The sequence below is a fragment of the Halichoerus grypus genome, chromosome 8 (assembly GCF_964656455.1).
Source record: "Halichoerus grypus chromosome 8, mHalGry1.hap1.1, whole genome shotgun sequence".
Lineage (NCBI taxonomy): Eukaryota > Metazoa > Chordata > Mammalia > Carnivora > Phocidae > Halichoerus > Halichoerus grypus.
In genome coordinates this window covers 44,245,476-44,389,654 of record NC_135719.1, presented here as the reverse complement: position 1 = coordinate 44,389,654, position 144,179 = coordinate 44,245,476, and the positions used below count along the sequence as shown (strand labels likewise).

General features: G+C 40.5%; 1 protein-coding gene across 5 annotated transcripts; it reads right to left on the bottom strand.

The window, feature by feature from the left end:
* Positions 1–46,239: 46,239 nt before the first annotated feature.
* On the bottom strand, positions 46,240–137,423 carry UACA (uveal autoantigen with coiled-coil domains and ankyrin repeats). Of its 5 annotated transcripts, none has more exons than XM_078079148.1 (20): positions 137,166–137,245; positions 127,990–128,056; positions 88,825–88,958; positions 84,839–84,927; positions 80,924–80,988; positions 80,077–80,134; positions 76,523–76,593; positions 76,313–76,419; positions 73,688–73,869; positions 72,476–72,513; positions 69,245–69,313; positions 65,718–65,825; positions 65,199–65,231; positions 64,596–64,694; positions 59,818–59,854; positions 58,889–58,941; positions 54,184–56,922; positions 51,886–52,038; positions 49,726–49,791; positions 46,240–46,435 (listed from the first exon to the last, which is right to left on the bottom strand). In XM_078079148.1, exons 3-20 carry the CDS (start codon positions 88,920–88,922, stop codon positions 46,364–46,366), a joined length of 4,137 nt encoding a protein of 1,378 aa, XP_077935274.1. In that variant the 5' UTR covers positions 88,923–88,958; positions 127,990–128,056; positions 137,166–137,245; the 3' UTR covers positions 46,240–46,363. The 5 variants fall into 5 exon arrangements, with proteins under 5 accessions (XP_077935274.1, XP_077935273.1, XP_077935272.1 ...); XM_078079147.1 differs by lacking the exon at positions 137,166–137,245 and adding an exon at positions 124,447–124,557 and having other exon boundaries at positions 127,990–128,033; XM_078079146.1 differs by lacking the exon at positions 127,990–128,056 and having other exon boundaries at positions 137,166–137,423.
* Positions 137,424–144,179: the final 6,756 nt, after the last annotated feature.

Below are 144,179 nucleotides of genomic sequence, written 5' to 3'. Positions count from 1 at the left end.
CCAAACAGGGTTGCCTGAGTAACAGCGCGGCAGGCCCCTCCCGCAGAAGACAGGCTGGGAAAACAAGAGGCCAGCAACCCTAAGGTCCCAAGAAAACAGGTGCATCTTGCTTGGGTTCTGGTCAATGATTTGGACTCTATACATTCCCTCAAACACCCATCAACAGAATGACTAGGAGGAGGAGCCCCCAAAATAGAAAAGACTCAGAGATTATGACTTATGCTGCAGATTTACAAATGGATGCAGATATAACCAAGATGTCGGAGATGGAATTCAGGCTAGCAATTGTGAAGACAATGGCTAGAATGGAGAAATCAATTAATGGCAACATAGAGTCTCTAAGGGCAGAAATAAAAGGTGAATTGGCAGAACTTAAAAATGCTATCAATGAGATCCAATCCAATCTAGATAATCTAACAGCTAGGGTAACTGAGACAGAAGAGAGAATAAGCAATCTGGAAGACAGTATAATAGATAAAAAGGGAAAAGAGGAGGCCAGGGAAAAACAACTCAGAATCCATGAAAATAGAATCAGAGAAATAAGTGACACCATGAAGCATTCCAATGTCAGAATAATTGGAATCCCAGAGGGGGTGGAGAGAGAGAGAGGACTAGAAGATGTATTTGAGCAATCGTAGCTGAGAACTTCCCTAATTTGGGGAATGAAACAAACATTCGAGTCCTAGAGGCAGAGAGGACCCCTCCCAAGATCAAGGAAAACAGGCCAACACCCTGGCATGTAATAGTAAAACTTGCAAATCTTAGAACCAAGGAAACCATCTTAAGGGCAGTTAGGGGGAAGAGATTCTTTACGTACAGAGGGAGGAACATCAGAATAATGTCAGACCTATCCACAGAGACCTGGCAAGCCAGAAAGGCCTGGCAAGACATATTCAGGGTACTAAATGAGAAGAACATGCAGCCAAGAGTACTTTATCTGGCAAGGCTTTTATTTAGAATGGATGGAAAGATGCAGAGCTTCCACGACCGGCAGAAGTTGAAAGAATATGTGACCACTAAGCCGGCCCTGCAAGAAATATTAAGGGGGGGTTCTATAAAAGGAGAAAGACCCCAAGAGTGATCTACAACACAAATTTACAGGGACAATCTATAAAAACAACGTCTTCACAGGCAACATGATGACAATTAATTCATATCTTTCAATAATCACTCTCAACATGAATGGCCTAAACGCTCCCATAAAACGGCACAGGGATGCAGATTGGTTAAAAAGACAGGACCCATCCATATGCTGTCTACAAGAGACTCATTTTGAACCTAAGGATACATCCAGACTGAAAGTGAAGGGATGGAGATCTATCTTCCATGCCAGCGGACCTCAAAAGAAAGCTGGGGTAGCAATTCTTACATCAGACAAATTAGATTTTAAACTAAAGTCTGTAATAAGAGACACAGAAGGACACTATATCATTCTTAAAGGGTCTATCCAACAAGAAGATCTAACAATTGTAAATATCTATGCCCCCAACTTGGGAGCAGCCATCTACATAAGCTAACTGTTAACCAAAATAAAGAGTCATATTGATAACAATACGTTAATTGTAGGAGACCTCAATACTCCACTCTCAGCAATGGACAGATCATCTAAGCAGAAAATCAACAAGGAAACAAGAGCTTTGAATGATACATTGGACCAGATGGACCTCATAGATATTTACAGAACATTCCACCCTAAAACAACAGAATACTCATTCTTCTCGAGCACACATGGAACTTTCTCCAGAATAGACCATATACTGGGTCACAAATCAGGTCTCAACCGATACCAAAAGATTGAGATTATTCCCTGCATATTCTCAGACCACAATGCTCTAAAACTGGAATTCAATCACAAAAAAAATTTGGCAGAAATTCAAACACTTGGAAGCTAAAGACCACTCTGCTCAAGAATGTTTGGGTCAACCAAGAAATCAAAGAAGAACTTAAACAATTCATGGAAATCAATGAGAACGAAAACACATCGGTCCAAAACCTATGGGATACTGCAAAGGCGGTCCTAAGGGGGAAATACATAGCCATCCAAGCCTCACTCAAAAAATAGAAAAATCCGGAATTCACCAACTAACTCTACCCCTTAAAGAACTAGAGAAAAAGCAACAAACGACGCCTAAGCCACGCATTAGAAGAGAAATAATTAAAATTAAAGCAGAAATCAATGAATTAGAAAGCAGAAACACAGTAGATCAGATCAACGAAACTAGAAGTTGGTTCTTTGAAAGAATTAATAAGATTGATAAACCACTGGCCAGACTTATCCAAAAGAAGAGAGAAAGGACCCAAATTAATAAAATTATGAATGAAAGGGGAGAGATCACGACTAACACCAAGGAAATAGAAACAATTATTAGAAATTATTATCAACAACTATATGCCAATAAACTGAGCAATCTGGATGAAATGGAGGCCTTCCTGGAAACTATAAGCTGCCAAGACTGAAACAGGAAGAAATTGACAACCTGAATAGGCCAATAACCAGTAATGAGATTGAAGCAGTGATCAAAAACCTCCCAAAAAACAAGAGTCCAGGGCCTGATGGATTCCCTGGGGAATTCTACCAAACATTCAAAGAAGAAATAATACCTATTCTACTGAAGCTGTTTCAAAAAATAGAAACAGAAGGAAAACTTCCAAACTCATTCTATGAGGCCAGCATTACCTTAATCCCCAAACCAGGCAAAGACCCCATCAAAAAGGAGAATTTCAGACCGATATCCCTGATGAATATGGATTCCAAAATCCTCAACAAAATCCTAGCTAATAGGATCCAACAATACATTAAAAGGATCATCCACCACAACCAAGTGGGATTTATCCCCGGGATGCAAGGGTGGTTCAACATTCGCTAATCAATCAATGTGATAGAACACATTAATAAGAGGAGGGAGAAGAACCATATGGTCCTCTCAATTGATGCAGAAAAAGCGTTTGACAAAATACAACATCCTTTCCTGATTAAAACTCTCCAGAGTATAGGGATAGAGGGAACATTGCTCAAGCTCATAAAATCCATCTATGAAAAACCCACAGCGAATATCATCCTCAATGGGGTAAAGCTGAGAGCCTTTCCCTTAAGATCAGGAACACATCAAGGGTGCCCACTCTCACCACTGTTGTTCAACATAGTACTAGAAGTCCTAGCAACAGCAATCAGACAACAAAAAGAAATAAAAGGTATTCACATTGGCAAAGAAGAAGTCAAACTCTCTCTTTTCGCAGACGACATGATACTTTATGTGGAAAACCCAAAAGACTCCACCCCCAAATTACTAGAACTCATCCAGCAATTCAGTAATGTGGCAGGATACAAAATCAATGCACAGAAATCAGTTGCTTTCTTATACACTAACAATGCAACTGTAGAAAGAGAAATTAAAGAAACGATTCCATTTACAATAGCACCAAAAACCATAAGATACCTCGGAATAAACCTAACCAAAGAGGTAAAGGATCTATACTCTAGGAACTACAAAGCACTCATGAAAGAAATTGAAGAAGACACAAAAAGATGGAAAAATATTCCATGCTCATGGATCGGAAGAATAAACATTGTTAAAATGTCTATGCTACCCAGAGCAATCTATACCTTCAATGCCATCCCGATCAAAATTCCAATGACATTTTTCAAAGTGCTGGAACAAACAATCCTAAAATTTGTATGGAATCAGAAAAGACCCCGAATTGCCAAGGAGATGTTGAAAAAGAAAAACAAAGCTGGGGGCATCACGTTGCCCGATTTCAAGCTATATTACAAATCAGTGATCACCCAGACAGCATGGTACTGGCACAAAAACAGACATACAGACCAATGGAACAGAATAGAGAACCCAGATGTGGACCCTCAACTCTATGGTCAAATAATCTTTGACAAAGCAGGAAAAAACATGCAATGGAAAAAAGACAGTCTCTTCAATAAATGGTGCTGGGAAAATTGGACAGCCACATGCAGAAGAATGAAACCATTCTCTAACACCATTCACAAAGATAAACTCAAAGTGGATGAAAGACCTCAATGTGGGATAGGAATCCATCAAAATCCTAGAGGAGAACATAGGCAGTAACCTCTTTGACATCGCCCACAGCAACTTCTTTCAAGATACATCTCCAAAAGCTAGTGAAACAAAACAAAAATGAACTTTTGGGACTTCATCAAGATAAAAAGCTTCTGCACAGCAAAGGAAACAGTCAACAAAACAAAGAGGCAACCCACAGAATGGGAGAAGATATTTGCAAATGACACTACAGATAAAGGGCTGGTATCCAAAATCTATAAAGAACTTCTCAAATTTAACACCCAAAAAACAAATAATCAAGTCAAAAAGTAGGCAGAAGAGATGAACAGACACTTCTCTGAAGAAGACATACAAATGGCTAACAGACACATGAAAAAATGTTCATCATCATTAGCCATCAAAATGATTTGGGAAATCCAAATCAAAACCACACTGAGATACCACCTTACACCAGTTAGAATGGCAAAAATGGACAGGGAAAGAAACAACAAATGTTGGAGAGGTTGTGGAGAAAGGGGAACCCTCTTACACTGTTGGTGGGAATGCAAGTTGGTACAGCCACTTTGGAAAACAGTGTGGAGGTTCCTCAAAAATTTAAAAATAGAGCTACCCTATGACCCAGCAATTGCACTACTGGGTATTTACCCCAAAGACACAGATGTAGTGAAAAGAAGGGCCATATACACCCCAATGTTCATAGCAGCAATGTCCGCAATAGCCAAACTGTGGAAAGAGCCGAGATGCCCTTCAACAGATGAATGGATAAAGAAGATGTGGTCCATATATACAATGGAATATTACTCAGCCATCAGAAAAGATGAATACCCAACTTTTACATCAACATGGATGGGACTGGAGGAGATTATGCTAAGTGAAATAAGTCAAGCAGAGAAAGTCAATTATCATATGGTTTCACTTATTTGTGGAACATAAGGAATAACATGGAGGACATTAGGAGAAGGAAGGGAAAAATGGGCGGGGGGAATTGGAGGGAGAGATGAACCATGAGAGACTATGGACCTGAGAAACAAACAGGGTTTTAGAGGGGAGGGGGGAGGGGGGATTGGTTAGCCCGGTGATGGGTATTAAGGAGGGCACGTACTGCATGGAGCACTGGGTGTTATACGAAAACAATGGATCGTGGATCACTACATCAAAAACTAATGATGTATCGTATGGTGACTAACATAACATAATAAAATTAAAAACTACAAAAAGAAAAAAAAAAGAACAGCCCCTTCTGCCCAGGGGCCCTAAGGCCTAGAGAGCAGCAGGGCCTGTCCAGTGCTGCCCAAAATGGGTCTTCCACCCTCTATCCAGTGTTCCTTCTGCCACCCCACACACTCACCCATGAATCTCACAAGGCTTTCTCGATCACCTGCTGAGTACCCAACCTGGAGGACCCAAAGATCCCAAGATGAGGCAGGAGATGGGATTCAGAGTTTGAAGCCCAGAGCTGCCATTTACTGTGAACCTGGATGAATCTTTTAACTCCCGTGAACCTCCTTTGTCCAGTGGGATCTGATAGCAACTAGTTCACACTACTGAAATTATTATGAGAATTGAGGAGAATGTTGGTCCAGCCCCCATTGCCCGATAGAGCCTTGTAAATGCTGGCTGCGATTACAAGGTCTTGGCAACTGCCCTGCCTTCAAGGAGTACAGTCCAGCTGAAGAGATAAGACTGGTGCAAAATGGTTGGAATGCTGGCACCCAAATATATGACTTATGTGACTGGTGCAAAAGAGGGGAAGAGCATCCCGTCTTTGACTTCCTGAAGGTGATGGGACTTGGCCTGAGCACTGATAAATGGGTGGGATTTGGGTAAGTCTGAGCAGGCTGAGACTTTCAGACCAGAAGGGGCCTCAGTGAGCATGTAGTCATCTATTCATTCTTTCATCTGTTCATTTGCCAAATATTAATTCAGCACCCGTTGTGTGCTAGGCCCTGCTCTAAGCATTGGAAAGACAATGGGGAAGAAGGTGAGGTCCCTGCCTCCATGGAGTTTATCTTCCAGAAAAGGAGACAGTCAGCAAGTTAGTAAACATATAAACTAACGAGAATTTAAGGAGCTGGTTAATACGACAGAGGAACTTGGAAAGGGAAGGAACTTTCTTTGGATAGGGAGGCCAAGGACGCGTCTCTGGTGCCGAGATTTTTCTGAAGGATGCAATGACACCTCTCACTCAGGGTCAGCCACGGAGAGGAACAGAAAACAAGGAATCAGGCTGTCTCTTGGGTTGTTGGTTGAAGCAGTTGGATGATGATTCTGCCTTTTATGAGAGGGGGAAGTTTTGCAATGAAATCGTGGGTTCTGTGTGGGACATGCCATGGCGGATAGGCCTCTTAAACATTCCATAAACAGTGGAACAGGCAGTCCAGAGCTCAAGAGAGAAACAGGCCTGGAGACACAAAAATAAGACCCATTTAAATGGAGATGAAAAGCCATGGGACGGGGAGAAATTCAGACAAAGAGCAGAGGACCCAGGATCAAGCTCTGATGACCTTGCATAGAGATCCGTTGAGCAGAGACTGAGAAGAATTAGACTCTGAGGCAGGATGAAAATCAGAAGAAGGGGCATCTGGGTGGCTCAGTCGGTTGGGCGTCTGCCTTCAGCTCAGGTCATGATCCCGGGGTTGTGGGATCAAGTCCCGCATTGGGCTCCCTGCTCAGGGGAGTCTGCTTCTCCCTCTCCCTCTGGGCTCTCTCTCTCTCTCTCTAATAAATAAATAAAAAAGAAAGAAGAAAGAAAGAAAGAAAGAAAGAAGAGAAAGAAAGAAAGGAAGGAAGGAAGGAAGGAAGGAAGAAGGAAAGAAAGAGGAAGAAAGAAAGAAAATCAGAAGAAGGTGGTGTCCGAGAAGCTGTAGCTTACTCACAGTTCCATTTCCACTTCCTTGCAGTGAGCCAGGATTCCTGCCCACTAGACACAGGCAAGCTAAAGAGTATCTTCCTGGGATACGTGGGTGGCTCAGTTGGTTAAGCATTGCCTTCGGCTTGGGTCACAATCTGGGATCGAGTCCTGCATGGGGCTCCTTGCTCAGCAGGGAGCCTGCTTCTCCCTCTGCCTGCCACTCCCCCTGCTTGTGCTCTCTCTCTCTAACAAGTCAATAAATACAATTTTTTTAAATAAATAGATAAATAAATAGAGTATCTTACTCATGGGACACCTGGGTGGCTCAGTCAGTTAAGCATCCAACTCTTGGTTTAAATTTATTTATTTAGAGATCTTGATTTAAATTTATTTAGAGAGAACCCTAAAATAAATAAATTAATTTAAAAAGAAAATCTTACTCATGCTCCCCTCCAGCGCAGGTCTGTATGTGACCTGGCTTTCTCTGAGTAGGTGCGCTAACTCAAGATTTGGATAATGGGGTGTAGCCTGCATCTGTTGCACCTGCAGGCAAGCACGGCGTGGAGGCATTTGGGGTTTGAGCAACACCTGTAACAGAGGTCCCAGAAGTCCCTAGCTCTGTGAGTGCTGAGAGGCAGACAAGGCACAAACTGCCGCGGGAGCAGTGTGAACCAGGTGCGCATCCCCACCATGGCAGAGGAAGCAGCCCCCATGGCAGGCCAGGTCTTGCATGACGTTCTAGGAGGTGTTTCTGCCGGACTGGATGGGTGGGGGGGGCGGGGTACAGCCTCTAGCTGCCTCTCCAGCCCTTCCAATGCTTTATAAACACAGTACTCTCTTTCTTAAATCTCTTTCTGCCTCGGCTAGCTCGGGTGGATTCCATTGTCCGCAGTTGAATGAGAAGGAATGGGAAGAAAGCATGTATTTGATAAGGAAGGGGATAGTCCCCTGTGTCAAACACTGCAGAGAGTTTAAGATAAGAACAGGAAAGCATTTGAATTTTTCAGCACAAAAGTGACCTTGATGGGAGCAGTTTCAGTAGGAAGCAGAAGAGTGAACAGGAGGTGAACGGGATGAGACGGCCAGTGGAGAGACGCTTTTTGAGAAGTTTGTCTGACATAATGCAATGGCTGGGGGGAAATGCAGGCTCAAGGAGGCGTTTGTTAAGAGGAGAGACTTTAGGCATTTCAACTGTGGAAAGGATGGCGTAGAAAGAGAGGGAGGTTAATCATATCCAGAAAAGAGAGGCTAACTGAGGGAGACAAGTCCTTGAAGGTAAGGAAATGGGATCTAGAGTGTGTGGAAGAGCCGGCCTTCCAAAGGATGAAAGAAACTTCCTTCATTATAACAACCTCTTGGATTCACAAGATAGGGGGTAGACCACGGGTGTGTGGGGGGAGCTATGAGGGATAAAATGAGAGGAAGCCAAATTGTATGAAGCCTTGAATGCCAACCCAAGGAATTTAGACCTCCTGCAAACACTGGTTTTGGGGGCCAAATGCTTCCAGCCAAGAGGATCACACAAGAGCAAATATCTGAGGGAGATCCAAATCAAGTCCACAGGAAGGAAGATCCTTACCTAGTGAAGTGCCCGTTGTTGGACTGGCATCAGAACGGGGCAGGGTTCTGGACTCAAGAAAGAGCAGTATGATGGATAGCGCACTGGCCTTCGCTTCAGATGGACCTAGGTTAGAATCTTTCCACTTCATAGCTGTGAGACGTAGGGGAAATTATTCAGTTTTTCTGAGCCTCCTCTGTAAAGCGGGAAGAATTGCTCCCCTTGGAATGGATGTTGTTAAGACCAGATGAGATCACACACTCACCTCACACATAGTAAGTACTTAGTGAATAGTAGCTACTGAGCCAGAATTCCTGGCAAAGGGGCCTGGGATCCACAGTTTTAGTAAGCTCTTGGAGGTGATTCAAGTGTTGGTCCCTGGGGCCTGCAAAAAAGTTTGTGTGGGCTTTTCCCATGGCCTCACAGACAGTAGGTACTCGATTTGTCGAATGATTAGTTAGATAGACAGGCAGACAGATGGGGTTGGTGGTGCACAGAGAAGAAGGACAAGAAGGAGAAGAAAAATAGTGTTTTAATCCATTCAGGCTGCTATAACAAAATACCACAGACTGGATGGCTTATAAACAATAGAACTTTATTCCTTACAGTTCTGGAGGCCGGGAAGTCCAAGATCAAGGCGCCAGCCTGGTGGGATGAGGGCCCTCTTCCTGGTTCATAGCCAACACCTTTTTGCTGTATCCTCACGTGGTGAAGGGGCTGGGGGTCTCTCTGGGGCCTGTTTTATAAGGGCACTAATCCATTCTTGAGGGCTCTACCTTCATGACTTAGTCACCTCTCAGAGGCCCCTGCCTCCTAATACCATCACCTTGGGGGGAGGGGAGGTGGTTAGGATTTCAACATATGCATGGGGGGGGGGGGGGACATAAACATGTAGACCTAGATAGATAGAATGAACATAAGTAGATAGAAAACAGATCAGCAGATCAACAGAAGTAGCTGTAAAGAAATTACAGTCTCAATTTGGAGCATTAAAATTTAAAACCATCTTTGTGAGACTTTGCCACTCTCCTGTAAGTAACAAGGTCATGGCGAATGAGTCATTTTCCTCTTTGGAGGAAAAAAGCCCAGGGGAAGGCCCCATACTCACACAAAATCCAACACCAGCCAAAGCCAAATGAGGCACAGACTAACTGCATACATGCTTGTCATTTCCTAATAGGACAGTCAGGGTTTTCAGCAACAGCCTTGCAGAGCTGATCCGTTTGAAACAAACATTTTATCTGGAAGCAGAACAAGTCTGTTGGACCTAATTACATTGAATCCACTTCGGGATCAGATTTCACCCCTCCATCCCAAGATACACCAGGGCTCAGGGTTGCACAGACCCCAAGAGATTCCCTACAAGGGTCCCAAACCCCCCAAAGCCAATGCTGACTTGGGAAGAATTGTTTTAAAATCAGCCCCTTGGGGCGCCTGGGTGGCTCAGTTGTTAAGCGTCTGCCTTCGGCTCAGGTCATGATCCCAGGGTCCTGGGATCGAGCCCCGCATCGGGCTCCCTGCTCTGCGGGAAGCCTGCTTCTCCCTCTCCCACTCCCCCCGCTTGTGTTCCCTCTCTCGCTGTCTCTCTCTCTCTGTCAAATAAATAAATAAAATTTTAAAAAATAAATAAATAAAATAAAATAAAATCAGCCCCTTGCAGGTTTTCACCAATCCCTTATCATTCCCCTAATTTATTAGTGTCTGAAAACCAAGGCTTTGGAACGGTCCTAATTTCACTTCTTCCTGCCCCGTTGGCAGGAAGTTGAAATAAGCCAAAAATGTGAAGGGGGGAGCGGAGAGGAAAGAGAGTCCAAGACAAAACCTAGCCTGCCTGACATTTTCTTTCAGTAGAATCATTTGTTATGCTATTAAAGCTCCCACCCTCATCATTCTTAGAGAATGTCAGCTTGAATATTCAACTTTTCATCAACCTTGATCTCCAGTTGATGCCTCTTCCTCCCTGCAGAGCAGGAATTTTGAAAGGTTAGAAAACAACAGTCTCAAAATCACAGGCTCTTCAGCTCTTGGCAGCCAGACTGCACGTCCTCCTGCTCCGTCTCTTGGGGCAATTGGTGTGGATGTCCCCGTGGCGGCTGAGCCTCACTCCATGAGGGCCCCAGTGGCTTCTGGGGACCTTCCCTCCCATTCTTCAGTGAACATGACATCTGGAACCTGAAGCTGGCATATTAATAAGGTCTGCATACGGAATAGGACTCTGCGTCACCTGAAATGCACAGACTCCTATGTGGACCAGTAGTTGTTCCTGAGGTCACTTTCTGCTGATGGCATCAGGGGGCCAAAGCATCTTCAGAAGGGTGGGGAACACCTTTCCGATGAGCTCAGAGAAACTAGCTGGAGCCATAGTGAGGCCTGGTATAAAGCTTCAAAAAGATTTTTCAGTTGCTATTTGAGTGTGACAGCCCAGTGTGGTAGAAATTCCACCCGAGGTTGGGATCCTCGCCTGCCCATGATCTAGCTGGTGACCTTGGGCGAGCTGCTTGAATGTCTCGGGAGCTCAGTGTTCTCAGCTGTAAGCTGGGTGGAGGGGATGCCCGCTTCACCAGGGGAAGTGTGGGAAATACAAACAGACCGTGGAGGATGCCTTGCCCAGCCCTGGACGCGGGGTGGCCGCTCAACCCAAGTTCATTCCTCGCTTCCATCCTGGCCTTCTTCGTAGGAGCCTCAAAGGGTCAGAACAGGTTCTTCTCAGAGGATGCTCACTCCTCAGAAGATTCAGAAGAGTGGTTCTGCCAAGGTTTTGTCCCTGTATAAATTCAACAAACAAAGACTCTTTTGATGCTCAACAGAGAAAACTCTGTGTCCTCACCTCTGGTCTTAGCAAGTTCAATACCAGCCGCTTACTTTACGTCAGGAGAGACAAAGGCATTGGAATTTAAGTTCCTTTGAGGGCTAAAAGATAACAGTCAACACCTGCAAAAAAGAACCTGTACATTAATCTCTTAAAACATGAGGGATTTTTTTCTACCCAGGAAATGAACACATTTATTTTCTTCCTTGAAAAGACCTCCACTCAGGCCGCTCAGAACTTGTTAGCATCTAACCAAACTGGGGGCATTTATGTTGAAGACACATTAATATTTTTCTCTTAAGAAAACGTTTCAGGATCTTTGAAAATCTTTTTTTAGACCGTGCATAAAATCTCTTATGTGCTACACCATGGAATTCCCCAGCACCGCCCCCCAGGCCAAGAATATCCACTCCCCCTCCCCATTAGACTGTCCTCTGTCTCAAATTCCTCCATTATGGATCCAGTCCTTTGGGTTAAGCATTATCTTTCACTAGGCTCCTGGGGAGTTAAGGAGGTCCATAGCTGCTAGTACAAATTTAGCAGGAATAAATCTATACTCATAAATTTAAACATGCAATAGATAGAACTGTATTTATTTTCCTCATCCAACTAATTCCAGACCCCTGCCCATTCTTCTAAATTGTTCTTGATTTCTTTACTGTTGATTTTCCAGAGCACCATGCATATTCTGAGTGTTACATTATTGCTATTTTCTCCAACTTTTTACTTTGAAAAATCTCAAACTAACAAAAAAGTGACATGACTATCATAATAGATTTACCAATTGTCATGTTGTTCCATATCTGCTTTCTTTTTTTCTTTCTTTCTTTTTTAAAGATTTTATTTATTTATTTGACAGAGAGAGACACAGCGAGAGAGGGAACACAAGCAGGGGAAGTGGGAGAGGGAGAAGCAGGCTTCCGGCCGAGCGGGGAGCCAGATGCGGGGCTCAATCCCAGGACCCTGGGATCATGACCTGAGCTGAAGGCAGACACTTAACGACTGAGCCACCAGGCACCCCCTTTCTTTGGTATAGGTATAAATATAGATTTATAAATATATATTTTGAGAAGTTGGTGGCATTCAGACACTTCACCACTAAATATTTCAATGTAAATCTAAGAACAAGGACATTCTGTTACATAAACCACAGTGTGATTCCTCCACTCAACAAATTTAGCCTTTATATAACACTAATGTCTACTTTAGGGTTCATATTCAATGTTTCCCATTATCCTAATCTGCTTTGACATTGTAAAAAATACCTCCCAATCTATCAATTATTTATTAACCCCATCTATGAAGACCATTTAACAAAATCTTTAATTTTGATATCATCAAGTGCATTCATTTTTCTCCCTCGGGAGAGAGGTTTTGAGGGTCTCATTTAAGAGGTTCTGGGCTACCCCCGAATTGCAAATATATCTTTCAACAATTTCTCCTATTAGCTTTATAGTTTCACCTTTCAAATTTACCTTTTAAATCTCAGCGGGGTTCACCTTTGTATAGGGTAAGAAGTAGGGATTCAACTTTCTTTTCACAGAGTGAGCAAGATTTTCCAAAGGTATTTATTAAACAGTCTGTTCTTTCCTGGGGTTGTTTGCCACACTCTGTTATACATCTGATTCCCACCAGTGTGGATCTGTTCTCAGGCTCCCTCTTCCTTCCGTGTGTCTGACTGCCCATTCCTGCTCAGGCGCCATGGTGGTTTTTGCACCTGGGTGGGGAGCAACCTCAAAGTTCCCTCTAGCTAGACTAAGAATCGAATTGACATGAGACAGATTAACAGGAGAAAATCACATTGAATAGCATAGGTATGGAGAATCCACACAGACATGGAAATCCCAGACAGACAAAATGAGGTCCATATGTCATTCCGAAATGAGGCGAAGGGGCTAGTGGTGTGCACTTCACAAGGTGGTTAAGAAGAGTGGATGTTTGGTAGTTAGATGTTTGCCCTGCCATACAGATGGGTCACTCAGGTAACGTTTTTCTCTAGTAATAATCTTATTTGGGAAAGACCCCCAATTTAGATTCTTCTGTGTGGTTAAGGGAGGGACAGTTTCTCTTCAGCCTGCAGGGTCTCAAGTGCCTTTAGCTCAAAATAATCCACATGCCAAAGTGGCACATTCAGGGGTGGAGGGGGCTGTCCTGAACCCCTTCAACATGTTTCCCATATTTCCAATAAATCAAGTTCTCTCCTTTTGTTCTTATGATTCAAACTTGACAGCTATTTGGAGACTTAGTTATTCTACTGTATCAATTTTAGACCATATTTTTTAAGTTCTTCAAACATTCTTGCCCACAGCCAACCACTGAAGTAACTTTAATACGGAGCTGCCTAGACACTAAGTAACGAAGTTACAGATGAAGGTTCTAGTCCTGAAAACTCACTTCATATCCTACCCCCCAAACGCCAAAATTTAGCTTGAAAAGAAACCAATAAAAGCAACTGTTTGTGAAGTGGTTGTGAATTCCAATTCACATCTTCAGAAATACAAGAAAAAACACTTTTTCTAATTTCTCAAAGCTGTAGTGGATTTCTTTTTGGAGCTTCTATTCTACTGCAGTAGCCGAAACTTACTTTCATTCCATTTGGCGACACTTGCCACTTCCTCTGGGGCAGCATTTGAGTTCCAAAGGACTTACAGAGAACCAAGTCTTCAAAGGGAGGGGAGATCTATTGAGTCTTCAATATCACTGAGACAGGCAGACATCATTAGATGTCCACTGTCCCATCTAGTGCAAGGCTGATGGTCTCCAAAGGTCTCTCTCTAGTCTGGTTCCCCCTCAGGCTCCTGGCAATCATCCCAGCACTGCATGAAGGGGATTAAGAAAAGCTCTGAGACCCTCATCTGCCCAGATGCTCTGACCACCAGTTCTCTGGGATCCTGCCACTCACAAAGCACCACCAGGAAAACCAGGCCCAGGTGCCCCATACTCTCAGACTCCACCAATCCATTAGGTCTCAGCAGGATTCATTCTCCTCTCCCTGGGACCACTGACAGCTACCTCTCTGTATTGGTCAGCATTGTCTGGAAAAACTGAACCAATGGGATGTATATACATAGAGAAGGAGATTCAGTGTAAGGAATTGGCTCACATGGTTATGGAGGGTGGCAAGTCCCAAATCTGCAGGGTAGGCTGGCGGGCTGGGGACCCAGGACAGCAGGTGGTCCAGTTCAAGTCTGAAGGCAGTCTGCTGTAGAACCAGAGAGAGATGTTACAGATGAAGTTCAAAGGCAATCTGCTGAAAACTTCTCACTTGCTCAAGGGAGACTGGTCTTTTTATTCTATTCAGGCCTTCAACTGATTAGATAAGGCCCATCCACATTATGGAAGGCAATCTGCTTTACTCAAAGTCCACTGATTTAAATGTTACTCTCATCTGAATCCTTACACAAACACTTAGAATAATGGTTGGTCAAATATCTGGCCACTGTGAAACCTCCAAGTTGACACAAAAAATTCACCACCACACTCTCCTTGATTAATGCTATATCAGTTAGGATCTAGTCAGGTAATTCATCACAGAGGATTTATATTTTTAATGAGATATCATTCACATATCATAAAATTCACGCTTTTAAAGCATGCGATTCAGTGGTTTTTGGTATAGTCACAAGGTTATGCAATCAGCACCACTTTCCAGAACATTTTTATCACCCCAAAAGGGGACCCATACCCATTAGGGGTTAGCAAGAGGATTTATTCCAGGGAATTGACAACAAAGGGCCAGGCATCAAAGGACTGAGAAGTTGGAAAAGGACCACCGATGTCATACAAACATGTAACCACAGGAAACAGCTACCACTCCTAGGACTAGGGGAGCAAAGGGAAGAAGTCCAGATTACCAGAACCCAGGACCCTGGAGGCGGGATCTCTCGGAAGGGGGTAGCAGCCTGCTGGCGTTGGGACGTCGGGATGTTGGAGGAGGAGTCCCAGAGCTGGGACTGGGATCTCTGAGGAGGGGGCATGTCCTAAATGCTGTCACACTGCAGGACCTCTGCTGGGTGGGAGGGGCTGGTTGTGGGGGCCTCGAGAGATGCCGGAGGCTGGAACCAAGTCCGCCACCAGGGTAAGGCTTCAGGAAGAGCAAGCCCTCGGAAGGAGCGCTTCCCTTCTCCAGGTTCTGTCTTTCCTGTGTCCGTTTAGTGCCCCCTATGGGCAGGACCTAACAGGGCGGGGCCAGCGATGGGGACACGCAGGTGTGCTAGCTTTCTCATGTGGCACCTCGGGCTCTCCGTGCTTCAGGGCAGCCCCCAGGGAGGCAGGCCGCTTCTTACCTGGAGGTTGGAGAACAGGGACGACAGAAGTCTTGCTCTTCTTCCCCATGCTGTTTTCTTCCAAACTATCTGTCCCTATTGTAAGTACTTTTGTAATCTGTCCTCTGCCCGGTCCTAGGGCCTGTTAGCATGACCCCCAGAGACACCCGGGCGGGGGGGTGGTGCCGGGCGAGGGGAGGCAAAGGATGGCAGAAGAGGCGAGTGTCGGCGCCTAACGGACCGGTAGGGTCTGCCCCTTGTAGCGACATTTCATGCAGTGCAACCCTGAGAGCGAGGTGGCCGCAGGCTCAGATGACACGGCCCCTGGCCCATCATCACCCTCAGCCACTCTTAGCTGAGTAAGGACAGCAGCACCCATCTCAGTAGATAGAAGGGCACGAATCCTCAGAGCATCCAGCGGGCATAATGGGGGCCGTCAGCTGCAGAAGGTCCGACGTGCCCCCCCCCACTCCCCACGCAGACATTATCACGCTCAGGTGAGGAGCCAGTTGCGTGGGTGACTCTACCCGCCCCCAGTGTTACTCATCTCTCCACCCTGTGCCCTGACTGCTTGGCCTCCTCCTGTGTACCGTGGATGAGGAAACACAGATTCACTGCAGTCATGTCTGCATCTGGGTTTCCCTTTAATCCAAGCCCACTGCTGACACGAGTCTGCACAGGAGCGTGGCGGGGCAATTTTCCCTTGCCCGAAGGGCTCAATTTTGAAATGCAAAAAGTCAAGGGGGGAGATGATGATGATGATGATGATGATGATGATGATGATGATGATTTTGCATTTTTGTCACCATCTCCTCTCCAGAAGGCCTCAGCACAGAATGGCCTGGTTGCTTCGAGGTAGAAGTGGGAAAGAGGTATGTCATAGTTGCTTTTTAAAAAACAAAAACAAAGCACACTTGATTTTGTAATCTCACATACCTTCAGCTCACAAAACAAAGATGCGCATCTACAGAGTGAGCATCCGTGCGGCCCCCACCCAGGGCAAGAAATACAACGTTGCCAGCCCCCCAGAAGTCCCCACGTACCCCCGTCTATGTCACCAACATCAACCTGCCCGCAGATGTCACCATCCTGCCAGCCGTGGGGTTTGGATTGCGCCAACCTGGCTAATCCGGAACGGGGCTTCCCCGGACCTCAGAGGGGAACTCAGAGTTCGTTTCCCTCCCCAACGTTCGGGTTATTTCTCTTGTGCAAGCCTTGCAAGGTAGAAGTCAAAGAGCAGCCATGACTTCCTGAAGATCATCACGGTTCCACGTGGTGGCAGACAGATGCAGAGGGCCCTGCGCATCGCAGCTTGTCCTCACTTTTTCCTGCCTGCTGACCCAGCGGGCACCCCCCTTCACAGCTGGACATCCAGCTGCGGACTCAGACAAGGCAGCTGTGCCGAGGCACCCGCCTCCTACACACTTCTCCCCTCCACCAACCCCGGTCCAGCCGCTGCGCGCGCGCCCAGTTTCTGGCTCTTGCGCCAAGTGTGCGAGTCGGCCCCGTGCACGTCCCACAGTGCTTCGGGGGGGCTGGGTAGCCGCTTTTCTTTCTCCTTCAACTCGCCTTTCTGAGCCTCTACTCCCCCAGCCTTTCCCGCCACCGCATAAGGTCTAACTCCTCTATTGAATCCTGCAGGCCACCCCGTCCGCAGTCTTCCACCCCCTGCTGGAAGGCAGCCGGATACACAGCCTTCCGGGGTAGTCACGTTCTTGCATTTCTTTATAGGGCTGCCGACCCGCACGCATCCCGAAACACCGGACTTCGGTTTTGCCTGTTGGTTTGTTTAACAGTATGTGAGTGGAATCGCCGGATGTTCTATTTTGTGTCCGGCTTGATTTACTCAACATACGTCTGCAAGATTCATCCGCACCGTTTTGTGAAGCTGTCGCTTACTCAATTTTCTTTGCTCTGAGAATTTCTTTGTATGAAGTGCTTAACATTTCGGTTATTCCTTCTATTGTTGGTGAACCTGTGGGTTGTTTATTTGGACTATTATAAATGATGCTGCCTTACACAGTCTCGCGTCTGGCTCTTGCACGCCTGTGTATCATGTTTGTTGTGTGCATATTCCGGGGCAGAACGACTGAGTCAGGGGGCGTGTGTGTCTTCAGGTGTAGTCAATAAAATCGAATTGTTTCTCAAGGTGGTTTTACCAGTTTACATTCTCACCAAAATCGCAATTAGTTTTATCAATCTTTTTCATTTTGGCCATTCTGGTGGCTGCATAGGGGAAGCTCATTCGGGTTTTAGACTGCATTTCCCTGATAATGACGTTGAGCACATCTACATATCTTCATTAACTGTTTTTTAAGCGTCTGTTCCAATCTCCTGCTCCATTTTGGATTAGGTGTTTGTTTTGTGTATTTTTTTTTTTCTCGTTGATTTGTAAAAAATGTGTATATATTTTGAATACAAGAATCCATTTTAGGTGTATAGTTTGGGGCGTGTTGAGCTATGTGAACACCAACTGTTGAAAAGGCTACTCTTTCTCCGTTGAGTTATTTTGGCAGCTTTGTCAAAAAGCAGTCACTTCTCTGTGTGTGCTGCTATCTGGGCTTCCCTCTCCCACTGACCTGCATGTCCGTATGCCACCCTGTCTTATTTACTGTAAGTCTTGGAGTCACATAGTTTAAGTGCTCCAACATTTTCCTTCTTTTTCAAAATGGTATTTGCTTTTTATGGTGCTTTACAATTTCAAAATTTAAATTTCGGTGAATCAATTTCTGGTTTTTAAAAGCCTGCTTGGATTTAGATTGATCAATAGATTCAATATTCCAATCTAGAGAGAATTGACCTCTTAACAATGTTGAGTCTTTGAGTCCATGAACACGGTATTGTCTATTTGTTTAAATCCTTAATTTCTCTCAACAGTCTTCTTCCATTTTCAGTGTACAAGTCTTTTGTTATATTTAATCCTAAGTATGTTATGTTGTTGACATCTTATTAAATGAATCATTTTATTTCATCTTCCTATAGTTCCCTGAGAGCATACAAATTGCGATGAATTTTTGCATATTATACCTGTGTCCTGCAGCTGCTAAATTCACTTTCTAGTTGTAGTAGCTCTTTGACAAAGTCCCTGGAATTTCCTGTGTAAAACATCATGGCACCTGCAAATAGAGGCAGTTTACTTCTCACTTTTCAACCTGTATACCTTTTATTTCTTTTTCTTGCCTCATTTCATTGTCTAGGACCTCCAGTATAATGTTGAATGGTGGCAATGAGAGTTGAATCTTTACCTTGCTTCCCAGTCTTAGGAGCAAAGCATTCACTATTTCACCATGAAGGATGAGCTGCAATTTGTTCATAGATGCCCCAAAGGAGTTTGAAGATGTTTCCTTCTTTCCCAGTTGCTAAGAGATTTTACTAGGAATGGATATTAAATTTTTCAAATGCACTTTCTGCATCTATTGAAATTATCACATTGTTTTCTCCTTTATTTTGTTAATACAATGAATTACATTCATTCTCAAATGTTACACCAACTTTGCAATACTAGGGGAAGCCCCAGGTGGTCATAGTATAGTATCCTTTTTATATACTGCTGGATTCAATTGGCTAAAATTTGTCAAGAACTTCTGTGTCGAAGGTTTGTGAGGGGTATTGGTCTGTAATTTTAAATTATTTTTGGAATATGTTGCACAGATTTTGATATGAGGGTTATGCTGACTTCAGGAAATTAGTTTGATAGTGGTTCCACCTTTATTTTCTAAGGGATTTGACCTAAGATTGGTATTATTTTATTTCATTCTGGAGGTTTTTATAGAATTTATCAATAAAGATATTAGAAGCTGATGTTAGCTACACTGGAATTAAAATTAAAGAAATAAAAATAATCTAAAAAAAGATATTACAGGCTGGAGGTTTTTTTGTGGGAAGTGTTTTTTTAACAACAAATTAAATTTATCTAATAGGTATAATATAGAGCTATTCTGAGTTTCTGTTTCATTTTGTGACAGTTCTTGTAAATATTATTTTTAAAGTTATATATCGATTTTATCTATAGTATTTAATTTGTTGGTATAAAGTTATTTATAACATTCCCATACAAACTTTTTAACGTCTATAGTGTCTATAGTAATAACCCATCACTATTCTTGGTATTAGTCATTTGTCTTCTCTCTATATTTTCATGACCAGGAATTTACCAATTTTGTTCATCTTTTTCAAGGAAACAACTTTTGAACTTGTTAATTTTTTGTATTACTTGATCTTTTCTACATTGATTTGTGCTCTTATCTTTCTTATTTTTTCCTCCTACTTACTTTGGGTTTACTTTGTTCTATCTTTTTCTGTTTTCCTCTAGCTTTGAAAATGGCACGCTTGGGCATTTTGTTTGGACCTTTCATCTTTTTTTACTATAAGCATTTAAAGCTATATATTTCCCTCTAAACACTGGTTTAGCTAAATCCACAGATTTAAATATTATATTTCACTATCAGGCAGTCTGAAACAGTTCTAAATTTCCTTGGTATTTTTTTCTCTGACCATGAATTATGTAGAACTGTATTGTTTAATTTCCAATCTGTGAGTTTTTTCTACATGTCTTATCACTACTGATTTCTCATTTAATTCCATTTTGGTCAGAGAACACACTCCAAAAGTCCCAAATTCTGAAGGCATCCCTCTGGGTTTCTGTTCTCCCCCAGTACTCTTCACAATCACATCAGCTGACTGTATGCTTCCAGTAGATTTTTTTTTAATGATATTTTGTCTGGGTATTTCTTTCTATGCCAGGTGGGAGGGTTAATCCAAATTATCTAGCCTGCTATTACCAGACGTCACTATAGTTGCTCTTACAAACGTCTATCATTCAGACAGAATCAATCATTTAGCATAAAAGCTATGCCATGAATGCTCTCAGTGGAATTTTTTTTACATGGGATAGACTGGCTCACTTCTTGAAACATGAGTCAAATGAAGTCTGGCCAAAGGCACTTTCTCCCTCTCCTGGGACAGCCTTCAGAATCAAGCTGAGGCATTCTTTTTACAACAACTTCCAAAGGCTCTCCAAATTGGGGTTATTGGGGTCCCCTCTCTCAACCATTTCTCATAGCTTACTCGGTTTACAAGAGTGTCTTGGACATTTATTAAGTAGCAATTTCTGAGGAAAGAGAAATTTCATTGTTTTCTCTTTATTCCTTGATCCCTGTTTTATCAACCTAAAAGACTCATTTTCGACTGCCTTTCCCTTCAACAATTAAATACAATATTTTCTGGAAAATTCTACAAAGCTCCAGCTAGTCTTACAGTTTTCATCAAACCCCAGTGTCATTGTTAGGGGGGGCAAGCTTATTCCCCACTCACGTGTCATTCCCCATGGAAGATGTAACACTTGGTAACACTCTGGTCCCCTCAGATCGGTAAGGGAGAAGAGAGAAGCCTGGTATGCGCAGTCCAGCCTCTTCTGCCCTTTCTCTTAGGAACAGGTCACTCCGAGGAAGCACATCTTCTGCTCTGCTCCTCCAAGAGCAAAATTTTGCAAGCCAGTGCTTCTGGGTGGGTACATCCATCAAAATCTGAGGTTTGGGATTAGGAAGCCCAAATATCAAATTCACCTTTAGTAAAGGAGCTATTTTGATGTTTATCTGCCTTACTTTCTTGTCTGTTTTCTCAGTACATTCAGAAAATAGGGTAGGGTGGGAGGGTGCTCCTGACTAGGTTCTCTTGAACCCAGTAGATATACTAATTTTCTCCCATAAGTAAACCATCCATCCTTTGTTTAAAAAGAAAACATTCTCATGTTCTCAAACATTCCAGAGAGACTGTGGGTCCTCCGAATTAGTTCCTTGGTTCAGAAGTGCATGATACAATGATGCATCCAGAGGCAAGTCTGTCCACCTCGTGAATCAGTTCATCGTGTTTTTTGTCACCATTGATTGTGTGGACTACTAACAATTTCATGGGATGCTTGAATCCAGAAAAGAATTTTAACTAAAGGAGTCTTAATTGTGATAAGAAAGGTCAAAAATGAGGAAGGCGGCAGTGGAAATGTAGGTAAATTGAGAGCATCTCTAATGAAAGAAGAACAGCGGTCTTGAGTCCCCAGTGAGGCATGATAGGCCAGAACTGAGTTCAAATTCCAGCTCTGTGACTTTGAGCAGATACTCGGCATCTCTGAGTCCCCCGTCCCTCCATGGTGAAAACAGAGACAAATGATGCCCGTCTCAAAAGGCTGTTCAATGAGGTGACTTCAAAAAGCCTGAGATAGAGTGAATACACGATAATGGTAGCTTCTTCTTCCTTCCAGAAAAACCAACTGGCCCAGATTTTCTTGATGGCCTTAGGAAGTCTTGGGGAAGATTCTTGATGATACCAAGAACCGGAGAAACAGGAAGATTGACAAAAACGAACTAAAACAGTACGACCGAGTTTAGAGAAGGAATGACTTGGGCAAGCATCTCACATGGGTACAACTTCCCAATCTGTCGGAGGGCTCCCCTAAATGTAATTTGATTTGAGCCTCGCAATCGCTCTAGGAAACCGATGGGGCAAATACTACTGGGTCCATGGGCGCCTGGGTGGTTCAGATGGTTAAGCGTCTGCCTTCGACTCAGGTCATGATCCCAAGGTCCTGGGATCAAGTCCCGCATCAGGCTCCCTGCTCAATGCAGAGCCTGCTTCTCCCTCTCCCTCTGCCATTCCCTCTGCTTGTGCTCTTCTGTCTATCTCTGTCAAATAAATAAATAAAATCTTTAAAAAAAAAAAAAAATACTACCAGGTCCATGCGAAACGTGAGGAAACGAACAGTAAGCAATTAGATGTGATGGTTCATGACATTCCAGCCTCGTCCATCTCCCCCATGGTACCTTCTACGTGTCCGGGTTGCCCTGAAGTAACCATAACGATGTGTATATGGCACTTTTTGGTGTGCAAATCTCACATGGATTTTCTCACCTAGTTCTGACAACAAGGATTTCTGGACACGTCACAGATGAGGAGCCCAGTGCCTCAGAGAGCCCAAGCAGCCCACTCGATGTCACACAGCTAATGCAGAGGCTGACCTCGGGCCTTCTGACAAGCCCGGGGCTTGCGGGCTCCTGGATTTTAACCACACTGAGGACATCGAGGGCCGTGGGGTGGGGTGGGAGCGCCGAGCACCCCTGGCCCCGGCCCTCGTGGTCACAGCGACTGGCACAGCCAGCACTCTGCCCGGGTCATTTCATGTAATCTGCAGCGGTGCTGTGATTTATCGATGGCTTTTATTCCCCACTGGGACAGCATGAAAATGATCAGATGACTAATGAGCTTGGGAAGATGGATGCGCTCTGAGCCAGCTCCCACAGAAGGGAATTCTACACCGGGTCCCGCCCGGAGCAGCACAGGACGATGGATGTTTCTGCAGAAGGCTGGCCCTCATTTGCTCCTTTGGCAGCCAGTTGCTTCTCTCTGCAGACACGGGGAGGCTTAAGAGGTAATAGTGCTGGCATCTCCCTGTTCTAGGAGTGGAGAGGAGATGAGCATTGATGGGCTTGGGGATGACAGCACAAAACCTCATTCTGGGAAGGGAAGGCTGCATTTAACCCCGAAGTAGCTGTCAGGCAGGCCACCCCCCAAGCCTTCCCAATGCCTATGTAGCCGCCCTACCTGATCACGAGCTACGGCACTTTCCTGGTGGTGCGGCCGCGTCCTTTGCTTACCTACTGCTGAATCACAGATCGTCCCAAAACTTCAGCTTCAAACAACGATTTTCTAGCTGACAATTATATGGGCCAGTTTTGGGTGGCTCAGAAGGGAAAGCATGTTTCTACTCCGTGTGGTGTTGGCTGGGGCGGCCCCACTGGGGTTGGGGGATCCAATGTGGCCTCATTCATGCATCTGGGGCCATGGTTCTGGGTGTCAGAGGGGTGCCTCAGTTCCCCTCCACACAGCCTCCCTCCAGCATGACGGCCTGGACTTGCTTATACGGCAGCTGGGTTCCAAGCACAAAAAAGAAGTGAATTGGCGAGTCCACGTTGGCTTGGACTCAGAAGTCCCAGGAGGTCACTTGATCAAAACAAGACAAGACGTGGAGCCAGCTCAGATTCCTGGGGGGAGAAATCGTCTGCACCTCTGCATGAGAGGGGCAGCAAGGTCTCTGCAAAGGGATGAGGACACGAGGGGCGGGGTCCACTGGGGGCCACCAGGAGGCAGCCTCTAGGATCTGGTGGGATCAGCACCAGTGGAAGGGACAGGAAGGAAGCAGAAGGGGACTGAGGGAGAAGCTGCAATCAGATCCACAGGGAGCCTCGTCCGATGCCACAGAAGCCGTGAAGCTAGAATGGCCCTTCACAGCTGTCCCCAGGCTGTCCGAGATGCCAAGACTTCATACCCTCACATCAAAGGTTGTGGGCGCCATGGAAAGGGGCATGACTGGGGGCAAGGCAGTTCCTGAAGGGGCTGACCCTTAACAGCTGCCTCTCCACAGGCTCCCTGCAGCTGGGAGCAGGCCCTGCAATAAAGGAGGGTCTGGGCAACCATCATGGTGTCCACCATGTTCTACCATGCTTGCCTTCCCTAAGAATCTAGTTCTCTCCCAAGCTCCCATCTCCTTGAGCTTCCCACACCACCACACCCCTAAGACAAAGCAAGATGCCTTGAATTCTCCTTGACACCTCCATCTCCTGGTCTACATCCTCAACATCCCCCTCCCCCCCGCCCAGCGTCTCCCTCCCGTCCCACCTGGTACAGCTCCTACCGAGGAGACCCGGTTTCCTCCCTTCTGCCCTTTCCCCTGCAAAACTAGTTTTGCCCTGAGACTCCTCTGCTCAAAGCCCTTCCCTGATTCCCGTTGCCTCAAGACCAGACTCCCTGGCTTCTGGAATGGATCCAGAGGTTCCTGCCTTCACTTTCCTCCCCGGCCCTGGGGGGCTGCATGCATCTCTCACCTCGGGGCCACTGCAGGAGTTGCTCCATCTGTCTTGTGCACCTTCCTTGCCCCACCTTTTCGTCCCCCTCTGCTCAGGTCAGCTAACCCTTTGTCCCCGGCAGCCTCCCGGAGCCCCCAAGCCCACCTAATGGGGACAAGTGGCCTTCCTCCCATTCCTGTGGCCCCTCCGCTCCCCCGTCCCCGCACGCTGCACACAGACGCAGGTGACCTCCTCTCCCACTGGACAGCGAGCTCCACAGGGATGCCCGAGCTCTCGGCATCCCAAGCATGTCGCAGTGGCTCAGCCGCACCTTCTCTGGATTATGGAGGGGCAGCAAGAAGAAAAGTGGGCTGCACTGAGGTCCTGAGTTAGACAATCCTAAGGAGATGAATGTCCTCAAGGGAAGAAAGAGCTGCTCTGGAAAATGGGCCCGGCCTACACACTGTGCCCGGCCCCAATGGGGAGAGGCTGGTGGCCATACTCATCCACCGTGGGCATCTCTAGTTGGCTCTTAGCAAGCCCAGGGGAAAAGGCATTTCTCTCTGTCCTGGTTTCTGCGTGTCCATTCAGGAAAGGACTCGGAATGGCCTTGCTTGGGTGTTCACACCATGACTAATCCCCGGGGCCCAGGAATTCTGATAGGCTGAGCCCAGTCCGATGACCACCCCTGGTTGGGGGTGGGTGGACAGTGTGTCCTCAGATGCAAGGTTGGTCCAGGCGACGACTAACTGCTGGAGGACACCCAGCAGAGGCTGACAGGCTGTGGACAATATCCAGATCTCCACTCCCTCCCTCCTGCGCTTTTCCGCACTGGCAGAGTCCTTGACATTTCCTGCCATGGGATGAAAAGCACGGCCTTCTTCCCACTCCAGAATAACGCTGCCAACGCACAAGGCAAGAGAGCTGCCCATCATTTCTTGGGCTCTTACTGTGAGCCAAGCCCTGTCCCACACACTTTATGAGGATTATTATCCTCGTTTCCCAGGTTAGGTAACTGAGGCTCAGAGAATTTAAGTGGCTTGTCCAAAGTGTTAGTATATGGCAAATCTGGGATTTGAAACCAAGTCCTGGTTCCTGTGAACACCTGGGACTTTGCCCGAGAGCAGACTGGGCAGCCCAGGAGCATCAGAGCTAATGCCTCCAAAAGTAGCCCACCGTGGGGAAGGATGGGGGCACCGTGGGGAAGGATGGGGGCTCCGTGGCTAGAACACGACGTTCATATTTCTGACTTCCCGGATTCACACTGCCTTCTACAAATACAGGACTAAGAGGGGACTTGCAGACTATCTTATTTAACTACCTACATTTGTATTTAATTTTACTTTATGGGCCCTCAGGGCTATGGTTTTAAGATCCATCCATGTTTCTCAGTGAACATCTGGTCTGTTCTTTTAAATGCTTCTAAGCCGTGCCTCCACCCTGGTTCACTGCCCACTGTTGCAGAGATGGACCGGATCGCAGCTCGCTCCGCAAGCCACACTGTCGGCACCCACCGTCATGGCTCTGTTTTTAAAGGTGAGAAAAAGGGGGGGCAAGGAGAGGGGAGAGGCTGGTGGCCAAATTCACCCATCATGGGCATCTCTAGTTAGCTCTTAGCAAGCCTGTTGGGGGGGAGGGGGGGAGAGGCGTTTCTCTCTCCTAGTCTCTGCGTGTCCATTCAGGAAGGACTCAGAGTGGCCTTGCTTGGGTGTTCACACCCATGGCTAGTCCCTGGGGCTGGGGCTTCCTGAGTTGGGTCACGGGACCTCCCCTGCTCTGGGATGGGTGGAGCTGTCCTTCACCTCCCTACAGAGGACAGACGGAATGGGGAAGGGACGCTTCGTTCTTCCAAGAAAAAAGGAATTCTGGCAAAGAAAAACAGCAGGAGTCCTCACAGGGTCTCTGGATCACTCCCAGGCTGGGACACCAGGGGCCGGTCATAGGGGCAGAGCCTCTGGGGGGGCGGGGTGCAGTGGGACTCCCTCGAAGGAGCAGTGGGGTGAGTGCACGTGGCCGATGCTGCCGCCCATCTGGACGGGCGCGCTCCCTGCAATGTGCTTCCACACAGGGCTCTGGAGCCCGGAATGCCTCTCTGCACCCTCCCCAGTGCTGAGCAGGGAGCAGCAGGGCCCCCTCACTACACACCCCCTCTCCACCTGGATCCAGCTGGGAGGAAGGAGAAGGTGGGCCCTTGCGGGGGAGCCTCACCAGGTTTGCGCAGAAGCAGGTGCAGGGGCACTGAGAATCTCCCGCCACGCAAGGGAGCTCCACTCTCCACTCTGCTCAGTGCGGGGTCCGAGCCTCGCTGACGGTTTAATCTCTCAGAAAGTGGAGGAACGAGACCCTGCTTCCATGGACTTAATTCTGGTCAACAAAACAACCCACGACCACCGATCCCTGAGGACCAGGATTCGGTGCAACAGCCCAGTTTTCCTCTCCTTCTGTGTGGCTGCTCGGGGGGTGCTCTCCAGGGCCTCCCAGGGCTCCCCACAGGGACTGAGCCTTCACTGTCCAAGTGCACACGCGCATGGTAGCTCAGGCTCTAGAAGCTTCCTCCCCTCTTGCCTCACTTCCCCACTCCCCTGCCCCCTTTCCCAGGATCGCTTTCCAAAACCCCTTTCAGTCAAATCCTTCCCTTGGGGTCTCTGTCTGGAGGGACTCCAACTAAGGTAATGTGATAACCAAGAAAGTAAATCTGGAAAGAAACCTGGATGCACAGTAGAAGAGCGGATAATCCTACAGGCTTCGGAGTCAGACAGTCTGTGTTTGAATCTGCCTCTACCAGTGTATAAACATTTAATATTAAAATGAATGTTATTTATAGACTTGAGGAAGTGGATTTCAGAACAGGCAGAGCTGGAAACTGGAGGAACAGGAAGGGAGCTCAAGGATGGGAGGGAGGCGTTTACAAATTCTGAGAAAACACAAATTCCTCCATTCCTCAGAGGCAACTCCCGCAAGGCTCTGGCTTCCCAGGATGCTCTTGGTGTGTGTGTGGGCCCGGGGGGTGGGGGGCGGCAGGTGTTTAAAAGGACAAAGAGCAGAAGGAGTGACCGTGGCAAAGCAGAGAGCGGAGGCTCCCAGCCCCAGCCCGAGCGGCTGGCATCGGAAGGCCAAACCCCAGAATGCGCTGCGACTTGCTAACAGCCCAAGGACAGTGGAGAGGGTTTTGTTCAAGTCTGTCCCAAAGGAGCTGGAGAAGGAGGAAGGGACAAGCCTGTGCTTGTGGCAGAGTGGGCTCCTCGTGAGTGACGGGGAGAAAGGAGAACCTCTGTCACTCCTGTCTTTCTTATCAAGGTGACCGTTCTAAAACATAAAAGGTGAAGACAGAGTCCAGAGAGATTAACACTCACGCCCGCCGGCGTAAGGGAGGCTGGCTTGGGCTCCGACCAGCAATCTGGGCGCTGGGGGCAGGCGGGCAAGTGGTAACCAGGAGCGGGCTGCAGCACTCGGCCCTTAGTCCCAGCATGCTCTAGAAGCGTAGGGAAGATTGCAAGAGCGGTGCTTGTCCCACCAAAGGCTCTAAACCAGCATTCTGTCCCCGGGACGTATAAGGTCTGGAGACCATATATGGTGGTCACAACTGGGGTGTGTGGGGGGGGGCGGTGCATTGACATCTAGTGGGCAGAGGCCAGGGAGGCTTAACTCCCTACAAGGCACAGGACAGCCCCCTACAACAAAGAATTCTCTGTCCCAACACGCCCATAGTGCCAAGACTGAGAGAGCCGGCTCTAAATGGGTGACTGTTGAATGAATGAGTGAGCCGTTGAGCGCCCCCGGTGTGCCCTGGGACTGCACAGATGAACAGGACACAGGCGGTCCCTTTGAGAGCTTATCCTCTGGTACAGGAGACTGAGGCAGGTGGCTGCTCACCGTAGGATGTGTGCTTTCATGGAGGGGATATGAGAACAGAGATAAAAGAGCCACCAATCCCACCAGAGCAAAGGTGCCATGGACAGATGAATGGAAGTGTGTCCAGGACACCAGGCAGAGATGAAGGTTGAACATGCCTCTGGGCTGGGGACACCACAAGCAAGCCAGTGGGACTGGGGTGCAGGGCTCTTAAGGAGGAACGACTGGGGGCAGGGCAGGGGATACCAAATGCCATGGTAAGGCCCCTTGATTGAGTCATGCCAGCACAGAGTTCAAGGAAGTTGTTAAGCAGATGATATCATGATCAGATTGATCTTTTTAAAATAAGAATATATGTATTGTCTCTTTGGTTAAAAAAAAAAAAAAACACCTCTTTCCTGATGTAAAGAATTACTGTAACATTAATCTTATTCATAAATGCACCATGATCAAACACAGTGGAATATACTAGAATTTTCTAGAACACACCAGAACATTGCCCCATCCATCCTCATCAACTCCTCCCTTTGCCCTGTATATATGCCAGATTTTTTTAAGTGTACAATTCAATAATTTTTAGTAAATTTACAGGAGTGTGTGACGTTACCATAATCCTGTATTAGATCATTTCTATCACTTCAAAGAGTCCCACGTGTGCATTTGTAGTCAATCCCCATCGCCACCCCCAGTCCCAGGCAACCACTAATCCGCTTTCTGTTGCTATATATTTGCCATTTCTAGACATTTCCTATAATGGAATCGTATAATATGTGGTCTTTTGCCTCTGGCTTCTTTCACTCTGCGTGGTGTTTTGAGGTTCATCGTGTGGGAGCATGAATCAGCAGTCTGTTCCTTTTTATTGCTGAATGATATTCTAATCAGATGTCTATTTAAAAGATGATGCTGACTGAATGAAAGATGGGGAGGAGGAGGAAGAAGTGAGAAGCCAGGGGACCCACTAGGAGACCGAGGTGGTTGTTCAGGCTATAGGCAAAGAAGGTCTGAGCTGCAGGGTGGCAGTGGGCCTGGAGAGAGGGAGAGACTGGAGGCCGCAGGCCCTGGAGGTAGTCCACTTACACGAGGCTGGGTGGGCAAGGGGAGAAGCCTGGAGGCCTAGAAAGGGGTGAAGTGAGCTGATAGCACCTCTGGGCAGACTCACAGCTGGCTGAGGCAGCGGGGTGCCCATGGATCCAATCAGCCCTGAGGACCCTCAGGGGGCCCGCTGAGAGGCTGGCTCCTTAGGCCAGTGGGATGAAGACACTGAGAACATGTCTGTCAACTGTGCTGATGACCCAAAGCCATGAGGGACAGCAGATTTGGGATGCCTACATTCAAAAAATCTTGGCAGGCTCAAATGATGAGCCATGGCAGAATCTGGGCAGCTCTTCGGGGAGACCTAAAAATGCCAGTGGACTGTGGTTTTCTGGATCCTTGTCTGTCTTCCTGAGATGCTGGGAGCTTTGTGAGAACCAGGATGGCGTCTGCAGGGTACAAGGGGGATCATGAGAAACGGACCCCAGTAGCTTGCTCTGGGTTGTTGGGGCCTCCTCTTTTCAGCTTCCTATGGGACCAGGAGCCCCTTTGCTCCAGCAAGAGGGTCTGTGGCTGCCTGAAACTCCCACAGGTCCCCGAGGTCCCCAAGTGTAAGACAATTGCCTTCCTCCATCCGACAAGCCTAGCATGCTACTCCGTGGGATGTTCGGAAGATGGAGACCTCCTCTCTCTTCTTGTTGATCTTGACTTGTGTGTTTCTCCCAATAAAGTCTGCCCCTTAACCCTTTCCGTGTTGTGTGCGGGAATTTATTCCAAGCCCTGGTATACAACGGGTGGCCAGCAAAGTAGCCATAGCAGCACGAGAATGATTTCTTCATTTTGTATCCATCCACGCCAGCAGAGTGCCTGGCCCATGCTAAGTGTTTGATAGACAGCTGATGGGCACATGAACACACACACCACCTGGATGATGGATACCTGCCTTAAACTGAGTCAGTTCCACTTTCCAGGTAGCAAGCAGGGATCCTAGTGCTATCATCCAGTCATTGTGCCCTAATTCTTGAAAACCGGAAATTCGATGACATTTACTGTAATTTTTTAGCTATAGAAGTAGCATCTGCTCTCCAAGGCAGATTTAGAAACTATAAGCAATGTTAACTTTTTGATTAATTTCTTTCTCTCTCAATATAGAATGTGTGTTCAGAATATTCCCTCATTCATACATGTACATAGTATATCTACACACAGCCCACAGATATTTACTACATAATTGGGTCAACAGCAGCATTTTCAGTTTCAACTGAACATTTTTGTGTCATTAAAACTCTTTGGAAATACCTTTTATAATCAGGGCAAAGTGTTCCATTGCACGTAGGTTACCTGATTGACTGGCGCATCCCCCTCTCACTGCCCCTGTAGGTTGCCTCTGGGTCTGGGGACTGGCTTCGGGGATCCCTGAGCCTGTGTTCCCCACGTGGGGCTCAGGAGTCCTTCTCCAGCTACCTGCTTCTCTCCCCTTTGCCTTGCCCGCTCTCCGTTCCTGCAAACACCCCTCTTCCGGTTACCTTGCTCAGAGTCCATGAGCAGCCTCCTCCTCGCCCTGCTCCCAACCTCAGGGGCCACTTCGCCCAGGTTCCCGCGTTCTCCCCACCAGCTGGTTTGCAGAACTGCCCCTCTCCACAGTCCTGGAGGCCATGCTGGTCGTTCCTGGCTCTCTCCTGCCATCTCCTGCCCGCTTGCAATGTGTCTGGCAGCAAGCTGAACTCCCACAGTGCTGGAACCAACTGGGAAAGGACCACATTTGACAGGTTTCATTGGGAAATCCCATACTTACTTTGTTCTCAGTTATCTGCATATTCACATTATGAGAGGCCTGATCTCATTGCCTCTGAAAATAGTCCTAAAGGCTTTACTTGGTAATAAGCCCAAGAAGAATCAATAATGGAGTGTGGCTGTCAAAAAAAAAAAAAAAAGGTTCATGCCATTTCCAGCCAGGAAATGGCATTTCTTTTAGGCTCAGAACCAATAGGGGGATGTCATGGGAAGGTGCTTTCAGGTCAACATAAGGAAAAAAGCTTTGTAATGGTAATTGTCCCCCAATGAAAAGGACTGGCAGTAACTGGCCCAGAGCTGGCAATGTTCTAGAAAAGGTGGGATTCCCTAGGCCTCCAAGATTTTATTGCTACCCCCACATGCTCATTACGCACACTCCTTAAGTGCTGAGAGAGAGAGAGAGAGAGAGAGAGAGAGAGAGAGAGAGAACACTCAAACATCTATGCAAAGTGTGAGCTCTGGTGAACCTTCATTACGCAGCCCATCCCCTGGAGTCACTGGGGCCCAGAGGCCTTGGAAGACCAAGTGAGGTTCGTGGCTGTTCCCCCGAGGCAGGTCCTGAACAAGCCCCAGGCAGTCTTTGCACGAGCTGGGGGCCCTGGCAGAGTGGGGCAGCCCGCGGTCTCATTCACTAGGACAATCCTGGGGCGGAGTGGGGCACAGTGTCCTCCACTCTCCCTGGCCCTGGCAAGCAGAGCTCACAGGCCCCACATCCCCTCCCCATCGGCTCCGGGATGTTTTGTGGCTGTCACAAAAAAGAGCATGTGCAAAAGCAGGGAGGTGGAGGGGCTTGGGACAGGTTGCTGGGGAAGAAAGCATTCAATATGGCGAGCGGCTGCCTGGCTGGGGCTGAAGTGGGCAAGATGTGAGTCTGCAGGGGCAGACGGGGCTCCAACCGAGAACAGCCATGCTAATGAACTTGGATTGCAGTCTGAAGGCCATGAGGAGCCACTGACAGAGAGCGGTGTGAAAAGCCTGAGAAATTCAAGGACTATGAGGTAAGTGGTTCTTTTTAAGGGTGAAGACCAAGTGAAAGGATGAAAAGCTTTGATCCCTACATTCTTTTTTTTTTTTAAGTAGGCTCCATGCACAGTGGGGCTTGAACTCCCTGACCCTGAGATCAAGACCGGAGCTGAGATCAAGAGTCAGATGCTTAACCGACTGAGCCACGCAGGCGCCCCTGATCCCTACATTCTTGATCTCATGGGCTCCACTTGCCGGCAGTGACCAACCTGAGACACCATACAGCGCCATATAGGAAGGGGGATGCTTTGCTCTCACTGAGACACATCTGGATTTCCTTCCTGTGCCCATGATGCTCCTGCCAGCATAGCCATCCTTAGACTCACCTTCTACACAGACTTCATATCAAAGACAGCCTTGCTTCTAAGGAACTCATTTTTCCACAAAATTGGAAAATTGGTCGATGGGCTTCATTCATTAGTTTTTACCATGTACCAAATCACCCAAGGGCCGTTGGCCTTACAGAAGGGCGTAGTCACCTATTGAAAACTCCAGTTGCAGCATCGCTGGACAAACACCACCTTTGAGGTGAGGGCGCTGATCTACAGGACACAATATATGTCTTGAACTGGAACCGCTACATGGCGCCCAGAACCAAGCCCTGGGTGTGGAACCAGAGCGTGCTCGTCAGTATCATGGCAGTATTGACCCACTCACAAAATGTTCGCTTTGTTGGTTGAAAGCTTTCAGTCTTGAGAGACAAATACTTCCATCAGGAGACAAAACAATGGCTTCAAATACTGGGCCATTTCACCTCCTCACGCCACTGTGGTGGTGAGACCGAGCTACTCCGTAAGGCAGGAGGAGAAAAGTAAAGATGGATCTTAGAAGATCCCATGGGACTCCTCTTGACACAGCAATGATCAATGGTAAAAATGAACAGAAACTACAGCTGGGGGTAGGATTGTAGCGTTTGCCTGTTTCCTTAGAGTAAAAACTCCGACCTCGGCCAATTTCAAGCTAGCAATATGACATTACCGCAGTGGGGAATGTGTAAGTGGGAAAAGACGAACAGTAGCACACCATTATATGGCATTTCTACCTTGTATATAAAAGATATAAATGATCTCCAAAGGATAGAGAGTAGACAAATAATTAGGAAGTGATGAGTTTGGGGGTATTTATCACATCGTTTTTAATATAATTTATTTGTGATTTTATATAATTTAATTCTTAATCATGGCTGTTTTTAACAAGCGACTCCTTCCATGGCCGAAAATTTACCAGTCTACTCTCATAAGGCAGGACAAGATAAATCCAGCACACCAGTGACAAGCACTTCCCTAGACAAAGGGTCATTAGCCTCAGATCCCTCGGAAATGAAAGTTTGGATCACCTTTCCTGGTTAAATAATCCAACTGAGGCTTTGGCTGAAGGCAAAGAGAATCTTAAATATTGTGGAGGAGAAAAGTCACAAACACCAATTCTGGCCTTGGGTCCATTTGCAAAAACTAAGGCTAGAGCGGCTACCCATTTTTTCTTCCAGTCTATGTATGCATTTGTAGGTTGTGATTCATTTTCTTGTCTTTGCTCCATTGTCCCCAGCTGGGGTAGTTAGTTTACAGGTTAGTCTCTAGGTCAGGTCACAGAATTGTGGGAAGAATGTGACAGGACTGGAAGAGGAGGACATCCCCAGAGACCTGGGAGGTGGACTGGGAACTGGTTACAGTCCTTATGAGATGCTAGGTGGTCTCCCTTTGACAAATGGATGAATGCAGTTTGTATCATATGAGAGTTAAGACTGGGGGGAGTTTTGTTTTGTCATACTTTGTTTTTGAAGCAAATGTGTGGGAAGAAGGAATGATATTAATATATAGTAACACATGACCACATGATGCAGACCTGGATATAGCACAATTAATAATTGCTCTGTCCTCTGCCTAACCTCTGTTCTCGAATGGGGGCAGGCGTAACTTATCTTCTGCTTCTGCAGCAGGACTGAGGAACACGGAAGGAGGACAAAGCCAAGCAGGGGAACAGGAGGCTACCCTGATGGTAAAGGAGAGAGGTAGAGGGTATACTCCTCCATCATTGGTATTCCTTCCAGACCAAGACAATGACATGGGAACCAACCAAGTGGGCGGAGTTTTTGAATCACGGCACCTGTTTTGGGATCCCTTCCTGCTGCAGAATCCAGAATCATCCCCTTGATATTTAAGCTGGAGCTGACGCCTGCCGAAAATGGCACCATGTGGCAGTCAGGACCTGGACCCAGGTGAGTCATGTGCTGGGGGGCTCTCGGAGCTGCCACCCAGCCAACTGCTGCCTCACCCTGTTATGTAATTGGTTGCATGGACATACAGCTCCCATCTCATAAGGCTTGAATTTTCTTGGAAAATGCATTTACATTTAGTATACAATGGTATACATAGTAAATACATAGTATTAGAACAGGGTGTTAAGGTATTGGACACCAAAGGGAAGTTAGTGGATACTCGTGTTCTGTTTGTTTGATTTTTGGCTTCCCAGAATTTGAGCCCATTTCTAGGACTGGGAAATTCCCACCCTATGAGTCTTAGACTGAGACGGTGCTGACGACGCCCAGGACCCGCTTTCCAGCCTCCCTCCCATTTCGCACAGGCAGGTGCAGCCAGCTCCAGGCGCTGCGTGATAATGACAGCAGCATCTACACTGAACCAATTCGACAACATGGTTTGGCTGCATAGGCTTCACGTTTGTCTTTCCATCTTCCCAGGGATTCTATGAGCTTCCTTATATTTTTTTCAATAAATGACATTTATTCTTCAATGAGGCAACTGCTCTTGTAACTAAAATCCTTGGTGGATACTATATACATAATTTCTAAGGGGCAGTAGCAGAGTCTCATTCTAACTCTCGGCCTAGTGGCTCAGGACATAGGGCCAGCCCCCAACAGAGTTCTGGGCTGAAGTGAAATGATGAGCCGCTTTGAGCTACTGTGGACTCGTTTTTGAATGAGTCTGCTTCCAGCATCAATCTGCTACTTCCTTGGTGAGCTCTGTGAACTCTCTGGCTTTAATCTCTCCTTCTTTCATACGGCTTGTCTCCCAGCCACAATTGTAGAGGCGGGAGAGAAGCTCTTATATCTGTAGCGGCTTGCTTCTCCCCTGAATTTTTCCTCCCTTGGTTAATGCACACAAGCAAGGACTGACTGCATAACACCAGTGGTGAAGGGCTCATAGACATGCATGCAAGCACACATACATCTCAACCAAACAGTGTCAGAAAAAGCAACCTGAAATCCATAATTCAGAGAGAACAGTAAGAGCATGATTGGTCCAAATGCCAAGACAAACCAACAATCGCTCCAGGAATAGAAGAACCTCATAAAACTTTTATGCTGAGAAGTACTTTTGTAATAATCAAAGCATCTCTTTTCCATTCAGGTCTAGATACTGGAGTTAAGGTATTTATCCAAGGTCACACCAACAATCAGGAGCATACCCAGGGCCCAGCATCAAATCGCGCTTATATCTGTACATTTCACCAAACTGTATACATTTTCATCATTAAGTGTGTTAGAGATTACCTAATGTGGTCACACACGCACATACATAGTGTCCAGTAAGATTAAAAGACTTTCTACAGAAAGGCAAGCCCAACTTCCAACTGAGCCCACTAATCTTTAAAAGACACCCTTCACTTGATTTACAGTTAATTCCTCTCCCCAAGACATGAAACTCTTCTATAAAGTGTCATTTTGGAAGAATCTCAGCAAGCTTTGCACTTTGGAAATTTTACTGGGCTAGTTTTTCCACCATGGGCCCTGGCTTTTCCTGCTGACCGTCACATCCATGGCAAAAATGGGGCCATCCAAGCTCTTGAATACATCCCAGTCCCAACACAGAAGAGAAAGGATTGATATGGGCCAATGTTTTTGATGTAACACAAAATGACAGAAAAGGCCCTTTGATTCACCCAGGTCCTAATGGCGCTGTCCTCTGGATTAGAGAAGTAGCTCGGGGGGACAGAAAACCCTAACAGACTAGTTTTCCTTTGGCCTTTAGAAAGCTCAGAGTTGATTTTGCAGGCTAAGTGTAGTTATGATAGGAGGACTTTACCCCTACCTTTATCTGAACCCCCAATTTCCTCATGTAATTACTTTCACTTTGTCATATATGTTTCTGCAAGTCATTGCTTACTTTTCTGAAGAACAAAGTGAATTTATTTTTATGATTCTAACATTGTGAAATAATTACAGAGTCACCAAAAGTTTTAAAGATATACAGAGAGGTTCTGCTTACTGTTTAACCTAGTTTTCTCCAGCGGTTACACTTTAGGTAAATACAGTAAAGTCTCAAAGGGACTTGATGTTGGTAAAATGTGTGTGTATAGTTCCAGATCAATTTATGGTGTGTGTGTGTGTGTGTGTGTGTAGATCCATGTAACTATGTAATTTCCACTGAGGTCAAGACCCAGAACATTCCACCCCCACAGAGACCTCCTTTGTGCCATCCCTTTCTAATCACTTCCCCACTCCTAAATCCAACTCCTAGCAACGGCTATCTGTTCTCCATTGCTGTAATTTCGTCATTCTGAGAATGTTATATAAATGGCTTCATGCAGTATGGGAAAGTTAATATATTTTTGAAGTATATTTTGTTCACTCATCGCTTCTTCTCTAGATCATTTTCATTTGCTTTTTTATTCATACATTCACTTATTCAAGTGGAAGCCTCTGGGCTGGGACAGCCACTGCTGGAGAGATTCAAAGTTTTCTGAGTACCCCTAAGCCCTGTAGTTTATAATTTGGTTTAGGAGATAAAAGCCAGTAAAACGGATGTTGGACTTCTGGCTTTCAAAACTGTGAGAGAATAAATTTCTCTTTTTTTAAGCCACTGCGCTTACAATAATTTGTTATAGCAGCCATAGGAAACTGATATCCACCCCATCAATTAGGACAGCGCCTTTCGGATACATGGCAATGACTCAAGAAATGTTTTATGAACATCTTGAGTTGAGAATAAAAGGAAAGACGCTTCCAGGGGAGCCTGGGTGGCTCAGTCGGTTAAGTGTCTGCCTTCGGCTCAGGTCATGATCTCAGGGTCCTGGGATCGAGCCCTGCATCGGGCTCCCTGCTCGGCAGGCAGCCTGCTTCTCCCTCTCCCACTCCCCCTGCTTGTGTGTTCTCTCTCTCTCAAGTAAATAATAAAATCTTAAAAAAAAAAAAAAAAAGGAAAGACTCTTCCAAAAGGGGATTTGGGTTGTCCTTGAAGAATTAGGTGAATTATAATGGCAAGAAATAGAGTAGGAGATCATTTCAAGAGATGGGATAAAATGGGCAAAGCAAGGAGGCACGCAAGCCCAGGACGATGAGGGCAATGACATGGGCCCAGTTTGGCTAGGATAGAAGATACAGATGCCCTGGCTCCCTCATTTACCAGCCCATGTATGGGTTTTCATTTGCTTTCCTCCGATACAATCAATTCTACCAATGTGGGAAACGTGTACAGATTGGTCTTCAAAGAACTGAGCATAAGCAGGGGTATTCTGTGATGTGCTATAGAAATCCAAACAGGTCCCCTTGACTCCCCTGCAAGGAAACTTTTCCCTCCTCTGGGAACTGGCTTTCTAAATTACCGACCAACTGTTTATGATTGTTTAGCTAGCATTCTATAATAGTTCTAACTCACAAAGTCCATTCATCAGCTTCGTGTGGATGTGGTAATTTACATAGACAACTGATAGACTTGTCCTCTGTCTCCAAGGACCCTAATACTCACTTCACTCCTGGCATCCAAAAAGAAAATATAGTCAATTCTATTTTATCCAGTATTCTGCTCAGACTCTCTTAATGAGCACAGCAGTGTATCTATAGCATAATGATAATTAGTGTTGTGGTGTTGTAGATGACCCTGAGATACCATAAGGTCTTGGCAGGCCTTGTGAATTCTCAAAGTCAAAATCAGATTACTTCAACACAATTGCTTATTTACAAGAATTCTGCATTAACCAGAACATTCCATTCCCTGCCCACATTAAAGAACAGAGTTTTCCATTGTGGCAATCCCCAATTGATAGGTTCCCCCAAATCCCTGCCTATTTACCCAAGATTGTCTTTTATTTTCCCCAAGAGCAATTGCAGAAAGATTTGGAACTTGAGGGAACATATAGATTTTGAAGTGGAGGTAAAAGATAGGTAGACCAACGAAACAGAACGAAGAGTCATAAAACAGCCCCAGATAGGAATTTAGCACATTCCCAAGGTAGCATTAGAAATCAGTAGCGAAGACACAAATTACTGCATTGAAGATAAAAGATAATTGAATTAATCAAACTGGATAGCAATATAAACAATAATTAAACTGAATCTCTACCTCATGTGATATCGTAAAACAAATTCCAAGCGGATTATTTATTTAATATAACCAATAATACCATAAAAGCACTAGATAAAATGTACATCTATGTGTTGGCAAAGGATGTTTAAGGCATGAGACCAATGCTACAAACCACAAAAGATGGCCAAATTTGTACACAAAATTTAAACTTCTGAATGGGAGAAAAGACAAAGTTAAGCACAATTGACAAAATTAGAGGGCAAAAATTGTCAACCTACACAGCAAAGAGTTAACAAGCCTTTTGTAGGTGATCCTTTCATTAGCTACAGGAGTTAAAAGCAATTCCTGTCCACACAGTCCTATTCAACTGAGCACTCTTAACCCCAGGCTCTTAAGACAAGGGTAGGAAGCTTATTTATTGGATTCCCTGGACAAGGAATAAAGTGGCCCCCCCCCTGCCAAAAATCCTGTATCATTATTTTTCTACAGCACCATCTTCCTTGGACTGGACGCATACAATGGTATTAGAAAAGATACTTTACCAAAGCATTAAAAATATTTATATCTGGGTTTGAGGCAAATTATGTTCTCCTTGTTCCTGACTGTATTTTCTAAGTTTCTAAATTGAATATACTTTGCTTTGGAGATAAGGGGGAAATTTTTATATCGGCTCAAGTTCTTAATTGCAAGAAACAGAAACCAATCTTGGCTGTTTTAACCAAATAGGGGATTTATTATTTATTATGAATGTACTAGGTAGCTCACTGAATTACAGAGAAGGCAGGAGACCAGGCTTGGGCCCAAGCAGACAGAAAGAGCTTCCAAATCATACTCCAAAGTCTTTCTGGGGAGAAAACAGCAGCTGTCCCAACCAAGCAAAAGATGCTAATCTTTGGGCCACCTCCATCTCTGCACCAGGAACTTGATCTTGGAGCAAACCCAACTGTCCCTACTACCAGAAAGACATCACCTCTGCCTCTTACCGTCACTTCATGCCCCAAAGTCGAGGGCGCAGTTGGCAAGATGACCTGGCCTGGGTCATGTGCCTCCATCCTGAGATGTCAGGGAAAAGTAAACATCTGGCATTTTTAGCCTCTATAGTGGGTGGCTATCTCTTCTCTTCATCTCATTAAGGCTCATAAGACAATTCCCTAAACATACCAAGCCGGTTCATATGTTAGGTGGTCAAGAGAACAATGAATGTCCACTTCTTAATATACTTTAAAGAAGAGATTTTCATCAAAAATATAGGGGGAGGGAGGACTCTCTGAAAAGTAGTAGCAGTTTAGAGGGAATTGTGAAGATGGGGTGAGCATAATTCAAGCAATGATGAAGGCCTCCTCCACCTGCTGCAAATTTTCATCCTCACCCCTTAAAATGTGATTTCCCCTTAATTTTATTATTCCCCTAAGATTCTCTAATTAGTACATTACTGGGAGCTAAGCATGCTTTTTTAAAGTAAAAATTCGTTTATAATAGTTGGCCGGTTATCAATAATGTACAACGTGTGAATCAATTTGGTCATACTGTTTTTTAATACCTGCCTCAAATAACGGCCCTCTTGCCTATCTTGGAACGAGGGGGAGATGAAGGGAAACAGGAACACGCAAGCAGCAGGCCTGGATGAGGGGGTGCCAAAGGAGGATCCAGGGTGTGGTAAGAACAGAGGGGGCCTGAAAGGACACAGTAATGAATGCAGAGGGAGCAGAAAGGAAAGCAAAAAAAAATACCAGACACACCTCTACTTTAGAAATTTGCTGGAAACATCTGGGGATCGAGAATAAGACGAGAGGAAAAAAATCTTCTTCATGGACTTAAAGGGACCCCAAATGTGGGCCATTATTGCTGACTCAGTCATCTCATGGGCTATAAATTATTCCAAACTAAAAAGGTTATCCCAAACTAGCTTCCGTTTCTTACCATCCAGGCTGATGGAAGCACTTAGTAAGGCACACTGTCCATCCCACTGAGCGTGCCCCGGAGGGAGCGCACACCCCGGTTTGAGATGAACACCACTGGCTGCGCAGGACCGGCTTGAGAACCAGGGCCAACCGCGCTCTTTGTACCGGATGCTGGGCCTCACGTACGTGGTGCTCAGTCCTTGCGCCGGCTTAAGCTGAACCACATTGAGGCCAGCTCCAGAGAAGAGAGCGGTATGTTTTGGTGTCTCTGACATGTTTTCTGGGTCCCAAGCTACTGCTTATTTTTCCTCTCCTTTTGGTATTTACCATCCCCCTTCTCCTCTCCCATATTAAGGAAAACAGTGCAAGCCACCTTAATTTCCTTTTTGTAATGAGGCAGGGCAAAAATAATAAATATGCATATTGACATTTGCTTGGGAACCTCGAATGTAAATTCAAGGCACCAGCTCTTTATTCTGGTTAGACAGCAGATCACAATTAGATCTTCCTCAAATTCTCTGTCGTCCTGGTAACTGCTCTCTACTTAGAACATGAGGGCGAGATTACTCAAAAGGGTCTGGAAGGGGAGCAAGAGCTTATTAAGGAGTTCTTTCCGATGCTCAGAACCACACAAGCTGTTCCAAAACAGTAGCGAGGCGTCGGAGAAAAGCCCCCGTTCAGGTTATCCCGATCGCTGTGATGTATTTGGGCTCTGCCGCCGTTAAGTAGTTATGTACATTATAATAACAAGATTGGCTATGGCACACCAAAAATATTGACAATGAATAGTATTTTGGATAATCACAGATTGCAAATCCGCTTAAACGCATTCAACTCTAACAGATATATTTAGACCTAGATGAACAGTAGCTGGAGGAATTTCTTAAAGTGTCAATTGGTGTGAATGAATAAAGATGGTTTTCAAGGAGCCATATTGCTTAGGGATTAAGGCCAACTGGAACAATTCACTTAAAAAAAAAAAAAAAAAAGCCTCCAAGCTCAAGAGAGCAGCTCCCCTTTATTCGATGGAGGCGCGCCCACTTCAGTCCTCAGGACTGGTGCTGGCAGCCCTGCCATGATGGTTTAGCCCTCCCCATTTGTATAGAGAAGAGTTTTTAATTGTGCATAAATGGGAACGCACAGCTCCTGTGACACAATGTTTGCAGCAAGGATGAGGAAAACAGAAATCTAAGTAGCAGTCCTTTTTATTTTGGCTTAACAGATTTTAGCAGGAAGACTCTGAATATGAATCGGCTTCATTTTTAAATCCTGAAGACAATTTCTGAAGCAGCCCATAAGGCGCCACTTTAGTCTGAGGCAATTAAAAAAAGCCTAGAATAGCAAGAAAGAAAAATCACACCATTTGTTTGGACATTGCAAGGGGGAAAAGTTACAAATGATATGAACTCCATCCCTACATCCTCCCTACATCTATTTGCTTTTATACTCTTCCTGGGGTTTTGGAGGTGGGAATGGCAAGAAGAGTAAGGAACGTTTATAATGCTTAAGATACTGCTTGTCATGTTTTAATTGCCATAATGTGAACTGTGTTACAAGCACTTAATAAAAAGGATGGCGCAGACTTTCTCCCCATAGGCCAGTGGGTCTCAAGAGTCGATCCCCTCTTTGATAATTTGGGCATCACTAAAAAAAAGTAAAGACTTATTAGAAGTAACTTTTTTTTTTTTCCTTTCATGGTCCTTAAGGACCACCCGGAGAAGGCATTTTCGAACTTAAATCCTTTACGATCTAGAGCGACCTGGAAACTACTGGAAACGTAGTTTCTCAAAGTGAAATACCAAGAGAGGGTGGCCAAGTAGTTGGACTTCCTGCAAGTCCCACTTTTAAAGTGGCCTTCACCATCTTCTTGTAGCCTCTAAGAAAGCCACTTAATGAGGAACAAAACTAATTAGTTTAAAATCAGACTGAATCTATATAGTAGCTGTTCACAATGTGGAAAATCACTTTTTTCATGGCTTATTTTCTTTTAAAATGTATGCCCTTTTCCCATCCTTAATGTGTTCTGTATAGATGAAACAAATACTCTTTGCAGCAGGACCTGGACTCAGAGGCCTCAGAACCCAATAAGAGAGTCCTGTAGCTTAATGGTCCTTAAATGCTCACCATCTTTGTCACCTAATGTAAAATCCATCTGATCGAATAGCCGTGACTGAATTATAGATATATAATTTTTTTCTATTAAATGTTAATCTTCTGACTTGGCAGGGCAATAGAAACTCTAAATTATTAAGAAGGCAATAACCTCTCTAAACTCTTTCCTGAATTCAGAATATTCCCAGGACTGCTATCTTAAAAAACAAATTGCAAAGCTGTTTAAAATATAAAAATCAGGGCGCCTGGGTGGCTCAGTTGGTTGGGCGACTGCCTTCGGCTCAGGTCATGATCCTGGAGTCCCTGGATCGAGTCCCGCATCGGGCTCCCTGCTCGTCAGGGAGTCTGCTTCTCCCTCTGACCCTCCCCCCTCTCATGTGCTCTCTCTCATTCTCGCTCTCAAATAAATAAATAAATCTTTAAAAAAAAAATATAAAAATCAGGCCCATTCAGTACAACAATTTGATGCCAAATATCAATTATAATGGGCATTATTTTTATTGACGTCTCTTCTACTATATCATGGAGTAGAATACAAGTATGTATGTAGGTGCACAAACACACACACACACACACACACAACTACTGGGGAAGCAATCCTCGCAAGTCTTGGCTCTTTCTCATTTACATATGACATTTTTGTAACCTTCCCTTTTTGGTTGTATCCATTCATCACCGATGTTTGTTCATGCGGGCATAAATAATGAACATGCCCTCTAATGCATAAGTCATGCCACATGACCAATTATGCTCACCACAAGGGCTCTCGGTGCCCAGGGAGCTTCCCTGGAATGCCACCACTGCTGCAGCTTCTGGGTTTTTTTCTAAACCTCTTACCATCACAACTCTCGTGAGGCAGAGGCCCCTGTATGTGGCCAGAAACAGAAGCCGTGCTAAGACGCAGGTTACTATTTACCCGGAGAGATCTAATCTAGGCAGTCTTGTTCAAGTAGCCAAGGCCCAGAACTGGGAAAGAACTTCTAACAACAAAGTCTCGGATCCAGTTTAGTTGGGGGGATCACTGAATGAAAGGGAGTGGAGATGCCCGTTCTCCATGTTGTATTTTGTATACCATATATTTTACGGTGCCATTTTTTCCCCTCCTTCCTGAAACACAGTCATTGCTGAGTATCACGCACAACATGTAGCAGCCAGCAGCGAGGCCCAGGCTCTTCCTTCTCTGGCAGGCATGTGCCACCATATTTTTGCATGCTCATCACAGGCAAGTCTCTTTCCATCCTTATTTTGGTGCCAAAGGTACTGCCATTACTTCGATGCACAGAACTTGCAAGAAGAAAAAAGATCACGTGAGGCTGCAGAGTCCAGTGATGAGGAGAATGAAGAGGCAGTAAGGAGTTCTTCTACTGTGGTGAAGCGGATGTCAAGAGAAGCTTCTGGCCACTGCCACCTGAGGTTTAGCTTTATGTGAGCAGGCCCTGATACACCTCGTCATCGTGGGCACCAAAAATGAACTTGAAACCCTTTTCTACTTTGAAACGAGTAAACCAAGAACAGGAACCCTTCAGGTAGGTAAGAAGCATGTGTAGAACAGTTTTTAGGAAAGCTGGTAACACTGGGGGGAAAAGCACTCGTGTTCTGAAGCAGCAAGATTCCTAAAGCAGCAAAGATCCGACGCATAAGAGAGTTTTAAACCACGGAATATTTGGCTAGGGTCAAGAGCAAAGGTTGAAATAAAAAGCAAGCCATCAGAAAGATTAAGCTACATTCATCCGGAGTTATAGAACGGCGCAGGTATAGCTAGTGAATAAAGTCACTGTAATATTAAAGTTTAAGATGTTCGTTGAATGAATATTCAGTTTTCATAGTTCTTTATAACATGGACCCTCCGGCAAAAAGAATGAGCTTTCCCAACAAAGCAGGAATGATAAGAATGAAATGAAACAGTGGGAGAGTAATAGAGCTTTCAACAAAGGAACGCACACCAAAAGAAATCTGGTGATTCTTTTAGAGAGCACTCCCATCTCTGACACAGCTGATCTTCCTGCAGATGTCCTTGTTTTTCTGAACAAAGAACAGCAGAGAGACCAGCATCACCCACTCTTGTATATTCCACTTGTTTACTATCTAAGAAGCTTTAGCCTTCAGTGTCATAAATGCAATCTCTGCCTTTGATATCAAAAGGTGGGTGAATGAGACAATGGGATTAATTCAAGGAGGCCACTTGCTCCCCCACTCTATGTGGCAGACTGAAAATGGGCAACATCATCTGTACGTTGGACCCCTTCGTGCTCGACACCAAATTCTCAAAAGTGGCACATGGCATAAATGACCTTGTAAATCTTTTACGAGGATGTTCAAAACAATATTCCACATTTTATTGGTGATTGAAGACAAAATAAAGTACACATGAGGTTCCCCTCCCGCTTCTATTAAGGAAAATACAACACTGAAATGTGACTATTCAGTAAAGAACGTTCTCTGCTATAGAGCTTCAAAGAAGACCTAAATAAGACTCATGAAACAGAAGTCATGCCAAAGGACAACAGTAAATATACAAATTAAAGAATCCAAATACTGCTCATGTAAACTATCTAAAGAATTAAAAATAAATCCAATTCTGACTTTTCACTGTTGTTTCTATACTGAAGAAATGTGATGGTTTCTGGTGGGAGAAGCTATTTTGATGGCTCTTTGTCCTTGTTATTATACAAAATTGGAACCCAAAAATCTGGTTCGGGGGCGCCTGGCTGGCACAGTCGGTGCAGCATGTGACTCTTGATCTCAGGGTCGTGAGTTCGAGCCCCACGTTGGGCATAAAAAAAAAAAAAAGAAAAGAAAAGAAATCTGGTTCACGATGTTCAAAGATTACTGCTAAGGCACATTTTGCAATTAAAAGAAAACTTGGTTGAAAGGATTCATTTGTTCAGTTTATTTGCTAACAGTCAAATTAGTAATCTTCGATCTGAATGGTAAACGAAATATTAATAAAAATAGCAAAACATATAATCTCTCCTTAATGAGATGTAGTTAATAAAAATGGTTGGTTACAATACAGTATTTACTAATACATGGTCAATTTTATTATTTCCTTGTGATCTACATTCTTACAGTTTACTCTATTATTGTACTTTCATCTAAAACCTGAAAAATGTGTTTTCTAAAATCAGTTCTCTAATTTTGCATGAAAACTGCATTTCACATTATTAATTTTATTAGTGCAATTTTCCTATAAATAAGTACAAAGCATTTGGAGGATGTATGTATAATGAATGTTTCATTACTATAGTAGCAAATGTAAAAGTAATTGCTTTAAAAAGCCTAAAATTTTTGACACTTTGAAAAATCTAGCATACCATTTATCATAGTTCTCTAAATACTATGGCGAGAGAAATCACCACAAGTGAAAATTAAGATACTGCTGTAGATATTATGAGACCATTTTAAAATAAATTCCTAATACATTCTACCCTTGCCTGTTTTTAATCTAAATGTAATTTAGCACTGCACACCACTTTATGAAAAGAAATGTACTTAAAGGGGCATAAAAGTTACTAGTGTAAGAAGAAAAAAATCTGTACCTCTAAAAGAAGTCAAAGGCACTCATGAAGTTACTTCAATAAAAATGCAACTCGGCCAGCCAAGTTATGATGCATTCCTTAAAATCACATTTGGTCTCATGGCTCAACTGAAGACCTGAAAGATCTTTTGATCCGCTTACCAAATTAATTTCCCTGAAAGAAATCTTTAAAAATTATTTCAGCCTAACCCTTCTTCGTATGGACCTACGAAGGTGGCTTATGTTTTATTAGGGACTCAACAGCTTAAATATACGTAGCCCATCCGAGACAGTGTTAGGTTGTTTGCCTAACTGTAAAATTAACATAGATAGAATATAAGATTTGAACTGATAAGGAAAAACTCAGTAACATACCCATCTAATTAAAAAAAAAACTTGCTGATGAAACAAAATATATTTTATTTCAATTATCCTAGCACAAGGCGGCCCAGGAAGGCCATGGGGTTGCACAGGGAATGCTGAGCACCACAGCTAAAGCACACCCCGGCTGATCAGGACTGCTGTCAGCACACAAGCCCCTGCCGCATCTGTATGATCTGGAGTAAGGCCGCCTGCACATCTTCGTCCATGTGACCCTTGAGAGAAAGAAGAAAGGCAGAAACATTTTATGTCATCTTCATTTACACAAGAATTCGAAAGACCGAGGCTTTGAAACAGGGCCTAAGTGGTTGTGATTCACCAAATGCTAAAGCCTCATCATCACGGTGCTATTCTAAAGGATTTACTGGAAAGAAAGTAAGCTTCAAAGTAGTACAGACCAGCTGCTCTCAACACTTATTATCAGAAGACGGATGGACAAACGCCTCTCCTTTCCTCTTTTCATAACGGCTCAGATAATAGGGGCAGCATGAGTTATAGATAAGCAAAGTCAGCTACAAAGCTGTTTTATTTCCTGCTCCTGCTGAGAAATGTTTTTGTAATTAGAAAAGTAATCAATGAAAAAGACTCCATACTTATATTCTTATCCTAAGTAGGATCACATGTACGATTTTGCAACTTGCCCTTTCACCTAATGTCGCAAAGTCTTTCCCCAGCTGTATCCCTAATTATTTTTTTTTAAAAGATTTTCTATTTATTTATTTGAGAGAGAGAATGAGATAGAGAGAGAGAGCATGAGAGGGGGGAGGGTCAGAGGGCGAAGCAGGCTCCCCGCTGAGCAGGGAGCCCGATGCAGGACTCGATCCCGGGACTCCAGGATCATGACCTGAGCTGAAGGCAGTGGCTTAACCAACTGAGCCACCCAGGCGCCCCTGTATCCCTAATTATTTTACGTTATTGGATACTATTCCAGTGTACGGATATATCATCGTTTCTTTACTCGTTCCCCCAATGATGGCCATTTAAGGTGTCGCCCATCTTTTTTTTTTTTTTATTTATTTGACAGAGAGAGACACAGCGAGAGAGGGAACACAAGCAGGGGGAGCAGGAGAGGGAGAAGCAGGCTTCCCACTGAGCAGGGAGCCCGATGCAGGGCTCGATCCCAGGACCCTGGGATCATGACCTGAGCCGAAGGCAGAAGCTTAATGACTGAGCCACCCAGGCACCCCAGTGTCGCCCATTATGGGCAGATTCCTCGAGAAGAAATTGCTGGGTCAAAAGCAGGCTCAATTGCTAATTTTGCTAAGCACTACAAAACTTCCCTCTACCGGCATTGTAACGATTTGCACTGCCACCAACCGGGTATAAATGCCGATTTCCCAGACACCTTGGCCAACACTACAGACTATCGTCCTGTTTAATATTTGCCAATCCCATAGGTGAAAAATGGTACCTCCTTGTTTATTTGCATTTACCCATTACCAATGAGGTTGAGATCTTTTTATATGAATGTTAGCCATTTATATTTAGGAAGAAACACTTTGAACTTAAAAAGATGGCAAGAGGTTGATTAAATGCGAGTCAATATGGTAGGCTTAAAACACCCTCTTCCCCTTTTTCTTTGCTTGAACACTTGAATAGGTTTCAGCATAACACTTCCTATTAATATAAAAAGTTATGCTTCCAAAATCTGTTTCTATAACAGCAGGATGATTAAATTTCAAACATTAGCCATAGTTGACTAAACTGAATTTCTTAGTTAACTTTATGATGCCAGAAGGCAAGACTATTTCAGATGCCAGTTGTTTTTGTTATGTTTCATTAGGAGTCAGTAGAATTTCAACTTTTGGAGCATACATTAGACAAAGTTGAAAGGCTCGTTAGTTTGCAGTGTCTTCCGGCGAGAGCATGCTCTTCCTCCTCTGGCCAATATCAGACCTGAATGAGTTCCTCATCCTCTCTAACACACATCTTCTACACTTTTCTACCATTTTCCTCCTAAAGTTCCTATTCTGCTGTCCATCAATTGTCTTCTCTAACAATTGCAGTAAGTTGACCCTTGAACAACAGGAGTTCAAACCATGGGTCCACATAGACACAGATTTCTTTTTTTTTATTAATACCATATGGTACTATACATGTATTTTCTCTTACGATTTTCTTAATAACATTTTCTTTTCTCTGACTTTTTGTAAGAATACAGTATATAATAAGTATTTAATAAATATCACATACCAAATATGTGTTAACTGACTACTTATATTACTGGTGAGGCTTCCAGTGAACAATAGACTATTAGTAGTCAAGTTTTGGGGGGAATCAAAAGTTATATGCAGATTTTTCAACCATGCAGGGTCTGCACCCCTGCCTCCCACTGTTCAAGGGTCAACTGTACTTTCAAATCCCAGCTCATCTTCTAGCTCCTCAAAAGAAAGCAGCCAATCATACCATTCATTCTTTTCCATTTGTTTCTCCTGCATCTCCTATAGAAAAGGAAGGCTTTTTGACTTTTAAGAATTTGACACTGTAAACCTTCTTCCTTTTTATTATTTTACCTAGTTCCTTTTATTAAAAAATGACCTTCTTGGAAGCTTTCTCTCATCTCAACACCTTTTAAAAACAAAACAAAACAAAACAAAAACAGTGTGGGCTGACACTTCAAATCCTAAACAAGTCCTGTTATATCTCACCTGCCATTCTAACATTGTCTTTTAATACGTCTTCCTGAAAAATCTATTCTGAGAATTTTGGAGAAGCTGATCATAGGGTTTCTACAGAGCATTAAGTATAGTATTCTTCATATGCTAAACATTTTCTTATTTTTCTAAAGAAAGCTTTCTCATTATAGCCCCAAAGAAGGGAATTCTTAATCTTATGCTTCACTGAGTTTAAGCCTCAATAAATAAATATTATTGATAATCTAACAGAACCAATTTTTTTTCTTATACTCTTACAATTTTGTGCACCCCTTGTCATTTTTGCACTTTTATAGTATTTCCTACATTTCAAGAAATACTCCTGAGAAACAGTAAAGTCCTTTCCACTCTCTTTAGCTGACAGCCAGGTATGGATGTCAAGGCATTATCTCCAGCTAGCAGTACCATTAACATGCGCTGCCATCATATGTTGCCAAACTGTCTATAAAATGAGTGACAAGCAGATGGAGAGAACACTAAATGTAAGATGTTGTGTTACCATATAGCTTTGTAAATTTCTGTGGGAGATACACAAGCCATGATTAAAAGAAACACAATTATTTTTAAATAAGCATATGGGATACAACTACTTTACACATCAATGACTTTCACATAAATTTACTTGAAAATAATAAATGGTCTTCTCTAAAATGGGGATTAAAGAGTGCAACTGTGTTGAGCACCGGGTGATGTATGGAAGTGTTGAATCACCGTATTGTACATCTGAAACTAATACAGAACTGTATGTTAACTATACTGGAATTTTTAAAAAATAAAATTGAAAGGATTCTTAGAAATAAAAAGAATAAAATGAAATCTTTTCCAAAGGAGGAAGAGTTTTTTTTTTTTACCTGTGCAGCACTAAGAAGATGTGTCCGATAAATTGCAATCACCTCTTGGTGCTGTCTGTCAGCGTCCTAGAAATGTGGAAAGACGGACAGATCAGAGATCAGCATTCACGTTTTCAAACACATGGAGGCTTGTGATAACGCCACCTTCAGGCTTGACGCTACACAACAGTATTGTGCTCCCACCATGTTATGCTCCTGCCACACCTTGTAACAAACCACCTTGGACCCACCAGATGCAAAACTTCATAGCGTTAACAGTAGTATAAACTTTCCTAATCAACGTGTGGGAACATTCCTAGTGAAAGCAATGCCACTTGTCCTAGGTACCATGAAATTACTGCCTCAGTTCACATCTAATGCCACGAGATCATCCAGACACTTATCAACTTCTACTTTGGATTATTGCAAAAGCTTCTCATCTTGTCTCCCTGCCTCCAGATTTTATCTCCTCTCATGCTTCTCTTTGCTCATACCACTTCTGGCTCAAAAACCTTGGGAGAAACTTCATTCCATATAAAAGAGAATCTAGACTCATGCGCTTGCTTCTCAACAGGCTTGGCAGTTTCGCCACAAATACAGCTCCCGCGACCAGCCAGGCTAGTCAGCCTCTCACTGCCCCGTGGGCATGCCTCTTGCATTCCACTCCACCCCTTCCTCCCTACGATTTCCCTTGCCTGAAAGATTCTCTGTGCTCCATTCACCTACCAAAACACCATCTACCTTACAGGTTCAGGCCAGCTGTTTCCTTCCTCTCTAACTAGCTCCCACCACACCAGTGATCCTTCCTTCCTGTGAATTCATAATCCCTTAGAATCTGGGATCTTATTCTCAATTCTATATTTGATATTTTTGATCTTGTTACTTTACTTTTCGTGGATCTGTATTTTGCCTCTCTACCTACCCAGAACTCCCTGGGACAAAAACTGTGTACTCTCTCTCTCCCTGACAGTGTTTAGCACAGTGTCATGAACATAATAAATAATAAACCAATATTTCCAATTATTGAAGGGACTACCATATCCTTTTGATAAGATCCAAATCAGTAATTTGTCATCATTAATTTGTAGGCCAGGGGTGTTAATAAAATGAACCCTTAAAAAATAGCTTTCTTCTATTCAAAAACAACTCCTAACCAATTCATCTAAAATTGGAAATTATTAGCAACAATTTACATTTGAGCAGGATATGTTTTCCTTAGTATTTCCATGCATGTTATATTACCTCATCTGATTAAAAAAGCAAACAAATAAGTAATTTGTTCTTACTGGCCTACTTTACAGGTAAGGAGGCCAAGGATTAAGGGGAATATTCTATGTCACTTGCTTTTAAGTGGAGGAGTTTAGAACTGAGCTCCCGTCTTCAGTTTCTCAATCCAGTTGCTTTCTTTGACATAGAAAGGAGACACATATATGTATATAGGATACCTATATATGAATATATATATTTCCAGATGTTTTCTTTTAATACATGAGATATAAAACCAGAGGGATGCCTACCTTTATTTGTAAGTATAAAATATTATTTCTAAAAAAAAAAAAAAAAGAACACCTCCTTTAAAAGTTGAGTGGACCAATATTTGAGAGAGTTAGAAAGATACCAGATTTGGAGTCAGCCAGTCCCAGGATTAAATTCTAGCTGCATGTCCCTAGGCCTCACGTATTTTCATCTTTGTTTCCTTAAGAATTAAATCGGGGGGGGGGGGGCGCCTGGGTGGCTCAGTCGTTAAGCGTCTGCCTTCGGCTCAGGTCATGATCCCAGGGTCCTGGGATCGAGCCCTGCATCGGGCTCCCTGCTCAGCGGGGAGTCTGCTTCTCCCTCTCCCTCTCCCCCTGCTTGTGTTCCCTCTCTCGCTGTGTCTCCCTCTGTCAAATAAATAAATAAAAATCTTAAAAAAAAAAAAAAAAAAAAGAATTAAATCGGGGGAATAAAACCTTGTAGGGCGGTGATGAAGATCAAGGTCAAAGTAAGCAAAGTGTTCAGGGCCATGCCTGGCATATTGTAGGCACCCAATACACCACGAGTACAAGTAACTTTGGGCAAAAATGGTTACCTTCCTGGACCTGAGCGCAGCCACAGATTAATGTGATTTCTAAATAAACTTTTACCAACTACGTGAACCCGCACACATGGGCACGAAGGCTCCGAGGGCTAGCTACTCACAGCCAGCTGCTGCTGCAGGGACTTCACTTGCTGCTGCAGGGTGTCGACCAGCTGGCTCTGCCTCTTGCCAGGACTCCCGCTCGGGGACGTGAGCTGTGAAAGGCCGCTGAGTGCCTGCTTGAGTCTTTCCACGTCATTAAGCAGTTCCGTTATCTTATAAAGAAAGAAAAAAGTATGGGATAAACCTGTCTTATGCACTTATTCGATTCTCATGAACACCTTTACACAAAAATCACTCCTTGAGGCACACAATTTATCTTTATAGGCCAGAAAATTGAGGAATGAATATTGTCAAGATTATGATCAACAGCAGTATATACAATATATAAGTTCTTCTATTAAATTCCTCTCAGTAAATTCCTTACAAAAGCATTACCAAATTGAGAATAAATATATATCCTAAGATTGGAGTGTGACCTCAGTCTTTTTATTCTTAGATAATATTTAACTACTTAAGAAAGTCTACAGATTTTCTTCCAGGTCATTCGAAACATAGGAACTTATGGGGCGGGGCGCCTGGGTGGCTCAGTCGTTAAGCGTCTGCCTTCGGCTCAGGTCATGGTCCCAGGGTCCTGGGATCGAGCCCCGCATCGGGCTCCCTGCTCCGCGGGAAGCCTGCTTCTCCCTCCCCCACTCCCCCTGCTTGTGTTCCCTCTGTCGCTGTGTCTCTCTCTGTCAAATAAATAAATAAAATCTTAAAAAAAAAAGGAACTTATGGGGCATTGCCTCCTACAAAGTTTGAAAAGAGAGCATGGCTCATGTAAGTCTAGCATTAACTTATGTGCCTGGTTCTTGTCAAGAATGTGTGATGTAATGAGCACTGAGTGTTATACGCAACTAATGAAATCGTTGAACACTACATCAAAAACTAATGATGTACTATATGCTGACTAACTGAACATAAGAATAATAAAAAAATGTGTTTGAAAAAAAAGAAGGTATGATTTTAGACTACTTTGTCTTAAAGAGGGAAAAAAAATCAGGAGGCTGTTCAGACTAGTGGAGAGAGCAAAGGCTTTATTTAAAATCAGCCTGATCTGTTATTTATTAGCTTTGTGAGCTTGGTTAATTTCCTTTCCTTTTCTGAGCTTTAGTTCCTTTCTCCGTGAAAGGGGGAAGTTCTTTCATAGTTAAGAAAATCAAATGCAATCATAAATACATGCGTGGTATGTAGTATATGCTCAATAAGTGGCAACAATTTTAAGCAGCTAGTAATAACTTGCTATTGTAATTATACACTATTATATTCATAACAACCTTCGGAACAAGCAGAGAGCATTTAAATTCTGGGCCATATGAGCAGATGGGTCAGGTTAGTACTTGCACTCCTCCACTGAGGGGGGCTAGGGATGTGTCTGCTCTTAAGTGTCACAGTACCCCCAGAACGGACCACAGCACCTGGCATACAGAAGGCTTTTAATAACTATTTATTGAACTGATAAAAATGCACCCAACCTTCCTGATTTCTCATCTTCATAGTACACACTTTATGCCAACTACCAGTTTCAAAAATATTGTTGGGCACTTATTCTGTAAATTGTTATCATGAGAATGAGTAAGAAGAAAAGCTAAGTTACAAACCTGACCTTACGCGCTGGTTGAGAAGATCAACCACATAACTCTGAGACAGTAATCTAGGCATCTGAAATGAATGGCAGCACTAACAGAAAACATGCATTTTGGGAGAGGAACAGTTTACTGGAGGCTAGATTGGACAGTGAAGGCTTCAGGAAGGAGGACACGTGTTGAAGTGGGCATGAAGGAATGTACAGGACTTAAGAGGCAGGAGGGGCAGGGCATTCCAGGTGAGGAGACCAGTCTGTGGAAAGATAGGAGGACAGGGTATACAAGGAATTGGGAGGGCTCGGTCACTGGCATGGGTGAGTGCCAAGATCAAGTCTGGGGTGCTCCCTCGTGTCCTTCATTTCTTGCAGCCCAGAAATAGCTTTCTTCCTCCTCTCTCTCATCACCCTTCCAGTACCCTACAACCCACTGGAATGACCATTCCCTTAGGAGGCAAGTGAACCTTGAGTCTCCCCATCTTTCCTCAGTTCTTGGCTATACCAGTTGAGGAAACCAAAGGAGAAAGGCTTTTGTCTGTATGACTTTACTTTTTTTTCAATCCTGAATTGCTTCGCACACCAGTAGTCTAACTGGAAAGGTGGCATTTAATGGTCACGTAGTTAATGCTTTTGTAACCCTGTCCTGTGGCATGCTGTTGTAAAGGGCCCTGTCCCACTCCAGCAGCTCTGCTCTGGGGCAGCCAACACCAAGCCGTGCAGACTACTCAGTGCCTACCTTATTATCTTTTGCTTCAATTTGTTTGGCCGATTCCTGGATTCTTTTCTGTAACTCTGTGATTGTTGTTAAGGACTTATCACACCGCTCCTGCTGATCCTTGATTTCTTGCTCAATGCTGAAATGTAGTAATTCCTTCTCATCTTTGGCAGAAAGTTGCTTCTTTTGGGCATGCAGCGCCTCCTCACAGGCTTCTTCATACTTTCTATTCAGATTGGCCAGTTTCTCATTTAGGTTGGAAATCTGGGTCTCCAAATCACTTTTTGTTGCTTTATACTTAGACAAATCAACCACCTCTCTCGTCTCCAGTTTTTTTAATGCTTGTTTAGTGTTCTGAACCTCAGACTGGAGTTTGGAGACCTCTTCGGTTTTGTTTTGGCTTTCTTCTTCCTTTTCCCTCAGGCTGGCCTTTATGATGCCCAATTCCTTCTCGAATGCTTCCTTAATCCGCAAATGCTCTGCCAGGGGCACCGAAGAGTTCTTTTGGTTCTCCAACATCTGGTGCAGTTTGGCCACTGTCTGTTGCTCTTTCTCATAACACCTCTGCTTATTCTTCAGTTCCTCCTTTAGATGCTCAATGGTGCTGTTAAGAGATTTTTTCAGGGCCTCCACCTGTTCCAATGGAACATGCTGCTTTTGCAGAAGGGTCTGGGCTGCGCGAAGCTCAGAAGTCTGTCTGGCATTTTCGTCGACCAGCTTTTCCTTCTCAGTCTTCACCTCCGTGTATTTCTGTAACAGGTCTTTCAACTGTTTGTTTAGCTCTTCTGTTTTCCTGTTTAGTGCTCTCTCCGTGTCATGAGAGTTCTCAACAAGAACATTCTTATCCTTTAAATCCTTCTGAAGAGTGCAAATCTCCTTCTTCAACTTGTCATTCTCTTGCTTGTACTTCTTGGCCTCTTCTTCCCTGACATGGCATCTTTGCGTCTGCTCTGCTAACTGTTCTTTTAGTTCTTTCTCTGTTACTTTCAATTTTCTCTCACACTCTTCGAAGCTGACAATTGGAGCATATTTGAGCTTAATGCATTCCTGTATCGTGTCAAGTTCCTTCTTCTGGGCTTCGATTTCGGCATGCAGTGTCACAATCTCCTCTTGCCCCTTTCTGTAGTTAGCCAGTATTTCCACACTGTTATCCTGTACCCTCTTCATGCTCTGGTTGATGACACTCATCTTCTCCTCATGCTCTTGGAGGCTGATGTACTCAGCTTTTATTTGGCTCTGAGTGTTTTCCAGGTTTCTTCTGAGGATTTCATTCTCACCTTTTGTTTTTACAAATTCCTGATTGAGATCTTCGAATTTTTTCTTCACATCTAGTAATTCTCTGTGCGCCTTATCCAGTGCACCATTCAACTCGGTTTTCACCTCTTCGTGGGTTTTAGCCGGCACATACTGGGTACTCAGGGTCTTTTTCAAGTTAGTGTTTTCAGACAGGAGTGCATTTATGTTCTCTCGGTCTTCGCCACACTTCTTATTCAGTTCGGACAGCTGTCGTTTGAGGTCAGCGACACTGGATTTCAGAGCCGTGACCTCTTTCTGGTGTTTCTCGGGGGGCACGAACACAGTTTCCAGGCGGCTAACATTCTTACTTAAACTGTCATTTTCCATCAGCAATTTCTCCATTTCCAGCTTCTTATCTGCATATTTTTGTGTTACATCTAAAAGCTGTTTCTTCAGCTCATCAACGGTGACATCATGTGACTTTTTCATTTCTTCACTGACTTGTAGGGGAACATAATGATTTTTCATTTCACTTGTTAAGTTCTGTACTTGCTGGCTGAGGAGCTTATTATCCAGATAAACCTTTTCAACATCCCTCTGCAATGTCTGATTTTTCGACGTGAGTTCGGTGACCTTCTTTGAGAATTCTCCTGCTCTCTGTTCCAGTCTGCTTTTGAGCCGCTCATGCTCCTCGGGCTTGACGTGCTGAGCCAGTTTGGCCTTACAGTTTTCAAGCTCTCTCTTTAACTGTCTGATTTCAGTAAGTGATTTTTCATACTCTCTTTCCGTCTCTCCTACTTTTTTCACCTTCTCGTTTACTTCACTTGATAAAAAGCTCTTCATGCTCTCAAATTTTTCTGTCGGAACCGAAAGGGCCAACTTTGCTAAGAGTTCTTTTACCTGGCCTTCCACCTCGGCGACCCTCCTTCCTTTCTTGTCTCGCTCCATTTCACACGTACTCAGTTCCTTCTGCAATCGCTTATTCTCTTCCACCAGCTTGCCTTCATCCCTCCTAAACTGTTCTACTAACAGCTCATTTTGTTTGATTTGGTTTCGCAACTTTCCCACTTCGGCTGACGCGCCCTCGTATTTCGACTTCATGTCCTTCAGCTGGTCCTTCAGCTCCTCCGTCAGTCTGTGGCTCCCTGTGGCTGCTTCACTTGTCAGGTGCTCTTTAAGGGCAAGAAAGTGTGTCTGCATTTGTTTTACTTTACCTTCGGACTCATACATTCTCTTCTGCACATCCTTCAGTGCGTCTTCTAACTGCTTTATCTGCTCGTCGGAATCCTCCTTGATCCGTTCACATTCTAGCGCTAAAGCTTTGCACTCGGCCACCTTGTGTGCCAGCTCGTTCTGGAGCTTGAGGCGGTCTTGTTTTGCCGATTCACAGAAAGTTCTCATTGCTTCTAACTCTTTCTTTAAAATGTCATTTTCGGAATATGAGGTCTGATTGGTTAATGACAGTTCCAGTGGTCTTAACATAGACCTGCTCTGCATGTGGGCTGGTACCCCTGGGGAAGTACACTGAAAAGAGAAACAAAAAAAAGATACTAATCACAAAAGCCTAAGGAAGACATTGACTTATTTGCCAAACATATAAACTTGCCACATCATCAGCAGTCAAGGGGTTTTCAGACTAGCATATTGGAAAAATACAGTAGTGATTTTTGAGGTAAGAAAAACCATTCTGGGTATAATTCCCTTCATATGCTCTCAAGCAGTGATACTTAGAGAGTCTGTTCACTTTAAGTGTATTTCTGGCAGAACAAAGAAGGAAAATAGTTGTGGCCTCTGGGGACTACTTCCTGTTCCTTTCCCCATTCACAATAACTACCCACAAAAGATACCAACTGTATCAAAACACACTTATTATTTCTACGCTTTATGGCACATAATGCGCTGAGAACTTCCAATTCTGAAGTCATCAGAACCCTCGAATCAAAACAAGTATTGCAATTTTAAATCTGCAAATTATTTCACAGAATGATATATTATGTAACTTCTAATAAGATATATAATTTCTGAATATCCTCATTAACTCCAATGTAATGATTATAAAAATGCCACCAAAATAAGCACGGCTAGTATGAGTTGTCAAGAGAATATTAGTTAACTCACAAAAATGAAACAAGTTTTCTTCTCTCAAGTAGGATGAACTAGAACTTACCATATGATCTTAGTACAAAATTTGATTGACATCTTATTCCCTCCACTAAGAGTTGACATAAAAAAGAAGTATAATTAAACTCTTCAAAAAATAGTTCATAAACAGAACATATAACCACAAAAGACTAAATTCAATTATTTTATTTTTTCCCATACAGCCTATTACAGTAAGGCTCTTTACAGGTACTAACTCATTGATAAAAGCTATGTGCTGTGCATACACTCCACTATTTTAACAGACAGGTCTTACTGTTGTTAGTTAAATCTATGCTGCCTTCCCCAGGATCAAGAAGAAGAAAATTAACAACATGGAATAATTTCCCAGCCTCACTCTGCTTCTAAATTATCTTTCAATTTACCAATGATCTTCAGACTAAAACTGCGATAATTTACCAATTACTTACACATCTTTACAATTTCCAGACTTGTTTTATTACAATCAAATATTTATCTAATCTTAAATACTTTTCAGATGATATCCATTTTCTCAACTTAGAATCTTAGAAGTTTCCAGCTTAAAGTGATCTTTTTTTTAATATTTTATTTATTTGACAGAGAGAGAGAGCACAAGCAGGGGGAGAGGCAGGCAGAGGGAGAGGAAGAAGCAGGCTCTCCGCAAAGCAGGGAGCCCAATGCAGGGCTCAATCCCAGGACCCTGGGATCATGATCTGGGCTGAAGGCAGATGCTTAACTGAGCCACTCAGGAGTCCCTCCAGCTTAAAGTGATCTAGAGACATCACAAAGCCTAACTCATTCTGCCTATAAATGACAGAATGTAAAAAAGCCTTTAAAAGCCCAAATATTTAACACTTCAGTCCATGGGAGGTGCCAAAAATGCAAACTTCTATCTACTGGAAAGTAAAGGTGAGAAGCAGATCAACGAGAAAATCAGACAACACTACCTCTTAGAAGCTTTCCTTATTTTGAGGTGAATTTCCAACACATAGAATAGATATTTGAATATAAGGAAAAATACACTTCAAAGCCAAAAAAATTACTTCTGAATTATTCGTAACCTGTCTTCCCCTCTATATGGGCAAATATGAAGAGTTGACCAAACGCTGTTAATAACTACAGGCTTACTATCAAAGACAATGAAACTGTAATTCAAATTTCTTATTTCAGCTACTGTCATCAAAAACACTCTAGAGGGCACCAGAAACAGTAATATCTGCTTTTATTAAACTCAGAACACCAATAACTTTTCTCTGATAATGAAAACCTTATTCAATGTATATGTACTGATAAATATACAATGCTGTTTTCCTCTTTTTAAAAAGGTACAAATATTTTTAATAAATTTTTAATTAAAATCCAGATTTACCTGTGAATCTGCCATGTACATTTGACCCTGTTTGAGAAGCATATCTTCTTTTCCTACATAAATCCAAATAAATGATATCTTAACTTAAATATCCATACCAAAGTAGGCTAAGAATTGATTTGGTGTTATTCTCTCTCCTCTATTATTCAAACAAAACAAAAGCATGAGTTACAACATAAAATTATCCTTGTTCTAAAATATCCCTGTTTTTCCTTATTATTTCTACATACATGAGGGAAGTATCTATATTCTTCTAAACAGATACTAAGTTGGTTTTTAGAAATATATAAGACTGTTAGACTACATAAGCTACATGATTATTATAAAATATATATCTTACAATCAGTCAAAATAAAAATGGTGTTCTTTACAATTTATGGGATAAATACTACTATTGTACTGAGCTCGAGGATAATTTAATATTTCCTGGGAAGCAAAAAAAAAAGGATTTTCTAGAGGAATTATTTAGAATTAGCAAATAATACACAAAAGTTAATATTAATGACATAGTCTTAAATAAGTATTTATGTAACTTGTAATTTTAAAATGCCTCCCTGCATTGAGACTATATCCAGATTTCTCCAAATCATAAAACTACGTTATGTTTCTTTTCATAAAAAATGAGCTCCAAATAGCACAAGATAAACGTCTCCTAATCAACAAGGCAAGTTTGGTAACTCATATAAGATACAATTTAAAAATACAGGTGGCTAGGGAAAATCAGAGCCTCAGCATTCCCAGATTTTATGTTAGAGGCTACACTAGCATCTTCACCTCTTCCTACTTCCATGTGTTGAGTTATAACAAACAAGTGGCTGAAGTTGAGCGGCAAGAATGTCATATACAGTTAGACAAAATAAGTAGGTATAAACATTCTTCTTTGTTTGAACTGGGTGAACAGTAATGATAATCTATGCTTTTGTACTTACGGTTACTGAAATGACTTCCTGATCCTAAATGATCGCTCTGAAATCAGAAGCAGAAATTTATGACGAATATTGCTTCATTTTGTTAAATTCTGTATCTATTTTAGCTCTAAATGATCCAATCATTAAAACCACATTTTCAACATTCGTTTCTCCTGAGTATGACTCTACTTGAAACCACAAAAAGACACAGCACTAGTGACAATTAGAGAGACCAGTTGAGAATAAACTACTTCACTAAGCAGTTTAATAAAAGCAGCCAAGTGTTTCAAGGAAAAACTTCGCTGCTCAAAAGAAAAAAAAAAAAAGTGAGCCCCAAATGAACTGAAACAACTTTCAATACACACTCTTTCTGCGGCTTCTTTACCTCAAAAGGAAGAAAATGCCTTCCCTATCAAATGCAATCCCTATCAAAATACCAACAGCATTTTTCACAGAACTAGAACAAATAATAGTAAATTTGAGTGGAACCACAAAGATCCCAAATAGCCCAAGCAATCTTGAGAAAGAACAACAAACCTGGAGGTATCACAATCCCAGATTTCAAGATATACTACAAGGCTGTAGTAATCTAAACAGTATAGTAATGGCAGAAAAACAGACGCACAGATCAATAGAACAGAATAGAGAGCCCAGAAATAAGCCCATGCTTATACAGTCAATTAACTTATGACTAAGGAGGCAAGGAGAAAAGACAGTCTCTCTTCAACAAATCATGTTGGGAAAACTGGACAGCTAAATGCAAAAGAATGAAACTGGACCACTTTCTTACACCATAAATAACATAAAATAACATAACATAAAACATAAAATAAAATAAAATAATTTTAAAAATTTAAAAAATAAAAAAGTTAAAAAAATAAAATAAAATAAAATAAATAAATAAAATAAAATAAACTCAGAATTGAATGTGACACGTGAAACCGTAAAACTGGTAGGGAAAAAAAACAGGCCATAATCTCTTTGGCATGGGCCATAGAAATACTTTTCTAGATATATCTCTTCCAGCAAAGGGAACAAAAGCAAAAATAAATAGCCAGGACCCCATCAAAATAAAAACCCTTTGCACAGCAAAGGAAACCATATAAAGGCCACCTAGTGAGTGGGAGAAAATATCTGTAAATCATATATCTGATAAGGAATTAATATCCAAAATATAGGAAGAACTTATATACACTCCCCAAAAATAATCCAATTAAAATAAAAAGTAGGCAGAGGACCTGAATAGACATTTCTCCAAAGAAGGCATACAGATGGCTGACACATGAAAAGACACTCAACATCACTAATCATCAGGGAAATGAGACTAAAATCACAATGAAATATCACCTCACACCTGTCATTATGGCGAGTATCAAAAAGACAAGAAAAAACAAGTGTTGGCGAGGATGTGGAGAAAAAGGAACCCTGTGCACTATTGGTACGAATGTAAATTGGTGCAGCCACTGTGGAAGACAGTATGGAGGATCCTTGAAAAATTTAGAAATACCATATGATCCAGTAACTCCACTACTGGGTAATTTATCCAAAGAAAACAAAAACACTAATTTGAAAAGATATATACACCCCTATGTTTATAGCAGCATTATTTACAATAGCCAAGATATGGGAGCAACCCAAGTGTCCATCAATAGATGAAGGAATAAAGAAGATGTGGTATATATACACACACACACAAAGGAATATTAGCCATAAGAAAGGATGAGATCTTGCCATTTGCAAAACATGGATGGACCTCAGGGTATTATGTTAAGTGAAGTAAATCAGACAAAGACAAACACTGTATGACTTCACTCCTATGTGAAATCCCAAAACAAAACAAATGAACAAACAAAAAGCAGAAACAGACCCAAAAATACAGAGAACAATCTTATGGTTGCCAGGGGAGAGGAGGTAGGAGAATGGGCAAAACAGATGAAGAAGAGTAGGAGATACAAGCTTCTAGTTATGGAATGAGTAAGTCATGGGGATAAAAGGTACAGTATAGGGAATACAGTCAAAAGTATCGTAGTAGCGTTGTATGGTGACAGGTGGTGAGCACAGCGTCATGTATAGAGTTGTCAAATCACTATGTAGTACACCCGAAACTAATGTCCCATTGTGTGTCAGCTATTTTCAATTTTTAAAAAAAGATGTGCAGATGTAGTTCATGTTTGTGTATCTGTGCGTATTAGTACTAAGAGCTATGTGTCAAACTCGTATAGGAGACCACAATAAAAACGGTCCACAGTTCTATAACTAAATTAATGCCACCTCCACTAATCCATAGTGCTCCAAGGGTACGGAAAAATGTCTGTAAACTTAGTTAAGCTCTTTGTTCTATGTAATATTGAATACTAGAGTTTGTAATAGCTGCTAAATGGGCTTATACATATATGGGTTGGGGAAGGCCTACACACATAAGGAGTTCAAAAAACTTGGTTTGGGTTTATTACCTTCACTTGATTACTCAAATAAAAATGGAAAGATGAGTTGTAACATAAAATTAGCTTCATTCTAAAATACCCATATTTTCTCATATTTTTCCTATAAACATAAGGGAACTGCCTACCTGTTATATATTACACATAATGCAGCACTTCTATTGGCAGCTTATGAGGAATTCTTAGCATGTGAGATGATACAGTAGTGAGTACTCAATATTTATAAATAATGCATTCTTAGTTTTTAATGGCTGCTTTCACAAATACTGGGTCACATATAAAGTGTGCCCTCTAATTTTCTTCTTGAAAGTAAAAAACTCATTTCTAGTATAAAAATTCATCAAAATGAGTATGTATCGACTGGAGAAACTGTCCCCATTAGCCTAGGTGAAGGAAGTTACAAAACAGTATTCCCACCTGTTGAATGTGTATGTAACACAAGCTATGCACAAATGAAGTGAAAGGCGATCAGTCAGGGGCTAAGAGTGCTGGCCTTATAGGTGTGTTTATTTTCTGCTTTTAGTTTACCTACATTTTCTCAGTTTCCTAAAATAAATCTGTTGTCTTTATAAGAAAAAACGTGTTATTTTTCTACAATATATTATAACCTCATTGAAAGTTATAGGCTTGGCTCCAAGTTTGTCAAAAGCTACAGAAAAACATGTTATTCTTAAGATGTGAGAGTCCACTTGTAGAAGAAAAGCAATACATAAATAGTACCCGATTATAGGTATCCAACTTTGGCGGACATTTCAAAAATCCCATATGCACATCTGTATTTTCTCATTCAAGCTATTCCGAGCATAAAACTAGTCAGACTGCCTGGGTTCAAGTTCTGGCCCTGCCACTTCCTATTTATAGAGCCCCTCATGGGTAGACTGCTCTGTGCTTCGGTCTCCTCACTCACAAAGTGGAGATAAGAGTAAGATCTAGCCAACAGAGTTGATGTGTTTATGAAATGCGTGCATAGTGCACAGGGCCGTTTCTTGGCATGTGGGCAATGCTACAAAATGTTAGCTATTACTAGTTTCACTACTAGCCTTAAAAACAAACATCTTCAAATGTGAAAAATAGAAGCTACTCTACTAGTTCATTAGTTTATAAACCTATATTTCTGAATAATCTTCAGAATTCAGTCATATCAATGCAAACATGCATCGAGGCATAACTCACCTGCAGTAAAGTACATGAGTGTTAAGTGTACGGTGCAGTAAATGTCTGCATATGTGTATACCTCGCATCATCGAACCCAGATCAAGACGAGAACATTCCCAGCACCCTCAGATGCTTCTTCATGCCCCTAGTCCGTAACCCCTCACCAAAGGGTGGCCTCTACTCTGACCTCGGTCACCACAGATTAGTTTTGTCTGATTCCAAGTTTCGTAAAAATGAAATCATGAAATATATACTCTGTGTCTGATTTCTTTCACGCAACATTACGTCTGTGAGATTCATCCCGTGTCTTTACATTTTTTCACAGCTGCGCACGTTTTTCATCTCCAAAGGAAAAAAAATCGCTTTTGTTACATACTTTGGAGTTATATTCCCCAGTAAAGATAAAAGATTCACATTGAATCAGCCACCTTCTTCAGTGGCACCAGCGATGAACCACATTTATAAAATATGTATGATGGCCTTGCAAAACAAACCTCTGCAGGTAAAAGCCAGGCAAGTGGTCACTGTTGGTGCTGGAAATGTGGGTCCTGACAGGAAGCAAGTGTCAGGAGGCTTCTAGGTACCGGGAATGTTCTATTTCTTGATCTTGGTGTGTCTGACTTGTGAAAAGTCTTCAACATATACACTTTAACATGTGTACTTTATAATGTACACTGTATTTCAATAAAAACTTTCTAAAAAATACCATGACTTTGGAAAAACTAAGAGCCAACTGATCTAACCAAAGCTGAGCCTTATTGACACACTATTCTCAACCAAGTGTTGTAATTAATGCATAGATACACAAAACCCTTTCTGAGATAATCCTGGAAATACACTATTCATTTATGACGCTTTGTTCTTTTCACCATCATAAACATTGCAGATTTACAGGTACAAGTGTGAAGTTTTGTAAAGGTAAAGACAAAGAGGAAAGCCGGGGAAGAGAAATGGGTATGGAAGGGAATGCCAGGCCCACGCGGGTCAGTCAGTGGTCTCGTTTAACCTTTGCCAAAGCTCGTGGAGAAAGGGACGATCACCCCAATTTTTGCAAAAGTGGCAGCAAGCTCAGAGACTTTAAATAAACTGCCTGAGGTCACACAATAAAGAAAAAAGTGAGCATTCAAATTCAAGTCTGACTCCAAGCTCCTTACCACTGCCCATTTTACGTTATATGAAAGAATTTATTTAAGCTTTCTATACCTCAAAATATTTAAATCTATTTTTCAGAGTCTCAATAGTTCTTAGGCTTTCTTCATGTTGCTTTTCTTTAGCCACCAAAAGGGATTTCAGCTTTTCTTTCTGAAACGGAAAGGAATAAATACAGAGCAAAATCACTCCGTGATTGCAACTAGGTTAAAAATATGTTTCAGAAAATGTGAATTAGAGTGACTGTGATTTTTTAGTATTTTTAACTATTAGTAGAGTTGGAAATTTCTACAAATATACTAATAAAATATACAATATATACAAACAATACTATGAAAACTTCACATTTCTGTCATGTTTCAAATCTTATTATTTTCAGACATTTTATTTACAATGTTTAGAATTTTATATCTTTTCGTTAAAAGTTTCACAGAAAATGAGGCATTCAGAGGCAATAACAACAAAATGCTTATGATAACCCATGCTGTCCTTAAAACGTATTTTTATAGTCACATGTAGGTTTTGTTTTTCCCTTTAAGCAATAACCAGAAATCAAATCCTCATCCCCATCTCAACTCAGGACTCAAAACTCTACTGCAATATCATCTTCAATTTACATAACATTTTACAGCTTTAAAGTAAAATTTATCATCCTACCTCACTTTCCAGATCATCAGCAACCATTACTTCCTAAATTCAAAAAGAAGAAATGTATTTTCATTATTCAAAGCTTATTTTTTAAAGGCATGAGCTCAGCGAATATCTTTGTAAAAGGCTGGCATATATCTTTAAGATTGGAAACAAGGATATAAGGAGAAAATGTCTCTGGATGACCAATTCTGTGGTCTGAGCTGTCACTCATTCTTCTCACTGACCAGGTTCAGAAGCACTTTGATTCTTTTGAGAACCCATCCATTATCAACTCCTACTTTCCAATCCCATAGCCCCAACTATAGTTCAGTGCTTTGCTATTACCGTACACCAACAGTATTTTCTGTTCCTATAAGTGACACTGAAAGTTTCATGTAAAGATCCCAGAAAGACAGAACTTTGCTCAAGGACAATGACCTGGTTGTACCTCCTTTAGCATCTAGCACCATGACTTGATGTGGCACTTGATGATGATTACTGGTAGTAAAACATTTTTTAAATTTTTTATATTATGTAGATTATTACCTCATTCAGCTGTAGTTGTAAACCATTGACTTTATCCAGTAATATTCTCTGTTCTTGCTGAATTTTTCTCAACCTCTCTTTCAAATCTTCATTTTCAATCTCCAGATCCTTAAATAGTAAAGATAACAGGTGCCAGACCAGCCTTAAAAGAGCAATTCTTATGCAAGAAATTTTTAAAACCAGTTCGCTATCATGTATGGATATATACATATATAAAACAGCTTTAAGTCCAAAGACACAATGGTTTCAATGACATTTCAATGGCTTAAAATTTATAGGTCAGAAATAATATACAGGCATACTCGTTTTATTGTGCTTTGCTATATTGTGCTTCACAAATACTGTGTTTTTTACAAATTGAAGGTTTGAGGCAACCCTGCATTGAGCTAGTCTATCAGCACCATTTCTCCACCAGCATTTGCTTACTTGTGTCTCTGTCATATTTTGGTAACTCTCACAATATTTTAAATTTTTTTATTATTATTATTATATTTGTTATGTTGATCTGTGATCAAGTGAACCTTGATGACACTATTGTAATTGTCTTGGGGCACCATGAACTGTGCCCATCTAAGATGGCAAACTTAACCAGTAAGTGCTCTGTGTGTTCTGATGCTCTACCCACTGGCCGTTCCCCCATCTCTCTCCCTCTCCTCAGGCCCCCCTGTTCCCTGAGACACAACAGTATTGAAATTAGACCAATTAACAACCCTACAATAGCCTCTAAGTGTTCAAGGGAAAGGAAGAGTCACACATCTCTCACCTTAAGTTAAAAGCTAAAAATGATTAAACTTAGTGGGGAAGGCATGCCAGAAGCTAAAAAAAGCCAAAGGCTAGGTCTCTTGTACCAGTTAGTCAAGTTGTGAATGCAAAGGAAAAGCTCTTGAAAGAAATTAAAAGTGCTACTCCAGTGAACACATGAATGATAAGAAAGCAAAACAGACTTATGGCTGATAGGGAGAAAGTTTTAGTGGTCTAGATAGAAGATCAAACCAGCCACAACATTCCCTTAAGCCAAAGCCTAATCCAGAGCAAGGCCCTAACTCTCTTCTATGAATTCTTTGAAGGCTGCTAACACAACATCCATTCTGTAGCCCATGGATCAAGGAGTAATTTCAACTTTCAAGGCTTATTATTTAAGAAATACATTTTGTATGGCCGCCTTGATGGAGATTCTTCTGATGGATCTGAGCAAAAGAAATTGAAAACCTTCTGGAAAGGATTCACCATTCTAGATGACATTAAGAACATTTGTAACTAATGAGAAGAGGTTAAAATACCAACATTAACGAGAGTTTGGAAGAAGTGCATTCCAACCCTCATGGAGGACTTTGAGGGGTTCAAGGCTTCAGTGGAGGAAGTAACTGCAGATGTGGTGGAAATAGCAAGAGAACTGGAATTAGAAGTGGAGTCTGAAGATGGCGCTGAATCGCTAGCAATTCCATGATAAAACTAATGATTGAGGAGTTGCTTTCTTTGGATGAGCAAAGAAAGTGGTTTCTTGAGATGGAATCTACTTCTGGTGAAGATACTATTAAGATTATTGAAATGGCAACAACGGATTTAGAACATGACCTAAACTTAGAGGGATTGAGGGGATCAACTCCAATTTTGAAAGGAGTTCTGTGGGGAAAATGCTATCAAACAGCATGCTACCAAGAAAACTTGTTAAGAGTTCATCAATGTGGCAAACTTCCTTGCTGTCTTATTTTAAGAAAGTGCCACAGCCTCTCCAACTTTCAACAACTCACCACCCTTGTGAGTCAGCAGCCATCAAGGCAAGACCCCCCGCCCAGTAAAAAGATGACAACTCACTGAAAATGCCAATGATGACTAGAATTTTTCAGCAATAAATATTTTTATTTTTAAAATTTTTTTTAATTTTTTCTTTTCTTTTTAAAAAATATTTATTTAAGTAATCTGCACACCCAACGTGGGGCTCAAACTCACGACTCCGAGATCAAGAGTCACGCGCTCTTCTGACTGAGCCAGGCAGGCACCCCAGTAATAAAGTATTTTTAAATTAAGGTATATACATTGGGGGTTTTTTAGATATAATGCTACTGCACACTTAACAGACTACAGTATAGGGGCACCTGGGTGGCTCGGTCAGTCAAGCGTCTGCCTTCAGCTCAGGTCATGATCCCAGGGTCCTAGGATCGAACCCCACATCGGGCTCCTTGCTCAGCAGGGAGTCTGCTTCTCCCTCTCCCTCTGCTTCCCACCCCCCCAACTTGTGTTCTCTCTCTCTTGCTCACTCTCTCTAAGTAAATAAAAATCTTAAAAAAAATACAGACTACAGTATAATGCAAATATAACTTTTATATGTGCTGGGAAACCAAAAAAATTCATTTGACTCACTTTATTGCAATATTTGCTTTGCTGCAATAATCGCTTTATTGCAATGATCTGGAACTGAACTGCAATATATCCGAGGTGTGCCTGTAGAAGATTATGGTCCTATGCTATCTAATTAATACAAGCATATACAAGACAGCAAACCACCATGATTCTAACAAAATAAATAAACAAAAGCATCACCTGGAAACAGAAAACAGCAGAAAAACGTGCCATTTTAACTTTTGCTTAACACCTCTCAAGTTTATGGGAGTGTTCTATTTTTTTTTTTTTTTTTTTTTTTGCTATACTAATTACCTCAGTGCTCTGATGAAGCATTTAAGGCTCCAGTTTTGGGCTAGAGTTCACTTTCTTAACACTACATAGTAAACTATAAAAGCCCAAATAAAATGCTTTTGTCTTATCATATGGAAAACAGCTATACAACTTCTATTTTAATGGTGTTTCAGTCATAAAATAAACCATTTAATTATGGAATCTTCCTCCTCCGACATAATCCACATAATAATTATTTTTTAAACACTTTGATTAACATAGAACATTGTATGGTTAAACAAAATGATTTTTCATCAGATAAAAAACACTCATATTAAAACCTATTTATTGGGGCGCCTGGGTGGCTCAGTCGTTAAGCGTCTGCCTTCAGCTCAGGTCATGATCCCAGGGTCCTGGGATCGAGCCCCACATCGGGCTCCCTGCTCTACGGGGAGCCGGCTTCTCCCTCTCTCCCTCCCCCTGCTTGTGGTCTCTCTCTGTCAAATAAATAAATAAAATCTTTAAAAAAAAAAAAACTATTTATTTACATTAAAGCCATCATTTTTCATTGCAATACTTAAGTTTTCTAAAATTAATACAAACTTAGGATTTATGGCCCAAAACAGATATATTTAAATCAATAAAAAGTTATGTAAAGTTGTTAAATTATTTGCTTCCTAATACATATTAAAACAATACTTTCTGTAAGATAATATGACCCAAACATTCATGTCAAAAGTCAATTCTTTTAGAAGGGATTGGGCAAGAAAACAGAATCACATAACATAGCAGGCTGCCCTTCCTTCCCCTGTTCATTTCCCCCACGTTTCGTGCTCCTTCTCTTCCCACCCGACCCCACTACAAACAACACAGCAATTCTTTACAAAGAAGATACCTTTTTTTTTTCTTTTTACCTGAATGTTTCGATGCTCCCTCTGACTTGACTTCATATTTACTTCATCTAGCATGTATGGCAAATTTCGCTTTGGTGAAACATAAGAGAACACAGGTTAGCAAGTATGAAAATACAGAAAAGTACATTTTCCTCAGTAGGCAACATTTAGGGATGTGCTACTTATCCAACATGAAATTTTACTGTATATAACACAAGATGGCAGTGTTTGCACTTAAAACTCCAAGTGGAAAGCATCTTTAAGACTATAGGTTTTATTTTTTTTTTTTTTTATTAACATATAATGTATTATTTGTTTTAGGGGTACAGGTCTGTGATTCATCAGTCTTACACAATTCACAGCGCTCACCATAGCATATACCTTCCCCAAAGGACTACAGGTTTTAAATAAATCAACTATGATTTATTTTAAAATACGAAGACATAATAAAATTTAAAATCCTAACTGTTAAGGATTTATTTTTACTAAAGTTACCAAGACTTAAAAAGTAGAATTTGTAGGGCGCCTGGGTGGCTCAGATGGTTAAGCGTCTGCCTTCGGCTCAGGTCATGATCCCAGGGTCCTGGGATCGAGTCCCGCATCGGGCTCCTTGCTCAGCAGGGAGCCTGCTTCTCCCTCTCCCTCTGCCTCTCCCTCTGCTTGTTCTCTCTCTGTCTCTCTCGCAAATGAATAAATAAAAATCTTAAAAAAAAAAAAAAAAAAGTAGAATTTGTACTAGACACAAAACTAAAGTTGCACTATAAGGCATCATCAACCATTCCCAAAGGAAAAATCTAGTACTTAAAAAGGAGAGGGAGTTACATTAATGTTGAAAAGAAATATGGAAATTATTTATTTCTTTAAGCATTGATAAAATATCAAAGGGTGTGGTAAGAAAGAGACAGACAATCCTCTGACCAGAGCTATGTAAAAGATCTCTAAATGACTTGGTTCAGTACATGTTCTGTTTTGTACACTTACTGCTTTGAACCCTTATTCCAGCCTAGAGATTTGCTTTAATAAAAAAAATAACACAATTATTAAACAAGAGAGCATATAACCTTTTTTTGGCCCAAACTGACATTTAAATCTACATAATAATTTAGAAAGCTATGGTCTTTCTTTTTGAGAGCTTAAAAAAAAAAAAAAAGCTAGTGCTTTAATTTTCCAAGAAAATTTTTTAATGTTTTGTATTATTTGTTGAGTCTTGTTTAACCAAGCGTTTTAACTGTCATTCTAATGAATTTGGATTTAGAATTAGAGGGACAAGGTCCGATTAGAAAGATATTCCATATCCACGACTTGGCCCAAACTACATTTCTAGCCTCATTCCTTCTAGCAAAGGACTGTTCTTCGTGTGGGGTCTGAGCCATTTCCTCATTCTACCTTCATCCCCGCCTTCCCTTCAGAGGGTCCTTCATCATCTGGCAACTGCTTACCCCACCCGCCTCTCCTCCTCAGTCATGCGCACATCACTCCTCCATGCTGACCTTCTACTGCCCCATGGATGTGTTAAACATACTCCTGAATCAGGGGGTTGGCACCAGCCCTTCCCTCTGCCCGCTAAGGCTTCTTCTCCTACAGAGCCCCCTGGCTCCCTTCTCGCTTCCTTCACACCTCTGCTCAAATGTCACTTCCAGAGAGAGACCTTTGCTGACCACACCATCTAAAATAGCTTCCCGCCCTCTCCCCTCTTCATCCCCTAATCCTGTTCCACTCTTCTTCAAAGCAGATGCTATGATACTAAACACTAGCATTTGCTTATTGTTCACTTCTCTCACCAGGCTGGGAGCAACATGAGACGGGAACTTTGCACACTATGATTCGCCAGCACCTAGAATAGTAAGGGGCATATCGTAGGTGCCCCACAGAGGTCTGTTAAGCAAACAACTGAATAAGTCTTATTTTTAAAACTATACCATAGTCTTCCTGATAACAGGGACTCTATGTCCCTTGGTACAGGAACAAATCCTATCTACAGCAGCTATTTTAAAAGGTATTCAACAAAGAATGGGAATATTGAGTTTTACTGTTCCTAGCAGAATATTAACTCCGTGTATTCATTTTAGATAACTCCCGGAGCACTAAGCAGAATACCATTGCCACATTAATATTCAATAATTCCTTATTTTAAATATCTCTGTATTTCAGAAATCACGTTCTCTGCTCCCATATAAGACAGCTGGTACAGACATAACACGGGGCATTTTTTCCCCACTCTACTCCCACTTAGGTCGTCTGAGGAATGGGAGAGAAGGTAAAAACAGCTGCTCCAGATAGAAAGGCAAAGTGACGGCAGACAGGACCCAGGCATGAATGTATTACTTAATTCTGATGGGTTGGAGAGAAAAACATGCTTTAATATAGCTTTCAGATTCCAGTGAGAGGTCAAGGAATGATGTGCAGAGAGAATGATGATCAGAATTTCTCAGAAGGTACCTGATTACTCTCCTCAGGGTTTGGAAGGGCTCAGGTTCCTCCCACTAGAGAAAAGCTGAAAGCCTGGAAGGAAACAGCCAGCAGAAGAGGAAAGCTGCCTACACTATAGCTCTTGAGCAAGATGGTGACAGAGCAGTAAACCAGCCCCACTTACGCTAACCTGAAGAGATTAGGGAAAAACAACAAGACATTTACTGAGACTGGGACACAAAACCAGGGTTACATAGTGATTTGATCATAAAACTAGGGCAAAGTATGAATTCTTTCACATATTGTGTTTTTTTTCAAAGTCCTCTTTAAATACCAACAAGGCAAAAAAAGTACAAAGAAAGCAAAATATTAACAGTGGTATTGAAATCACAGTATATATTCAGTTTGGAATTCTGTTTTCTTCCTTTCTTAAGGCCCTGGAAGAATTTTACTGTAACGGTAAACATTTCACTCTATTAGTAAGGGAGAAATGTTTATGTTTATGACCTGCTAGGCTAACATTCATCATTTAAGAATCTCAACAAGGTACAATATCTCACATTTGAAAGGGCTGGAGGCTCAAGGCCAGCAATCAGGAAGATATTTATATCCTATTGGATACATTCACTGTATCACTGTCATTTAGATCCACTGTCTCAAACTGAGTGATTGCATCAAAGCCTCAGGATCTTAATACCTGGATTCTACATGGGCATGATTAACTGAGCAGAGAGAACAGCATGCACTTAAACTTGAAACAGCTACGTATAATCATTAACCTGTAAGCACTTTACCGAAATTGTGCCATATATATAATTTTTAAAAATTAAAATTAAGATCTACCTGCTGTAAAGGTGGTCCTTTCTTCCAAAGTTCTCTCCCTAAAGATTTAAACAGAGAGAAAGAGAGGAGGAAGGGGAACAGCAAAATAGCAGGTTACCTTGGGTAGATTGCAGATTTTGAATTCCCTAACTATACAATTGAGTCATTAAAGAAATCAGTTTTAAAGTTCCCTCTAAAGCTTACTACTTTACAGTTAAAATGACAGTGACCTATGTTTACCGATCAAACTGCAAAATTATTATTTTTTGTTGTTATGATTACATCCAGAGAGACAATATCCAATGCTAGGAAAGGGAGGCAGTTGCAAAATACAAAATTTTAAACACTCCTAAAGTGGAAGGCAATTTGTCAATATATATCAAAAGCTTAAAGAAATGGGTATATCCTGAAATATATGATTCGATTTCTAGGAATTGGTCCTAAGACTATAATAAAAATATGCCAAAATATTTATGCATAATGACAGTCACTAAATTGTTATGTATGTTAGCAAAAACTGTAAACAACTTAAATGACATGTACAGAAAATTGGTTAATTCAATTAAACTTAAATATATGGACTTTTATGCATTAATAAAAATCATACCATAGACAAAATGTTTATCTATGAGGGAAAACCCTTCAAAATTTATTACACAAAAAGTAATCTGCAGCTCACTACGAGTGACCTCAATTTCCCACATAGGGAAAAGACTAGAAGGCTATTCCTTCCTGCATAGGGAAAAGACTGGAAGGATATTTCTCTTTAATAAACATAGAAAAATACTTGATACGGTTATTTGATAAATACTGGTTGAATATTTTATATACATGTTCAAACAATGATTCTTTCTTTAAAATTTTGTTAAGTATAAAAGCTAAGTGTTACAGCCCTCCTCATCAAAAAAAAAAAAAAAAAAAAAAAAAATATATATATATATATATATATATATATTAGTAAAACACGCTTGATTGGGCTCTTTCTCCTCATTCCTTAACCTACCCCATAGTATGGTAGGGTTTACTTGATAAACTAGCCAATATACACAACAGCACTGCCTCAAAGCAAGTGACCACTACAACACAAATAACGCAAAGCCATGGCAGAGAGGGAGACAGACCAATGATGTGTAGCACTAAGGAATGCTTTGCTTCTTACAACCTGCAGTTCCACCATCTGAGTCTTTAAAAGCTGCTATTAAGCTAGACTTTTCTAGCTACTTTGCTACCTACCTATGTTGGTATTTTCCGACGCAGTCTTCAATAAAGTTAGAATGTCCAGATTGTCCCCAATTCTTGCGTAGTAAGAACTATCATGGCCCAGGGCATCCAGCAGGCTTACGTCAGCACCATTTTTAAGTAAGACTTCTACAGCATCTTTACAACCATACTCGCAACCTAGCATGAGAGCAGTTCTAAGAGGGAAGACAGAAGCATAAAAGACATTGAGAAAGACCCAAGAAAATATTTCAGAAACCTGCCAGAGGCCCCCTTCTTAAAGAATAGATATTACTTTAAGAAGTCATACTTGTTATATTTTACTTCCTATTTTTATCTTCTATTTTAACTTCATCACATTATAAAAACATTCACTTTCTGTCTTAGTTTGCAGAGCTAAAAACCTTGCATCATTCACTTACATATATGTGTTGCTTCTACTACCAAACTAACCTCCTTTACTCCAGTACTTCTATGTTTTACAAGTAAATTACCACAAAAATTTCCCATCACTGATACTGTTACCCCATCTGCCCAAAACCTACAGCTGTAAACCCAAACTATTCAAAGCCCCTTCATGAACTGAACCTCATCATGCAAACCTCTTCGACGAATCCCTTCGACTCCAAAACAAGAATCAGATTTCAGTTCTGATTTCTCTCCTTAAAAGAGCTTTCCTTCTAACTGGAGACCTTCACATCTTCACACTTAATTTTAAAACCCACCTCCTCCATAAACCTTCCTTAATTAAGCCCATTATCATGGACTACTGGTTTATTCTGCCTTGACAGGATCATCAACACTGGAACACTTAACAGTAAAAATAGCAATAATGCAATTAAGCAATTGAATCGTCACGGAAATTTAGAAGGACCCTTGAAATTATTTTGTCCCATTCCTATTTTTATTGCTGAGGAAACCAAAAAATACCTCATGAAATGAAGTGACTTATCCTATATCTAACATGGTCTTTGACTGTGCATATTGGATTTCATAAGAAAACGGATTCTTGCGTTTATTCTATGTATATCCTATTTCTCTTTTATACTCCCCAATAGCTCCTGGAATACAATTTTATATACACCGGGCACCACCAACAAAGTTTTTTTATTAGGGAAAAAATGCTATAGATAAGATAAGAAAAAAACACAGAGTTTTAATTTATTTTTAATTTCTTCTTAAATGTAAGATTTTGACTTATTTTTTTTAAAGATTTATTTGAGAGAAAGAGAGCATGAGTTGGGGGGCATATAGAGGGAGAGGGAGAAAGAGTCTTAAACAAATAGACTCCATGCTGAGCACGGAGCCAGACACAAGGCTCGATCTCATGACCCTGAGATCACAACCTGAGCTGAAACCATGAGTCAGATACTCAACCGACTGAGCCACCCAGGTGCCCCACATTTTAATTTATTTTTAAAGCCGTCTGCTACCTTGCCTATTTAATACACATTGCCATACCTCATCATTTGTGTGTGTGTGTGTGTGTGTGTGTGTGTGGCATTCCAAAATGCTTGGGAAAATATAAGATCTATAAAAAAATAAGGCATTATACATGAATCAACCAGATCATCACTCTCTGATCCTAAACTTTATTTTTAAACTCAACTTTCTTAGTCCTGCTTGGAACCAGATTATAGTATCTGCAAAAACAAAGTAATGCAAAAAAGCCACTTACTTAATAATCACATTAATGACTTAATTGCTTAAGAATTTCCTCCTTTGAGAGGTCTGAACAATAAAAATGAGTAGAACTATAAAATTGACATCTAAGGACTTTTTTTTATACCTATCTAATTCTAGTGAACTACAAAAGAATAGGATACATGTTTAGAAGAACAAAGTTAAGTCAATTTTTACTAGTAATTTTACTAGTAAACATTTACAAAATCCCAAAAATTTGTTATGAATTACTGTAATGCTCCAACTAGGAGATGGGATGTATTTCAGACACATCACTGTCGGAAACACTGGGACCATGAACATGAGAATTATAATAGCAGTGCCACGATACACTGGACCTAGAGGAGGGGAAGGGGAGAGCTACAGAGAGAAAGTATTAGTGTGCACCAACTAAAATGACATGGAACACAGAAGCAAAAATAAATGCAGGGAACCTCAGGGTATAGAAATGAACTTGGTTTCAGAGAAGGAGACAGCACTATGCCCAGGCAAGGTAAGGAGAACCAACACATTGAGAGAGTCTACACGGAAAAACGTCAAGCTCCAGGACACGCAGGAACCTTTACTCTCAAAAGATTCACTAACAAAGAAGCAGACTGAAGGTGCGATTTTTTATTATTCTCCCTCATTTTCTTATCTGAGCCCGTTTTTCATTAAAGATTGTTTTAAAGCTTTAAAATAAATAACTGGGATATAATTCCTCTTTCTTCAGTTTTCTGACCTGAACACAGGCTCTAACCACTGCTTTGTATTCCACATTTACCCTGCCATCTCCCCCTATTTCCCTCTTCTTCCTTCATCAGACACTGGGGAAAAGAGAAAGAAAAAAAAAAAGTGGGTGCTAATTCCAAGGAAAGAGAGATCCAAAGGGGGATGGAAAGGGCAAGTCACAGCAGCAGAGTTTCAGAGTCACTGTGAATCCAGCTGGTGTCCGCGGAGCTGTGATAAAAGAATTACCTGTTCTGTTTGTCTCTGGAATTAATCTCTGCCCCCCTATCTATCAGCAGTTGACATATTGTTGGCCTACACATCTGAGTAGCCAGAACCAGTGGTGTCCGCCCATCCTAAGCAACAAGAAAAATAAAACAGCATTAAGACAACAAATCTCGCAAAACATAAAAGTTAGAATACGTGAGTTGAAATGACAATAAACATAAACGGACTTACCACATCTTTGGCATTCACGGAGGCCCCATGGTCACAAAGCAGCTGTATGCTGGAAGGACAGTCTGCCATGGCTTTGAGGAACAAAGAAAAATGATAAATGGTGAACATCTGTTGGTAAGACACATGGTGCTTTGCTACGTCCATATAAGGCATAAGTTCTTCAATTTCTAAACTACCAAGCTTCACAACGTCCACTCTCAGTTTAGCATAATAAGCACCCACTTTAGAAAATGGGTTAGACTAGATCATTTTATAAATGTTGCACAATTTACTGGGACCAACGAATATTGTTACCCTTGCAGAAGACAATATACTGCTACCCTAAGTGTAAACATAGAAATAAAAATCAAGGGGCGCCTGGGTGGCTCAGTCGTTAAGCATCTGCCTTCGGCTGGGGTCATGATCCCAGGGTCCTGGGATCGAGCCCCACATCAGGCTCCCTGCTTAGCGGGGAGCCTGCTTCTCCCTCTCCCACTCCCCCTGCTTGTGTTCCTTCTTTCACTGTGTGTCTCTGTCAAATAAATAAATAAATAAATCTTAAAAAAAATAAATGTGGCTACAACTGACTTGATCCTTGAAGGGTTAGCTCAATTGTTTTTAAATGAATCATATTCAGGTCTTTATAGATGAGTCACAGTAAAAAAGGTTTGACTCATATAATTCATATTTCCTTTTAAAATCAGAGATTGCAATGTCTGCCTTTGATGATGCAAAGCAGGGTCATTTTGCTGAAAATTATATTGTAAAACCACACACTGCTTCTTCTCCAACCAACACTAGAGTTCATATTTGTATTAGGAAAAAAAAAATTATTGTTAACATCATAAAATAGGATTGTGTTTCAACTCCCCATGAGTTTTTATTAAAAGTTTTTATATTATTATTAATAAATACTCCCTGTATTTATTATGAGTCGCGACTAGATTATTAGCCACAAAAAGTACTGACAAAGCATTCTTTTGTGTGTGTGTGAAATTCCACAGAATAAAACCAAATACACATAAGAAAATCAAGTAAATTTTCATTTCTGCTGTCTTTAATCCAGCAAGTCTTTTATATAAAATATAGAACCTGTTTTTAAAAAAAGAAACTGAAACTGAATACATTAATTCAGGAATTATAAAACTAACAACCATTCAGGACCAATTAAAAATAAGAATGAAAAAAATGTAAAGCATAATAAATTCTGGAGCTACAGTATATTGAACCAGTAAAGTCAGTAGTAAAGGTGCTATGGTGGAGAGTGGCGCTGCCACCCAGCTGTGATCACCCTTCCTTCCACGGTAACGAAGCTGGGCTGGGCACATGCGGGCTCACCTGGACACCACAGTTCCCAGACTCCCTTGCATGCAGCCATGACCACGTGCATTAGATCTCACCAGTGGAATGTGACAGGAGTGATGTGTGCTACCTCTGACTCTAGGGCTTAAAAGAGTGGTTTATACATTCCTCCATGACCTTTCCCCTTCCTGTTAGTAGGAAAACAGAAGTGCCTGCCAGCAACTTCAGCCTTAAAGATAAGGACAACGTGCTAGGCAATGGTGGAACAGCAAAATGGAAGAAATCTGGGTCCCTGAATAGCCACAGGGAACAGAGGCACAAGCCCATCTGAACATCAGGATTTTGACATGACAGAAAGCAATCCTGTGGAGCTGTTTAATTCAGTGTTATTTTATAGTGTCTCTGTCCCAGAAGCCTAGCCTTACCCCTAACTGAGACAACACTGCTATCAGGAGTTAGGTGCTGTTACAATGAATACCTAAATCATATGGCACTGGCTTAGTGGTTGAGTACTAGGTAATGACTAAACATATTTCAGGCTAGAAATCTTGTGATTTTTCTCACACTGTGGCAAAACATTTGAAAGAGCTATCGTCCATCATCATTTAGAAGATGTACCACGTGGCCTTTCGAGGTGAAGCAAGAGAAAAGGGCCAAAATTTTAGTGCACATTGGCAGCTGCTTACTTTTAGTAAGGTATGATAAGAAAGAGATGAGGTCAAGCAAGAATCTGCCAGTTTATGAACACAGATGAAAGGGAATAGACAATGTCTAGATATTTGGGACCTCAGAGATGTGGGGAAGCCGACCATTTCTATGTCAAGCAGCAAGATATAACACTGTTGTTGGTCACAACTCTTCTCAAGGAACTCCCACTAAAGAGAAAAAAAAAAATCTGCTCTTGGAATAAACATCATGGTAAGGATATTATAATCCCATTCAAGAATATTATTTCAGATGGCTGGGAGGTGGCAGCCATTAAATGAGGCAGAGTCATGACTCTACAAATAAGGACAAGAACTAAAGGAGGGTTAAGAACTTTATGTCCAGAAAATAACTTTAGAGACGGACAAATGGAAATGGCTGGAAACAAATAAACCAAAAAGCTGACCAAGGTTTTATGGGAACCATACTACGCAAGGTCCCAGAAGGCCAGTCTGCTAACACTCATGATTGTTCCAGCCCTTAAGCTGCCTCTACAGAGGACATGCTCTCTGCCATGCAATTTATCTGTGACCCTAGAGAATACCAGACAAGTAAGAACCTCCCAGAAGGCAGAGCTTGGGCCCATAGAGAAGAACAGATAAGGCATTTCTCCTCAAAACCAAAAACCACACAGGGGTCATTGTGAGGCTCAAATGACAATGCATATGAAAATGCTTTGCAAATACCACCACTTTACAAAAATAAAAGAAAAAATACCTTGTGTAAAAAATTAAACTATCATAAAAGCACGTAAAACATAAAAAGAAAAAAGCTGAAATAAATTAAGGTACCAAAGTTTGAAGGAAATTTGTGGTATATTGCATTTTTAACACAGGCCACCTTGATCTACTGCAGATATTCCATAAACATGACAAGACAGGGTAGCTACTTTTCTTTACTTTGGCTTTCCAGTGAACTGTAGGAATGTCAGACTCAGAAGAGTCAGGCCAGAGGTCAGACTGTGGTACATTCCAAAAAATACTTAATATCTAACTTCTGTCTTTAAGACACCTGAAGAATAATGCAGATAAATTTAAATACACAAGTATGATTAATAAAATCTGTGAAATTACTAGTATATTTTTTAAAAATACAGCACATTACAGTGATACGATATAGCACTGAGGCCTAGAAATTACTACATGCCAGGCACTATTTATAATTTAATTATAACCACTTATTGCAGTAGTGTTAACTTTATTTTGCAGATGAGAAAAATGGTATTCAGACATGTTAATTAGGCAAATGTAGTTTTTAAGAAAAAAAATCATTCCTCCTCCCCTCCCCACACATACACAGAGAGTCACACAGTGTTTAGAGCTTCCTTGAGAGCAGGATTGTGTTTACTTATCTTTGGACTTTTAATATCTAGCAAACCAGTCTTGGCTGAATGAATCTTTTTAAGCTGTACAATCAAATAAATTTCACATTCGTATAAACAAAAACTTCATAATATTCTGTTTCTCCAAGAATTATACAAACACATGCATATTAAAACTTGGAAATTAATTTAAGTGCCTAGCTGTTTCAACAAATACTGGCTATGTCCAAGTGAAACCCTCACTTACCTGCGTCATGAAGTGCGGTTCTTCCCTGAAGATCTACGTGTTCAGTGGGACAATTGTACTGTTAAAACACAGAAACTTAGTCGGCTGGGAGAGTTTCACTTTAAAGTTAAACATCTAGACTCAAATGAACAGCTGTTATTTAATCTTAAAATATTCCATTTATCAAAAAACCTAAGGACTACTAGACAAGCCACTAAATATTTTGACATGAAACAAATATAATAACATTATACTGTAAATTCAAGTTTTTCACCAAACAGGAAAACATATGGTACATTATAATAGCATGGGATATAGAAACTGTTATTGTTTGGGGATTTTTTCTCACCAAGAGTTAAAATTTGAACAACTGATTCAGGAAAAACAAATGAGTTCTGCTGTGAAACTTAGTGGTAACAATGTTTCTGGAAATGGAGGACTGGACCCTTTAACTGAAAACTTTCTTCAGCCCACTAGTTCAAGGAATTTTGTGGCTGCCTGACCACAAGTTTAACTAGTAGTGTCGATATCACATAGTCTAAGTGACTGATGTTTATATAGAAATATATAGCTCCTATGTTGTATCACTTTATGTCATAGACCAGACACAGAAAATTCCAGTCTCCAGCTAATGTCAACAGGAAGGTCAAGCCTTTGTTATTTATTTTTAATACACTGAGTTATGCGATTCACTTCCCTCAGAGTTTTTGCTTTTTATTGTTCACATTCTTTCACAAATGATGGAAAAGAAATTACGTACGCTAACAATCAAAATTAACCTACTATTTTCTTTGATCTCGACTTCCGAAAACACATCTATTATTTGCAATCAAAATAATAAAGCCAGAGCATTAGCCACTTTTACTACCTGTAGAAGTTTCTGTAGACACAAGGCATGCCCATACTTCGCAGCCAGGTGAAGAGCATTTCTTCCTATCAAAAAAATAATTTAAGATATACATGAACAGTTATTTTCTTCACAAGTGAATTTTCCATAGAAATGTGATTCATTTTTTCCAAGATTAGTTGACAAGATACTTAATTTGTAAGCATGCTTTCACTCAGGTTGATATTTTAGTAAGAGCTAATGTGTACACCAAAACAATGAAGGTGGGAAGAAAAATTCAATCTACAAACCCATAAAGAGCAAGAATTTTGTCTTATTCACCACTATATCTCCAATACCTAGAGTGGTGCCTGGGACAGAGTAAGTAATTAAAGTCAGCCAGGAAAGACGGGAGGTAGGGAGAGGAAGAGGAGAAAAAGAGAACAGGAATAGGAGTGGGAGAAAGATACCTAGATTTCTCAAAATATTTCTAAACAGGCAGTGTGGACACTAAAATACAGGAAGTTAAGAGACCTAAGTCAAAGAAACTAATTTTCAACTAAAATTCAAAGTTCAGGGGCGCCTGGGTGACTCAGATTAAGCCTCTGCCTTCGGCTCGGGTCATGATCCCAGGGTCCTGGGATCGAGTCCCACATCCGGCTCCCTGCTCAGCGGAGAGCCTGCTTCCTCTCCCTCTGCACACACACACCCCCCCCCACCCCCGCTCATGCTCTCTCGCTCTCTCTCTCTGTATCTCTGTCTCAAATGAATAAAAATAAAATAAAATAAAATTCGAAGTTCACTAGGACTGTGTCTCTGAAAATCAGACAACTTGTTCAAATATAATGTGTATTAAAATGTGCCATTTTAAAGGAAACAAATCATCTGAAAGATTAACTGAATACTGAAAAAGGTAAAGCTGCAGACAACATTCTACCTCCAAACATGATTTCTTCTAATTGCATTTCTTTACGCATACATCTCACTGGATGGTGAAAGACAAAAGGGTTTCACCAGGCCATTCCATCTGCCAATCTTTCGTGCTCTTAACTTTCCTCTCACTTCACAAACCTCTCAGAAAATGATCTGACTTCACTGTCAGACCCTTTTGCTAGAAGGGAAGTCATTTGTGTTGTTCATCTTAGATGAAGGAATACACTGACTTCAACTTTCAACCCTCACTCAGTTTTATATGAGTTTAGATAAGTGGATTAAGTTTTCCTGGATCTGATCACTTCTGTGTACTACCAGGTTCTAGAACAAACAGCAGTGAGTCCAGGTCTTTAACCAAGTACAGATACAACATCTTCATCCATACCTAAACATCCTCTAATTACAAATAAGTTAGATGATTTCAAATTTCAATTTGTAACTGTTCATGGACAAGTTTCCTAGAATTATTTTACACTGTGAAAAGTGACAAGGAAAACTATCATTTACATGGAAAGTAAGAGAGAGTACGGAGTAGGACAGTAGGGACAGTCCCTGGTGTTCAACACAATGGGCCACATAAAAATGTCAGGTCGGGTATTTCCTTAGCCAAACCCAAATCCAGCCACTTCAGATAATGCAGTAAAAAAATTAAGGAAACATCAAATCTACAGCACAACACTATGAATTACACCCAAGTTGCCTACCTGGTAAGACCTGGGTCATAAATACCTCAAAACCAAAACCACACTTACTTGAAATACAGTTATTTTCAATACACTTTCATACTGCTAGCAAATAAAGGAGTTAAGATAAAATACATAAATTTTTTTATCAAATTGTTACTGAATATCCACATCTGGACTATAACAGACAATATTACAGCAAATAAGACAAGGTCCTTGTCCTCAAGAAAGGACAACTCTAAAGACAAAAATAGTAAAACGAGGCAAATACAAATATAACTAAACAACAGCAAAAACAAAAGACAAAGAGTTTAAGCAGAGTATCGTCAGGATGCAGCATACGAAATGATGCCTGCTGTGCCTGGGAAAGCATTTAAAAATGCTTGATCTGCACCGAAGGAGGGAGGGCAAAAGTCACTAGGCAAAAATATCCAGAGCAGAAAGAATACAGACAAAAAATAAGATAGATACTTGTCTAAATTAGAATCAGAACAATAAATAAATAAAGTCTAAAGATCTCTAAAGAGGTATATGGTTAGTCATAAATTTCTATAAATATTCCTCTACATCAGTGGAATGTTTTTGTAAGTAATTAACATATTCTCTTTTTTTTTGGATTTTATTTATTTATTTGTCAGAGAGAGAGAGCACAAGCAGGGGGAGCAGAGGGAGAAGGAGGCTCCCCACTGAGCAAGGAGCCTGATGTGGGACTCGATCCCAGGACCCTTGGATTATGACCTGAGCTGAAGGCAGATGCTTAACCAACTGAGCCACCCAGGCATCCCAGTAATTAACATATTCTTTTGTTCATCGTTCAAAGGTGGCAGATAGAGTTTGGTCTTCAAGTTAAAATTTGATATATCCTTAGGTAAAGATTCTCCTCACTGAGATCTCTCTTTTCCTCTGCCTCCTTTCCATTTCTAAACACAGTGCTGGTTTAACTGTAATGCATTTATCTGTCTCTATATGGAATCACAAGATAAAATATTAAAGTTGTTAAGGAAATTCTGGTTCTAGGTCACCCCCTATATTTAACCGAATAACAAAGTAGAACTGCAGAGAAATAAGCTGTCGAGAGAATTGAGAATGGTTATCCTGAGAAAACTAGCATGCTCACTGAAGAGGTCTACCTTGTGCTGTGCAGACAAACTTATGCTGTAAGATTTTAAAAGACAGACATGGGTACAGCTAAGTTTAGGCAGAAGGCGTAGTAAGAAACAGACTTAAAACTCTACAAGAAGGGGCGCCTGGGTGGCTCAGTCAGTTAAGCGTCTGCCTTCGGCTCAGGTCATGATCCCAGGGTCCTGGGATGGAGCCCCGCATCGGGCTCCCTGCTCAGTGGGAAGTCTGCTTCTCCCTCTCCCTCTGCCCGCCCCCACTTGTGATCTCTCTCTCGGTGTCAAATAAATAAATAAAATCTTAAAAAAAAAAATAAAAAAAAAAACTGTCTACAAGAAATCATTTTTTTATAAATACAGTAACCAAATACAGAACAGGTTCCCTTGTAAAGCATAATGGTTACAGACACAGACTCCGGCTGTGGCTCATCCACTGAAGGAGCCTGGGACAGTTACTGAATGGCTGGCTCAGTGCCTCGCAGCCTCCCTGGGATGGTGGGAGGCTACAGTGAGTTAGTGTGTGTGAACTGCTCAGCAGGGTACCATGTGCTGCGTCAGCTCTTCTTGTTAATGATCATTCTTGGTAGTGCTGTCGTTGCTATGAGGCAGTTAGCGCCCCATCACGAGAAATGTCCAACCAAGTATCGAATGACCTCATGACAGCAAGGATTCACAGAGTCAAGAGTATATGAGTATAGGGGCGCCTGGGTGGCTCAGTCGTTAAGCGTCTGCCTTCGGCTCAGGTCATGATCCCAGGACCCTGGGATCGAGTCCCACATCGGGCTCCCTGCTCCGCGGGGAGCCTGCTTCTCCCTCTCCCACTCCCCCTGCTTGTGTTCCCTCTCTCGCTGTGTCTCTCTCTGTCAAATAAATAAATAAAATCTTAAAAAAAAAAAAAAAAAAAGTCTATGAGTATAAACTAAATGGCCCCTAAAGGTTCTTCCAAGTCTGAGATTTTAGGATCCTATAATATTACCAAGACCAACACTGGACCTCAGGGCTCCAAATGCTCATCAGCTCAGCAATCCTGTCTCCTCAAATCCCTGTCTTTTACCTCTCCGAGACCAATGACGATACCTCAGAAGTAAACTTGTTCTCAACTATTTAAAAACAGAAAACTGAGGACGTCTCTCTCTAAATCACATTCCGGTCTGAAGAACATTAGCAACGGACAAGGCTTGTCCTCCCTTTCTGTTTTGTAACTGACCATGGCGGCAACCTACCTGCAGTGTCACTGGTTGTAATATCAACGCCATGTACAAGGATGGCATTCAAACATTCAAGGTTCCCCTTGGAGGCCACAACATGGAAGCTAAACAAAAAGAAAATATGTGTTATGCCACAGAAACTATGAAACATCAACTTACATGTTACACTAATGTCACCTTTTCTTCAACACACACACACACACACACACACACACACACGTTTTAAAAAGGCTACGTAAAACATCTCTATATTTTCTACCAGGAAAAAGAAACCTATCCCTTATTAGTGAAAAACTAATTTTAACCCAAATTTACATAAGCAGCCAACACTCTCTAGAAATACCTCCTTAGAACCAATGGACTATTCCAATGTTTAATAGTCTTAATAATAGAAAATTTATACCAAATACCACTTAATTCTATAGCTTATTATTAATCGGTAGTGCAGGCACTTGTGCTGGGGGCTTGATAAATGCACTGAAAAATTTCTATCAGATCATTTTGCTTCGTTTCAAATATACTGAAACTGCCAAAACAAAAGAAGTTCTAGCAGAATGCTAAGGCCAAACAGATCAAAACACTTATCCCTTCTCTTTAGAATTATCAAATTAAACCTCGCATAGAAAAGCCTTCAAAACAACAAACTAAGCTACACTTGGAAAGCCATAAAAGAGCTAGTGTCATCTTTCCCCAAAGGAGCCACAACTACCACCTAATTCCTCCCCTTCGTTCACAGACCTGTATGAAGTAGGTGAAGTTTTCCACACACGGCCATGACAAGCTTCCTAATAAGGCAAGGAAAGCCTGCTTTAAAAACTAAGTTTAAGCCATCAGGTATTCAAGATACAAGAGAAAATACCCCATTGTTTCTTTGATCATCTAACACTTTATTAATCAACAAACATTTACAGAATTATTTTGTGTGCCGTAAGAATGGACAGTGACTGACTGACTATACTCCACCAAATCCAAACTGGTAAGTGAAGACAGTAGGGCTTGCCGACAAAGGATGCTGACCTCAGGTCAAAATACAACTGAACCCTAACCAAGTACAATAACCACTGTGAAGAAGCCAGGAGATAAAGAATGTACGAGAGCTCAGCAAGGGGCCTGGATACAGACAAACTCCGTATCACACTCTCAGGAGGGGTCTTCCCTGACCACCCCATTTAAAATTTTTACATTTCCCCATTCCCTGAAACCTTAGGACTCCGACTTCCCCAATCCCTGCCTTTATTATTCTATACAGAACTACGTATTTTTGAATATGATACATAAATTCAAGATTTATTTTTATAGTCTTTCTTTATAGTCTACCACTCTCTTCCCACTCTAAACTCAGTGAAAGCAGGGATTTTTGTCTGTTTTCCTTCCTATTATATTCCCAGACCAATGTACATACCAAACAGATGATGGGCCCTCAAATACTTGAATAACTGAATGCTTAGAGACAAAATCTGGAGATAGGCTGCAAATTCATTTCCAGATATTACAACACTTGGCCATGTATCTCTACTAGTATTATGATGGATGTAAATGCAAACCAGAGACCAAGCACTACTAAGTAAAATAAAGGAGGTTTGTGTATAATTTGAATTTGAGAGACAGAGATGTTTCTAATAAAAGGAATATAATGTTCATAGGAATCAAGTAAGTTCTTCTTACAGTGGAATTAAATTGCTGTAAGACTAAGGGTATCAATCTCTGCAACACCAAAGTAGGGAATTATACTATGCAATGCACCATTAGAACCTTTTGAGAAACGGTAATTTGCTTCAAGCAAAGGTTTTTAGTCTCCCAACAATCTTGGAGGGAACATTTTTTGTTTGCTTGTTTCCCTTTCTTAGCTCAAAAAATTTGGAAGACTTCTTTCTTCAAAATAAATCAATATTACACTGATGATGTACTAAAGGGCAGAAATCACAACAAATCTACAATGCATTATTAATGCGGATATGCTATAAACAGTGGACTTCAGAAGGAAGACATATCGATCACTAAAGTGTATGCGAAGAGTCGTAAAGGAAATCTGAAAAATTACTTTATAGAAATACTGTTTTTTAATTTAAAAAGTCAACTTTGTCTTTTTTTCAACAAGACGTGTATTAGTGCTTCCATAATAAGAAATCCAGGTAATGTGGACGACCTCGGACGACAACAAGAAAAGTTGCATAAACTATACAACATATGTTGGAAGGCATCAGTGAGGTCACAAGACAGAGAAAAATAACTAGGCCAGGATGCAGGGCGGGACAGAGGCCCAGAGAGGTGAGCTTGGTATTTGAAGCCATTTTTTGCCGAGGAACATTTGTTGATTCCAGAGAAAACGGCTGGGAGGCCAAATACCACTTCTGACAGCCTGAGAGGACGGGGAGACAGGAACTGGTATCTGGATTTCCAAGTGGCAGTGGGGATTCTTGGTGAATCTGCCCCATTTTGCTTTGGCAATGGGCTATTCCCCAGGAGAGAGGTGAACAGGAAGAAAACAAATCCTTGCAGTGACTTTGGCTAGGCTTCAAATATTTCATTTTTGAAATTGGATCGAGGTCAAGAAGCACATGTTACTTCAGTCTTAAATTTCAAAACTTGTAAAACCAACCAAAAAAAGTCATTTGAAATAAAATTATTTTTATAATTACCTCTAATACAGAAAGTGTGTTTATAACATGTCCTATATTTGACTAAATATGAAATGCTCTAATTAAGGAAGAATACAGTCTGTGTGTGAGTAGCAAAAGGAAAATATTTTATCCCATGAATCCTAAAAGAATTCCATTTCCTACAGTGAAAACCTCAGAGACTAATACCACTCATATATCCTACAAACTGAAGTTCATAGTTCATCAAATTATACCAGATTTTACAACGCTGACCATTAATACAAGTAATTTCACTCAAAACTGAACCTCAGATTGAAAAAAAAATGAACAGAAACTCAAGCAACCATTCATTCAAAACATTCAAAGCATGGATGGGCAGAACTGAAGAAATAAGGTTTCACTGACGATTTTCATCCCAAAGATTTCCTTCATCTTCTAACATCTTGATGTTTGGGGAAAAAGAAACACAAAAAATAAAGTCACTTTTAGATATTAAATTCTCACTGCTTATAGTGTGAGCCCTATATAAATAGCTCAAAATTTAGCAAAAATAGGAGCAGGACTCAAGCAATGTTTCCATAGCTATCAAATTGCCTACTTGATAAAATTGAAACAGTATTAAAAAATTGGAATGTTTCAAACTTTATTGGTATTAAAAGCTACTTGATTTTTACGTCATGCTTTGCTATTTTTCATATACTTGAATATTTAAGCACCCTAAGGTAGTGATCTACATCAAACATTAACTATCCACTTCCTAATATTCACTTCTATATTTAGTATCTGGTTTACAGTTATAATATTCTAAATAAACTCATGCAAGACTGACAGGAACTTTAGGAAATGGGACTTTTCACCTCTAACTTTGGAAGGTTTCCCAGATAAGGTTTTGACTGCGACAATTACAGAGGACGGTAACAGAATGTACACCTACCCTTTAACCCATCCTCAACAGGAAGGGAAGGGAAGAAGACTGGGAGGGGTGCGAGAAAAGCTAAAGCACAGAAATAAGCCAGTAGTCCTTCTCGGTGACCCAAAAACCAAAGGGTGGGATCACGACCTGTGCCTCCCTAAGCCACACTAGCTGTTCTGCCTTCCTTTCTGTTCTGAACATTCTCACTTAAAATAATGACCCAAATATAAAAACGGGTTGGGAGCTGAGACTAAACAACTAGACCACTGGGTGGTATTTTAGTATTCTCTCTAGCTTGAAAATCTTTCACACTGAAAACAAGTTATTAGTCCATAATGTTTGAAAGTGATGTTTGAAAGATTTTATAGTGTGGGTTTTGATAAAGCCTTTTGAAATTGATACGTTGACAGTCACACTTCACAAATTTCACTTGTGTCCCAGGGGTCCACCCAAATTCCCTTGAGGTGATTATCATCAGTCATACTTACGCAGATCTGCCTTCCACATCAAGTTTGCCTGGATTGATGCCCTTTTTAGCAAGGATTGAGGAAACTTTTTCTACATCTCCCCTCTCTGCGGCTTTCATCAATCGGTCATCATATTTGTTCCAATCTGCTGCATGCTACAAAAAGGAAAAAAATAAATAAACATGGCCTACTCTCTATACTATATCAGTAAGACTTTCTCAAGAAGGAAGGAAAAGAGAAAGGAGAGCAATACTGCATAATACATCACTCAATCTCCACTGCATCCCACATTTCCTTCTCCCTGCTGTGCTAACTTCATGAGAAGAGCCTCTCCAAAACACATGACATTCAAGAATTATTTTAAGTTCTACTTTTGAGAAAAGCGTGTTTCTCATGTTCTCTGTTTTCTTTGCCTTCAGAGCAAAGAAAGGAAATTAATAATTGTTGAACACCCACCCTGTGCCAGGCGTGATTTATTCAAACGACCCCAGTAAACTAAAATTGTCATCCCCATTTAACAGATGAGAAAAGTCAAGGCTCCGGGGATGTTAAAAGACCTGAGTAGCCAAACCCAACCAAGACTTCCCATGATTTCCAAAATCAGTGTGCTTCTAGTCTCTAACTCCTGCTTTCAGATTTGGCTCTGGTCACCTATCTCCCAAGACCTTAGATGCAGTGGAATTCTGTACACATCTTAAGACATCCACACACTCACACAGCTTGTTGTTGGAAATATATTTATGGAGGCAAATTAGTCACATACACACATTCACATACACTCTCTGTCTCAAAGAGAAAGCAATTCATCAAGCTTCTATATTAGGATAAAAAGAAACTCGTACATAGAAAAAAACTGAAAAAACAAAAAAGACTTTAAAGTATTAACTATTTTAAAATCCTAAGACAACAGGATTACAGGTGACTTTCATTTTCTTTTTTACATTCAACATATATTGTTTTTAAAAACGATTTTTGATTTTAACAAAAACTCAGTACATGCATTTAAGAGGAAGATCAAAGGCAATTTTTTAAATAGGAGGATGTATCACATGATATATATTTTAATTGTATCAAGGTTATTTTTAACTCTGGAGAAAATATATGCAAAACATTCTGAGGCCAATAACTTCGATTTTTTCTTAGTAGGCGGAAATGTAGAACCCAGAACTAAAATACACACTATTTAACCAAGTAAGGTTTTAGCCTTTTAAAATATTATACAATAAACTTATTGCTAAATTCTGTACTAAGCCCAGGACTATTTCTAGAACAAAGAAAGTTGTACCTATTTTACAAAGCAATTCTGTGTCCACAAATAGCATAACAAATCTCTGAGGGAGAAAAAAATGAATCTCTTATATGAAGCATATCCTCTAACTGTTTGATCAGTGGGATTACTTTATATTACCTATCCCCTTCAAACAGCAACACAAAACACCAATTTTCTAGCTAAGTAAGCAGTGTCTCCATTAAATACTTGAAGTGAAAATAAGTATGAAAATTGAATATGAAAAATAAATACATTAAAATTTTAACCTACTCCTGAAAAGCAATGTTTCAATGGAATCTGGATCAAGTACCTACACAGGCTTCAGCACTGTTGTTTCCAAATTAGTTAAATTTGGAGATGAGTCCACTTCCTTCTAACTTCAAAAGCTCGAATTGTCAACTCTGAGACTAGCCCTATTTACTGGCTCAAAGTCTCAACTACATTTTAGGCATCCCCCCTTCTTTAGCTTTAAAACAAAACAGTTTACAGACTCTAAATTGGGGAATGGTAGTAGATGAAGGCTTTTAAGAGACTTGTGTTTTCAAATGCCTTAGGGATTAAGTCATGTTTAACACACAGATACTTGCTCGAAATTGGTAAGTTTATCCTTGCAGTTAAAACAATCTCAACTTTATTTCCAAGTAAACTGCCGGCTGGAGAGAGGAGCTATTTAAAACACGAAAAAAAACCCTATAAAATCCTAAAGTAAGGCTTTTTAGAAGATAATTAAACATGATCCAAGTCACATATTATCATGGGATTTTTCAGTTCCGCGTCACCAAGCACTGTTTTCCATCACGGTCCGCTGTCAGTTAACAGAAATACTGCTCAATTACTAAGATTCTATTATGTGCTTTTTAAACCCAGAAAAAGAAACGAGAACTGTTGTTTGCTATCACTAACCCCAATCTGCTCATCGAATACATCAGAAAGAATAACAGACAAGAGAGACCACAATTAATTAAACGGTAGTACATTTTACAAGAATACAGTTCAGAAAGCCTAACCGAGAATCTTTCGTGACACCGGGCAGCAGGGATACCTACTCTGTTCTTGGGAGCACAAGAAAACCAACAGTTCATCATAGACAGTATTTAGTTTCTGGTTGCTAGCAGCAAGCTACTTCGCATTAAGTTACAAATCTCTGTGGCTCACAAAGCACGCCCTCAGACAAACTCCTAACCAGTGAATCCGTCCCTCTCATTACAAATCTTCCTGTTCCACAAGCTTCATGCTGGGCTACACTTAGCTTGGATCTCTAACGATATTTTCTTCGTCTTCGGGATCCTTCTCCGCCTTCATAACGCTTGCAAATTATCTTCCTTGCGGAGCAGCACTTGATGAAGAGAAGCCCCAAGTCAGGTACTGTTAACTCCTCCTATTTCTTATTGTTTAGAAGCTGTCTTTCCATGAGGCTGTCCCTTTCGGGGACTCCACCGGGAAATCTGAACAGCCCTCTACATCCTGCTGCCTCGACACCGTAACACGGACGCTGCAGTGCATGATAAAACTGTCCGCCTCCAAATCCGCCTGTGAACAGTGGGTAGACGGCCTCCCATTGGTCAGATTCTAGCTGACTCCATAGGCCTTGACAGCTGAGTGACAGAAACGGGCAGCTAAGAATATACTGTAAATGCATGCTTCTCCTCTGAGTAATAAATTTCAGGTCTACAGGGAACAAATGACTCAAACACATTGTAAAACGTGCTTATTATACACTGAGCGACATTATGTCTGTTAAGAGGCGAATCTGGCTATTCCACAAGACAATGTTTAAAACCAGTTTCCGTCTTAGAATCTATCATGAAGATATAATTGCCTTGATAAACAGAATATAAAATTCTATTTTAAGCAAATGTGTCACACTTTAATTTCACACACACACACACACACACGCACAGAGTAACGTTTTCAAATCTTCTCCATTTCCCTTCATCCCCCTGTGAGGCTCACTGCATACGAGCAGGTTTCAGTTTACAGCTGCTGCCAGTCTGGCTCCTAATATGTGAAATGAGAAGAGCCAGAGGCACCACCACGACACTAAAGAGACTGCATTATGATGACTACTTGCAACAAATTTTAAATTTAACTCAGTACTCTTAATTTCTGAGTGTAGCACCCTGCCTGATATGACAAGTAAATATTTTATCAGTCGAAAATCAAATTATCTGGATTCAGGAATTACAAAACAATAAACATTAAAAACTAAAGGAGGCAAATGCATATTGAACACTGGGCCAGACTGTAAATACAACTCCACTTGGGGACAAAGCAGACTACTTCTCTACATTCTTTATGACGTTTAACAATACTTGTACCAACGTTCCTTACATTATCAAGGAAAACAACAAACATCTAAAAGTTCCAGGCTATTTTTTTACCTTCTATTACCACAACAGCATGACAGTAATTTATACTTCCTCCAAAAAGACAAATTCGGGAAAACTGTTTCATGGCAATGCAAAACATTCCAACACAAGTGTTTATAGGCAGGAGATAACTGCTATACTATAGATCATGCTGCCAGTTAAAAATTGTTACAAACTTAATCAAGCAATCCGCTTCCTACTAACTTTAAAATATTAGGCACATATTCTAATTATAAAATATGTAAGTTCATAATGTATTATTTTTGAGACAATTATTTTTTTCCCCAAATCACATTAGCCATCGCAATGGATTCTTGGCTAGACCCTGAGACTCCACCTACTCTATTTCACCCTTCTTCAGAGGAAATCTGGGATGAAACTCAGGCCCTGTCCTTTGGTTAACAAAGCAGCACATTCTTTCTAGAAATAGGACTGCAAAGGCAAAGGAAATAAAAAGGAGGAAATCTGTAACAAGTAATAAAACCATGTAAGGAACTGTCCATGCTAAGGCTCAGGAAGACAGGATTTATATGCCCTTCTCTACTGTGGACGTCCTGAGCCTCTCCATCCTCTGTCACAATCTCCTGTTCCTACTCTCACACCCTCCTTCCCAGATATTTCTCAAAAGCCCTAAGTCCCACCTTTGCTGTCCCCCATGCCTGTAGATTCTTCTCTCACTTTCTCAAAAGGTACTTCCTTTTGGTACTTCTCACACCTCATATCTAAACAACCCCAGCCTCACTCTACTCCTACCACTTTTTTTTTAAGTAAGCTCTACATCCAATTTGGGTTTGAATTCATGATCCCAAGATCAAGAACCGCATGCTCTACTGACTGAGCCAGCTAGGCGCCCCTACTCCTACCACTCTTAAAATTCCTACCCTGTTGTACTTTTCTTCATAATATCCATCAGTATCTGCCATCATATCATATGTTTATTTATTAGCTTACTGCTTATGTCTGCTTTTTGCTTCAAAAAGAATCAAAATAATCAGGGGGCTGACTGAATTCAACAGCACATTATAAGGATCATACACCATGACCAAGTGGGGTTTATTCCTGGAATGCAAGGATGGTTCAACATATGAAAACTGATCAATGTAATACACCACATTAACAGAATTAAGGACAAAAATCACATGAGCATCTCAATTGATGTACATAAAGCATTAGACAAGATTCAAACATCTTTCATGATAAAAACATTCAACAAACTGGAAATAGAAGGAAACTCCCTGAACATAATAAGGGCCGTATGTGAAAAGCATTTAGCTGACATCCTCCTCAGTGGTGGAAGAGGAAAGCTTTTCCTCTAAGATCAGGAATAGGACAAAGATGCCCATTCTCGCCACTTTTATTCAACACAGTATTGGAAGTCCCAGCCAGAGCAATTAAGCGGAAAAAAAAAAAAAAAAGGAAATTTTATTAAAAACTAGAAAGGAAGAAGTAAAATTATCTCTGTTTGTAGATGACATGATCTTATATGTAAAAAAATCCTGAAAAATTCCACAAGAAAAAGAACTGTTAGAATAAACAAATTCAGCAAAGTTTCAAGATACAAAAATCAACACATAAAAAATCAACTGTGTTTCTATGCACTAACAATGAACAATCCAAAAATGAAACTAATATAACATTTCCACTTAAAATAACATCAAAAAGAATACAATAATTTGGGGCACCTGGGTGGCTCAGTCTGTTAAGCCTCTGCCTTCAGCTCAGGTCATGATCCCAGGGGCCTGGGACTGAGCCTCACATCGGGCTCCCTGCTCAGCGGGAGCCTGCTTCTCCCTTTCCCTTTGCCTCTGCCTCTCCCCCTGCTTGTGCTCTCTCACGCGCGCTCTCCCTCTCTCTCTCAAATAAAAATCTTTTAAAAAAGAATACAATAATTAAAAATAAACCTAATCAAGGAGTTGAAAGATCTATTCACTGAAAACTACAAAACATTGCTGAAAGAAACTAGAGAAGGCACATATAAATGGAAAGGCAGTGTTCATGGCTTGGAAGACTTAATATTGTTAAGATATCAATACTACCCAGAGCAATCTACAGATTAAACACAATCCTTATCAAAATTCCAATGGCTTTTTTTTTGGCAGAAATAGAAAACTACATCCAAAAATTCAAATTGAATCTCAAGGGAACACAAATAGCCAAATAATCTTGAAAAAGAAAACCAAAGTTTGAGGTCTTACACTTAACAATATCAAAACATATTATAAAGGTACGTAATCAAAACAGTGTGGTACTGGCATAAAGACATATATAGACCAATGAAATAAAATAGAAAACTACTGAAATAAGACCTCATGTATGTTGTCAAATGATCTTCAACAGGGTGCTAAGGCTACTCAATGGGGAAAGGAGAGTCTCTTCAACTAATGGTGCTGGAGAAACTGGATAGCCACATGCAAAATAATAAAGCTGGGCCCTTATCTTACACCATATACAAAAATTAACTTAAAATGATTAAGACCTAAATTTAAGATGTGACCACAAAGCTCTTAAAAGAAATTATAGAGAGGAAGCTTTTTGACATTGGACTTGACAATGATTTCTTAGATATGACACCAAAAGTACAGGCAACAAAAGCAAAAACAGACAAATGGGATTACATTGAACTTAAAAACTTCTGTACATCAAAAAACAAAAAAAAACAAAAAACTTCTGTACACCGAAGGACACAATCAATAGAGTGGAAGGGCGACCTATGGAATGGGAGAAAATATTTGCAAATTATATTAGATATAGGGCTAATATGCAGAATATATGAAGAACTCCTACATCTCAGTAACAAAGAAACAAATAACCCAATTAAAAATGAGCAAATAAATTGAATAGACATTTCTCCAAGGATAATACACAGATGATCAACAAGCAGATAAAAAGATGCTCAACATGATTAGTCATTAGAGAAATGCAAATTAAAATCATGAGATATCACTTCACATTCATTAGAATGACTATCAAAAAAACAGAAAATGGGGCGCCTGGGTGGCTCAGTCATTAAGCATCTGCCTTCGGCTCAGGCCTGGGATCAAGCCCTGCATCGGGCTCCCCACTCCGTGGGAAGCCTGCTTCTCCCTCTCCTACTCCCCCTGCTTGTTCCCTCTCTCGCTGTGTCTCTCTCTGTCAAATAAATAAAATCTTAAAGAAAAAAAAAAACAGAAAATATAGTGCTGACAAGGATGTTGAGAAACTGGAACCGTTGTACACTGTTGGTGGGAACGAGAAATGGTGCAGCTACTACGGAAAACGGGATAGCATTTCCTCAAAAAATTAAAAATTAAAAAAAATTAAAAATAGAACTACTATTTGAATAAAGCAGGGTCTCAAAGAGGGATCATTTTAAACCCATGTTCATAACAGAATTATTGACAATAGCCAAGATGTGGAAGTAACACAAATGTCCATTGATGAATGAACGGATAAACAAAATATGGTACATACATGCAATGGAATATTATTCAGCCATAAAACAGAAGGAAATTCTGTCACATGCTACGACATGGATGAATCTTGAAGACATTATGCTAAGTGAAATAGACCAATTCCCCAAAAGACAAATACTGTACAATTCCACTTATATGAGGTATCTAAAATAGTCAAATCATAAAGTATAGTAGTAAAGAAACTAAAATGGTGGTAACCAGGGGATAGAGGAAGAGGGAAGTAAGGAGTTATTGTTTAATGGGTATAGCTTTAATTGACAATTGTAAATTCATAACTTTTTTGAAAATTATAAAATGTTTAAAAATGTTATAAAAGTAATGCATGTTCAGTGTAGCAAATCTATAATACATTTCAGTTTGTATGTTAAAATAGAGAACGTATAATTCCACCATGCAGAAAGACCATTATTAAAAATGCTGTATATTAATCTCTAATCTCTATTCTTTTTTTTTTTTTTAAGATTTTATTTATTTGACAGACAGACAGCGAGAGCAGGAACACAAGCAGGGGGAGTGGGAGAGGGAGAAGCAGGCTTCCCGCCAAGCAGGGAGCTTGATCCCAGGACCCCAGAATCATGACCCAGGCCAAAGGCAGACGCTTAACAACTGAGCTACCCAGGCGCCCCTAATCTCTATTCTATAAAAGATCTAATCAAGATATGTTTTAAACCTACATGAGTCCAACAGTTGCTTCATTTATGCAATATTTAGGATAGAAGGTCTCCTGAGAAGAAATTTATAGATGCAAATAAACAAGGAGACTTTAAAATATATGCAAATCCATATAAAATACTTATATTTAAGAGGTAGACAACAGATTACAGCTAAAATGATTGATGGCCAGTTTTAACGAAAAGGCAATTTTTTATTTATTATCCCAAAGAGAAATATACAGGATAAGAGTAAAACTTTCATAAAAATTGCTTAAAACAAAGAGGAGTCAAAATATCTAATTATTGGGCGCCTGGGTGGCTCAGTCGTTAAGCGTCTGCCTTCGGCTCAGGTCATGATCCTGGGGTCCTGGGATCGAGCCCCGCATCGGGCTCCCTGCTCAGCGGGAGGCCTGCCTCTCCCCTCTCCCACTCCCCCTGCTTGTGTTCCCTCTCTCGCTGTCTCTCTTGCTGTCAAATAAATAAATAAAATCTTTAAAAAAAAAAAAAAAAAAATCTAATTATTTAACAAAAATATCTAATTAACAGATCTTAATAATTTTGGTGTCATGGACCTCTTTAAGAATCTGATGGTAGCAATGGATCCTCCTTTAAAAATTATATACAAGCACATATTCAGAAAAATTCACTGATCTCCCTACAAATATGGAATCCACAAACCCCAAAATAAAAAAACCCGTAACATAAAGAGAAGTAGAGAGAGTTTTTTCTCTTATACAAGGTTTATGAAACAAGTACTCAAGAACTGCCAGAGGACTGGATAATTTAGTTGTTCAATAAAAATTTACTGAGCATCTATGTATAAAGGGATATAAATACTTCACCCAACTTTCAAATATGTTATGATCATTTGATATGTGCCATGCTACATGCTGGGTATTAGGTATACCATAGGGAAGAGACAGACAGACATGAGTCCTGGTCTCAGGCAGTTCACAGAAATAAAACCCAGTCACTTTCTTATTGATCTCACAGTGTAAAAAGACAGACAGATATGTATATAAACATGCATATAATCGTAATACACTGTGCTAATACCACAATAGTTATGTGTAAGGTATGGAAGTAGTTCAAAAGAGAGAAAAGTCAGAAGTTTTGTAGAAAAAAAATAACTAAACCATCTACTGAAGGATGAGTAGAAAATCACCAGGTTTGAAATAGCACCACAAATTAGGAAAATACCAACTCAACTTGCAGCCCTTTATGGTTTATAAAGCACTTCATATTCATGATTGTCAATTAAAATCTATATACGATTGAGTCACATACACACAACCCAAGCTTCTCTAAGCTCCAGGCCCATGTATTCAAATATCTTTTTGACAATTCTTCAGTGTCTTAAAACTAAAACATGTTCTTCCTCCTGAAATCTGATCCTATTCCAAATTGTGGTAACACAGCAAATGAAGCCATGATCTATCTAGTTGTACAAGACAGAAATCTAGAAATCAGTCTTGATACCTTCCTCTCCTTGGTCCTCCATCACCAAATCCTGGGGATTTCACTTCCCCATTATTGCTCAAATTCCACAGCTCATTTCCATGTCCATCATCATTACCCTACTTCAAGTTAGCAGCATCCCTCACCAGGATGACCACAGTGATGAAGAGTCTGGCCATATTCATTCTAACCCTTCCCTATATTCTCCACACTGTAGCCAAAATGGCTTTTCCAAAATGTAAACCTAGTTATACCACCACCACTAGCACTCCCTTCCATATACCCTGCCCCACCCCACTTATGATCCTTCAGCACTTTTCTATTCTTTTAGGACAAAGACAAAATTCCTTAACGGAGTCTATAAATCCCTGAGCAGTGTTACCCCTACAACCTCCTCAGCCTCATCACATGAAACATTAACACTGTTTCTCATGTTATATATGCAGATACTGAGTCACTAGGAGATCATGGAATTTTGTCCACTAAATTAGCTGCAGAATGATTCGAGAATCCTATTATTACAACTTCTTGTCCAGGGGCGCCTGGGTGGCTCAGTCGGTTAAGCGGCTGCCTTCGGCTCAGGTCATGATCCCAGGGTCCTGGGATCGAGTCCCGCATCGGGCTCCCTGCTCAGTAGGGAGCCTGCTTCTCCCTCTCCCTCTGCCTGCCTCTCTGCCTACTTGTACTCTCTATCTCTGTCAAATAAATAAATAAAAATCTTAAAAAAAAAAAAAAAAAACAACTTCTTGTCCAGTGCTTTCCACCATTTATGCTATTTCCACTTTTCTAATCATCTGAAAATAAATTTTTGATGTAAAAATGCAAGTGTATTTAAAAATTTTTAAACATAAGCTTAGATGTCCTTTATAGCAAAAAAGGATGAAAACTTCCACATTTGCATATCTAAGCTTTTATGAAGCACCTACTTCATGTCATGAATGGCACTGGGGATACTGCAGTGAATAAACCAGCCTAAGTCTCTCATTTTTTAAAAACCACTTTACTGAAGTATGATTGACATGTAAAAAGCTGTCCATATTTAATGCTTAAACTCAATGAGTTTGGGGATAAGTACACACCCATAAAACCATCACAACCATCAAGGCCATAAACTACCAGAGGCTCTCTTCTAATGGAATTTGATGGTCTAACAAGATAAGATAAGGGAAACAAGAAAGTATCAGGTGAGAACAGGGAAGGAGATGTGATGGAATGCTAGGGATAGATTAGAGTAGATAGACTGGGTAACCCCAAAGTTCTGAGAAGGTGATATTGATGACTGGATTCGAATGAAAAGTAACAGCCAGCCTGTGAGAATTTCCACCTCAGATGGAGGGAACAACCAGTGAAAGGTTGTTAGTTGTTAGCATGTTTGGAAGAAGGCCTATAAATATAGCTGATGCATAATGAGTTAAGAAGGATCACAGAATGAGATGAGGGACGGGAGGGCAGCTACCACCAGACCTAAAAGTGGGATTCCCCAGTTGTATCTTCAACATTTTTCAAAAGAGATTTCTTCAAGAATTAAGACAATTCTTTTTCATAGGGTTCTTCTGGCCACTTCAGACTCAAGACTAAAAAAAAAAAAAATTAATCCCAACTTACTATTTTTTTCACTTCCAAGAATTTATTTTAAAAATAACCAACTGAATCCCAACTTGCCTTGAAATGTTTATAAGATTAATCAGTTATTTTAACATAATAGATATATAACATAATATTTAACATAACAGATATTAGAATAATCTACCTCACCCACATCAGACCTAAAAACCTGAACAAACCTGGAAATGAACTACACTAAAAAATCCACCAGAGAAGGAAAACAGCACCTCCAAAAATAGGATTTCACAATCACATCCACAAGATAAGGCTCTTCAAATAAAAAGAACATAGGGGCAACTAAATAAAGTCTTCTCCGGGGGGGAAAAAAATCCTAAATATAAACTAAACAACATGTACGTTTAGGCAAACTGCCCTAAATATCTAACTGAAACAGAACAGGCACTCATAGTACTCTACAATTGTCAACATTCCCCATTACTAAACCCAAGGCAAGCTCTGCCGCAGCTGAAAACTGAGCAAACAGCACAAAGCAAAGCTCACGAAGCATAAACATTCCTTGCAGATTAGGCTGCACAATAAAGAACTGTTCTACAGTTCATTGGATTGGTGATAATTAAAAATATTTCCCCCATTCCATGTTGTCCAAAGGTTATTTATTCCCCCCTCTTATATAACATCAAATTAGAGCTTACATAACAGAGGAGGCAAAGAAGAACGTTAAAATAAACCAGAAAAACAAAAGCTGTATATCCAGCTTCTCTATCCCTGGCCCCTGACTTTCTTCCCTTTCTCATTTTTCTTTATCCTTATTTAATTGTGCCCCATCTGCTTTTCTTTATTTCTCAAGCCTTCCACTGTACAACTGGAAGTATGTAGTTATGACTCAGCGAAACAGAGGAAAGGGAAAATTATAAGCCATCGATCATGTTTCTGACCAAGAAAATAACAAGCTAAATCGTTCTTTAATGGAATTTCTCTACATAAAAATATCATGGACCAAAAAGGTAATAATAGTTATTATTATTATTACTATTTAAATAATATATCTAACATCTTCAGGACTGAAGGTGGCTATGAAATCTGAAGGGGAAAAAAAAAAAAACAACTTTAAAGAACTAGAGTCGGAAAGACTCAGAAAGCACTGCTTTGGTAAGATTTCCTGACCACCTGGTTTGAGCCTAATCTAGTCTGTTGTATAAATACCCCTCCCTATTGCAGGGGTTCCTTAACAAATTCCTATAACAAGTTCCTATAACAAATGTTCCTTTACTAAAACTTGTCTAAAGGCACCCAAAAAAGTTTATGAAAAATATAGACAGGATATCACCTCTCCAATTTTAATAAGTATCATTCGTTTTGTAATATTATTTATTTTACCTTTCCTCACTAGCAGTAGCATTAAACTCCAAAGTAAATATAGATCTTAAACACAATAAATGATAATGTTTATCATACAAGAATAGAGCTCTCAGGCTATAGAAGTAAGATTTAGAATGTTAAGCAATTGGTTATTTGGGAAAAATAAACTTTGTCCCTAGAAAATGTTATAGAAAAATGTATTCAAATTAGAGTTCTTTAAGTGCCTAAATGCCATGAGTGAAACTATTTAAATATGAAGGTTAAAAACTGAGGAAGGTCTATTATGCCTCCCACCCCAACCTACACACACCAATGAACAGAGTAATACTTCTGGTGAGTTTTAACAAACATTTTTGCCAATGTCTGATATATATATATGTATATATATATATCTCAAAACAGGACAGATTTAGGAAGCATTCTGTGTTTATCCCTAACAAAGTCAAGAGCAAAACAGATACATTTATAAAAAAGCCTCTGATGGGGTTTGACCGCAATGAAAAATAAGAGCTATTTTTGTTCCTTTGGTTTTCTATTTTTTCTTGGCTTTGCAAGGAAACATTAGCTAAACAAAAATATGTTGCAAGTACTCAAAAGACTCTTCAAGAACTAACCTGATACAAACCTTACACTACAGGCAAATATTTTTAAAATCTAAAATGAGAAATATAAACACACACAGGGTTATAGGAAAATGTATGTCTTTGTAAACACATCAGAAGTTAATTGCTTTTCTTTTTACTTATTGAATGAATAATACAGCTCTACACAAAAGTGTAACTCTTCGTACACACAATTACACAGGATATCCTTCCTTTGAGGTCTTAATATATGTCTCCCATGTTAAAAATACCTAGTCGAGATAATAATTACTCTCATAATACTTACATCTATAATAAAAAGCACAACATTTAAAATATTCAGTTTCAAAATTGTTTCAGAAATACTTCTAAGTGCTTTATATATACATAATTGTTAAACTTTAAGAACTGGAGTCATGGGGCGCCTGGGTGGCTCAGATGGTTAAGCGTCTGCCTTCGGCTCAGGTCATGATCCCAGGGTTCTGGGATCGAGTCCTGCATCGGGCTCCCTGCTAGGGGGGGGAGCCTGCTTCTCCCTCTGCCTCTGCCTCTCTCTCTCTCTCTCTGAATTCATGAATAAATAAAACATTAAAAAAAAAAAAAAAGAACTCGAGTCATATTGTTATTTCTAGTCTATTGTTATTTCTTTCCAAATAGGGCATAAAGAAACTAAACAATTTACAATGGTGAATTGTGCAGCCACTATTCATTCCTTTTTTTTTTAAAGATTTATTTATTTATTTATTTATTTGACAAAGAGAAAGAGAGAGAGCAAAAGCCAGGGAAGCAGGAGAGGGAGAAGCAGACTCCCCGCTGAGTGGGGAACCCAATGTGGGGCTTGATCCCAGGATTCTGGGATCATGACCTGAGCCAAAGGCAGATGCTTAACCGACTGAGCCACCCAGGCGCCCCCCACCACTATTCATTCCTTTCACTCCTATAAGCCCATCCCTTTGTCATGTTGACTTTGCCATGCATCCCATCAAGAGATGGCATTTATTTCTTCATCCCTTTAATCTGAGCTGGACTTGTAAATTATTTTGACAAATAGAATGTGGCATGAGACCTTACAGGACTTCTGAATCTAGGTCTCAAGAGACCTTGTAGCTCCCCATCTTGGCATACTACCAGCACAGAGTGAACAAGCTAGCCTCCTAGAGCACCAGATTTCTCGGAGAAGGATCCCAATCACCCAACCACGACAGCCTGCAGTGCTGGCTAGCATAATCTGCCAGATATATCAGTATGGCCATTTTAGGCCAACCAACCCCTAGATGAGCTACCAAATGACAGCAGCCACATGAGTAACCCCAGACAAGACTGGCGGAAAAACCATGCGACAGAGCCCAGCTCAAATTGTTGACCCGTGCAGTCAGCAGCAAATAAAATAGCTGTTGTTGTAAGCCACTAAATTTAAACCTAGGACTTTCTGAAGCCAGGGCCTAGACTCTCTCCACTAACTAAAGCTGCAATTTCCTCTTTGGTTTGGAAACAAATACATCTTGTAGTCTAATTCAATTTTATCGATATTATACAAAAGCAATCAAATTAAGAAATAATAGGTTTTTTTTAATCCATTATCTTAAAAAAGAGGATAAAATATAAAAATAAATAAATTTAAAAAGGGGATGAGTTGGGCACACTAATATACCTTTTTACCATCTTAAAAGAAATAGATACATTGAAATCTGAAATTATAATATGAAACTGATAAAATTTTGTAGAAAAAGTACTTTCCATTCCCAAAGATACATGAGTATTCATTTACAACTAACAGCATTCATATGCATTTTATCCACAAAGACTGAATCCATATGTGATCTAAAAGAAAATCTGAATGGCTATGCAATAAAAATTAAGAAACCATTAATTCTTATGAATCTAATAAAATTTGTGACTTTAAACAATAAAATATTGCTACTGTAGTGTTTAATGAGTATATACTTATCCTTGAATGGAGACACTGCACTAGGAGTAGGCCATTACAAAACAAGAACCACAAGATCCTTTTCTATATAGTAACGGTTGGCAAACATTTTCTGTAAAGGGCTAGACAGTAAATATTTTAGAATTTGCAGGCCATGCGGTCTCTATTTTAACTACTCAACTCGGCCATTATGGAATGAAAACAGCCATAGACAATATATAAAGAATAAGCATGTCTGTGTTCCAATAAAATTTTATTTATAAAAACAGGCAGTGGGCCACAGTTTGCCAAGCCCTGTTTTAGGTGTTCAATTATCTTCGGCCAAAACATACTGAGTTTATTAGCTATGATCAAGCTAATTTGTTTGTGCTTTACAATGAGACCTATGAGAGAGTACTCTGTGTTCATATTCTACTATCCGCAAAATAGCACTAGAGATACATGACAGTAAAGTTCTGTATCACCTTGGCTCAGCTATGGGGCCCAGTGCCTTTGTCAAACATGAACTCAGATGTTGCCAGGAAAGGATTCTGTAGATGTGACTGACATCTAAAATATGTTGACTTGAGTTAAAAGGAGATTACCCTTGATAATGTGGAGAGGCCTCATCCAATCACTTTAAGACCTTAAGAGCAAAAATTGAAGATTCCCTGACAAGAAGCAATTCTGTCTCATGACTGTAACACAGAAATCCTGCCTGAGCTCCTAGCCTGCTGGCCTGCCTTACAAATTTTGGATTTTCTAGCCCCCACAATTGTGTAAGCCAATTCCATACAGTAAATAAATCTCTCTCTCATAGACAGATATAGATCTATAAATATATATATCTTACTAGCTCTATTTCTCTGGAAAGCCAGATACAGTATATTAAGGTAATATACCACTAACTTAAAATATATATGTGTGTATATGTGAATGTGTGTGTATATGTGTGTGTGTGTGTGTGTATTCTGACTTTTTGTGCACCATCCAAAACTATGCGATAAAGTTATGGTAGACTGTATTATTATTATTTGAGACTATTCATTCCTGTTTCCTTGTAAGATTATTATTACACACACACAAATTTATATATCTCTCCATATGTAGATGTGTGATTTATGTAGCATCTCATAGGGAAAGAATAGTCATCCCTACGTTATTGATTTGGGGATCACCCATGAGATATGATTCGGCCAATAGAATGTGAACAGATGTGATACACATCACATCTAAGCAAAAACTTGAAGCAACAGTCCAAGTTTTGTGCCAGTCTTCTTGCTTCAGTCAAGAGACTAGCATATCTCATATAAGGGCTTTTCCTTTAGCCTTGGTTCTGGAGGGGAGCCACAGGCTGCTTCTACAGAGCTGACCTACAGTCTACAATATATAGTAGGAAACATAAGTTTGTTATTTCGAGAAGCCACTGCAATTCAAAGTAATTACTACAACAAAGCTGAACACTGCAGACATTGCCACCAGAAGCAGGGTGCAACCTTAACAACCTACCACCACCAAAAATGCTTTAAAGCTGGGTGATGGGGGCACCTGGGTGACTCAGGCATTAAGTGTCTGCCTTCGGCTCAGGTCATGATCCCAGGGTCCTGGGATCGAGCCCCGCATTGGGCTCCCTGCTCCGTGGGGAGCCTGCTTCTCCCTCTCCCACTCCCCCTGCTTGTGTTCCCTCTCTTGCTGTGCTCTCTCTGTCAAATAAATAAATAAAATCTTAAAAAAAAAAAAAAAGCTGGGTGATGGACAGCAAGGAAACCGTTATCGGAGGTTGGAAAAATGGCAGACCACATCATGCAGTGGTAAATAAAACTGTTAACGTGTAAAAAATGAGATAACTTGGTGAAAAGACTGGACTTGTGATTGGCGTCCGAAGTGAGAGGGGGATAGTCTTGTGGGGCTGAGCCCTTAACCTGTGGGGTCTGAGCTAATTCTAGGTAGTCAGTATCAGGATTAAGTTAAACTGTAGGACACTAGGTTGGTTCTCACAGAGAATTGGGGAATCGCTTGGTGTGGAAAAACACACACACACCTGAAGTACAAAAGAACCATTCAGTGAATAGTGAGTAAAGGAAACAAGTGTTTTCCTTTCACCCAGTAAACCCTTTCAATGAAACAAAATGGCTCAGAGGGGGACTCCCCACAGGAAGAGACTAAGGATGTGGTCCCACAGAAGCCCAATAAGCTCAAGGTAACTGTATTGAAGTCTAGAGAAAAATGCATATGCCAAAGAATCAAGGATATAGCAATTAGTACATGGATCTGACTCAACCAAATAGTTAAAAAGACACAAGGCAACTTCCAAAACAACCCCCAGCCTGGGTTTAGAGTCTGTTACTCTTCTAGACCATATTTGGGTCCCCAGGTTTCTACAGGCAAGAAGCAGGCCAGGAAAGCCATTCAACCCTTACCTCATTCCCCAGCCAACAGGGCATACCCTCCAACACTATTCAAATATGGACAAGGATGATATATTAAAGGAAACATTCACGAAGGGCACAGCCAAGAACCATGGAAAACAATGGACTAGGGAGCTACACACAGGAGCATAACCAGGGCCAAATCAAGGAACATCCCCCAGTGCCAAGAAAAGGAGCCCTCATTACATTTATCCAACAGGATTTTTACAACTGTCAATGACTGCTGGGTGCCTCCATCCTTCCCACTTCTTTACAGGAATGTTTACCATTGATATCCTATCCCTGTTCCATCACTGTATGTTGGAAAGATGGAGGGTAGAAAATAACTGGTGTCTGGATCAAGAAAATCTACATACATAAAAGACATAAAAATTCTAATGAGGTTCTAGACTTCAAAAGTAATGTGATTGAAAGAAATTTTTGAGATATTTCCCTTGACAAAAGGAAAAATGTATTTTGTAAGCAGAAGAGAAGAAAGTTAGCATTTGGGATGAAGAAGACAAATTGTGGTAGATGACATTATTGTTCACTATTTACCACCCCCAACCTTGGAAGAGGCTTCCACATTCCTGCCTCTGATTTATAAATTGCTTATACTTCCAATGGGAAGAGTATTTGTCCCTACGCCTCACTACTCAGAGCCCAGCCACGTGACATGCTTTGGCAGTCATGACGCACTGCACACCTGAGCAGAAGCTGTAAGAGCCATCACAAGTTTCAGGCAACGCTTTGAGTTCTCACTACCATGCAAATGGCAGGTCCAGATAGAGGCTGCTCCTTCAGTCTGGGTCTTAGAATGAAAACATGTGGAGTAGAGCCACTCTGTAGAGGCAGCTCAAAGTCTATGTGTAACGTAATAGTTATAAACCACCAAGATTTGTGGGTTGTTTCTGCAGCAAAGTTGATCAGTACAGAAATTAAATGAAACAAAGGTTAAAAGGGAAAGAATTATGTGATGCGTGGCTATTATTTTGGAGTTGACTATAGTGTGAGATGCCTATGGTTGTAGGTGAGTACAGTTCGTGGATCGATGTTTCTATGGCACCTATTGGTACAGGTAAATATGGATTCTATAGAGGATAAATCAATTCAGTTTAGTTGTTGAAAGTGAGGTTGTGGCAAAAATAAAACTAAGGTTGTTGCAAACCTGATAAATTAACATTCATTGTTAATAATAAATACATAGTCCTCAACTATAATTAAAAAAGACTTTTATTACCATCTTCATTCCCCATATAAAGCAAAAGAAACCTAGGGAGTTTCAGTAACTTGCCAACATTAAATAACTACTAAGTGGCAGAGTTAAAATTCAAATTCCAAGACTAACTAACTATAAACTTTAATTAAAGTAACAGATTATTTAGTAATCATTCCACTGAAGTGATAACTTGATTTTATACTATTTACCAATTCTATAAGACAGATGCAAGAGAAAACTGATATCATAAACTCAGTTCTAAGTCTAAATCCTATTAAACAAATATATTATTCATAATGGATTTTTTCTTTTATACTCTACAATATTCTTATTAATGTGACAACCAGAAATCTAAAACAATACATTTTTTTAATTTCTACTTGGTACATTTTCTTAAATGTAGGCTATAGTAATTCAGAATTTTAAAGATTCAGATACGTGATGGCCTAAATTTACCCTGTCAATACGAAAAAGATTTCCCAAGTAAATTAATAATGCATTAAAATGATGGGTGATGCATCTCAGACTAAAACAACACTTTAAAAACCATTTATAGCCCTTACACTACTCACATAAACCACAAACAAGAGTTATTTCTTACTACATAATACATGTTCATTGTAGAAAACTTAGACAAGACTAATTACATATGCCCAAAAAAAGGTGGAAAAGATAACCTAGCAAAACCACTGCTAAGAGATAACAATAACTTCGTATTTTCTTATCTTTTCATATTCTCAATACTTAGATACATATTTACTTTTAAAATCAAAATGAGGGGGCACCTGGGTGGCTCAGTTGGTTAAGCGACTGCCTTCGGCTCGGGTCATGATCCCGGGGTCCTGGGATCAAGTCCCACGTCAAGCTTCCCTTTCTCTGTGGGAAGCCTGCTTCTCCCTCTCCCTCTGCCTGCCACTCTCCCTGCTCTCTCAAATAAATAAATAAAATCTTTAAAAAATAAAAATAAAAAAATAAAATCAAAATGAGGGGTGCCTGGGTGACTCAGTCGTTGGGCGTCTGCCTTCGGCTCGGGTCGCAGTTCCGGGGTCCTGGAATGGAGCCCGGCATCAGGCTCCCTGCTCTGCGGGAAGCCTGCTTCTCCCTCTCCCACTCCCCCTGCTTGTGTTCCTTCTCTCGCTGTCTCTCTCTCTGTCAAATAAATGAATAAAATCTTTAAAAAAAACTAAAAAATCAAATCAAATCAAAATGAGAACATATTACATACATATTTCATATTAACAATTAATAGGAGTTCAACAGAATTGCTTATGAATGAATACTCCTAACTTGGAGAATTCCAAAACTTTATTAAAGTAGCAATCTTTCTGGCTCCCTCTGCTGGCAATTACCACCCCCAACCTTGGAAGAGGCTTCTTCCATTCATCCAAAATGAATGTTAAGAGAAGCTTTTTTTCTTTCAATTAGGTGTGAATAATCAAAGGAAAAGCATTAATTTATCATTATTAAAAACATCGTTAAAAACCTGTCTGAATGTACCATTTGGCTAGAAAGTGGATAGTGGACAATTTTTGAGTGAATTCCTATTAACCAATGGGGATTTGGTATCAGAAAACCCTGGACTGAGTTCCCAGCTTGATGACTTACTTGCTAATGACCTTGGTCAAATTACTTAACCTTCTGAACTTCAGTATGCTCATCTGTAAAAGATCAGCCACCTCACTAGTTAGAAGAATTAGAGTTAATATATTTATACCTTGGGTATGTTCCAAAGTACTGACACAGAATAAGTGCAAGATAAATGGCAGTTAAGTATTACTACTACTACTAACTACTACTATCACCACCAAGGTGCTGAGCTATGGTTAGAAAGTGTAAGCACTAGGGGCGCCTGGGTGGCTCAGTCAGTTAAGCATCTGCCTTCAGCTCAGGTCATGATCCCAGGGTCCCAGGATGGAGCCCCACATCGGGCTCCCTGCTCGGCGGAGAGCCTGCTTCTCCCTCTCCCTCTGCCTGCTTCTCCCCCTGCTTATGCTCTCTCTCTCTCTGTGTCAAATACATAAAATCTTAAAAAAAAAAAAAAAAAAAAAAAAAGTGTAAGTACTAAAGAATTCAAAAAGGTCTACTTTCACAATATAAACTTACTGTACTTAACACTTTTGTAAAAACTTCCTGTTGCTCTCAAGATCAAAATCCTTAACATGATCTCAAAGATTCTTCATGGTCTGGCCCCTATGACCTCTGAAGTATAATCTTGAAGTTGGATATTCTCTCTCCAGCCCTCCAATCTCTTTTCAGAGGGAAGTTCTTCAGAAGTACCGAGTTCCCCCACGGGGTACCTGAGAACACCTTTCCCTTCCTCTAGGCTACTTAACAACGACCTGGTTTTTTAGATCTCAGCTCAGCTTTTTCAGAGAAACTTTCTCTGACTTCCCAGGCCAAGTCAGGCCTTCCCTGTTACATATTTTGGAATACCTCTCCTTCATAGAGCTTATTATGTGGAGTGGTAGCTTTATGTTTAAGTGTGTTAGCATTGTAATAAGGTCTCCCCCATTCCTCTGTCTACATGTTCCTCAAGAGCAAGGAGTACACAGAGTCCTCACGACCTAGCCACTTCTCTGCATGAAGTAGGCAATTAAGTATCTGTTGAGTGACTAAATAAACTAAAATTAACAAATACTGAAATTAAAGAATTCTTTCTAAACCTAACTACTTCAGATAGAAGGTGACCATATAAATAACATTTACGAATACTTGGCTTTGTATTGCTTCTCAGGATAGTTGATAGAAAATACACATACACTCAGAAAAAGCTGTGTCCTTCAAAGAGATGAATCTTTAAAAACACAGAAACCTAATATATAAGTCCTTTAACATTTCCAATTCAAATTTTTTTTTTTTAAAGATTTTATTTATTTATTTGAGAGAGAGAGAATGAGAGGGAGCGAGCACATGAGAGGGGGGAGGGTCAGAGGGAGAAGCAGACTCCCTGCCGAGCAGGGAGCCCGATGCGGGACTCGATCCAGGGACTCCAGGATCATGACCTGAGCCGAAGGCAGTCGCTTAACCAACTGAGCCACCCAGGCGCCCTCCAATTCAAATTTTTAAGAATTTTAATGTGTATGCTTTGTTTTTTGTAACATCCAACTGAAAATGTGTCTGAAACTGAGTGTTTTATACTGTACTGGGGAGTTTCACTTTTCAAGGAAACCTGTGGTAAATGAATTAGTAGAGCTAACAATAACCAGCTAAAAGGTGTGCTTCGTGGTTTCTCTGGGAAGTATGGATACTGCACTCTTTTAAACCAAGGTGTACCTACGATTGCCCTAAAGAGTTTGACCCTTTTACAGATTAAATTCTTTCTTTATATAGTATTCCCAAGTATATATTGTAAATTTTGGCCCCAAATGGCTTTTTCCTCTATTCATTTACACCAAGCCAGAAAATAAAATCTGGAAAGCCCGAACCAAAGAAAGCAACAAGGTTTGCAATGCATCTCTCAAATTAAATTCTTTGATAGATTTATTTAGCGAAAATTAGTAAAGGGAAACCTCACTAAAATAGGAAGCCAGAAGCGGGGCTCTCAGGCTCCACCACGCCTCAACTGCAGACCCAGCAGGAAAAGACACACCTTGCACATCAGTACTATTGGCTACTACTTGACTACCTCGGCAGGAGGAAGAAAAGTTTTCCTCAGGTCCCAGCAACAGCCAGCCAATGAGAGACTGTCACAACTACTCAGCCAATGAAAAGCCGCTATACTTGACACTCCACTTTAATCCAATGGACTTTTTGTTTATAACAGCCCTTCTAACTGCCCCTACCCTCTTCATTTATGAGAGTGTTCCTCTCCTTTGTTATCAGGACTTCGCTATGGTTTTGCAACAGTTTGCTTACCCTAAATTGTAATTCTCTGCTGTCCTCAAATAAACTCATTTTTGCTGGTAAAATAACTGGCAGTTTTATTTTATTTATTTATTTATTTGACAGCACAAGGAGGGGAGCAGCAGGGAGAGGGAGAAGCAGGCTCCCCGCTGAGCAGAGAGCCTGACGCAGGACTCCATCTGGGGACCCTGGGATCATGACCTGAGCCGAAGGCAGATGCTTAACCACTGTGCCACCCAGGCGCCCCTGGCAGTTTTATTTTTAAGATTAACATTATGATAGGGCGCCCCTGGCAGTTTTATTTTTAAGATTAACATTATGATGGGGCGCCCCTGGCAGTTTTATTTTTAAGATTAACATTATGATGGGGCGCCTGGGTGGCTCAGTCGTTAAGCATCTGCCTTCGGCTCAGGTCATGATCCTGGGGTCCTGGGATCCAAGCCCCCCACCTCGGGCTCCCTGCTCCGCGGAAAGCCTGCTTCTCCCTCCCCTGCTCCCCCTGCTTGTGTTCCCTCTCTGGCTGTGTCTCTCTCTGTCAAATAAATAAATAAAGTCTTTTAAAAAAAATTAACATTATGATAAGATTGTTAGTACATCCTATAACTGCAAAGTAGCAATATTTTCTTCCCCACAAGCCGCATTATATGTAGAAAATCCAGAAATTTCTTCCCTTGTTATGTTAAAGGAAATTAAATTTTAAAATATATCTCAGATTTGTAATAGAATCAAGACCTCAGGGAATCATCAAGTCCAGGAATGGTAAAAACTTGGTGTGTATGTGGCCACTCCCATGGCGAATAGGGATAAATCAATTTAGCGCTCCTTCCTTTTGACCAAGAATGTGCACGGGCCTCCCTGGTCTCTAAGGATAAAGCAGTAGTCAATAATGTTAAGAACAGCACACTCCTTTTAATTGTCACAGGGAGCATTTGCTGCTAAGGGTTGTGAAAGGAGGTAGACAACCACTTCAGGCAAACTTTCCTCTGTCCTGTTTGGAAGGGAAATCTTTTGGACTTTCACAATGTCCTTCTTTCCGACCTTAAGGAGCACCTCTCAAGATACAGCTCTTAATTCTCCACGGTCCCCATGGAGGTGGAGGGACTGTGACAGCTCAACAATATATTTCCCTTGTTATCACTGAACCAAGAGTGGGGGCACCAATGAAGTACCTGTAAACGTGCTTGAATGAGAACAGAGGTGTGCTGATAAGGAAGGTTTTCAGGAATTCTGGCACTGACCATGCAGGAACAATCCAATATGGAGAAGACATCTAGTCTTCAAAACACCATGGCTTTACACATTTGCATCCTCCCATTCATCCCCAGTGTTCTAATTCAACAAGTAAGCTTCTGGTAAACTTGCTTCCAGATTAGGGAGAGACTGGATGGAAGTAACCAGCCCACTGGTCAGCTATTTAGTTCTTCTTATACATTAATAAGATGACACAACACCACAGTGAACTTGCAGAACTCAGCAACCTCGAATCCAATCAAGATTGAGTTTCTGCTCAAACAAGGCTAGGTGAAATTTATCAAGGTGACAAAAGACCGTCACCTTGCAACAGGAACTGAGTCTCCTCTAACAAAACTTCTAATTCAAACTTTTACAAGATACAGAATATATTAGAAGCACAGAGGAAACTGTAAAAACTATAAGCAATATTTACTTTCTCATTAGTTTAGAAGCTTCTTTGCTATTCTTTTCATAATGATAAACTAAATCTCTAACTAAATACGTTTTAAAAATACATATTCCCTACAGTTTCTTCCAATTTTCTCATTTCACTTGGCTTTACTTTAATTTTCTTCTGAACTAGAAATAAGATCAAAGAGCTCAGTACATTGAAAAGGCATGCAAACTGTAATCAAGGTTGTAAAATCACAATTTTAAGAAGTAAACACTCAAAAAAAAAGGAAGGAAATAATCAAAGAGTTAACAGCTATGTAATGTGGGATCAGAGAAGACTTTTTTCCCCCTGTATTTTCTAAATTTTCTATAATGAATAATATTCTGTTCAAGCTTCTTATAAGAAACACCCATTCAGTTGCCTTAAGAAAAACAGGATTTATCATGAAGATACACAAAGAGCCACAAGGGAAATCTCACAGAAAACAAATAATGGGAACCATAATTGAACTGAGCCCAAGTCTGGAGCTAGAGGGTGGCCCGAGAGTCACCTGCCTTCTAGAAACCTCCTGAAGAGAAGAATTGGAGCTGCCACCAAAGCTCTGCTGTGGACACCACCCAGTGCAAGTCCAGGTGATCTAAACACCCTCACCCTCAGTCCCCTAGGGACATTCTTTGCTTCCATCTTAAACTCTGAAACTCTGCATTTCTTTCACTTTATGTGTAGGCTGTGGTTGAAATACAAGGTTAAGAAAACAGGCAGCTTTTGCTTACGGATTAAGCTAATGGATTTTAGATGAAGAATTATACATACACATGTTTTTAGAAAGATCCAATAGTATAGGTAAAGTCTCCTTCCTGTTCCCTGGCATTTTGGGGGTGAGGGACATAGTAATCTAGAAGAGGAAAATTTACATTTATGTTTCTAAAAATCATAAAAATATCATTTAACAAAGCACAATATTGATAAAGTTTTTTCTCATTTTATTACATAAACAATTATTGTATAACAACTAGAAATAGCACATAATCAAAACAAATAGGTTCCTTCAAAATTATTTGATATCATTTCACACAGAATACTAGAAAGCATTCTAAAACTGACTGCTTCTACTTTAAATACTTTTCTCAATTCTACTGTCCACAGAGCAGATAAACTTATATTGACAACCTACTTATAAATTATTTGAGATACTTCATCATTACTTCAAGTCCTATTATACTTCCCATCTGTCCTGCTCAGGTTTAATTGGCTAAAATTAAAAGAATCGTTGAAAGTGTTCTCAAAAACTTAAAACATCAAATAAATATAAGGTAGTGATGCTTAAGATTTTAAAATTATTGAATATCCTCAAAGTGTTCTACTGGGTATGGGCAGTAGGTTTTCAAACCTTTTTAATTTCAGAAATTTTCTTCAAAGAAGCCCAGAAATGAACAAAGAAAGAGGAGTTGCTCTGTTTGAAGGTAGGGTCCCTTTACAGCCTGTATTTCTTCCTTTGTCCCTGCACCATCGAAGATCCTTCATAGGGCAGCTCAGAGTATAGCAGGCAAACCATCTGCATTAAATGTGTATGTTTATTCAAAACGCAGATAGCCACCATTCCAAGCTTTCTAAATTCATCTCTTCAAGTCTGGTCCAGGAATGTTTGAGAACCCCATATTCCTGAACTCCTTAATCATAGGAATTTATTTTTAAGAGTTTAGTGAAGAATTTGGCATATATTTTTCTAATTAAAAAAAAAATCTCCAGGGAGGCCCGGGTGGCTCAGTCAGTTAAGCATCTGCCTTCGGGTCATGATCCCGGGGTCCTGGGATCAAGTCCTGCTTCTCCCTCTGCCTGCCGCTTCCCCTGCTTGTGCTTTCTCTCTGTCTCTGTCTCTGACAAATAAATAAATAAAATCTTAAAAAAAAAATCTCCACTAATCAAACAGGGATTATACTAATGGACCATCCTCCAACTTGCTTTTTTCACATAATATTTTGGACACCTTGACAAGCCTAAATGATAATTTCTAAAGAGTTAAAATTTCCATGATCAGAGAAAACAAACATTTTTAAAAAGGAGTAAATAACAAATGCTTTAGTTTTACTATCTTTGTTATTTCAGGTATTCTAAATTGATTTTAGAATTTAATGTTGGGTGGATTATAATACTAATATTGTACCAGCAGATACCTTTATGGGAAACATCCCTGGTTTGGGGTTTGGAAGAAACTGCCAAATTTCTGGGGCGCCTGGGTGGCTCAGTTGGTTAAGCATCTGTCTTCGGCTCAGGTCATGATTCCAGAGTCCTGAGATCAAGCCCCGTGTTGGGCTCTCTGCTCAGCAGGGAACCTGCTTCTCCCTCTCCCTCTGCCTGCCACTCCCCCTGCTTATGCTCTCTCTCTCTGTGTCAAATAAATAAAATCTTAAAAAAAAAAAAAAAAAATTGCCAAACTTCTAAATTAGTTAATTTTCATGTTTTAAAAATATTTAACAACTATTAAAAGCAATTTTGAATGTTTCACATTCTACTTTACATCATTAAAATAAACAGCTGTCTATGAAAAATAATTTAAATTTGGTATGAAGTAATAAGTAGTTTCCATATTCATTAGGATGTTTTAAGTATTTTGTTTTTATAGTCAAATTCTTACTTATAGCAAACTACTCTAAAAATTATATTTTATTATACAAATGGAATTAAAATATTTTGTACTGATTTTAATAGAATGCCAACATAATCAACAGACCTTCAAATACTTTCTGTACTTGAGAAATGGAGTTTCAGTACCTTTATTGTCAATAATATCTTTATTGATCTGCTTTATTATCATCTTTATAATCTTTATTATCATCTTAATTATCTTTATTATCATATTAACAGAGGGACTGTACATGGGGCTCCTGAGTGGCTCAGTCGTTAACAGAGGGACTGTACTTATTTAAACTTTTTTTTTTTTTTAAAGATTTTATTTATTTATTTGAGAGAGAGAGAATGAGAGAGAGCGAGTACATGAGAGGGGGGAGGGTCAGAGAGAGAAGCAGACTCCCTGCCGAGCAGGGAGCCCGATGCGGGACTCGATCCAGGGACTCCAGGATCATGACCTGAGCCGAAGGCAGTCGCTTAACCAACTGAGCCACCCAGGCGCCCAGGGACTGTACTTATTTAAATTGAGGTGATTATTCTTTTATTTATTTAGAGAGAGAGAGAATGTCCAAGCAGCGGGGAGAGGGAGAAAGAGAATCTCAAGCAGACTCTGCTCTGAGTGTGGAGCCCAACTCAGGGCTTAATCCCACAACCCTGAGATCATGACCTGAGCCAAAATCAAGAGTCAGATGCTCAACTGTCTGAGTCACCCAGGCGCCCCTTGGGGTGATTATTCTAATTGTAGTTAATAAATGCTTAGGCTTGTAACCTTTTGGCTGATGGTGACAGTGCACACGACCTTTGCTAATGGCTGGGCTAGGCACTGTGTTGTCACAAGAGTTTCAGCTCACCAGTTCCCCAATGATGATGAGTGATACTCTTATTTCAGAGAAATAATATGTCTATGAGACACCACTGTGAGATACCTTTCAAGGATGTGGAAAATGTTTTATAATGAGCAGATCTGAGATCCAGAAGAGCTGTGGTGCTTTAAAATCATCACTGTTCAGAGCTGGTAGACTAATTTGAATCAATGGCTCTCCTAAGTGTCTGAGGCAGAATGTCTTGGAAGATTGTCCCTTCTGAATGTAGCATTACCCTATTTGAGAACCATTCCTATGTTGTAAACAGATTAAGAAGAGTGAGATATTTCATACAGAGTCTTATAAATGTCTACAACAGAGAAGAAAAATGGTGTTTTTCTTGAGGTCAAAATCTTAAATTTTATATTAGAGTCCTTCTTATAAGTTTTATTCAGTTTTTAATTTGCACAGTATCTCTTCTATATTTAAAAACACTTGTTAGTCTATTTGCTTATATGTATTTATAAAATATAATAATTTTGTCATGTAGATGTTTGGATCTTTTAAAGGAATATCTTTTGTACCTCAATCACAGCCTTTTACTTTAAAAAAAAAATTGCCAGTCCACAGTCCTTCAACAGAGAACCGAGCCACATTTAGAGGCCAACTACTACAAATAAATAATTTGCTTAGGCTTTTCCAATAACACAAATAATAACAGAGCCTCACACATGCAATTTGTTCTTCCCTTCTCACACCCCTCCTGAACTTATCATTAATGTGACAGTATGTGGAAGATGCAAAAGAAAGTTTTAAAAGTAGCCCAGTATAAAATTAATTTAGATTAATCAATGGCAATAAGACCTATTACAGATTACATTTTTTCTAGTGTCTGCATCCTGGACTGGATTACAATAATCTACTAATTGGTCTCCTCACTTCCACCCTTGTCCCCTGCTCCCCACAGTTATTCTCCACACAACAATCCGAATTGTTTTTAAAACAAGTCAGATCAATATTTGCCACAAATATTGAACCTAAAAGTAATAATTAGGCAGCAATCAAACAAACCCAATACAGGAGATGTTCTGTAAACAAGCAAACAAAAAAAACTGGCCTGCTGAACTCTTCAGATTGGGATCCAAATACAATCCAAAACCATTACCCAAACATGATCCAGACCCCAAGAGATCACTGATATAATCTCTTTCCACTTTTCCCCCTTTGTTTACTTGACTCCAATCTTAATGGCTTTCCTGTTTTTAAAACATGAAGACAACAAATACAATCCCATATCATGGCTTTTTTAACAAGCCTTCTGCCTGGAATTATTAATAATTCGACGAAAAAGCAAAAATGTCCATTCCTCCACAAAAGTGTTACTATATCATAATGTATCAGTTTTCTATTGCTGCAAAACCAAAACACAGTGATTTAAAATAGCTACCATTTATTACTGCTCACAAGTCTACAGGTCAACTGGGCAGTTCTGCTGTGCTGGGCCAGATTAAGTAATCTCAGGACTGTGCGTGCATCTACTACCAACTGCCCAAGTTGGTTGGGGGCTGGCTGGTCTAGGATGGCCTCTTTCCCATGTCTGGTGATTGGCCGCTGACAGTTGGGGTAACAGGAGCAACTGCTGACTAGCAGTCTGGCATGGGCTTGTTCACAAGAGAGAACAGAAGCACGAAAGATCTTTTGAGATCCGGGCTTAACATCATTTCCAACATTTTCTATTGTCCAAAGTGAAGCACAACCTAGATTCAAGAGGCAGGAAAACAGTCACACTGCAGACTGTCGATACAAGGAAGGGTAGAGAATGGGGCCATTTTTCTAATCAATCTACCAAATATCAAGATAAGAGCACTTTTTTAAAAAATCCCGGTTCACCTAAGATGGGGGAATAATGGAAAATGCAAAGGATGACATAAATTATACTTTGTTATGACTTGGTACTACTGACATTTTGAACCACGAAAGTTTTTGTTGTGGAGGGGCTGTCCTCTGCATTACAGGATGTTTAGCAGCCTCCCTGGCATCTACCCACTAGACATCAGTAGTAACCCCCAAGTGGTGACAACCAAGAGTATCTCCAGACTTTGCCAAATGTGCCCAAGAAAACAAAACTGCCTGCAGTTGAGAACCACTGCTATAAAGAGATGAATTAAGGTTAAAGATAATTTGGTCTTGTTCCTGCCAATAAACTAATTTTGCTTTAGACTATTCAAATGATTCTAAAATGCAAACTTTATAGATATGTAAGATGTATGGGGCTACATATTAAACATTCAAAAGTCCATTGATTATCGATAGATTCCTGCTAATTTAATATAATTTAACCGAAAATTTTACACCATATTGTTGAAGTCAGTAGGAAAGATAATTGTGTTAGAAGTTAAACTAAATTAATACTCTAAAATTTAGTATGTAATGCGTATCTAAACCCCAGGTTGATTTTTATTTCTCTGAAGAACAATCAATCACGTTGTTTCTCTCCCAACCTCCAAACATAAAATTCTGTCTCAGAACTACGTTTCATGTCTACTCCCCTTCACCCACTTCATGACAATGGCAATTTACCTCCCAATTCCACCTCTCAATCCAACGCCTGTTACAGATGTGAAATAAACCACAGAAAGCTTCTATAATAAATTACAGAAATAGTGTATTAATTTAAAAAGTAAGCACAACAAACCAGAATACTGCCTCGACAATTAAAAAAGAAACAAACATGAACAACATATTAGAAACTCTAGCCGTCAGTCATGAAATACTTACTGATCTGAACTGTTTTCACAATACTTACATTGCTAAAATGATACATATAAATCAAACTACTTCAGCTGCATAAAAAAATCTTACAAATCTTTGTCAACTGAATACTCTCTTACATTAATGTATAAATCTGTGATAGCAATGGCCAAGTCAAGTCATATATACAAGAACCAACCAAGTCACATATACGAGAACCATATATACAAGAACCTCATTGTAGATGCTCTGGGCAAAAGAGAAGAGTTTCTCCTTCAGAGAAAAGAAAAGAAAATGGGATAACTTGCTAATCCTATGATGCATCAATGAGCAAAGCCAGGACCAGGGTTTGGGGAGAGATCTGCTTAGGGTACCAATTTAAGGAGAGATTCATTCTCAGGGCCAGAAGATGAGCCAAAAATACGAAGCAAGAGCCTGCTGTTTTAATCTCACCTCCAGTCCAGCAGGAACTGCACTTAGCAGAAAACAGCACCCTGATTCCCACATTCCCAAGGTCTGTCCTGTACTAAGCCATGACATTTACATCCTACCCATCATCTGTGTCCCCTCAAAGAACCACAGGGTCTGCTTAGCCTGTTCAGAATGATGATACCAAACAGGGACAGGGGAACTCAGCAGAAAGGGTCACCTACAAGCATACAATCGGACCACTTAAACGTTTTGAAATTATGAAGGTGGAAAAATCAGTAATTCCAGGAAGTTTCCAGAACTGTCCTTTATAAAGTTGGCCTGGTGTTTAAAAGTGGTTTATAGGGGTGCCTGGTTTGCTCAGTTAAGCCTCTGCCTTTGGCTCAGGTCATGATCTCAGGGTCCTGGGATGGAGCTCCTGCGTCCTCAGGTCCTACGTTTGTCAGGTCCTTGTCAGGTCCGTGGGGCTCCCTGCTCAGCGGGGAGCCTGCTTCTCCCTCTCCCTTTGCCCTCCTCCCCCCCATGCTCTCTGTCTCTCTCAAAGAAATAAAATCTTTTAAAAAATTAAAGTGGTTTATAATTTTTAACTTTGTATTCACACTTTAAATTGAAATGTTATCATTTTCATCATTTTTTCCAATTACTGCCATTTAACTGAATCAATGTTATCACCCAGGAACAATGAAAAGCAATAGTATCCCATGTGGTTAGCAATGTTAGTTTTAAGAAATGAGTTTGATTCAAGAATAACTTAGAGGATAGGGTTTCACCTTCACGAGGCAACAGCATTCCTTCCCCTTATTATCGTCCTCTTTGAGGATCGACCCTGCGAAGCAGTCAGGAGCAACACAGGAAAGTTTATCTTACAGGTCAGACTCAACAACAAAAACTCTCCAGGATAGCTTCACTGTGTTAAAGGAGACACTTCATTTGTCTTAGGAGTACACCCAAACACACCACACCCAAAAGTCTTTATAATGGGTCCTAAGTGTAGTTCCTTCCTCTTTTGTGACTCATCCTTTCCCACGCCCTCAGAACAGTTCCACAGCAGGAATGTAATTAGATCTAAGCAATTAAGAAAACTGCTGTTCTACTTCCTCAGTGTGTATATAGAAAGCGCTCTGATTTAATAAGAGTTGAACTTACAGGACTCCTCGCAATAACTAACGCTTTAACTTTAATAAGGCTAAAGGACTTAAAGTGGCTTGAAGACAAGTAATAACAAGCAGGAGTCCTTTCACATCTTTATTTTAAAGGCCATACATGACAGCCTTAAATCTATCTTTCCAGTGGCCATCCCTAGACCTCTACTCAGAAACTTTAAAAAAACGTGCAGGCCTGTGCATTCTCCTCGTCGATACAAGAGAGGCCAGCAAAAGCTATTTCCTCAGCAAATGAGTGATGTGGTAAATGTTAGGAAATACAGGGGTTTTAGTTAATTACCTACAGGTTCTTGCTACCAATGAGCTTCATGATATTTGTAATTAAGCACAATTAGGGGGAACATTCAGAAGTTTTTCACATGTAACACTTGCCAGCAAGAGTCTTTCAGGCCTATGAATTTGCATGTTCCCAGTAATAAATTCCCAAATAAAATTAAGTTCCTAGTTTTACATAAATAGGTTTATTATAAATTCTAATAATAAAAATCTATTTTAATTATAAAAAGTAACATGATAAAAAATGGAAAATAAAAATGTCATAATTTGTAATGATGATCATCTTTGTATATTCCCTGCTGGTCTCTTCCCAAGTGAACGTGTTATATGATTATTATCAGGTTGTAACTACATTTTTTTAGTCTGATTTTTTCACGTATAAGAATTCCATCCCTTCCACAGAACTTCTTCATATGGTTGCAAAATAGTCTTGCATAGTAGTTTTCTACTGCTGTGTAAAAATACACTACAAACTTAGAGGCTTTAAAACAACACTTGTTTATTAGTTCACAGTCGTGTAGGTTAGAAGTCCAGGTGGGATCGACTGGGTTCTTTGTTTAGGGTCTCGCAAATCAAGGTGCCAGCCAGGCCCGGCTCCTACCTAGGGACAAATTTGCTTCCAGGCTCATTCAGGTTCTTGGTGGAATTCAGTTCCCTAGAGCTGCAGGACCGAGGCCCTGTCTCCTTGCTGGCTGTCAGACCAGATCCTCTCTCTTACAGCTCCTTAAGGCCACTGGCATTCCTTCTCCCACGGCCCGTACACCCTCGTGCCAGCAACGACATAACAAGTCCCTCTTGTCCTTCAAACCTCTCTGACTTTCAGTTCTGCTGTGAGTCAGGAAAACTCTGTTTTTAAAGGGTTCATGTGATTAGAATAGGTACACTTGGATAATCTCCTTTATTGGCTAACTCAAAGTCAAGTGACTACAACCTTAAATTACATCTGCAAAATCTCTTTTGCCATGTAGCAACATAATCATGGGCATATTATCTCATCACAGTCAAAGTCCTGGGGGGGGGGGATCATGGGTGGTCATTTTTAGAATTCTGTCTACCATACCTTTGCATCACAATAGAAAATGTACTTCCAACTGTGGGTTGTGCCTGAAAAGCTTAAAGGTAATTTTGCCACTGGATCAGAAAAACTTTAGGGTCCTTTCCAATTCTAAAATGCTAAAAATCGAATATGGAAATGCATTAAAGAAATAAAGTGTAAGGTTATTTTAAAACTTGGAAAGAAAATAATACGAATTTTAAAATTGGTTAAAAAAAAAAAAGAGAGAACTGAAGTTTCTCCTGGTTTAAAAACAGAAAGATGATTTTGCAACATTGTCACCTTTGGGGGGGCCAATTTTCTAGTCACAACAAGAGTTTGAACATTTAGAAAATAATGAACCATAAAAATGGAAATAAAGGTTAGTGCCACCTAAGCGACAAATCATAATGCCTAGGGAAACAAAAAGCAAAGAACTCTGATCCAGTGACAATTTCTATGACACAAAACTCGTTTCATTCTAGACACAAAGATTAGAGAGGAGGTAAATGAGCCAAATGAAAAACCAGCTCATATACAGATTATTCCACCCAAAGTTCATTAAAAACTAGGACTAAGGATACAACTAAGGATCAGGCTGGCAGGGCCTTCTCAGGAGGGAGTCAGCTAACTGACTTTAGTATAAGATGGTTCCCATCCCCAACACACAAATCTAGTGACAGAGGAGGAAGAAGGGGAAAAGAGGAGGAGGAAGTGGAGGAGAAGGAGGAAGAACAAGAAGGAGAAGAAGAGAAGAAGGAGGAGAGGAAGAAAAAGAAGGAAGAGAGAGGCAGGCAGGCAGGAAAGAAGAAAAAAGAACCTGGCATATAGTTGGTGCTAAATAAATATTTGTTGAATGCAAGTACAATGTAACAGATCATAAATATGTCTGTTAGCCTTCAGAAAATTCACCTACCTAGCCAGAGAAGTCTTTCTAAATTTTAGCTACTCTTGGGCTAAAAATTACCCACAGCCTGCCAGTAGGCTGACACTGGATCCAAAGTGGGGCAGTCTTCAAGAGGTGGGATAACCATTCTTAGGAGTCACAAGAAAATGAGGGCAGGCAATAAAAGTGTTAAGACCAAAAAAAAAAAAAAGTCTGTTAAATATTGGTGGAACTGAATTTTGCTGAAACGTTTAGTCTGAGTAATTATAACTTACACAGTGGCAAATATACAAGTTGACAGAGTGTCCCTCAACAGAATTCCAAAGACTGGTTTCCAGCAAAATAAGCCAGGATTCTGCCTATTGGTACTAACCAATAGAAAGAACACACTGATAGCTGTGAATGACACCATGGAATGAGAAGCTCCTAACAGCCATAAATATAAAATACTAGCCATAGCTTCAACCCTTATCAAATGCACAGTGTCATGTTTTCCACAGTTTGCAAGGTTTTCATGCATTGTGCTACTCTACAATGAAAGTTTAGTGGGGAAAAATACGCATTTTGTAACCTTACAAAGATTTTTCCCTCTCAAGTGTGTTTTTATTCAGCTAACCAACTCAAAACTCCTTTGTACAAAAACAAAAGTTGTACTCTTCTTATTCTCCACTCATGCAATTAATAGGAAAAGCAATTCAAATTAGAATTCAGAAGACCTTTCCATTCTACAAATAAATAATAAAGTTGACTCTTCACCTCAACAAGATGTGAGCAACATCTTCTATATTTTCAGAATTGGATCAGTACAACTTTAGGTACACTTAAAAAAAACTATTGTAATATTTTAACTGACAGATAATAACCACTGCTTAAATTTCTATTTATATTGTTCTACAGCTTCCAAAATGTTTTCATTCTTTTTAGTACCTAAAATCTCTGGTAGGGTAGAAAGGCAAGTATTATCCCCATCTTACAAGAGAAAGAATTGAAACTTAAAAGTAATTTGCCAAAGAGACACCTGGGTGGCTCAGTCGGTTAAGCAGCTGCCTTCGGCTCGGGTCATGATCCCAGGGTCATGGGATCGAGTCCCGCATTGTGCTCCTTGCTAGGTGGGGAGCCTGCTTCTCCCTCTGCCTGCCGCTCCCCTTGCTTGTGCTCTCTCTGACAAATAAATAAAATCTTTAAAAAAAAAGTAATTTGCCCAAGGTCACAGAGTTTTTCAATAGCAGTGCCTGGACTCAAACCAAGATTTTCTGACATCTTGTTATTTCTGATCTTTTGCCTACAGAATATCTCTACTCAAATGGTATGGACACTAAAACGAAAGATGCTTCTAAAATTGCGTAACATTTTCCTTCTATTTACACAAGGAAAAGTAAAATCATAGAATAATTTATGTCAAAGAAAAGCACTGATTTTTATAAAAATTCCTATGAAATAGACCAATATAAGAAACCCAAAGCTACAAGAAATACAAAAGAAACAAATGGCCATGTATCTAATATTCTAAACTAGAATATTTATTTAGTAGTCAAATAAAATATTGGACACATTAGTAATTTACATGTTCACATAAGCTATTTAAGTATTTCAATAACCTACTGTCCATCCAAAAATGGTATTATGTTCTTAAATATAATTCCAGGTGATAGTTAAGCTTAGAGAAAAGGAACTGAAGAAAAACTCCAAATAATCTTGAATATATACTGAATTTTGTGTTAACATTCCATAGGCAATGCAGGGCCTGGGATACAGTAAACACTTAAAAGAATGTATGATTTTTTTAAATGTGCATTCTGCAATTTTAATGAGTGAATAATTATTTAATTAACAATTTCAACAAATTATCATTCTTAGCTATAAAGGGAAGTTTAAAAAAAAAAAATCATTCCACAAACAGGAAAGTATTTACTTAGTGGCAGAATACTGAAATTGAGCATTTCTCAAAGTATGGTCTATTCACCGCTTAAGGTGTATACACCTCACAGGCACAAGGACAGTCTACTGGCAGCTCCTTCTAAGGTTCCAGATCATTCAGAATCAGCCTGCAAGCAGGGACAGTGAGGCCTGAAGCCTGAAGAGAGAAATAAGAGAAGCCCAACATAAGAAAACTAAGAGAAGGTTCAAGAGGAGGAGCCAGCACCAAAGCCCTGACCCCTGGCTCAGTCTAGAGACTGGACAGGCAGAGCACAAGTCCTCACACCCGCCTTCAGCTGTGCTTGCACACCAACCTCCTCTTCCCACCTGCCCCCACCCCTTTATTACTGCTCCTTCCCTAGAGATGTTCACCTTTAAGAAATAATTTCTACATCCCAGAGGACCACTAAGACCCCCTTTTCTTCCTGTCCTTCATCCAGTTTCCTTCTAAATAAATATATTGCTATTTCAGTGTTTTTTAAGCAAATCGTTTTAAAAGAATATTAACCATTAGCAGGAACGTTTCAGGAACATGATAAAAATCATCAAAATAATGCATTAATATTACTAAAATTTGAGAGTATCACCATGTACAATGTAAGATAAAGGATTCTAAGGAATTGGAAGACATTATGTCCTCCAATTCTCCTTCAACCTCATAAGTCATATAATGCCTAAGTTTCCTTATCTATAAATAAAAGTTACAGTTCAAAATATCACTATTATATTATAGATAAGTGGGATGTCTTATTCCTAAGTGATGGATGCTATAGTATTTAAAGGTAAAATATAATGTCTACAACTTATTTTCAAAAGGCTCAATGAAAAATGTGTATATATTTTCTATCTTTATATACATATACATACTATAGATAAAGCAAATGCAGTAGAATGTTAACTGTTGAATCTAGGTAGTGAGCAGGCAGATCCTGGTTCACTGTGCTATTCTTTCTAATTTTAGATTTCAATTTTTCATAATAAAAGTTGGAGAAAACAAATTAGATATGTGCTCAGAATCTGTGCTTACAATGATTATTAGCATCATAAGTTAAACTTTCAAAAATATTTTTGCAAACATCGTCAGAACATTGAGCTATGCATCCAAACTGGTTATATATCAAGTGCACGTTAAAACAAAGCTAACTTCCTACCATACAAGAAGACACAGGTGGTGTTCTAGCACACAATTACCTCCAGTCGGGAACTGCATCTCCAGCACACTGCATCACGCCCAAACGCCTTAGTGGGACTCACTCAGGGCCAGCAGGCAGGGGCTCTTATCTGTTGACCATGTGTGACTTTGACAAGTCACAATTTCTCTGGGGCTCATATACCAATTTCTCTCACAGTGCCCTCCTCTCCATCCCTTGCAGAATGATTCCAGTCCTCATGAATTCCTGCCTAAACTATGGCAGCAGCCTCATATACCATCCATCCGCTGCCAAGCTTGAGCCCTTCAACATCCTAAACAGAGCTACCAAGTAATCCATCCAAGACACATTTGGTCCTGTGATTCCCAACTTCTGAATATGCAGGACAAAGTCCAACACTCTGAAAATATGGCGTATTTTAAGCCATTCCAAGATTTAGCCCCAACTTCCCCTCTTGCCTATCTCCTACTCAATGCCCTTGCCTATTATTCTAGGGTTCACCAGAGCTAAGCTGACAAACCAACTGCACTCTCCCCCAACTCCTGACTCTTCGCTCCATGCCTTTGCTCTTGCTGTTCCCTTGGAGAGCAACTTCATCCTTTCTTGGATCACATAAGCAACTGCTTAACGGGTACAGGGTTTCCTTCTGGAGTGATGAAAATGTTCTAGAACCAGAGATGATAGTTACGCAATATTGTGAACATGCTACATGCCACTTAACTATTCACTTTAAAATTATTAATTTTAGGGGCACCTGGGTGGTTCAGTCAGTTTAGCAGTCTGCCTTCAGCTCAGGTCATGATCCCAGGGTCCTGGGATCAAGTCCCGCATCGGGCTCCCTGATCAGCGGGGAGTCTACTTCTCCCCCTCCCTCTGCCCCTCCCCACTGCTCCTGCTCTCTCTCTCAAATAAATAAATAAAATATTTTTTAAAAAATAAAATAAAATAGGGACGCCTGGGTGGCTCAGTTGGTTAAGCTTCTGCCTTCGGCTCAGGTCATGATCCCAGGGTCCTGGGATCGAGCCCCGCATTGGGCTCCCTGATCAGCAGGGACCCTGCTTTCCCTCTCCCACTCCCCCTGCTTGTGTTCCCTCTCTCGCTGTGTCTCTCTCTGTCAAAAAATAAATTAAAATCTTTAAAAATAAATAAATAAAGGGGCGCCTGGGTGGCTCAGCCGTTAAGTGTCTGCCTTCGGCTCAGGTCATGATCCCAGGATCCTGGGATCGAGCCCCGCATCGGGCTCCCTGCTCCGCAGGAAGCCTGCTTCTCCCTCTCCCACTCCCCCTGCTTGTGTTCCCTCTCTCTCTGTGTCTCTCTCTGTCAAATAAATAAATAAAATCTTAAAATAAATAAATAAATAAATAAAAATAAAATAAAGTGATTAATTTTATGTTATGTGAATCTCACCTCAACTTTTTTAAAAAACAGCAACAGCAGCTCATCCTGGTAAAAAAAAAAAAAAAAACACCTTCACAGACTCCTCAGCCCCAGACTGGATCAGCACTGAGAACACTCCCCTGTCACAGCAGTTACGACGTTGTATTACCTGTTTACAGAACTCCCCCATCATACTTTGAGCCTCTTATCTTCCTCATCTTCTCATTCCCTCATGCTTAGCCTAGGCCTTCAGGAAACATTTTTTTTTTAACAAATGAAATACAGAGACACCTCTTGGGGCAAGAGGCTACAGCAGATAGTCTTTTGAAGATCTAGATCTAAAAGTCTACAAGGGCATGTATTAATTGGAAAGGAAAAGATCAGGAAAGACTGCTGTTCATCTGGTTATGAAGGATAAAAATGGAAAGACCCCTGGTGAGATTTTTCAGTTAGTAATAACGAGAACTAACATTTATTGAGTTCTTAACTATAATTATTAATCCCATTTTCCAAATGAGGAAACAAATATATTTCAGTAACTTGCCTAGGGTCACAAAGGGGCAGCAAGACTCAAACCCAAGTGGGTTGACACACTGCCCTGCTTCCATACTGCCCCAGGCATGGCTGCAAGAGCTATGAATGGACATTCTTTGGCCCACAATTTGGCTTTTCTAAGGCTGAGAAAACACTCCATTGTCCACATTTATCTACTTAGCCACTGCCACAAATGTTGTTTCTATTTCATAAAGTGTTTTTAAATATAAAATGTTAATTTTTAAAAAGAATCCAACCGTAAAAAAAAAAAGATGAATCATAGAAAGATCTCTTATTAAAAACATCTCTCACATGTAAATTAGCAAGTGTTTGTGGGCTCTTCCTTCCTTACAGGGCTGAAAAGATCAGTGCCTAATACCCTCTCTAGAACCCAACTACAGCCAGTAGGCTTCCCCGCTGGAGACTCATTTTCAAAGTGCCCCCAACCTCTGCACAGGGTAAGTACCCTGCAAATGAGAAAATCATGGAATAACAAAAACAAGCTAGAAGAAAAATTATACACTCACTGTTTTAGTTTAGAAATCATGATGTATATGTCCTTCCCCTCTTCCCTCTCTTTAATAATGTCACAATCTGGTTAAAAAAAAAAATGAACCAAAAGTCACTGAGATTGAAAAAAATAATTATTTGTGTACCTGAATGGGAAAACCTTACCACAGAGGTAATGTCAAATCTTGACAACATATCAATAAGGTCAATATTAAAAACATATCCCCACCCAAAAAAAGTATATACCCTATGGTACATACTTGTGCATGTGCATCTCCAGATAGTAAGCCCACAATTTTCAGTTCTACTGGATTCTCAGCACTTGTTTCACCCATATATCCTCCTAAATATTTAAAACCATGAATGGTAGGATAATATGTTGGGCAAATACACACACAAAAGCAAAAAGGCAAAAGGGATAAGAATATCACAGATAATATGACAAAGTAGAATTCAAGACAAAAGTTGAATGGGACAAATTAAAGACTTTTATACCACTAGTTACAGTCCACAGTGAATATAAAATAGCCAACAGTCTTAATGTATCAATTATCACAAAATTAAGTATATAAAACATACACAACATAGCTATAGTGAGACACACACTACTCTCAAAGCTAAAATAAACTAAGTAGCAAAAATAAAGATGAAGGGCACCTGGGCGGCTCAGGTGATTAAGGAACTGCCTTCAGCTCAGGTCATGATCCTGGAGTCCCGGGATCGAGTCCCACATCGGGCTCCCTGCTCAGCGGGGAGTCTGCTTCTCCCTCTGACCCTCCTCCTTCTCATGCTCTCTGTCTCTCATTCTCTCGCGCAAATAAATAATCTCAAAAAAAATAAAAAATAAAGATGTAAAGCCCTTAAAGATCAACATGAACAAGGTATTAAAAGGAGAAAATGGTCAAAGAACACAAACAGTTCCTAAAATAAGAAGTGAAAGTGGCAATAAGCATAGAAATATGTCCACACTCCCTAGAAATCAAAAACACAGATTAAAGCTATACTTTGTTAAAGCTCATTTTTTCTTTCAGTCAAGTTGACAAATATGTTCTAAATCATATTACTGGAAAGCTGTAGTGAATGCAACAATTTTATACACTACTGGAAGGAACACAAATTGGTTTTGAGACTTAACATAAAAGGCTTTCCTTCCCCCTAAATACCTCTCCCTCCAATTTTCTTTGTTATATGGCTCAAGATACAAAGTCTATAGCTTTAAATTTGAAATTCTATCAGTTGACAATAGTTAATAACATGGGTTCTAGAGTCAGGCTACCTGATCTTCACTTACTAACTATGGCACTTTAGGCAAGTAAATTATTTAACTTTGTCTATAAAATGATAGCAATGGTACCCACTTCTTAGGGTTGCTGTGAAGGTTAAGTAAACTAAGGTAAAGCACTCTGAACAATAATGGGGCATACATACTCAATAAATATTGGCTATTGGCACTTGGATTTCTTATAAGTAATTTCTTTTTAAGTAATTCACTAGCATTTGCTTAGTATTTCTAATGGGACATTCATATCTGCTCAAATCATTTCAAATTACTTATAATTTGAAATATGAGGGTTATTAGAATCAAATACGATTCAAAAAATTATACATATATAATTACTGTGGCATCAAGGTAATTACATGCTGATTGAACAACAAAGAGGCAATCTGGAAACTTTAAAAAGAGCATAAGCAGTGGTTTATGGCATGGCATGGTGAATTGTTTTATTCTTTACCTTCAACTGTATTTTGTTTTCTACGCTGAACATGTGTGACCTTTATGCTGGGGCGGGGGGGGTGTGAAAACAATAGACAGCCATTTAGATTGACTGGTTCAGTCATACACTTACTCTCTCTCTCAAGGGCACTTGGCAGGTCTGATTCGCTTATATAAGTACAGCTCATCATATTTCATCTTTTGCCAGAGCTTTAGTAACTCAACTATATCGGTTCATCTTCTGCACATCATTTTGGAGACTATACCATTCGGGAATAAATTAGTCAACATCAGTAATATTCAAGATTTCTGAGGATAACAAAAGTCCAAAAGACAAAACCGTTTTTGTGACAACGAACAGGTAAATTTACTCTTGTATTTTTGTGTTATATATTTAAGCCTAGAAGAGGAAAGCTATATAAAGCTTTTAATTATTTTATGATTTAGAAAAAATGAGGCAATAAGCGTATATTATCCCACCTTTCTATTTACAATTTCAGTAAGTGCATTTCAGTCATCATTTTTTGGCAAATTAAATTCCCTACAGAAATCAATGTGATTGCTCTTGCACAAATAAGCTCAGGCAGGTGGAAATTTTCAACCATTTGTTATATTCCTTAGGTGTCAGGGCAAATGTTTGTATGATTACTAACGGGATACTTAAGTCCTCCATTATGATAGAGATGAAACACATGAGTTATAATGTTTAAATCTAAAATTCTTGGGTATAGATTTCTTCTCCAAGCATTCGACTGTAAATTAAACAGGGCTGATAAGAATAAAATGTTGCTGGCTATTAGCTAATTCTAGGAAGAAAGGGAAAAGAAAGGTGAACCTGTTACCTCACCAACAGAGTAATTTCTTTAGATGAAACTTTACCCACTCCAGTCAGAAATCTCTCTGAACAAGGACTTAAACTTGTCAAGGAATCCAAATTTTTAATTCAGGTTAAAAAAACAAAAAGGAAAAGCCTTCCTTCAACTATTTACCCCTACCTGCCCCCTCCAGCTCCTTGCTCTGACTGAAATTCTCATCCATACCTCATCTGCACCAGCCCCTACCATAACACCAAAGTTCCTTTCCAAACTGGTGCTCCCTCAGAGCACTATTATAATTTCACAGCTCCACACCACTGCACTTGCTGTTCTCTTGCCTAGAAAGCCCTTCAAAGTGCCCATCTGGCCCCGGCTCAACTTCACCTTCCTGCCTCCTCCCTGACCCCACCCTACACATCTGCGCTCCCACAGCAATTTATATACACCTCCATAGATGGCTTTTAACATAAGGTATTATTATTTTTTGTTTAGCTCTCTTAAAAATTTGAAGGCTGTTGGGGCGCCTGGGTGGCTCAGTCGTTAAGCGTCTGCCTTTGGCTCAGGTCATGATCCCAGGGTCCTGGGATCGAGCCCCGCATCAGGCTCCCTGCTCGGCCAGGAGCCTGCTTCTCCCTCTCCCACTCCCCCTGCTTGTGTTCCCTCTCTAGCAGTCTCTCTCTCTCTCTCTCTCTCTCTGTCAAATAAATAAATAAAATCTTTAAAAAAAAAAAAAATTTGAAGGCTGGGACTAGATTTTTCTTATTACAGAAATTTTTGAACATATACGAAATACAACAGCATCACAAAAAGTAAATGCAATAGTATCATGAACCAGCCAACTACAACAATTAATTCATGACCAATCCTATTTCAACTATACCTCCCCTACTCACTTCTCCTACCCACTCACTCACGGATTCTTTGGAAACAAATCCCAGACTTCATGTCATTTCATCCATAAATAGTATACTTCTAAGTGTTTCTCTGAAAGATAAAAAGGCTTTGCAAACATAACCACATTACTACCACTGTCACATTTAAATCTTTTTAGGTAATAATTCCACAAAGCCATCACATATCCAGGTGGTGTTTACATTTCCTCAACTGTCATAAACTACTTTTTAATTATTTTTTAAAGATTTTATTTATTTGAAAGAGAGAGAGAGAGAGCACAAGCAGGGGAAGGGGCAGAGGGAGAGAGAGAAGCAGATGCCCCCCAAAGCATGGAATCTGACGCGGGGCTCAATCCCAGGGCCGCAAGGTCATGACCTGAGCAGAAGTCAGATGCTTAACCGACTAAGCCATCCAGGTGCCCCTATTTTTATTATTAATCAAAGGTCTACATGAAGTCTATCATTACAATTGGTTAATATGTCTCCTAAATCTTTTAATCTCCAGATTTCTCCTCTATTTTTTTCTTCTTATAATTTATTTTTGAAGAAACTAGGCCATTTGTTCTAAGAGCTTCCCAAGATCCTAATTACATCCATTGCATCCCCATGTTCCTCCATCCCTGTGTTTTCTGTTAAATGGATTTAAGATCTAGAAGCCTATCATATTCAGGTTTGGTTCTTTTGGCAAGACTATTCATAGACAGTAATGAATATTTCCATCAGGAGATAAATTACATCTGGTTTTCTTTCTTTTTGAGACATTAGTAGCCAATGATAATCACTGTCTTTGCCCTAGATCTATCAATTCATTAGGAGGTGTAAAATTGTGATATACTAATTCTGTCTCCCTTCTTCCTCTATTAGCTGGGATAAAACACTTTGCATAAAAGAGAAACTTCTCTCATCGAATATTTGGTTAGCCTCAGGAAAAGCATAATACCTCTTTGTTTTTATTTTCTGGTTCTTAAAAGAATATATCGGCTCCCTAGCATCCTCCAAAAGTAACAACTTTCTCCTTTTTTTGTAATCATTATTATGAATTCACAGATTTAAAGATTTTGGTACACTGTCATATTATCCTTATTGATGATGGAACCGTCCCATTGCGGGTCAAGTGGGAACCTCTTCAAGTTGGCTCCTGAGTCCTAATCTTTGATAGCCTCCTTGCTTTCTAGGGGAACAAAGGATTCCAGGCTCAACTTGCACATTTTCTGCTTCCAACTTGGAATTACCTATTTCTTCACAAAAGACCTAATTATTAATTCATTTTTAAGTCTAACTTATGTGTTCCATAAATGTTTTCCAAATTAAATAAGGTAACTGCTTACCAAGTCCAATTCCTGAGCTAATAATTTTAAATTTGAAAATATGTATCATGCATAATATAGATATACAATCACTATTCCACTCATTAAAAGAATTTAAATTGTTAACTACTCATCATTTAAGTTCTTGGACCCACTGTGTACCAAAAGATGTACCAAAGCAACTCAACCATTCTGCTTTGGTATTATAATAAAATTCAGCAATTCATATCACCATGATGACCTGGGGTTGACATCAAAAGTATAAAAACAGGGCTTCTTCCTTCAAGAACCACAAGAAATACAATGCAGGGAAACTAACCCTAGGAAACTGTCTGAATAAAACTTTAAGTTAAACATTTTTAATCAAAGGTTGGCATCTTTAATGAAATTGAGTAAACAGTGCTCAGTTAAGTATCATGAGTTTAAATGTAACAATCTGTGATCTTATTTACATTACCCCAAAGTCATTGTTATAATAATATTAACATCTTTTCAAACATACTCCAAACCCTAAGAGGAAAACACAAAACCCTCATTTTCAAAATCACAACTGAGACAAAACATAATCCTTTATGCTTTCTAAACATCTCAAACTTCTTTTTTTTTTTTAAGATTTATTTATTTGAGAGAGAGAGAAAACGTGCGCGGGCCCAAGAAGGCAGGGTTGGGGGTGGGAATAGAGAGAATCTCGATTAGCAGGGAGCCCAATGCAGGGGTCCATCTCACGACCTTGAGATCATAACCCTGAGATCATGACCTAAGCTGAAATCAAGAGTTGGACACTTAACCAACTGAGCCATTCAGGCTCCCCAAACATCTCAAACTTCTGTTCTTAGTGGGAACCAAAGGAATCTTTTTGAAGATATTTTTCAGTTGCTATATTTGTAACTCTAAATGTTTTTAGAAATACCAATATTTTTTCAGGGTCCTGAGACATTAACAAGATGTTTTAGAACATATTTGGTTGCTCATTTATAGAATTCATTGTTCCAAAATCAGAGTAGCCTAGAGAAATGGCAGCAAAAATAACCACAGAGCCTCCCATATCAGAGATAACTTTAACAATCAAGCATTTACTCCACTATAAATGTTAAATGTAGGTACAGTTTAAGTGGAACCCCCTTCCAAAATGTCTGCTTACAATATTTATTTGCAGTACATCTACTAGTTCTTGAAATATAGCCCCTTAATTTTAATTACTCAATTTTCCTAGTGTGAACTAGGTGAAAACGGAATAGCCTATTCTCACTGTACATATAATTGTATACATAATTGTACATATAATTGCACATATAATTGACTAGATTTGAAATGGCATTTAGTCATTTAATTATCCCTTTCAGAAATCTGAAGCCCCAATTTAGTGATTAAGATAAATGTCAACAACAAAAATAGTCTTATTTTATGATTAAAAGAGGCAGCTATCTCCAGATTCAGCTAGTACAGGACAAACTCTCAACTGTATTTTGCCCACAGTTTATAATTATGAACTACATTTATGTATACGTGTATAAACATAACCTCTGTTGAGTGAACTCTAAACTCACTGGCGTATTTGTAACCATGGTACTATTTAGAATATTTTAAATGATTTTTTCTACATGTAATTTAGCATGTTAAGATTCTATATTTCACATACCATAAAACACTTATATACCTCAGTCTATTGTTAATGCATCTCTTTCAGATACATAAGCTTAAACAAGAAAAAAATATTTATGAAATACACATTTAAGATTTTTTTCCTCAAATCAAAGTTGTGCAGAGCATACTGTGATTATTTCCATGATAATTAAAATGACTGCTTTAAGATTCAAATTAGGTAACCATGGGGGAGGAAAAAAAAAACAAGATATATGCCCCTTACTTTATGCCAGAATAAGATTTTATATGGATCAAACATTTAACTTAAATGTTAAAAAATGAAACAAATTAAAAAACTAAAAGAAGCAAGATGGGATTTTTTTCTTTTTGTTTAACATTGCAGAGGAGAAAGGCCAAGATATAATGTAAACCAAAAAGTCACAAAAGGTTGACCAATTCAATTGCATAAAAATAACCACTTTCTGCATAGCAAAAGCCACCATAAACAAAATCCTAAGACAACCAATTAAGAAAACATATTATTCATATTAAAATGGCTAATTTCCTTGATATAGAGTACATACAAATGAATTTAAAAAATCAACAACCCAATAGAAAAATGGAAAGGATAAACTCTTCATGAAAAAAAAGAACATGCAGTGGGCTCTTAAAAGCATGGAAAAAATAATTGCTCACACATTGGGTACATGAAGGAAATTTAACAACATTCTTCAGTATTACAAATGCACTATATCCTTTAACCCAGCAATTCCACTTTTAGGAACTGATCCTACAAGTGTACACACACATACACACAGACGCACACCCACACAAACTTGAAATATACACAGGCTGATTCATCATTGCATATTACAGCAAGGATTTGAAGGGAGATGCTCTGAATGGGCCTAATTATTTACAGTTTAAAAAAAGATATAGAACAACAAGTACAGTGTGCTACCATTCTCATAAAGGGTGAATATTTATATTCATATTTGCTTGTATATGCTAAACTCTCTCTGGAGGAACATGCAAGCAACTGGTAACACCAAGAATACATACACATGTGACCAAATCTGACATTAGGGATTACGGTATAGGTTGAGAGCAAAAGGGACCTACTTCTCAGTACATTCATTTTATTCTATCTTGGTTTGGTTTTATTAGTCATGACCTCAATTATTTTCATTTAAATATTTTACAAAATTTATTCTAATATTTAACTTAAACAGAGATGTTCACGTTTTCTAAGCAGACAGCTTCTACCTTTTTATACTATGTATTTCTCTTGATTTTTATGCTATTTTAAGAAAAAGAATGCTCAGTTTATGTTCCAAATGTATAAAATGCAAACTGGCATGTTGGTAATAGCAATAACAATTAAATACTCTGCATTTCTAGAAGAGAAAACAAGATAAAATTAAGGTATAAAAACCCTCCAAGTGGAATGTGAATCTGTAGTGCAAGCCAAAGAAAATGGGAAAATACAGCAAATAAATATAAAAAAGCTATCTTTTATAAAGCTGAAACACAACCTGCACTACCAAAAAGTTGAATCTTTAACTCAACTACAGTGACCTCTGACATCACTAAATGACATTTGTCAATTATTATCTAAAAAACAACGTGAAACAAAGTAATCTCTCCTATGTGCTTATAAAATAATTTCACGCTTTATTAAACAACATCAAATCATCAAATATCATGCCATCTATAGCCTTCCTTCTTTTATTGGAAATTAAAGAGCCTAGTTTTGCCACAATTTCCTGTTAAGTCTAAGTAGAATCATCCCAGAAATAGGCGGAGAGAAAGCCACAATTCTGAATTAACTCATAACCAAAAGCGATTAATTAGTATTCTCATAAAAAGCATCTATAATCATTTGGTAAAATTTGTGCAAAACTATAAAGGTCCTTTTTAATTACTCCAAATGGGCAACTGGGCAGTGTGAGCATCACATCTCATCTACGTTTCTGACTCTTCACGAATTTTTAAGTAACGTTTAATAATATAGAACGCTGATGATATTGCCATTCTTCTGACTTGCCAAATTATCTAAATCCCCAGCATCTGCTGTCAGGCTGTTTCTCAAGATTTCTGATCTGCCAACTAAAGAGTCTAGGGCCTGAGTGCTTCTTAGCGTGCACACGGAGGCCGGGTGGCAGATGAACACGGAATGCCTGCCCCACACGGATCTGTCCCACAGGTGAAACGGCCCCACAGGACAACCAACTTCCCAGTTTCACCACCGCTTCCAGGATCAGCACCCACGGGGCTTTGTCTTCATCGACGCCCGATTCCGTCTGCCTTCCTCAGAAATCAAACTTCCCCACTTCCCCAGTCATACAGCGACAGCGGCCAGCCCACGACGCCCCCCTCCCCGGCCCGGCCCGCCAGCCTCCGAGTCCCGGACCCACAGAGGGTGCGGAGAGCGGCGGGCTGGCGCGGAGTCCGCTGCCCCGCCCACCCGGACTGCGGGGTGCGAGTCCCCCGTCTGGCCCCCGCGGGCCCGGCCCGACAGAGCGCGCGTGGGGAGCCGGGCCAACCCCGAGCGAGGGAAAGGGCCGGGGTCGCCGGGCGTAGGGGGGAACCCAGAAAGCCGGATGGAGGAGGGAGGCCCATTGAACCCCGGAGCGCCGGGGTTTCTCCCAGGAGCTCGGAGACCTGGGGTGAGGGGCGGCCGGGCCGGCGACGGGGAGGGTCCCCGGGGTCTCCGCGCCGACGCCCAGTCCCGGCCCCAGGGAGGAGTCCCCGGGCCGACGGAGCGGGACGGCTGAGGGAAGGCTGAGGAAGGCGGCGCGCGCTTCCGAGCACAGGACCCCGCGGCTCTCGGGAGGGCAGCGCCGGCAGCCCGGGACTCGCACGGGCCGCGGGACTCACCGCGCTGGCGGTGGCGGCGGCGCCGGACGACGCGGGGCCGGACGCGTCCTGCCTCCTCAGGCGGGACTTGAGGCTCTTCATGGCCAAGTCTTCGCAGCCCGGCTGCCGGCGGCGCAGCGCGCCCGAGCCGCGCGCGAACCTTCAAGTGTGCGGGCTGCTAGCGCTCGGGTAGGCGGAGGAGGCGGCGCCGGCGATCCCGGCCCCACCTGCCACCTGGGGGCTCCCGGCTGCCCACCCGGCCTGCGGCGGGGCTCCCCTCCCGCAGCCAATCCTGCCGCGGCCCTGGAGGGGGTGGGGCCGGAACCGACCAATCGGAATCCGGGAAGGGGGCGGGACTTCCCTTTCAAACTTAATAACACCCTTCCTTTCCCTGCGGGAGGAAAAGTTTGGAACTTCAGCTGCGCGAGTGCTGGAGGTGAGCGGCCGCGGCAGGGACGGACGGGAGATCCAGGCTCCAGGCCACCGGTGCCAGCCTACTTTAATGATGGAGTCTCAGCTCTAAAGAGAGCGTGGGGTCCAAGCAAAACCCGCTCTCGTCTTGGCCGAACCCACCCCCCTCCTACCCACGTGCTCTTTCCCAAATTAAGTTCCCTTCCTTTCCCCTGGTCCCAGGAAGGACACACAACAGCTTTCAACTTCCCTTCCATCCGCCGATATTTTACTACACAAATCCTAGTGCCTGGAAACAACAACACGCACCAAAATTCCGGAAACAAATAACAACCTCTAAGGAATAAGGTGCTGGCGCTATGGAAGAACATACAACTAAGAACATACTTTGAAAGACATTACAGTAAATGTTAGCTGGTCAATAATTATTTGATGAGTGAAGAACCTGCTGCTTTGGAGAGAAAGAGATGGTATGGGGGGATGGGGAGAGCATCAGTAAAATATAGTGGTAAAGACAGTGGTAAAAAGAAGGAGAGACAAAATTTGTGAAAAACAGAAATAAGTATACCTGGAGCCCTTTGTGCTGTGCCAAAGACAAAAGAGGAAACAAGGTCTAGCGCTTTCCATATGGTCACATTCTGCTATACTTTTTGCTTTCCCACTTGATCTTCCCTCCCTGCGGCAGTATTCCCTACTTAATCTACTGAATTAATTTGTATGCCTCAAAAAAAAAAAAAAAAATAGTGTGGCTCAATGAGAATCTAGGCTTTCAATAATATTATTTTAGCTAAAAGTTTATAAATTAACTCGGATAGTAATACATTTCTTGGTTCTTAGCTATAATTGCCCTCCCCCCAAAAGAATATTTAACTAATATCTAGTAGATGTCTTTAACAGCAGTCTGTACAGACATCATCTCATTTTGTTTAATCATCACAACTCTTCGAAATAGACAATCCAATCCATTCATTCATTTGTTCCACCTACACATATGTTTAAGGAGTACTATACAATGCTAGTTACCAGAGGAAAAATGATAACCATAATATGTCCTTTGCATCCAGGAAGCTTACGATCTAGTGTGTAAGACAAACAATAAAACAGGTAATACCACTGAAGTATGCAGTTTGCCTCAGTTGCTAGGAGACAACATAGATAGCCAAGTTCTCCAGTCTAAGGGTTTCGAAGATGACCTGATGGAAGAAGCAAAGCCTAATTTGATACTTTAACTTATTTTTTTTAAAAAATGGCCCACATAGCCAAAGTGATATAAAAAGTTGTCAAAGGAAAACATATCATAACCTTTTCTTCAAGAAATTTTTTCATTTTCTGTAGAAATACATTAAAGCTAATTAGTTAATTCATCCTGCCCAGAAATTGGGATTAATGAGAATCATTTAAAGGAAGGATGAAGAGGGCGCCTGGGTGGCTCAGTTGGTTAAGCGACTGCCTTCGGCTCAGGTCATGATCCTGGAGTCCCTGGATCGAGTCCCGCATCGGGCTCCCTGCTCAGCAGGGAGTCTGTTTCTCCCTCTGACCCTCCTCCCTCTCGTGCTCTCTCTCATTCTCTCTCTCGCAAATAAAAAAAATTAAAAAAAAAAAATTTTTTTTAAAAAAAAAAAAAGGAAGGATGAAGAAACAGGCTGATGAGCAACACCCAATAATTTGCTTTTTTAACATTATGTCTTCAAAACTCTTGGCAGGGGCACCTGGGTGGCTCAGTTGGTTAAGCGACTGCCTTCGGCTCAGGTCATGATCCTGGAGTCCCTGGATCAAGTCCCGCATCGGGCTCCCTGCTCGGCAGGGAGTCTGCTTCTCCCTCTGACCCTCCCCCCTCTCATGTGCTCTCTCTCTCAGTCTCTCTCTCTCAAATAAATAAATAAAATCTTTAAAAAAAAAAAAAAAAAACTCTTGGCAGGAGTCAGTTTCTCACAGCAAAATATTTATTCTAGCATGCACCCATTTGAAAAGACAAACAGTCCATGTTTCTAACAATGGATTCTCTTTGAAAGGTCAGTTGCTTTCTTTGGAGTTTCCTTAGAGTAACTCAAGGTTTTATTTAATTAACTGTAAATGGGGCGCCTGGGTGGCTCAGTCAGTTAAATGACCGACCGACTCTTGATTTCCCTTTGGGTTGTGATCTCGGGGTTGTGGGATCCAGGCCATTGTGGGGCTCTGTGCTTAGCAGGGAGTCTACTTCTCTCCCTCTCTGTCTGCCCCTCCCCCTACTTGTGTTAGCTCTCTCTCTCTCTCTCTCTCTCTCCAAAATGGATAAATAAATAAATACATACTGTAAAAAAATTTTTTTCAGAACTTTCTTGGAGAGGCAGCATTCAAAGACTGTGTTAGCCCTTAACAAAAAAGTAAATAACAATGAACTACCTGAGAAAATTATTAAATTTTGTCTTGATTAGTTCTATGGAAGGAAATTTTCTTGACCCCTCCTCCTTCCTCAAGATCCACAGCCCTTCAGGTTTTGGTGGCTGCTTATAATGTCTGTGGACAGTTGTGTCTCTGTCCTCACCTACCACTGCAGAGCCAAAATTATCCCATATCTGGATATTATAGAAGTTTCCCAACCAGTCACCCAACCTTCAGTCTCACCTTTCCCATCACCAGTAAATTACCAGTCATCATCAAAAGTCTTACAAAATATTCCTCCCTTGCTCAAAAACTTTCAGCAGTTAATGAATAAAATCTAACTCCTTTACTTGGCATTTAAGGCTCTACAACATGGACCCAAACCTGTTCTCCAGCTGGCAATCCAAACAAATTACTCTTCCAGCCATTCCTCAAACATGGGTCATGCCTTTCAATTTCCACATCTTTATGAGGCCTCCTCCAGTCATTTTCTACCTACATTCATCTAACAAAATCCTACTCCCTCCAGGAAGGATTGGAAGAGGGCTTCTGGAGTACTGTACTAGTCCATCTGGTTACATAACTAGAGTGCTGGTTATGGAATCAGTGTGTTCAGTTTGTGAAAATTCAGTTAGCCTATAGTCTTTATATGTACACTTTTATGTGTGTATGTTATAGTTTAATAAAAGGTCTCTTTAATCATAAATCTGTTCCAAGTGCCCTCCTTTCTAATAGAGCCTTCTCTGATCACTCCACTGAAAGTGATGTCTCCATCTTCCAAATGGCTCAACTGTAAATCTCATAGGATACTAATACGTAAGTTCTGAACAAGCATTATTTCACTACTAGACTTCAAACTCCTTAAAACCAGGAATAACCGATATATGTTTGAATTCCCTTCAATCCTTGACATATAGTAAGTGCTCAATAAATATTTCTGAGTGAATTGATGCATCCTTTTCAAGTGAATTATGGTTGTTTGTTCCGTGTATTCACGTGATGCAGGACTGGTACTCCCCCTGTTGTGAGTACTGGCTGTCTTCCGTAGCATCCAAGTTCTCATAGCCCTGGTAACTGGCTTCTTTTCTGTTGTGACTGCATAAAGTCAAGGAAACAGACAGAGCCACAAGTCCAGCTTGCATCAGTTTCCAAAAATGTTGGGCAAGTTATTTTTATGAACTGTCTGCATGATGTCCACATGGTGTCTGTGTCCAGTGGCCTTTATGGATTTTTCCAGGCTAGAAACTTGATAGCTGATGTCTGCTTATTCCCATTTGAGAACAGCTAAGTAAATAGCAGTGGTTTGAATACGGAGTAGGGCTTTTTATATTGATCTGGAAGCCCCCCACATGAAGTAAAGTCACTATTATTAGCATTCAGCCAGACAGGTTGGGTTTGGTTTTGTTAACTATTATCACCATCGTTTATTTTTATCTTCCCTGCAGAGCAAAAGGCACTTACCAAACCTACGTGGATTTTTATTTGTTACCATACTGAATCTGTATGAAAGTTTTTGTTTTGCGTCTGTATTATAATTTATAAAACAAGGAAGAAATGAAATTTTAACAATTATTTTAATAGGTTATACATGCACAATGTAAAGAAACCTCAAATAATACAAAAGGGCAAAGTTAGTCTCCTTACCACCTCTATCCCTCGGCCCCTGTTGTCAGGGAACTTGTGTTCTAGACTGGGCAACAAAGCTCAATTGAAGAACGACTACTCACGGACCTGTAGAGTAGGATGGCAGATACGGATGGTATTCAGGGAAGGAAAAGAGCAGGCAATAAGTTTTCCTGAAGAGATGGTACCTGAGGTTGGACGGAGCTTCAGTGCGTGCACACAGGTGAGAAGGAAAGCCAGGGGAAAGAGGATACCCAGGGGACCAGCCAGAACAGGTAAGAGAGTAGAGTCGGGAGATGCTCACTGATAATAGTCTGATGATAATGGCAACAAGATGACAAAGACCATTCCTTAGAAGAAGAATAAAGAACTGACACACAAAATCAGAAACGTACGCATAAAAAGATCCCTTTTGAAACAGGAAGATCTTCCAGACAAGCCCCGGTTATGAACTTCGCGTCCAATGACTTCCCTCTTCATTTGTAGAGCTTCCGGCTGCTCCTGGTTGCTTAGGGAACCTGGCCAACAAAGCCTGTCAATAAGTCCTTGGAGGGAACAATTGTCTCCCAGCTCAGATGCCAGGGCAATAACTGCCAGAGCCACGTGTGGCCACGGGGTCACGAGGAAGGGCACCCCCAGCCACAACTCCTACTGCAGCACCAGGAATGCGGGGCCTCAGGCAGTTCTCACACCCTGGTCTCTTGCCACATTCAAAACTAAAACGCATTGCATAAGAGCTTTTAAAAAATAAATAGGTCATCTTTGGCACTCATTTAAAAACCATCTGCATTTCTAGTGAGCTCTCTGATGACTCCATCCTAGAAAACTAGAGTGGGAAGAAGAGAAGTGGGAAGAAGGGATAGCTTCTGCACCATAGACACTTGTGTGCGTTTTCTTCGTTACTCAGCTTAAAAACTTCTAGGGATGTCAATCCCTCTTAAAGAACCTTCTCTAATTTCTCCCATGGAGTGTTGTTTTGTGCTCCAGTCTAGCGATCTTAAGCCTGCTAGCTATCTCCCAAGGAGGGCTGCTTTCCATCTCTCTCTCTCTGTCCTCTGTGGCATTTACAGACTGCCTTCCACCTATGACACACCAAGTGTGTCATTGGTTTCAATACTGAAAGAGAGAGCAAAAAGCAGGGAGGGACGTGGTCAGGAACTTCCTCCCCATAATTGAGCTTACACCTAAAAGCAGTTGAGATACTCAGTTATTTCTTTGAATTCAGGTTTAATATATATTAAAAAAAAAAAAAAGACCAACCTGTTTCATTTGCTGAAAATGAACTTTCGTTATCAAGTCTTGATTACATGAACTCTAGAAATACTGTTGGCTTCACGTTAATGAGATCGATGGCCCTGCATGTGCATGGGTCAACGGCAGAGGCTCTTGATTGCCTCTTTTAAAATTGTCTTACTCATCCTGGAGCCCAGATAAATGTAAGGAATTTGGTTCAGGGATCAGTAATTGTCTGACTCCATAGTAAACTTTCCTGGACCTTGGAGTTTTCTTATCTTAGCTAGGATACCAGGATATGCACAATGAGCCAAGACTCCCAAGATTCCAGCACTCCTGAATAAGTAGAGTAGATAAGCTTCTTGCTTTTGAGTTGAAAATATGGCAAATAAAGAAGATCTCCATAGAGTTTAAATGAAAGTTTTACTTGTCCTCCTTAAAATTTCCCCTTCCAGATCTCCAGGGGCACTTTTAAATTTCTGGCAAGGTATTAGTAAATACTCTTCATTGAATAACTAAATTACTGGTAAATTATGTGACTAGTATACCACCAGTTACTACATGCCAATCTTTGCTACTCATCCTAATTAAAGAACATTGCAGACAAGATAAGTCAAGGTAAATCTCATGTTCAAATGTACTTGGTAAATGACCCGAGATTTATGATACACATTATTTTTTAAGATTCCATTTTTTTATTTGACAGAGAGAAAGAGAGAGAGACAGCGCACACAAGCAGAGGGCAGGGGCAGAGGGAGAAGCAGACTCCCCGCTGAGCAGAGCCAGGCGGGATCGATCCCAGGACCCTGAGATCATGACCTGAGCCAAAGGCAGACACCCAACCAACTGAGCCACCCAGGCACCCCTATGATGCACATTTAACAATGATCATATTATCGCTTAAATTAAAATTACTGTTGACTATAGTGGTTTAAATTATGACAAAAGGAAGGCTATAGGCAACATACTGGATATGTAGATGTTCCAACAAAGTTGTATATAAACATGGTTTATTATATATATTATGTTTTATGTTATATAATATTGTATATTATATATTTTAATGTACCACTTGGAATTATTTCATAAAATATCTTTACAATTTAATATATCTTTATGTAAGTCCTGATTTTCATGTGAAAATTAAATCCATAAAGTGTAGATAAAATGTGTATTTTAAAGGTTAATCTTAAAAATTAGTTCCTTGCACAATACCATAAAGGATTTATGGATGGATGGATGGATGGATGGATGGATGGATTTGGTTACCAAAAGACTCAGACTTTTGCTTTCTGGAAAACAGTAGCTGGCGAAAAAATTTTCCTGCGTGCCCCTTCTTTAAAACTACTTGCATCGATGTTTAAATTATCATAAAAATGAAAATATAATTTGTATCAAATTGGCAAG

What these genes read in the sequence shown, in the direction of transcription:
- UACA (XM_078079146.1), bottom strand. Translation starts at nt 137,246, where the DNA reads ATGAAGAGCCTCAAGTCCCGCCTGAGGAGGCAGGACGCGTCCGGCCCC. An exon ending in CCGTGAATGCCAAAGATGTG is followed by an intron (nt 76,420 to 76,522) that starts GTAAGTCCGTTT and finishes CTTGTTGCTTAG; the next exon opens with GATGGGCGGACACCACTGGT. An exon ending in TTGAAGCAAAAGATAATAAG is followed by an intron (nt 52,039 to 54,183) that starts GTAGGCACTGAG and finishes TTTCTTTATAAG; the next exon opens with ATAACGGAACTGCTTAATGA.